Source organism: Caloenas nicobarica, chromosome 1 (assembly GCF_036013445.1).
Source record: "Caloenas nicobarica isolate bCalNic1 chromosome 1, bCalNic1.hap1, whole genome shotgun sequence".
NCBI classification, from domain to species: domain Eukaryota; kingdom Metazoa; phylum Chordata; class Aves; order Columbiformes; family Columbidae; genus Caloenas; species Caloenas nicobarica.
Genome location: NC_088245.1, coordinates 119,930,686 through 120,045,875, shown reverse-complemented (window position 1 = coordinate 120,045,875; position 115,190 = coordinate 119,930,686). Strand labels below are relative to the sequence as shown.

The 115,190-nt window shown below is 43.3% G+C and overlaps 1 protein-coding gene across 1 annotated transcript; it reads left to right on the top strand.

Annotated features, from left to right (window-relative positions):
• The first annotated feature begins 56,965 nt into the window (after nt 1–56,965).
• Nucleotides 56,966–114,879, top strand: ABCG1 (ATP binding cassette subfamily G member 1). Its single transcript, XM_065630458.1, has 15 exons — nt 56,966–57,083; nt 60,187–60,430; nt 91,200–91,317; nt 92,069–92,201; nt 93,631–93,681; nt 97,476–97,621; nt 98,322–98,445; nt 99,514–99,628; nt 100,335–100,483; nt 100,667–100,768; nt 102,529–102,697; nt 103,462–103,562; nt 104,035–104,193; nt 105,557–105,675; nt 107,056–114,879. Exons 1-15 carry the CDS (start codon nt 57,042–57,044, stop codon nt 107,282–107,284), a joined length of 2,001 nt encoding a protein of 666 aa, XP_065486530.1. The 5' UTR covers nt 56,966–57,041; the 3' UTR covers nt 107,285–114,879.
• Nucleotides 114,880–115,190: the final 311 nt, after the last annotated feature.

Here is a 115,190-nt window from a genome sequence, read left to right as displayed (position 1 = left end):
GTAGTTCCTTAAGCTACATCATCCTTCAAGAACTCATGCAGAGCACTAGAAAATTGGTTGTCCTGGCTGGGATGGTAGCAAGCCAAGGCTGTTTAAACTGTCTGTACCCTATTCACAAATGTCACTGACTTCTTGTTCCCACAGCTGTGTTACACGGGGTAATTTTTTTGCGTAGTCCTGGAGTACAAAAAGGGATTGTGCTGCCATGCCAGGTACATTGAGCAGTCATCACAGGCAATCCATTTTTTTTCAAAATCCACAAGGTTTGAGACTGTTATTTCATAGGGAGTAAAAAAGCAGCTGGAAGCATTTAATAATCCACATACTCATGGGATTAACTTTGTCACTAATTATAATAATTGGCATTGACATCCTGTTGTGGTGGTCAGGATAGTCAGAGGGATGGGAGAATCATGTCGTATGTTTATATAGATATTGTGCACACCTTCAGGGTGACACGTGCTACAATGCATATTACATTTATATTTGTATAATTACATGAATTACTTACTATTTCATTTTTGCACATGGTCACTCCTTTGATGATGTTCATTATGTTGTCATTTACCTGATCTATGCCTTCATTTATTTACTATATTTGAGAAGAAAAGAGCATAGACTTTCCCCGGGATGTTTTCTACACAAGGGCTACCTGTCTAGAAGAAAAAGACTGTAGCTGTCTTGTTGCTAGTAAGCAAAAGTAATAATTTGTGAAAGAAAAACTAGTGAAAAAAAAATTGAACTAACAGTCTGTGCGTTCCTCTACAGGCTGGACTAGTGAGAAATGCAGTATCGGTCACTCTACCTGAATGTTTAGCAGGGACCAGCCCCATTCAACTATCTGTGTGGGGGTATTCAACCCACCCTGTAAGAACTTAGATGAATTCCAAGGGAATGTTTCGCTGCTACACATGTTGGTTAAAACTAAGTTAGAGAGTGACTTCTTGGAAAGTAATTGCTTATGTAACATAGCAACTAAATAGTGTTTAGCATTTAGTCCTCAAGCAAAAATATCCCACATACCCTTAGCGTGTTTTATTCATCATTGTCTCATCTTCTGATTCTGGTCCTGAAATCTTCCAGATCTTGCATGTGTCAGTGAGACAACGGAAAAGGCACAATTGGAGCCTTTCCCTGCAAAAATCAGAGACAAGCTTCCACAAATGTCTTCTCTGAACAAAAAGAGATGACACATTCTATGATTCTCACTAGTGACATCTATGCTTCTAAATAAAAGTGGGCGAGGGAGAGAGCTACCTCACTAAACCTCCTGTCTTTCATGGTACTTAACTGTTAGCTCACTCGCTGATTCTGTCCAAGACAAACCTGATTTCGAGGGATGAGCTCTAAGCAGTGTAATTTTGAACCAGTTGTTGTCTCTGGCCTTGGGGTCCAGGAGCAGTGCATAGCTTCTATTTAGCAATATTTGAGTTGATGGTGACCTTTTGGCGTCTCTTTTTCTCTTTCACTTCCCATTTCTAGAAAACCAGGCTCCTTGTCTGTGAAACCTCGACCTTGTGTCTTCTGTGCAGCCACATGAAACTAATCACAGCTCTTTAAGAACAAGATGATGGAAGGCTGGAATCCTGATCCTGGCTGTGGTGATATTCTCCACATTGTTTTGTAGCAGAGCTAATGCTCTCTAATGAAAGGTGAATAGGTATGAAAAAGTGTAAACTAAGATGGCATAAGGTTTTCTTGCATAGTCATTACCTAAGTTCTGTAAAAGAAAATGAGCAGCCTAGAGGAGTCCCTGACAAAATTACTGCTCCATTTAAAGGTCTTTAATTTCCTTTTTTTTTTTTCTGGCTTGAGAACAGAACTGTTGAAAAAAAAATCTGTTTATGTGAAAAGAAGCTCTCATCAAGAAGTGCACTGATTTTGCTGAAATTACCAGGAAGAAGTTATCACAAAACCTCTTTCCAAAATATTGTCAAATGGGTTTTATTTTGCCTCTGTAATTTTGCATATTAGACAAGATTGCAACTTACTACAGTTGGGAAATCAAAGTGTTTAAACTCAGATAAGACTCAAAAAAAGACCATTCAGCCGTACTGCAATCAAAAGTTTCCTTAAGACTGGAATTTTTTCCCAGAACACTTCGTGTCACATGTTCTCTGGAAAGAGGTGACATTTTGAGTCCTGAGTCAATATGAGGTAAAAGTTCAAAGTCTTGAAACAAGACAGGCTCTCATGCCTGCTGGCATTTTTGGAAATGCTGAGCCCAAAGAATTTTAAAAATTGTGTGGCAGACTTCTATGGACTGAGGCTGGTAAGAGGAGAAAATAAGTTATAAAATACACTTCTTAAAAACACAATGAAACACTTTATGTAGCAAAAAGATGCTTATTGAAAGGGTTCTTTGTTCCAATATGCCATAGGTGAAATAAAATAATGGATCATAGGGGTAGATATAGAGTGTCGGAGTTCTGATTTTGGACTATATTGGTGGAACAATTAGAACTAGCTCAAAATGTTTCTGCACAATCACTGGTTTTGCACCAGAATTTGTTTCACAGAAGATGCCGAAGCTGCAACATGACATGACAGTCCTGCCAATCTCATACCTGGTGGCTGCCAAGAAGGGCCATCTCACCCTCTTCTTTAACTATATGCCTTATGTGCCCAGCAGTTGTTCCAAATTCCATGATTCTGTGGCCTCGTGGAGAGTCAGTTCAGCTGGAAGATGCTACTAAAATGGATCCTTCTGAAAAAGATGAAAAATTGTTGAAAAGAGCTTTCTGATAGATCAGCTAACTTGGTCAGCTTCCTCTTGTGGCTGCATTATTCAGCTGATGCAAAACCAGACAGCGGGGGAGCAGACAGCCCCTTTCAACAGCAGTTTCAACTTTTCTGTAGCATTGAACCACATGCTGAATATCAGCAGTCTCCTCTCTGATTGCTAATCTTGCCAGCAAAAAACAACTTCCCCCCAATGCATGGTGAGCCACAAGCTTAGGATGTATACATGTTCATACCTGTAAGCAGTAGTCTCAGCAGCTATCTTTTCTTCAAACAATAGCAATATAAATAGCCCATATAAAGAAAGTAGATCTTCATCTTGCAGATAGAGAATAGGACTCTGTGTTCAGGGCCTCCAAAGGTGGTTGTGGCAGACCTGGGAAATGATCTAATTTTGATGAGACCCAGTTTAATGTTTTATCCAAAAGGTACTTCTGAGGTTCTTTGTGATAGCTATGTCTATGCATCCGTAGGAAGTTTGACATGATACGTAGAGTTACAACTGTTATGCTACAGAATGCAGACCTTGTTCTACACATGGGAAACATCTCAGTGATTCTAGGAAGTCCTATTTTGGAGAAAAAATGAAATATCTCAGAATTAGGAGAATGAAACAAAGAGGGAAACAGAGCCATTGGAGGAGGGGTGTCGGTAGCCATATTGACAGCAGTCCAATCTCTCTGTCTACCATCATATAATATGTTAGTTTGTGAGAAAAACATTAGATCACACGCGGCAAGCCTCCAAGACAGGACAATCTTCCTTGGAAGTCCTTGCTATAGTTTTGGATGCCTGCTCTATGCAATAAAGTGATATTGTTATTGTTGGCAATAATCCCTTGCTGATTGTAGTCTTTTGATTTCTGCCCTGGAACACGCAGCTGATTTCTTAATTCTCACCTGTAGTTTATGATTAACATGGATATTTGTTTGCTGGCAGAGGGCTGTTTGAATGTGTTTCTGAAGCAGACACGGTGTCAATGATGTCGTTTGGTGGAGAACTGGACTTTCCTGTTTGGAGTAATTTTCTCTCCCTCCTTCTGTCCAGACCTATGGGGACAATTTTTCTACACACCTTTATGCAGTGCTGTGTTAGAAATTCCCTGATATAACTATAACCAAACTGATGCATCTGCACAGCACAGAAGAAAGTCAAGAGAGGTTGCTAGTGAAGTCACAGAAGTAGCATAGTCTTGTTAGTATTATAGGGCTATCTTTGTTTCAGAACTAATTATCTATAGTCAAACATTGAGATTAGTGGAGCTTTCCTGATTCTGGTTCTAGAGCCACCTTGGCCGGTCCTATCTCAGGGGTCTCTCTGTGGAGTGCTACTGGGTGAGGTAGACACGTTCTCCAATGATGGTGTGCTTTTGGCTTTATGCCCTGCCCAAACGCAGAACATACCTCCCCTCTCCGAGAATACATACCTCCTCTCCTGCCCAGAAGGCTTCTCTCTATTTTCTGTTATGCTTATTTCCAGAGTAGGGCATTTCAATAAACCCATGAGATGTCTGTTTGGAAGCCACGGAGTTTGCAAGTTAGATTGTGAACTCCGGGTATTGATTTGGTTCAGCTGTATTTCTGATTCTTTATCTGTGCTCTTTGCTGTTTGTCGTGGTTGAGACGGACAAATGACATAGACCAAGTTCTTCCAGGATGAAAGTAGTAGATGCCATTTATTGCCACAAGTGCATTTTTATACAGCTTTACCAATTCATGTGTCTCTTCACTATTGGTTACAAGTTACAGCAGTAACATCTCATTGGCTAATTTTGCTATCATCAATGTTACTCTTCTACTCCCTTCTCTCTCACAGGTACACCTTAATATCTCCGGATACTCCTTTACTCCCATCTTTCTCATGGGTAGGCCTTAATATCTTCAAGGCTGATCTCTGTTCCCATGCTCTCCATCAGAGAATCCACGGACCCACCATAGTCCTCCACAGCTGTTGTCCTGGTATTTCGGACTTCGTTTCTCTTTCATTTGCTCTTTCCAGGATAATGCAATTCAAGTCTGGGAAGGAAAATGTGGCTTTCGTCTCATCAGAGCTAGTTAAAGCACACTGATTACCTCTGTGGCTCTTTACTCAGCACCATGCCTCATTAGCCCTCCAAAGAAGGGACTACAGTTTGCCAACTTTAAACAGGAATAGTTTCTAGGAAATTCATTTTCTTTCATTGCAAGCCTGGAACTTCTTGTTTGATGACACATTTTTAAAACCTCAAGCTCCAGTAGGAACACAGGTCTTCAGCATTACTAGTTCTTTCATCTTAAATTTCTCATCATTATAATGCAGCAAAAAGTATCTCCATGTGAACTTCGAAGTTCTCCAAACCTAGGAGGCAAATAGAGGTACCTCTTGCCCTTGTTTGTTTCCTGTTTGTTTCTCATGCTATTTTTTTTAAAGTCAAGACCATGATTTTTCTTGGCCTGACTGTGCTGAGTTTTGGATATTTAGGTATGGGGAGATGGAAGCCGAAAGAGTTCAAGGCTCCTGTGAATTGTTTCTCTGATCAAGGTAATTTTTTTGGTGTGATTTTATGGTCAGAGATCCACAACAGTGTCTGAGCCACCTGGGAGTGTCCTTCCCCTTCCCTCCATCCATATTGCACTGAGCTCCAACGTGGCCGAGATGCATGCAATATGCTGTTTAGTGGATCTTTGCCTTCACAAAGCATACTTTGGAATTGTCTCAGCATTTATGTAATATGGATACAGGCTGTGCATAATGCCCACTGTGATTAATTGTCAACGAGTAATGACTGATCATTTCAGAAATGGTAGCATGGTTTATGGCCTGAGGGCTCAAAATGACTTTATTTTCTGTAGTTTCTTTATGCATGAGCAGGAGGACAGCAGGTCCAGACATGTCTTTAGTGAAGTATAGGTGAGCCTCAGTGAATAGGAGCCTTCTAAAGGTATCTGGAAATCCTGTGCAGCACACGGGAAAAATTTCCTTCCTTCATATCAACTGGATTGTTCAGAGGTCTGCCAGATAGGAATTTTTTATCTTAATCATGCTGTGAGTAAATAAATGCCCCCAGCCCTCAGTTTGTCCATGTATAACAAAGGTCTCACAAAACACAGCTCACACAGTGTGCTGAAAAGTGAATAGCTTCTCACAGTTATCTCAGTAGCCATGTGCACGATGTCTATAGTGGGGGACCTGCCCAGATGCAAGACTCTACATTTCCCCTTGTTATATTTCATTAAATTTTTCCCCGCCCAACTCTCTAGCCTGTCCAGATCTCGCTGGATGGCAGCACAGCCTTCTGGCGTGTCAGCCACTCCTCCCAGCTTGGTGTCATCAGCAAACTTGCTGATAGTACACTCAATTCCCTCATCCAAGTCGTTGATGAATATATTGAATAGTATTGGTCCCAGAACTGACCCTTGAGGCACTCCACTAGATACAGGCCTCCAACCAGACTCTGCCCCCATTGACCACAACTCTCTGGCTTCTCTCCTTCAGCCAGTTTGCAGTCCACCTCACTACCCGATCATGCAGTCCACACTTCCTCAGTTTTGCCGTGAGGATGCTGTGGGAGACGGTGTCAAATGCTTTGCTGAAGTCAAGGTAGACCACATCCACTGCTCTGCCATCGTCAATCCACCTTATTACATCTTCATAAAAGGCTATGAGGTTGGTCAAACATGACTTCTCCTTGGTGAAGCCATGTTGACTGTCCCTGATGACCCTCTTATCCTTGATATGTCTTCAGATGGCACCAAGGATCAGTTGTTCCATCACTTTCTCAGGGATGGAGGTGAGGCTGACCAGTCTATAGTTGCCCGGGTCCTCCTTCTTGCCCTTTTTGAAGACCGGAGTGACATTTGCTTTCCTCCAGTCCTCAGGCACCTCTCCCGTTTCCCAAGACTTGGCAAAGATGATGGAGAGCGGTCCAGCAATGACTTCAGCCAGCTCCCTCAGCACCCGCGGGTGCATCCCATCTGGACCCATGGATTTATGGATGTCCAGATTGCTTAACTGGTCCCTAACCCAGTCCTCTTCAACTAAGGCAAACTCCTCCATTGCCCTGCCTTCCTCTGGGGCCTCAGGGGTACGGAGCTCCTCAGGACAGCCTCCGGCAGAGTAGACAGAGACAAAGAAGGCATTCAGTAATTCTGCCTTCTCTGTATCTTCTGTCACCAGGGCACCCACCCCATTCATCAGTGGGCCTACATTGCCTCCGGTGTTAGTTTTATCTGCCATGTATTTGAAGAAGCTCTTTCCGTTGTCCTTGACCCCTCTCGCCAGGTTTAACTCTAAGGAGGCCTTAGCTTTCCTAGTTGCCTCCCTACATCCTCTGACAACAACCTTATATTCTTCCCAAGTGGCCAGCCCCTCCTTCCATGATTTTTAAACCCTCCTCTTCCACTTGAGTTTGCCCAGCAGTTCCCTGTTTAACCAAGCAGGTCTCCTGGCTCCCTTCCTTGACTTCCTGCACGTCGGGATGCACTGATCTTGAGCTTGGTAGAAGCAGTCCCTGAATGGTTAACCAACTATCTTGGGCCCCTTTACCTTCAAGCAGCCTTGCCCATGGGATTTCCTCCAGCAATTGTTTGAAAAGGCCAAAGTTGGCCCTGCTGAAGTCCAGGGTTGCAATTCTGCTCGGTATTCTGCTCCCACCACAGGAGATTCTGAACTCCACCATCTCATGGTCGCTGCAACCAAGGCAGCCCCCCACCTTTACTGCTTCGACCAGACCCTCCTTGTTAACGAGGACGAGATCCAGCAGCGCACCTCTCCTAGCCGGCTCCTCCACCATTTGCATCAGAAAGTTATCGTCAATGCACTGGAGGAACCTTCTAGACTGAGGCTGGCTGGCTGAGTAGTCCTTCCAGCAAACATCAGGGTAGTTAAAATCCCCCATAACAACCAGAGCCTGTGACTGTGAGGCTGCTCTCAGCTGCCCGTAGAAGGCCTCATCAACTTCCTCACCCTGATCTGGTGGCCTGTAATAGACACCCACAACAGTGTCACCCCTGCCAGCCTGCCCCTTAATTCTCACCCACAGACTCTCAACTTGCTCCTCAACCGCACCTGGACAGTACTCTATACATTGTAGTTGCTCTCTCACGTAAAGAGCAACTCCACCACCACGCTTGGCTGGCCTGTCTTTCCTGAAAAGGACATAGCCATCCATGACCACATTCCAGTCATGTGAGCTGTCCCACCATGTCTCTGTTAATGCCACCAGATCATAATCTCCTGACCGAACGCAGGTTTCTAACTCCTCCTGCTTGTTCCCCATGCTGCGTGCATTGGTGTACAGGCACTTCAGGGAGCGAGCCGAGCACACTGATTTCACCCTAGGGGCCTGGGGGGCCTCCCGGTCTTTATGGATTCCAGCATACTGCCCCACTGATGCAAGCCCAGCTACAACCCTATCCCCCTTCAAATCTAGTTTAAAGCCCTGCAAATGAGCCCTGCTAATTCCTGTCCCAGCATCCTTTTACCCCTGTGGGATAAACCTTTCCCACATATCACTGGCCGGACTGGTGTCTTATAAAACCAGCCGTTATCAAAGAACCCAAAGCCCTGCCTGTAGCACCAGTCCCGAAGCCAATCATTTACGGACTTGATTTTTCTATTCCATCCCACATCATCACCCAAAAATGGAAAGAGGGAAGAGAAGATAACTTGAGCCCCAGACTCTTTCACCATTCATCTCAAGGCCTTGAAGTCTTTCTTCATTTCCCTCAGACTACGGGATGCCGCTTCCCCCCCATCTGTCTGGAAGATCAGCAGTGGGCAGTAGTCCGTTGGGCGCACCACGTTGGGGAGCGCCCTGGTGATGTCCCTGGTCCGGGCTCCAGGTAGGCTACAAACTTCCCGATGCTGAGGGTCAGCTCTGCATATCGGGCCCTCCGTCCCTCTCAGAAGGGAATTGCCTACCACAATTACCCTTCTTTCTTTTTTATCGGAGGCAGTCTTGAGGCGTGGAGTCGATCGCCTCTTCCTATGTGACCTCGTAGGCGGCCCTTGCACCACATCCCCACCTACATCTTCTTCAATATCCAGGGCCTCAAACCTGTTACAGAGGGGCACCTGGGGAAGCAAAGCAGGTAGGGAGGGGGGTTGCCCGCGACGCCTAACTGGAACTCGCTTCCAACCCTCCTCAGCTGTTTGGCCCCCTACTTCTGCCCGACAGGGCAGGGGGTCCATCACCTTTTGGGGGGTTCCCCCTTGGGGCCTTTCTGCCTGGCACGCCAGGGAGTTACTCCACCAGTCGATCTCCCTTTCACACTCCCTGATGGACCTCAGTGTCTCAATCTCCTCCTTAAGCTTTGCAACCATGACGAGCAGATCTTGTACCTGCTCACACCTCACACAGGCTGAACGCTGGCCTCCCTCCCCCGGCAGCAGCAGGCTCTGGCACTCCCTGCAGCCGGACACCTGGACAGCCACGGTTCGAGGCAGTAGCTCCGTCTGAGTCGACGCAGTCTTCTTTAGGCAAGATCTCTTCCTGGAGGAGACCATGGTCGGCAACAGTCAGGGACACTAGCAGTAGGTGAGAGGGTCTAACAAGCGAGGAGTGATAGTCTCTGCGCCCTACTGCACGAGCTACCCCACCTGCCGCTGCAGCACAGTGTGGGTGATACTCACCCCCGTCACAAGCTGGTTGCCTCTCCCAGCGCCTAGTGGGCAGCGACACGTCGCTGCCCTCCCTGAGGCTTTTTCAAGGCGAGGGGCAGGGGTGTGATCGCCGTCCCCGTGGTAACACCCACACCACATCAGCCGCTCTCGCAAGGGCTGCCGGGGCCTGCCGGGTCCCGAAACCGAAACCCACCCCCACGCTTCTCCTTACCTCGAGATCGCTCTGACGGCTCCAGCCGAGCTGGTCCCAATCAGCTGATCTCGACGATTTCCTATGGGGGCAAGGGACAGGAATACTCTTGCACCTCCCTCAGATCACTTTCTGTACCAAATGTTAAGAGTCAAGGGGGAAATGCAGCTTGTTTCGACCAGGTCTTCAGTGTAGGTGATGTGGGAGCACGGACCCTATTGGAGCATAGTGTGCTGTTTAGGTCTACGGCCAAGACAACTTATATTCTTTGAATGCTTATTGCTAATATAATCTAATTTCCTTATATCTGATTAACTTTTGACACTCATCAGCATCACTTTTTCTCTGGGACACCAAGGCCTCACAGCCAATAAGTTTTCAGTGCACATTTAAATGCATACATTTTGAATGTTTTGGACTTCTGAAAATGAACATGTGTGCTATTTGGAGTCACACTGAGTTAGAAATGCATGAAACAGTCGCAAATAGCAAAGTTGTTGAAAAAACTCATTATTTCTGTAGCTGAAATTACAAAATGAGAAGGTAGTTCTTCTGGAAGCAGTTTTGGACAAGGAAGAACCTCACTTCTATTCATGACTAATGAGAAGGAAAACAAAATACAAACCTAAGAGACAGTCCTGAGTTAACATATAACAGGTTGATATCAGAAAAAAATCAGTGATTTCCTCTGAATAATACAGCTTTACTTTGTTCAGGTGGGCTAAAAACTCTCTGAAATGAGGTTCACACATTAAGCAATTGAAGAGAAAATTCAGTGACAGGGGACCTCTTACACAGGTGTAATTGTAAATGATACAGATTGTCATCTGGAAATGTCACTGATCCACAGCTATTATTATTATTATTATTATTAATAATAATCATCATCATCATCTATCCCTCTAGCAAAAACCTCCTGAGTCACTGTAGAAGGCAGGAGGGTTCGAATGGCTGAAATCCATATTGTGGCCGCACTTTGTAACAGTGCAGGTACATCCTGCTTCTAACTAAGGCTGTTTCAATTGCAGGTATTGCTGTGCAGGAATAGTTTTATTATAGATCTCCTTTTGTGTTATTCTAAGAAGACGGTGGAACAGATTTTGATTTTTAACAATTATGACAGTTATGTGGCCTCACAGACATTCTTATGCATGTGGAAAGTACAGTTCCTACCTAAAAACCCCTTTTGCTTTCACTCCCTATACCCACAGAGCAAAGGCACATTCTCACCAAAAGTACTGATATGTTTTTGGAAGCTCTTGGGTATGTCAGTTTGGTACTACAACATGATAAAAGAAGCTAAAACCAGCATTATCCTCTTCTCATGAATTGTAATTTCCCCAAGAAATTCCATCTTTGACTAATAAATGGAAAAGTGAGAGTCTGGAAGTATTTGGTGATGGCTGGCAGAAGGGAGCATTAGAAAACTGAGTACCTCAAAATGGGTCATTTATCTCTTGGCTTCTTCTTCTTCTCCCCAATATTTGCTGCTTTTGATTGAAGTCGACTGAGGGGCTTAGATGCACACAAGAATTTTGTTTTTCTCCCCATTGTATTCTTTGACTTAATGAAAGATACTGCCTTTGTCAATTCACCTGTCCTCTGTATTTCTTTCGGTTTCATCTTTTTTTTTTTTTTTTTTTTTTAAAGCTAAGTCCTTGGTGAACATGGGTTTTTAACAACATGTTCTTAAGCAGATGGAAATTAGTATCTTAAGGTGTTATTTTTTTTTATTGTAAAGTCCAGAGTCTTTGAGCATACCAAAGGAATACCAAGGTTTTAACAAGTGTACTATATGGCATTTCGTCCTGTTGTTTCCTTGTGTGTATTCATCTCCTACCTCTAGGCGTAACCTGAATTTCCTCACAAGCTTTGAAAGATACATGTAAGAAGTAGGTGGTCAGTCAAATCTCGAGTTTATAGGTTGGTGAGATGATTCAAAAGGTATTTAAAAAATTTGAGAAGGGTCACCAGTTTGACACTGGGAACTCTCGTATCTTTAAGACATGGTAAAACTTGTTCTGCATTTGCCAGAAAGCAACTTTTATGGAAAAATATATGGCAAGCTGATGTTATCTTGTTTTTGAGACATAAATTTTCACAGGTATAAAAAGAGAACCTATGGAACCAAGGCTGCCTAACAGAGAGGCTTATCTGAACATCAGCTCTGGTGACAGGCTGGGATGAAACAACCAGCCACCCCGTTGTATCTGTTCCCCAGAAAGAAGGTTTTGGGTTTTTTGTTTGTTTGTTTCTGGTTGGTCGGTTGGTTGGTTTTGGTTTTTTTGTTGTTGTTTTGAACTTAATATATCATTTGCTATATATTAGTGAAAATGGGCTTATACTACTAAATCTGAACTTGGTTTGTTCTTTTGGTTCATAAAGAACTTTTTTCATACCACTCAAGTGTCATTATACCTGAAAAAACAGTGGTGCTTCTTCTAAGGCAGTTAAAAACCAATTTTCTACGGCTGTCATTTCATAGATGATGATTCTGGTTAAGAAAGGTGGGGAGTGGAGTATCCTGCCCTTTCCTTGGTAGGGACAGAAGGCTCTGGTTTGCAAGAGCATTGATTCTTGTACATTGTTCACAGATGAATAGGACCTACAGAGGTCATGGGTGGGGATTAGGTCCAAACACTACCCTCATGTGTGGAATGGTACCACCATAAGTGCCCAAGCTGAGTACGAATTAAAGACTGGTGTTAGGCTAATGGGATTCCAAGAGAGAGAGGAGCCTGAAGACATTGACCTCCTGAGTAAAAGGAAGATGGAATTTCCAATGATTTATAGAAGAGGAAATAGCTCATATGCATTCTTTAAGCATTTCAGTTAAAGCTGCGAACAAGTGATTGCTAAGAAAACATCTGACTGTGTCAGGAGTTCCTACATCAAACAAGGCACAAAGCTGAAATCTGCTACCTCACACCAGAGAAGAACAATACCCTTTCTTGGCTTCATTTCGATGACTATTTGCCTTCATTTTACTTCCTTGTCAAAGTAAAACCAAAATGAAACTAATTTTAGAAAACATAACTGCCAGAGAAAAATCTAGAATTCATGCAGTTATAGATGTGCCAGGTCTTGGCATATCTATAAAAAACTTTTTAAAAGTTCAGGTAAATAATGGTCTTCCTTCTTCAGGTCCTACTCCGCTCCACTCCATCCCACTCCACTCCAGACAGAGAGTGAAGGAAATTTAAGTACATTCACTGCTCTTGCTGTGCCAGCACTGGCAGCATCCCCCAAAGAGGTGAGTATTAACTCCCGGTGTGCTGCAGAGAAAAAGGGAGCCCCTTTCCTTTGCAAAGGACCACAAGTGCACTGTCAGTTTGGCAGCATTCCTCTGCAAACAGTGTGGTTGGAAAAAAAACCTCTCACTGAAAATGATTTGACGAAGGCTTTTATCAGCATGAACTTCAGGCAGGAAAGGGTATTAAAATATGTCATAATGTAACTGTTTAAGCCCCTGTTGAGCCCACAAGCACACAGAGGCCTGGGGTTTCTGTAAAGATTTGCAACTGAAGAGAAGGAAGGAGGATATGGTGTCTTTGGGGTAAAGTTGTGACTCAAAGCAGGTGACCAGGAGTGACTGTCTGTATCAACTGCCTATAGTTAGGAGGAGCTCACCTGCCAAAGAAAATGTGGATGAACTCGGCTAAGAATGTGAAGCCTGGTTTTACAGTGTTTTCTACTTACTTCACAGACGTGAAGTAGCAGAGATTTACAACCACTCCACCCTCTTTACAGTATTGGAGAACTGAAGGCTGATGTCTGTTTGGTGCATTTTGAGCAACTTGCAATTTCAGTTAGAACTGAACACTTAAACATTGGCTCCTAAATAATTAAAAATTCAGGAAAATGTAGAAGGAAAAAGTTTTGTCATCTGATTAGGGCAAGACTTTTGGACACAAGGCTCCTCAGTTCTCTATCTTAGTCATGCATTGCCCAGGCTCGCAGTTGTTAAAACATTCCACTCATTGAACTGCATGAACCAAAAAGATGTTCAGGTGTGATGCAGTGCTCACTGAATTCTCTCTGTCCTTCCTTTTGACTCACTACCCTTTGGATCACATTCAGACTTTGTTCCATTAAAGAAAAGCAAGCATAATTCAGCAGAAAACTTTGGAATGTATTACAGTACAGGTCAGGTGTGAGAATTTCATTACATTGGCTGTGATCCCACCTGTGTGAGGGATTAGCTGAGGCTGAGACGTAACAATGCAGCCTCACCCCGGTTTAAATTACTGAAGTCTTCAATTTAAAATGTCAGTTTCACAAATGGAAAGAGTACTGCAAGGGGGTGAAAACTCAACATGGGGACTTGGAATTACCTTTGGCATTTCATTTTCTTGTTTTTTCTGTGTAAGTTAAAATCTATTTGATTATTTACCATTGCTATATATTTAGAGGATGTCCTTGAGATACATTTGAAATTATAATCGGGGCGGGGGGGGGGGCTGAAAGGCTAAAAATCATTATAAAATACAATAACATGTAATATTTACAGTTGGAGTTTTTTAATTTTGATTTTCTCTTGAATATGTAGTATTCCAGCAGGTATTTTAGTAGGGACATAAAGCTGTAAGTAGATAAAAGACTGAGAGCAAAGTATTTGGAAAACTCTCATCTAAAAAATGAAATGTGCAGTGTCTGACCAGATTTTATGACATTTTTTAGCCTTAAGCTTAGTTATGAGACTAATGAATGATCTATTTTGCAAATTTTTCTCCCCTATGAGACTCTTTAGAAAAAGACCCATAAGAAAGCATGTACTAGGTTGGACTAGGTTGTATTAATTATGTTGTGTTCTCACTGTAATGCAATAATTTTTTTGAAATACCATCTAGAAATTCAGAGGACTATGTTATTTTATTCCTACTGTTTAGTTTCATTTTATTCAATGCAGATGATTCTAAGTTTTTTGAATGTTCAGTACTCGCTGTTAATAATCAAAGAGATACAAGCATGGGGTCTTACAATTCAAGCTGTACTGGGATGCTGAAAATGTATTAGTCTGGAGGAGAAATTTTGCAAAATATGTGTTGTTACATTACAAGCTTTTATGTATATATCAAATTATATGAAAACACCACTTGGGTTTTACAGGTAAGTAGAGTCAAAAGAAGTGAATTAATGTGGTTCCTATGAATTTGATAGAGCTACCCCACTATAACATCTCTGAGAATACTTCAAGTTTGGTATAGGCAAAACCAAAGACCCAGGATAATACCTCAGTGTCACTAAGCAGTAATATTAACATGAGACAGCGGACTATGTCTGTGTTTTTAGTGGAAACAAAACCACGCCTCATAACCAAGGTTTCATTGCTTGAGCAAGTAAATGAAATGAGCCAAAATAGGCCTGAGTATTGATTCACACCTAAAGAAAGATTTGATTTTCTTTTTAAAGAAATTTCAAGAGTGTAAAAAATAGTCATATTCATACTTGTGAAATAAAGTAGTTATGACATATTAATAGTTAGAAATACAAGTAAACAAAGGAAAGCAATGAGTTTTCTCTCAATATCATTATGACTTAAGATATCAAAATAAATATATGCGCAGAAAAAGCTTTATCAACTGCCTAAATGCCAGTAAAGAGGGCATAATTGCCTTGCAAAATAAAGAAATTGAAATGATAAAACATACGAAAAAACCTGAAAAGAAAATGATGCTGAAAAAAAGCATTCTGTACATTGTAAATTTTCTGTATTAATTCTCTAGATATTTTAGTTTAGAGCAATCATAGAATCATGGAATCAAAAAATCACTTAGGTTGCAATAGACATTTAAAATGATCAAGTCAAAATATGAACCAAACACTGCCAAGTCCACCAATAACACAAGTCCCTAAGTGTATAAGAAGTCAAACAGAGAGGAAAAAAAACAAAACAAAAACCAAACTTTAAGAATGTGTGGATGAGAAAAGGGAAGGAATGTAATAAAAAAATAGAACGCTAAAATACAAGAGAAAAAATTAGAAAAGTAAAAGAGAAAGGTAAAGATACAGTACTGGTAAAAGAAAAATATATGCAAATGAAAAAGAATATGGAATATAAATCTCATAGAAAACAAGAAATATGCATAAAATTATGTAACTGAAAGTAAGAAAGGAAAGGATAAAAAAAAATAACAGAGAAAATGAAATTAACACACAAGAATAAAATCACACTTGCTAGAATATTAAAGTAAATCATGTAAATATAGGGCAGGACACGGCACAGACGACTACATCTTCCACAGAAGGACATTTCAATGCAGAAAACACGACTGCGGACACAACTGTGCCCATGACGTCCACGCAGCAAGGGAGCTCAAGCGGGCCGTCTGCCGCCACCAAGGCGACCAACTCCGCCTACCCATTGATGACGCCCGACGACACGGCCACTGGCGTGGGCACAGCGAGTAGCAGTGCTGCCTCCGTATCTCTCAGCCCCACCTCAGCAGCGACCAGCCACTCATCCTCTTCTACCTTGGGTTTCTCAGTAGGGACGCCCAGCCCGCAGCCGAGCAGCACCAGCCCCACCCCTGAGGCGGGCTTGGCCACCACATCCCACTCATCCACGACACTTGCGTCCACGGCACTTGAGTCCACTGCTCCTCCTGCCGCTTCTGGCGATACGACCTTTGGGTCCGGCACCATGACGCCAGAGCCTACGAGGCACAACACAGCTTCCAGCACGCCCAGCCCCAAGCCATCGGTACCCACCTCCGGCACGTCCCCAGGCTCAGCTACAACCCAGGTTAGCCGCTCGTCCACGCCGGCTGGCAGTGCGCAGACACAGGCAGCGCAGCTCACCTCCAGCCCCCTCCAACAGGGGCAGGCCACGGCAGAGGTCACTTCGTCTTCCACGGAGAGCCCTTTGCCTGCCCTAAGCACGACCGCCGCAGGTAGCGGTGCCACGTCTCCTGCCGGTGAAGCTCAAAGGCCCACCATCAACCGCGTGAGCGGCACGACGGCTCAGCCCAGCACCAAGACGCTCCTTTCCGTCCCTACCACGTCGCTGGCCAACCCCTCTGCCACGGAGACAGACGGTGGAGCAGGGAGCGCTGAGACTGCGCCCACGATGGCCACGCAGCAAGGGAGCTCAAGCGGGCCGTCTGCCGCCACCAAGGCGACCAGCTCCGCCTACCCATTGATGACGCCCGACGACACGGCCACTGGCGTGGGCACAGCGAGTAGCAGTGCTGCCTCCGTATCTCTCAGCCCCACCTCAGCAGCGACCAGCCACTCATCCTCTTCTACCTTGGGTTTCTCAGTAGGGACGCCCAGCCCGCAGCCGAGCAGCACCAGCCCCACCCCTGAGGCGGGCTTGGCCACCACATCCCACTCATCCACGACACTTGCGTCCACGGCACTTGAGTCCACTGCTCCTCCTGCCGCTTCTGGCGATACGACCTTTGGGTCCGGCACCATGACGCCAGAGCCTATGAGGCACAACACAGCTTCCAGCACGCCCAGCCCCAAGCCATCGGTACCCACCTCTGGCACGTCCCCAGGCTCAGCTACAACGCAGGTTAGCCGCTCGTCCACGCCGGCTGGCAGTGCGCAGACACAGGCAGCGCAGCTCACCTCCAGCCCCCTCCAACAGGGGCAGGCCACGGCGGAGGTCACTTCGTCTTCCACGGAGAGCCCTTTGCCTGCCCTAAGCACGACCGCCGCAGGTAGCGGTGCCACGTCTCCTGCCGGTGAAGCTCAAAGGCCCACCATCAACCGCGTGAGCGGCACGACGGCTCAGCCCAGCACCAAGACGCTCCTTTCCGTCCCTACCACGTCGCTGGCCAACCCCTCTGCCACGGAGACAGACGGCGGAGCAGGGAGCGCTGAGACTGCGCTCACGACGGCCACGCAGCAAGGGAGCTCAAGCGGGCCGTCTGCCGCCACCAAGGCGACCAACTCCGCCTACCCATTGATGACGCCCGACGACACGGCCACTGGCGTGGGCACAGCGAGTAGCAGTGCTGCCTCCGTATCTCTCAGCCCCACCTCAGCAGCGACCAGCCACTCATCCTCTTCTACCTTGGGTTTCTCAGTAGGGACGCCCAGCCCGCAGCCGAGCAGCACCAGCCCCACCCCTGAGGCGGGCTTGGCCACCACATCCCACTCATCCACGACACTTGCGTCCACGGCACTTGAGTCCACTGCTCCTCCTGCCGCTTCTGGCGATACGACCTTTGGGTCCGGCACCATGACGCCAGAGCCTACGAGGCACAACACAGCTTCCAGCACGCCCAGCCCCAAGCCATCGGTACCCACCTCTGGCATGTCCCCAGGCTCAGCTACAACCCAGGTTAGCCGCTCGTCCACGCCGGCTGGCAGTGCGCAGACACAGGCAGCGCAGCTCACCTCCAGCCCCCTCCAACAGGGGCAGGCCACTGCGGAGGTCACTTCGTCTTCCACGGAGAGCCCTTTGCCTGCCCTAAGCACGACCGCCGCAGGTAGCGGTGCCACGTCTCCTGCCGGTGAAGCTCAAAGGCCCACCATCAACCGCGTGAGCGGCACGACGGCTCAGCCCAGCACCAAGACGCTCCTTTCCGTCCCTACCACGTCGCTGGCCAACCCCTCTGCCACGGAGACAGACGGCGGAGCAGGGAGTGCTGAGACTGCGCCCACGATGGCCACGCAGCAAGGGAGCTCAAGCGGGCCGTCTGCCGCCACCAAGGCGACCAGCTCCGCCTACCCATTGATGACGCCCGACGACACGGCCACTGGCGTGGGCACAGCGAGTAGCAGTGCTGCCTCCGTATCTCTCAGCCCCACCTCAGCAGCGACCAGCCACTCATCCTCTTCTACCTTGGGTTTCTCAGTAGGGACGCCCAGCCCGCAGCCGAGCAGCACCAGCCCCACCCCTGAGGCGGGCTTGGCCACCACATCCCACTCATCCACGACACTTGCGTCCACGGCACTTGAGTCCACTGCTCCTCCTGCCGCTTCTGGCGATACGACCTTTGGGTCCGGCACCATGACGCCAGAGCCTACGAGGCACAACACAGCTTCCAGCACGCCCAGCCCCAAGCCATCGGTACCCACCTCCGGCACGTCCCCAGGCTCAGCTACAACCCAGGTTAGCCGCTCGTCCATGCCGGCTGGCAGTGCGCAGACACAGGCAGCGCAGCTCACCTCCAGCCCCCTCCAACAGGGGCAGGCCACGGCGGAGGTCACTTCGTCTTCCACGGAGAGCCCTTTGCCTGCCCTAAGCACGACCGCCGCAGGTGGCGGTGCCACGTCTCCTGCCGGTGAAGCTCAAAGGCCCACCATCAACCGCGTGAGCGGCACGACGGCTCAGCCCAGCACCAAGACGCTCCTTTCCGTCCCTACCATGTCGCTGGCCAACCCCTCTGCCACGGAGACAGACGGCGGAGCAGGGAGTGCTGAGACTGCGCCCACGATGGCCACGCAGCAAGGGAGCTCAAGCGGGCCGTCTGCCGCCACCAAGGCGACCAGCTCCGCCTACCCATTGATGACGCCCGACGACACGGCCACTGGCGTGGGCACAGCGAGTAGCAGTGCTGCCTCCGTATCTCTCAGCCCCACCTCAGCAGCGACCAGCCACTCATCCTCTTCTACCTTGGGTTTCTCAGTAGGGACGCCCAGCCCGCAGCCGAGCAGCACCAGCCCCACCCCTGAGGCGGGCTTGGCCACCACATCCCACTCATCCACGACACTTGCGTCCACGGCACTTGAGTCCACTGCTCCTCCTGCCGCTTCTGGCGATACGACCTTTGGGTCCGGCACCATGACGCCAGAGCCTACGAGGCACAACACAGCTTCCAGCACGCCCAGCCCCAAGCCATCGGTACCCACCTCCGGCACGTCCCCAGGCTCAGCTACAACCCAGGTTAGCCGCTCGTCCATGCCGGCTGGCAGTGCGCAGACACAGGCAGCGCAGCTCACCTCCAGCCCCCTCCAACAGGGGCAGGCCACGGCGGAGGTCACTTCGTCTTCCACGGAGAGCCCTTTGCCTGCCCTAAGCACGACCGCCGCAGGTGGCGGTGCCACGTCTCCTGCCGGTGAAGCTCAAAGGCCCACCATCAACCGCGTGAGCGGCACGACGGCTCAGCCCAGCACCAAGACGCTCCTTTCCGTCCCTACCACGTCGCTGGCCAACCCCTCTGTCACGGAGACCGACGGCGGAGCAGGGAGCGCTGAGACTGCGCCCACAACGGCCACGCAGCAAGGGAGCTCAAGCGGGCCGTCTGCCGCCACCAAGGCGACCAGCTCCGCCTACCCATTGATGACGCCCGACGACACGGCCACTGGCGTAGGCACAGCGAGTAGCAGTGCTGCCTCCGTATCTCTCAGCCCCACCTCAGCAGCGACCAGCCACTCATCCTCTTCTACCTTGGGTTTCTCAGTAGAGACGCCCAGCCCGCAGCCGAGCAGCACCAGCCCCACCCCTGAGGCGGGCTTGGCCACCACATCCCACTCATCCACGACACTTGCGTCCACGGCACTTGAGTCCACTGCTCCTCCTGCCGCTTCTGGCGATACGACCTTTGGGTCCGGCACCATGACGCCAGAGCCTACGAGGCACAACACAGCTTCCAGCACGCCCAGCCCCAAGCCATCGGTACCCACCTCCGGCACGTCCCCAGGCTCAGCTACAACCCAGGTTAGCCGCTCGTCCACGCCGGCTGGCAGTGCGCAGACACAGGCAGCGCAGCTCACCTCCAGCCCCCTCCAACAGGGGCAGGCCACGGCGGAGGTCACTTCGTCTTCCACGGAGAGCCCTTTGCCTGCCCTAAGCACGACCGCCGCAGGTAGCGGTGCCACGTCTCCTGCCGGTGAAGCTCAAAGGCCCACCATCAACCGCGTGAGCGGCACGACGGCTCAGCCCAGCACCAAGACGCTCCTTTCCGTCCCTAGCACGTCGCTGGCCAACCCCTCTGCCACGGAGACAGACGGCGGAGCAGGGAGCGCTGAGACTGCGCCCACGATGGCCACGCAGCAAGGGAGCTCAAGCGGGCCGTCTGCCGCCACCAAGGCGACCAACTCCGCCTACCCATTGATGACGCCCGACGACACGGCCACTGGCGTGGGCACAGCGAGTAGCAGTGCTGCCTCCGTATCTCTCAGCCCCACCTCAGCAGCGACCAGCCACTCATCCTCTTCTACCTTGGGTTTCTCAGTAGGGACGCCCAGCCCGCAGCCGAGCAGCACCAGCCCCACCCCTGAGGTGGGCTTGGCCACCACATCCCACTCATCCACGACACTTGCGTCCACGGCACTTGAGTCCACTGCTCCTCCTGCCGCTTCTGGCGATACGACCTTTAGGTCCAGCACCATGACGCCAGAGCCTACGAGGCACAACACAGCTTCCAGCACGCCCAGCCCCAAGCCATCGGTACCCACCTCCGGCACGTCCCCAGGCTCAGCTACAACCCAGGTTAGCCGCTCGTCCACGCCGGCTGGCAGTGCGCAGACACAGGCAGCGCAGCTCACCTCCAGCCCCCTCCAACAGGGGCAGGCCACGGCGGAGGTCACTTCGTCTTCCACGGAGAGCCCTTTGCCTGCCCTAAGCACGACCGCCGCAGGTAGCGGTGCCACGTCTCCTGCCGGTGAAGCTCAAAGGCCCACCATCAACCGCGTGAGCGGCACGACGGCTCAGCCCAGCACCAAGACGCTCCTTTCCGTCCCTACCACGTCGCTGGCCAACCCCTCTGCCACGGAGACAGACGGCGGAGCAGGGAGTGCTGAGACTGCGCCCACGATGGCCACGCAGCAAGGGAGCTCAAGCGGGCCGTCTGCCGCCACCAAGGCGACCAGCTCCGCCTACCCATTGATGACGCCCGACGACACGGCCACTGGCGTGGGCACAGCGAGTAGCAGTGCTGCCTCTGTATCTCTCAGCCCCACCTCAGCAGCGACCAGCCACTCATCCTCTTCTACCTTGGGTTTCTCAGTAGAGACGCCCAGCCCGCAGCCGAGCAGCACCAGCCCCACCCCTGAGGCGGGCTTGGCCACCACATCCCACTCATCCACGACACTTGCGTCCACGGCACTTGAGTCCACTGCTCCTCCTGCCGCTTCTGGCGATACGACCTTTGGGTCCGGCACCATGACGCCAGAGCCTACGAGGCACAACACAGCTTCCAGCACGCCCAGCCCCAAGCCATCGGTACCCACCTCCGGCACGTCCCCAGGCTCAGCTACAACCCAGGTTAGCCGCTCGTCCACGCCGGCTGGCAGTGCGCAGACACAGGCAGCGCAGCTCACCTCCAGCCCCCTCCAACAGGGGCAGGCCACGGCGGAGGTCACTTCGTCTTCCACGGAGAGCCCTTTGCCTGCCCTAAGCACGACCGCCGCAGGTAGCGGTGCCACGTCTCCTGCCGGTGAAGCTCAAAGGCCCACCATCAACCGCGTGAGCGGCACGACGGCTCAGCCCAGCACCAAGACGCTCCTTTCCGTCCCTACCACGTCGCTGGCCAAACCCTCTGTCACGGAGACCGACGGCGGAGCAGGGAGCGCTGAGACTGCGTCCACGATGGCCACGCAGCAAGGGAGCTCAAGCGGGCCGTCTGCCGCCACCAAGGCGACCAGCTCCGCCTACCCATTGATGACGCCCGACGACACGGCCACTGGCGTGGGCACAGCGAGTAGCAGTGCTGCCTCCGTATCTCTCAGCCCCACCTCAGCAGCGACCAGCCACTCATCCTCTTCTACCTTGGGTTTCTCAGTAGGGACGCCCAGCCCGCAGCCGAGCAGCACCAGCCCCACCCCTGAGGCGGGCTTGGCCACCACATCCCACTCATCCACGACACTTGCGTCCACGGCACTTGAGTCCACTGCTCCTCCTGCCGCTTCTGGCGATACGACCTTTGGGTCCGGCACCATGACGCCAGAGCCTACGAGGCACAACACAGCTTCCAGCACGCCCAGCCCCAAGCCATCGGTACCCACCTCCGGCACGTCCCCAGGCTCAGCTACAACCCAGGTTAGCCGCTCGTCCACGCCGGCTGGCAGTGCGCAGACACAGGCAGCGCAGCTCACCTCCAGCCCCCTCCAACAGGGGCAGGCCATGGCGGAGGTCACTTCGTCTTCCACGGAGAGCCCTTTGCCTGCCCTAAGCACGACCGCCGCAGGTAGCGGTGCCACGTCTCCTGCCGGTGAAGCTCAAAGGCCCACCATCAACCGCGTGAGCGGCACGACGGCTCAGCCCAGCACCAAGACGCTCCTTTCCGTCCCTACCACGTCGCTGGCCAACCCCTCTGCCACGAAGACAGACGGTGGAGCAGGGAGCGCTGAGACTGCGCCCACAACGGCCACGCAGCAAGGGAGCTCAAGCGGGCCGTCTGCCGCCACCAAGGCGACCAGCTCCGCCTACCCATTGATGACGCCCGACGACACGGCCACTGGCGTGGGCACAGCGAGTAGCAGTGCTGCCTCCGTATCTCTCAGCCCCACCTCAGCAGCGACCAGCCACTCATCCTCTTCTACCTTGGGTTTCTCAGTAGGGACGCCCAGCCCGCAGCCGAGCAGCACCAGCCCCACCCCTGAGGCGGGCTTGGCCACCACATCCCACTCATCCACGACACTTGCGTCCACGGCACTTGAGTCCACTGCTCCTCCTGCCGCTTCTGGCGATACGACCTTTGGGTCCGGCACCATGACGCCAGAGCCTACGAGGCACAACACAGCTTCCAGCACGCCCAGCCCCAAGCCATCGGTACCCACCTCCGGCACGTCCCCAGGCTCAGCTACAACCCAGGTTAGCCGCTCGTCCACGCCGGCTGGCAGTGCGCAGACACAGGCAGCGCAGCTCACCTCCAGCCCCCTCCAACAGGGGCAGGCCATGGCGGAGGTCACTTCGTCTTCCACGGAGAGCCCTTTGCCTGCCCTAAGCACGACCGCCGCAGGTAGCGGTGCCACGTCTCCTGCCGGTGAAGCTCAAAGGCCCACCATCAACCGCGTGAGCGGCACGACGGCTCAGCCCAGCACCAAGACGCTCCTTTCCGTCCCTACCACGTCGCTGGCCAACCCCTCTGCCACGAAGACAGACGGTGGAGCAGGGAGCGCTGAGACTGCGCCCACGATGGCCACGCAGCAAGGGAGCTCAAGCGGGCCGTCTGCCGCCACCAAGGCGACCAGCTCCGCCTACCCATTGATGACGCCCGACGACACGGCCACTGGCGTGGGCACAGCGAGTAGCAGTGCTGCCTCCGTATCTCTCAGCCCCACCTCAGCAGCGACCAGCCACTCATCCTCTTCTACCTTGGGTTTCTCAGTAGGGACGCCCAGCCCGCAGCCGAGCAGCACCAGCCCCACCCCTGAGGCGGGCTTGGCCACCACATCCCACTCATCCATGATACTTGAGTCCACTGCTCCTCCAGCTGTTTCTGACTCAACAACCTTTGGGTCATTCAGCTTGACACCAGAGGCTATAAAGCACAACTCTTCTTCCAGCACACCCAGCTCCAAGCCATTGGTATCCACCTCCGGCACATCCCCAGGCTCAGCTACCACCCAGGCCAGCTGCTCATCCACGCCGGCTGGCAGTGCGCAGACACAGGCAGTGCAGCTCACCTCCAGCCCCATCAAACAGGGGCAGGCCACGGTGGAAGTGGGGGCCAGTTTGTCTTCGACGGAGATCCCCTTGCCTCTTGTATCCTTGGCAAAAACTTCTATGCGTGCCACTGCTCTTCTTGGTATAGTTGAAAGAGCCACCACAAACCTTCCTGCTACATTGCTGGGAAGCCACTCCACCACAAGTTTTAGCAAATTAACATCTCTTAATCCTTCTTACGCTATAACTTGCTGTGAGTATTTTAGTACATAATGCTAACATTTATTTTCTGAATTTTAGCAATAATTGAGTATAGTTTTGTTCTATACTTGCTAATTTTAGTCAGAATATTAACTTTTTACAATATATTTTTTAAATTGGCTATTTAATTCAGGAATAGGAGTGACATCATCAACATACATTTCTCTTAATTGCAGGTCTAGCCTGCACTTGTATTCATAGTGGCTTATCTTGCGCCTATGCAGTGTGGTGTGTAATAGAGGGAAAATGCTGTGAGTTATGTTGCTTAGGTAAACTAATATCAATTGGATGCTTAATCGTTGTTGTCTATTTGAGTTCTGAAATTGCCTTTTATGGAATTCTAAAAGCAGTTCCTTCCTTAGGAGAATTCTTCCATATGTATTTATATAACTTAATTTTCATTTGTTTCAACAGTAATTCTGTTCTAGTGAGTGTCATGAAAACACCCCAAAAGTCAATTTAGGCAGCCGACAAGTTCCAAAATAGACTTTATTCTAGCTGCAACAGTATAGCAAATAAACTGACTAGAAACAGGACTTATACAAATTATTTAGAACTCTGACAACATAAAACACAGTTTCAGATACCAGTTGAGGAGATTATTGGGATATGACCACATAAGAGGATCCACAGCGTGCACACATTCACTCGCAAGAAACAAAAGTGAGAGGCCTCTTTCTCTCAAGAGTACCCAGAAGAGAACAATCACTTGCCTGGGTTGGGCAAGGGCTCACTCAAGGATATATCCAGCAGAGAAAAACCACCGCTCACCAAATGAGGAGTTGAAGCGCACTCAGTCTCAGGAAGTCTCCAGTTCACTGTCCTCCTGCTCCAAGAAGACCATTCAAAGGGGGTCTTTGGCAAGGACCTTGTTTTATAGCCTGGTCAGATCTGCCTGTGGTCATTATGATATGGCCGAGAAGCTTCTCGGCTTCTCTGGGGTCCTCCTTTGTTGAGGATCCTGTCCATTGACTGAGGGTCCCACTCCTCCTGCCCCCTCCAGCCAGGTGGAGGTGAGGTCACCCTGCCCGGGGTTGGGGGGGGATGTGAACATCAGCACCGTCACACCACCCTAGATGTGTAGATGGGGACAGGCACAGTGGGGCACAAAAGGTGTTAAAGAGCCACCAACTGTCCTGTTGAAGGCTCCAGTTCTCAGGGAATGTGCAAGTGCCACAGTGAGTCTTTGGTTTTTGCAAAATGGCTATTTGCCTACTTCAAAGAAAATGCAGAAATGAATTTTGCTTCATTCTTTAATGGATAAAAAACTAAAACAAAACTAGAATAGAGGAGAATGCATTCTTTTTATATTCTGCTACAAACAAACAAACAAACATAAAGAGGGGGATGTGATTTTCATTTTTAGAGCATAATAGTATTCTTCTAGTTTGAATATAAATCTAAGGGGTTAATCCTTCCCTGATTTGGAGTCTTAGTGCTCTTACAGAATTCAGTAGGAGATATGCACATGCATGATAAGGTATAAATTGGTCTTTCACACCTTTGTAAAAACATTGCAGAGACTTTTTGTTTCCTTAGGGAACCAGCTTTGCATTAATACTTTATTCCTTAAGCACACATAGACTATAACTACAAGTCTTACAGGAATTTCATTTTTGCTTTTTAGCTCCAATCACTTTCTCCATACAGCTGGAGAAGGTGACCAGTACAATGATACAGTTCAGCTGGAAACCTCAAGGTGGCACAAGAGACAGCCCTTACAGAGTGCATCTGTCGGGAGGCTCTCCGCAGGTGAAGATAAGCCTTAATGAAAGTACTGCATTTAATAATCTGCTTTCTGATCACGAATACCAAATATCCGTGGATGTTTCAACTTGCTCTAAGAACGTCAGTACCTCCTTGAGAGTTCGGACAGGTATTTTCTCTGGAACCTTTTATTTTTCTTTTTTCACATTAACAGACTAACACATACATGGCCTGGTGATTAAGCCCTTTTTCATGGAGCAGCTACCCAGACATGAATAAGCTATATACAGAAATGAGTAGGTAAAGGGAGTTCGAACTTTCGGACACCAAAAGCCTCCAAATTTTTCATAGGGCTAAGATAGAAAGCCTCCCTTGCCCTCTCGCCAAATCCAAAACTTCACTGAACTAGAACCACAGCAGTTCAACATGCCAGCCTCTCACAACTTCATACTCTTTACTTCCCAAGCCTGTCCTTCTCCTGCATCTTCACATGCAAGTTGTCCCCACTTTTGGGTTCCCAGTCACATTTCAGCCAGCAGGTTTAAATCCACAGTCCTCCTTAGGAGGACTTAGCCTAGGAAAGCCCAGAGTCCTGTGTGTCCTACTGCTTGCATACTTTGCAAGTCCTAGCTTCTTCTTCGATAGAAGCAGTAGCTGCAGTACAGCAAATGCTTACAGTAGGATATGTCAGTGTAGTGAAGTTCACAAGTTAAACACCTTTTCTGTTACCTGTTACCCAGAGTCTTGTTCTGTTTTCCTATGGGACAGCATTTGTGATTCTGGAAGCCACTGTGCCTCCTACATTAAGCAGCATGTTGGAAGGAGCAGGGCAGGTCAAGGACATGCCTCTTGCAGGCACTGGTGTTCAAAGCTGCCTTGCTGTGAGGCACATAATCCAGGGGTACGGTGGTCCTTTCCCTTGACACCATCTAACAGCTTGTCCCCTTCTTCCAGGGACACATTAAGTAAAAGGTGTGGAATACAGCGGTCATTGTGTGGTAGAGAGTATTTATGGGCTATATTATGGCCATTTGTGGTGCAGGGAGTTAACCTGTCTACATTCACCTCTGGTCTGCTCTTATCCTTAGCCTGGGGTTGTCAAACTCATTTTCACTGGGGGCCACATCAGCCTCGTGGTTGCCTTCAAAGGGCCAAATGTAACTTTAGGACTGGATAAATGTAACTCCTCCTACATTTAGACAGTCCTAAAGTAACTATAATATGTTACTACTAATAAATGTAACTACTCCTACATTTAGACAGTCCTAAAGTTACATTCAGCCCTTTGAAGGCAACCGCGGGGCTGATGTGGCCCCCCGGTGAAAATGAGTTTGACACCCCTGCCTTAGCTGAGGAACCATTTTTAAACAATACCTATACTTTGGCTGGTTATTCGGTCTTTAATATCTCCACAGCTGCTGAAGTCTTCAATGGAACCACTAGGATTACCAATGAAATATTCGTACCTGAATATCAGAACAAATCAAGTACAGCATTTAAGGACTTTGAAACTAAGTTCATTAATGAGGTATTTTGCTTAGGATTTCTAAACCACCATTTATTTTCTGTTGAGCTCTTCCTAATGTAAATAATGATGAGGATCTGGATATGTATAATCTTAAGTGTGGATGGTTAGAAACAAAGCACTCCTTAAGGCCATACTTCTCATTTACATTGTGGTCCTCGGAGGCCCTGATTTTAATGAAACTCTGTCTGGGACTTAAACACACTCTCCTACTATGAGAAATGCTTCTAAATGGATAATTGCCAGCATTTTGCTTTAACAATTCTTTGTGTTAAGGAAGAAAAATAGATAATAACTTAAACTTTTTACCTTGCAGACAGAAAAACATCTGCCACAGAAGATACGAGAATTAATAAGGGGAAAAAACCTGCGTATCATAATTAATAGCATCGAGAATGGCAGTGTGATTGTGAACTTTGAAATTGTGTTGGACATAGGAGAAAATATAACAGAAAAGGAGATTTCAGATGCTTTTATAGAGGCCCTTAACATGAGCACCGTATTGAAAGCTGATCTTAAAAAGACTGTTATACAAGGTATGAATTCATTCATCACTGTGAATTCAAGTGGTAGTATATATTTCACTGAGGGTTACATCCAGTGAAATGGAATTTAGGTGGGGAAAGGCAACTGCAAATAGTATTCTGTTTATCTATTTTTCCATTGCTGACTTAAAATCTTTTTCTGTTCTCTGTTTTGTTTAACTTCACCGTAGCAAGGAATAGCTGTCAGCCAGGATTAAATGGCTGCTCCCAACATGCTACCTGCACTGCTGAAGGAGCAAGTTATTCCTGTCAATGCAACAAAGGATTCACAGATGACAGTCCCCGGGTTCCAGGGAGAGTTTGTCAGCAAAAGCAGAATTCGCGTAACTGTTTTATCTTTTCTTTTCTTTTCTTTTCTTTTTTTTTTTTTTTTTTTTTTTCAGGAAAACACTTTACAAAATTGCATATAAGGTCTTTTCCCTCCCCTGACTCTCCCTTGGATTACTTATACTGGCCTTTGATGGATTGCATTTGATGTGAGAATGGGTACCACAATTAACTATTTAGGCAAACAATGGAAGCATATTTTCTAGGTTTGATTATTGAAAGTTGTTTATGAAAATAAATAGCATAAACTTGGTGAAACTTTAAAAGAAAATGTACTCACTGCCTCCAAATTGCTATTTTACAGAACAGATTACTACGGTCCCTCCAAAAAGTGTTACAGCTAATTCCATTGTCGCTACCACATTTGCATCAGGACCTTGCAGTAAGTAAATATTTATTATTGAATACTAGAACTAAAATTATCCAATATTAGTTATTAAAATCAGATACAATATTCTTGTTCATCAGTCATATCAGCCATGAAGTAAAATCTTGAGTTATAACTTCAGAAAGGGAAGCCTGAGAAAACAACTGAAAAGACATAATTATATAAATATAAATCAAGGCAGTTTCTCCACCTTGGTAAAGCCCTTCCCAATCCAGTAACATTCCACTGGGTGCCCACCTCCAATAATATGTGATTTTTCCTAATGCTATTATGAAGCACATTTATTGAATGCCTATCTACCGCTCTAAATCTGGAGTTGCCTGGTGGCTTTTTAGTAATCCATCCTCCTGATGATATCAGTATTAGTCAAACTGCCGTCCACCTCAGAACACTCATCTGAGCAGCTGCCTTGCCTGCGGTGAGGAAGACTAGAAGCAAGTAAAGTGTCACCCATTTGTGTTTTGGAGCCATTAATGTGTGATTTTTGTCTATAGAGAAAACAGTTTATTTCTGATGTTGTGGGAGAATGGGGTGAAAGGCTGGAATCAGCCCTAAGAAAACTCACGAAGATTTATATTGATTTAATTTGTATATTTTTTCTTCAATGTTAAATGTGTAGAATTGCAGAAGTGAAACGAACTGCCCTCTGCTGCATGAAACTTTTTCTCTTTGCAGTGCCAGTGTCCATCCAAGTTCAGAATGTGACTGCAGAAGCAATACAATTCAGCTGGACTGGTGGCAGGAGTGGTAGCTTCTACGCCATCTCCTTCATGGATGGAAACCGGGAGATAAATGAAATTACTACAAAAGAGACAAAAGCTGTCTTTAAACATTTACTTCCCGGTCATGTATACACAATATCTGTGGCAGTATCATCTTGTGCTGAGGACAGGTGGACTTCAGTCAGTGTCCGAACAGGTATTTCCTTGATCATCTTGTAATTTCTTGTTAATGAATGTACTCTCAGAATATCTTTTAACAATATGGTTGGGTTTGACTTCATAGAGTATTATTCCTATAAGTCATCTTTATTTATCTGACTCATCCCCCTATTGATAGGACTACTTGGATTACACAAGAGTTTGCAAGAGTAAGTGCTTATTCTGTAAAATTTCTGACCATGCTGTATTGATGAACCATAATTCTGTACAAAAGTCAAGATATTTTAGTTGTAAATTTAATAGTACATATTCTCGTGGTGTGAAGTTTATGTTGTACATGCTTTTATGAATGCAGGCAATCCTTAATTGTCATTGTTATATTTTTAATTTCATCCTAGGGTATAGACATTAAGACAGACTGTTTAATTGTATCACTGTACTAAAGCATGAAAAGTAGAATATATGCTATATTTTTTCTCAAAATTTCAGATACACCCAGAAAGTATCTTACATCCTTTCCCTCAGCCAAATACTCTTAACTAAACTTTTCATATAATGTATAGGGCCTCCCAGGTGACATTGCCTTTCTTACAAAACATTTAGGGACTGCACACATAACCTGGATCCAACATTCTAGCATCCAGGGCACTCAACAGGATCATCTTATTTTAAATATCTGTACACTGATTGTCATCAGGCCATGGGTAGCTCTGCAAAAAATGTTGCAGGCAGTCAGGAACTTGCTTTTCTTGAAAGATCTTCCTCTGCCCACATCTCACCACACAAAAGCTGTGTAGTGCCCTTAGAGTAGCTACAAGGTAAAAACTAATGAGGGTTCTCATTGGCTCTTTTACAAGTCATCTTGAAAGGCCTTAGGCATTTTACCTCAGCTATTCCAAATGGAAAGGAGTTCCAGAACTGCAATGCTGTGATGTTCTGAGAACACTATCAAATTACCAGTCTAAAAGAATCCATGGCAAATCCATTTCCATTTGCTTTTGAGCCAACATTGCTCTCTAACTTAAATAGTTCCTCTCTCTTCCCGTCTTCTTATTGTGTTCTCCATTCCTGACACAATCACAAACATTTCCTACAGACAGTGCTCTCAGACTTTGTTTGCTAGATTAGACAAGCCATTGTTTCCTAGTTTCATAAGAAGAATTCTTCATTGCCTATGACTCTGCTCTTTGTTTTTTGAAATAGAAGTCACCTTTCTTGAATGTGGGTGAGTGGGATTACACGCAGCCATCCAGGAAAGCTTGGACCATTGCACTTACCATATCATTAGCATTCCCATCTCTACTGGAAATGTATTGAACAACACATCATAAAACTACTCATGCTTTTTTCATAGCTGCATCACAGCTGTGATCAGCTCAGGCAGTGAAATATTTTTTTTCTTCAACGCTTATGCTGCCAGGTTAGAGAATAAATTTTTATTATTATCCCTAAATGCACAACTTTCAGGGAAAGTCATCCCAGTGTTGCTGCTCCAGCCTTGGCTTTATCTAATTCTTTCTGGAAGATGTTTCAGTTCTGCCTTGTGTTAATGACACCTACTAAGTTTGCACCATCAGCAAATTTTATGAGAAAACTGCTGCATTTTCTGGCAAGATCTAGCATGGAAATGTTGAACAAGTTCTACACTTGAACTCAAGGAACACCACGTGTAATATCCCTCTAAAGCAAGGTTTTCTCTTTTAAAGCTACCCATTGCCATCTCCCCATTAGCCAATTCCTTTAGACAAGTCTTTTTCCACTAAAAAATTACCACTTGGCACTGTATAATATTGCTTTCCTATCATTGGAAGAGATCTGAAATTAAGCTTGTCAAAGGAAGCTATGAGGTTATTCTGGCATGATGTACTTTTTCTAAAACTGTATTTCAGTTTATCATAATTTCTCTGTAGCTGAGAAATTTTTCATTATTTTTTTAACATCCTTTGAAAGATCTAATAGGACTTTTGACAATTGCTACTTTCTTCCAGCATTTCTGGACCTCTAAAACATAACTCTCTTTGTTGCGACCTTTTTTCTGTTCTCTAATGGATTGTCTGATTATTCTCAAAACCCTCTAGGGCACTTCTAGCAAGTCAACATAGGGTTCCTTCTTATGGACTTACCCCCTATCTTAGGCTTTAGGACCACAGAGTCAAGGAATTCTCATCGTAATTTCCATTCAATTATTTCAATACTTCATTCCCGTGGCTTTCATTTATCAGTTTCCCTATTTAAAAAAGAAAAAAAAAAGTGATTCCTTTTGTAATCTGAAGCCATCTGCCCTACCAAAAAGTGTTTGTGAGCTAAATTAAAAAAGCCATAAAGAACAAGTCATCTGGATTTTATGTGGAGTTAAAGATTATGTTCAATTCTGCAAGGAGAACTATAGCTATAACCAATGAGCTAACCATACAAAACCTGCATTACCATCATTTACTACTATTTTGACCCATTATCAGTAATGCAGATTAGCCAGTCCAAACAAGAATATTGAGGTCCTGAGACTCCATAATGCATATTGTTTTCAAATGAATTAGCAGGTGACTTTTACTTCTGAAAACTCTTATCTAGTTTACCTGAGTTGTACAAGCACATAACAGTACAACCTATATCTTTAAGACCCATAAGAAATTAGAGTTCTCAACATTATCTCAGTAAAGTTCTCAAATACCACCTACCCATCCACCACCTGCCTCCCCTCTGATATATTTCGTTTTCATAGTCTGCAGTTCTAAGTTCTCACTGAGCAAAAGGAACTGCTGCTTAGGTTGTTCTTTGGCCATGATTAAATGCTTTCACCTATTCCAGTTTGGAACTATGATGCACTAGATGGAGCACAAAGAGGGTTTTTTCACCCCATCATTTTCTTACTAGCAACCATCACACATACTCAGAGGCAATTATCTTGATTTTTTTTTTTTAAATTATTTTACAGATCCTGTTTCCTGTTTCAACAGAACTGAGTTTTGCTTACCACAAAATACTGGCTGTCCTGACTTAAAAGATATTGTATGCTCACGTAAGTTTTATAGAATTTTAAATTTTATTTATTCATAACTATGGTGTATCATTTCACAATATAGTGTCTTTCATGAGTATTTTGCCATCTGTTTTATTATGTCTCTTCATATAGCAGCTGAAGTTCACACATCTTCGGTAAGGAAGCTGCCTTCTTCAAACTTCAGTGTCAGCTTCCAACTCTATTTTTAGTCTGGACTTTTCTATGTAAAGCACACTTCTTTTGGCTTAGGGCTTATCCACCTACTCAGGAAGATTGAAACGTACACAGTGTCTTGCAGAATCTAATAGACTCATCTTGCTTCTGCTGAAATCAATGGGAGAGTGGCTGTTGAATTAGGGTGTAGGATGCACTTTGAATAATATAGGAATGGGTAACGAGTTGTGAGAATTGTGATGGCTGACAAATTAGAAAAGGAAGACATTCAATTCTTGAAGGTTCAGAAGCCAGTACATTAGGTATACTTACATGATACACTTTCTTATTATGTGATTAGTTTCTGTTTATATCAATTAGTATTACTAATACATGTGATCATAAAGTTCAAAAAGCAAGTGTGGAGTAACATCCTAGGATTCATCTAATTGTTTCACTTTTTTTTTTTTTTCAGAATACCAAGCATTTGCCTGCACTGTTTTGTTTAAAAACCAGACATTTAACCATGTGCTATACAACTCTGATAGTGAAAGCTACAAAACAATGTCTGAAAGTATCAAAACAGAAGTAAGTTGCTGTAATCTCCTTTGTCATTATGAAAGATCTAAGAAAACTTTTGCAATTAGCAACATCTGTTTCCTAGATTAAGTCTTAAATCAAGATTGTGACAGGAGAAAACAGTGTAGGAAGCACAAGAACTGTCTTGACCAAAGGAGAGAAAGCATGTTGTCCAATGAGGAGGGGTATGTTCCCTAACTCATCCTCAAACATAAGATATTTATTGAAAGGCATTTTAAAATGATATTTTTATAAGCACAAGGAACATCTCATTATGTTTATTTTCTCCCACCTTGCTAAGCAGATGCCTGTAAAGATAGAAAAAAAAAATAGTACTCAAAACCAACATTTCAACACATACTTGTGTTGGAAATATGGGACCTTTACAAATGTGTACTGTTAGTCCAGATCATTGTGAATTCGCTTCGTGGTGGTGGTTACTGGGCTAGAGAAGGTATCAAGGGGACAATAACAGGGAAGAACTGAAGAGAGAACAAGGAAGCTTAGAGACAGTAGATGAGCCTAATAAAGCTGACATGCAGAAGCAGCAGTCTGCTGCACAGCATCTTTAGCAGAATCCTAAAGAAGAAGAGTAGTAATTCACACACCTCACAGGAATCCTGATATACATGAGCCTGTTGGAAAGGTAAAAATACTATAAGATTGGGGTAGACCACTTTTAAATAACTAACACAGAAAATTATTTTTAGTGTGATCAACATACCTATTAGTTAAGAGTCTTCACACATTTCATAAGCAGTAATTAATTTGTTCTCACAAGGTGAACCCCTTGTAACCTTGTCTTATGACCGCTAGTATCTCCATTTCATGGATAGAAAATTTACTTTAGTGACTTTAAAAGGCTTCCTCCAGCCTGACTAAATGCAATAGGAGTCTCTTTACTGTGTTTTAATAAGATTTCAGGTCCTGTGCAACATGCCACCATGACAGTTATCACAATTTTCTCTAAAAAAATGGCAAAACCAAGGAGAAGCTGTACTAACACAAATGAAAATGCAGCAAATTTGTCTGTTGTTTTTTTGTTGTTTTTTTTTTTTTTACAATTTGAGTATCGAACTATTTATTTTAAATTCCACCATACTATTCCTCTGTAGTTGTAGTTTTTGAAATTTTACACTTTCACCTGCACAGGCCAGGTTTCCTATCTAGACTGCTCATTGTGGTAAAGAAAAGAAAAGCATTTTGGAGTCTCTGGCCAGAAAACTTGATGTGACCTGTAGTTTGGGGTGAGGGTTTATCCCACAGAGAAAGACAGAGGTAGACAACTGGGCAGTGAATCAGAACAGAGTCTGTTATCATCTATGAAAAATAATAATCCTTCAGACTTTTCAGGCAAAATATCATATTTTTCCATAGCAAGAAGACATCTTTTTCTTAGTGGGTTGAACAAAAAATCTAATTTTCTGTAAATATCAGTCCTCACAGAAACATTTAAATCGTCCTTACTTAAAAAGCAGGACTACCTGTTCTTGCCCTATATCACCATGAAAGCACTGGGCAAGCCTGTACTTCTGGAGACATCAGTGTAAACATGAAATCATTCCAATTGATGAGATGGGATTTAACTTAGTTTATGCCACAATTATTGAGAGACAAATCAGAGCTTTGCCTCTCTTTGTATAGTTATTCTGTGGCATCATGATTTTGATAATCAGGTGATAAAAACATTTTAGCTGTCTAAACCTCTAATGTCAAGTTGTGCGCTGCTAGTGTGTGTGTGACCATGCTTGAAGTTTAGCTATACATGTTTAAAAAGCTAGAGGACACTGAAGATAACTGTAGAAATGTTAGCTGCACTATGCAGATTCCAAATTTTGTACAGTCTGGGTCTCATATGGGTTTGTAGCCTGTGGAGGAGGATAACATTGGCAGCTAGCTAAGCAGATTACTGCTTTGGAAGTCAAACTTTGATTTCATATTTTCTATCACAGACTGCGTGTTGTTTTGGAATCCTCCTTCAGTAAGATTTTTAGTGATATAGACAAAAATTACTGTCAATATTCAGTTATTTGCTATTCCAAAGAGATTACCCTGGAAGAATGATAAATGCAGAAGATTAATATCCTGATGTGTGTATGACGTATGTATTCCTGCTTCGCCTCAGTTGACTGACACATGGAAAAACATCCATTTCAATTTACACAGGTTGTTAGAGAAATGCGCATTAAACTGAAGGATGACCACTTCAATATCATTATGGTTGGATTCAGACCTGGAAGTGTGATTGCCTATTTTATTTCTCTGCTGCAAAAACAAGAGTCCGTTGATGTGAATCTTCTGCAGACATACTTAAGTCAAATATTAAAGAGCAAGTTTGGTGACCAAACTGAAGTAACTGTACAACGTAAGTGATGTTGAAACAGCTTCTCTGTGATGGTGTGGGGATTAAAGGATCAGATCTCCTGCTCTTCACAAAAGCTGATAAATTAACTTATTTCTTTTAAGAGATTCAAGTATTTCAGATAACTTATTTAAACATTCACAGAACACATAGTCCAGATAAAATATAGATTATGGATCTATTTTAAACAGCCACTGCACATACCTGGTTCCAGACTCAAAGGATAGATTCTCTTCACATAGAAGGAGGCCTAGGTGAGCTTCTTGTTGCCGTGTGTATTAACCTTCATATCCTCCATTCTGATCTTAAAAGATTGGCTTTCAGTGGAGAAGAGGGTGAGCAGACTTTTTCTGCAGTGACACCTGTGATACTTCTCTCTGGATAGAGATGTGAAGGAAGGATTCAACTCTTCTGCTGGACAGCCCTCAAAAACCTTTGGGTGAAGGCAGTGTGGATTTAGCAACACAAAGGTCTGCAGAGATGCAGCGAGTCTGAGAGGGAAAGCAGACATTGTGCAGGAGGATATTAATCCAAAATATGCTATCTGTCATGCTCATGATAGTGGTAATGTGCTTGTTGTCTTGCGCTGCTATGAGTTTGGGGCTTTTCATGCAACAGAGATGTTCCCTCTGCCCCAGTTAATACCCTCTCTTTGTAAAAATGCTGGCTAGCACTATAATTTAGCCTTTTCACCATTACTACAAACATCTTTACCACAGAGATGAGCTATGCTTACACACACTACAGGCCTTTCATTGCCTTTATCTGGCAATTAGGAAGCTGTCTGGTTTTGGCCTGTCAGTTTAGAGACTTTGATTTAAGTGTCTCATGGAACAAGACATGGGTAGGTGTGAGTACAGCTGGCAGACCAGGTCCCGATTAATTTCACGAAGTTGCTTCTGCAAGTATAAGGAGGACTGCGTAGGTTAAATTATGTACAGCTCCATTTCATGGCTCCTTTTGACACTTTGGAGTGACTCCTTGTTGAGGTACAAACTGGAGTCCTCTCCTCCCAGAACCTTACAGATACTTTTCACCAAGAAAATTCTCAGAGCTGCTGATTATGGATATCATGAATAGATCACAAGGACCTTCAGAGAGAGAGATGTCCACAAAATTTTCAAGTTAACAAATCTTTACTACATTGAAAAATATTTTTAATATTATTCAAATGTTTCAAAGCTTCCAAACACTAAAATGCAGCTGTCACTTAGGATTCCAAGCTTTCTTATACCTACTTTTTACTGTTTCTAGCTAACATTTCTAAAATGTGTTTTAAATTTACAGCTCTGTCTGCTCAGCCATCAACTGAAAACAGTTCCCCCTGGAAAGTGGCAGTGATTGTCCTTGGAGTTTTACTTGGAGTTGCATTAGTGCTGATCCTTCTGGTAACATTGGCTTACATCTATACGAAGGAAAGAACGGGTAAATATTTGGTTGAACCCGAAGGACTCCTGGGAAATTTTGTCTACAAGCACTTATAATATAAGCCACCAGTTTCATTTACATATTGGGTAAGGGGGAAAACTAATATATTTGTCTTAAAATTTAATGTTAATTGTTTATATTAACTGAAGATAACACTACACTCTCCTTCTCAATGCCCATCACCAAATTCTTGAGCTCCTAGGAACCTCTAAAGAATCATCCTTTTAACGTTGCTCTCAGGTATGGAACAGGGAATTTTCCCTATTGTACATGTGGTAGAGTGAGGCACAGAGAAACTTCTGTTCTGACTGACCACTGTGGGTATTGCAATGATTCCTAACCATTGACTACAGAGAGAGACAGGATGTGAACTGCTCAATACTCTAATATTTAGATGACACAGCAAATAAACTGATTAATGTTAGTACCTATGGCAGGTCACCTGACTACACAGCTGAGCCCAGAGTCCATCCTGTTGGGCTTTATGCACTCGGCCGAGGGTGATTCACCTCACTTGAGATTTTTATCACCATATGAAGACGCCTCTTACTCTCCAGTGACTGTGGAACGAGCCCGGGGCATTTAGTGTTCCAGCATGTGTGGGTTGGTTCCGAGTCTGAAAGGAAGTGGGATGGTTCTGGGTTATATGGACTTGCTATAGGAGTCTCTGGTGGAACAGGAATTTGATCTGGAGGCTTCTGAATTCAAGGATACTTTCTTTAATTGTTGGGCTATGAAGAAACAAATGACTTTATGTGACAAATACATAGCATGCTAAATGCAGGTGTGGTTTAATAGGAAATCAGTAATTGAAAAGCCTCAACATGTTACTAGATGAGGTAAGGGAGACAAAATTTTAATTTGGGCTGAAGTATTTTACTCATCTATTTTTGGCTGCCAAGAATGGTTGGGCAAGGATGTATCATACAGTGCCATTTTGCCTTACTTTTGATAATTGCAAAGTAGGGTCTGCTAAAAGCAACCTGAAGGATGCTGTGGCATTGGACCAGACCTTGTGCTTCAGAGCAATGAAAAGAAATGGCGTTTATCTGCTTTCACCACTCTTAGCTGCAGCCTCAGCGAAGTTACAGTCTGTTTCTCCTGTGGTGTATTTTTTCTGCTTGGAACACATTGTTGAACAAATGCTAAAGGAAAGTATATTGCTGTACATATTATCAGTAGGATTTATGTATTTCATCTCAAACCAGTTCTCCCTGTGTCTATGTATTTTGTCTGTATGCCAATGCTCTGTATTTGTGTTGAAGCACTGAATATCCCGCGACGTTGAGGCCCTGGCTTATGCCCCCTGCACAGTTCAAGCCCTTTGTCTTTCTGGGTTATGTTATGGTTAGTTGGCACGAGTTAGAGTAAGGAGGTGTCCAAAACTGTAGCATGTTGTGGGACATCAGTGGACAAAGGACCTCAGCAGAGTGGTGGTGCACAAGCAACTCTGCTGTCTTTGGGGTGCAGCCAGGGTTAATTTTTTTTATACTTCCTTTCCTGTGGTACAGTATGGCTCCTTGGAGGAACCTTGCCGAGGACCCTGGTTAAGCAGAAGGGTGAAGCCATCTCATGTGTTGGCCTTACTGCAGAAAGGCTGGTTTAGTTCAGGCTGTATCATCACCCTGATGAGGGAAGTCACGTCCAGCTTTGCTCCTCTGTCCTTGGCAGTGTCACTATGTGAGGCCAAGGGGCTGTGCTGGTTGAGAAAGGAAGGCTGTTTGAGTACCCAGGGCATCTTTGTACACAAAGTTGTGTTGGTGGTTTACCTTCGTGTCTGGAATATTTATATATTTTTTTCCAGAGGGACCTATGAAAGAGAGGTCTTGCATTACTTGCGCTGCCTTTCCTTCCATGTAATATCAGCTTGGCTGCCTTTCTGCTCCAGTCTGGGGTATGGAGTCACAGCCTACCTCACTGCTGGGAAGTCAGTATGATTAATATTTGTTAAACTTATTTTATGTGGGTTTTAAACATAACTAGCTCTGGTGCTATCTTCACTGAGCGGTCACTAGCCAATGTATTCTGTCAGTAAATACAAGTTCTCCAGTGAGGTGTGTATTGAAAATACAAATGAGTGCTCTTACTTATGTTAATACTATTTTATTTCTGTTTTGAGGGGTCTACTTTGAATAGCAAACTCTCATTGTTAGTAAAACTTTCTGATGTCCTTGCAAATAGTGTTGAAATAAAGACCATGTACAGCGGGCTTGTACTATGGAATCCTGGGACTTGTTCATGCAAAATATATTTAAACTCTCTGAAGAAAAGCGGTATTTTAAATTATTTTCTCAAAAGTGCTCTACAAATAAAATCTCTGTTTTTACAAATTTGCATTCTGATGGCATCTGCTGTTCTTATTTTCTCATGTAGTTTGGAGCCTCTTCTAGCTGGAGGAGGGAAGGGTGGCCAGTACTATCAACAATAGAGCTAACCTTGATCCAGTATGCAGTTACACAGCAGCATGATCTCTTTGAGCTAGATTAAACGAGAGAAGCTAGGTCTAATTTTTTTTACTCTACTCCAATAAAAATCTCCCTACCACCACACTGTGGTGTCTAGACCATGAGAACCCTCTGAAAATGAGAGCAAGAATAGTCAGAGCTCCCCTTTCCATGGGGAATCGCTTCCTCACATCCAAGCAGCATTCGGACAGGCTCATGCATATTCCCTACTCAGAGGGATTCAGACCCAGCAAGTGGGACAGTGGAATCAATGGCCGATGGTAAGATGCTCAAAGGTGTCTAGGTAGCTGGCTCCTGTTGATATCAGTGGGATTTAAGCAGCCCCTACATCTTTGTGGGTCAGGGTCTATATGACCGAGGAAAGGCACTTTGCATGTTTCAGACTCACTTTTTTTTTCCCCCCTTGGACTGACATTATTACCCAGAAAAACATGAGCTGCTTTGGCTTCAAGAGACAGGGATGAGCCGGTGTCTGAACAGCAAAACCACACAACTCTGGTTTCCTAGGGGATGGCACCCCACATGCTCTATACCCTATCACTGCAGTAACACACCTTCCCACCACCATGACCTCCCCTGCCACCAGTTCCATGGTCATTCTACTGTGCCAGCTCCAGTGTTGCCTCTTCCCTTTCATTCTCTAGGCCTGTTTGTCTGTGCAAGAGACGGCATAGTCTGGGTAATAGTTGAGATTTCCACTAGTGCAAGCACTATTAAAAGCCCCTGATTTTCACCACACGTCAGTGATCTCAGTATACTTGAGACTTCTGAGCCTGTCTTTGGAGGTATCTCCCATGCTGAGGATCTTTGATGTGATTGGCAGCAGGGCTCCTGTGGATCCTGCTGGGCAGCCTGTCTGTGAGAGGAACTGAGCCGACAAGGGTTACTGGGGCCATCACCTTTTGGGAGGTAGCACCATACTTGGCCCTTGGCTGTTATTGTTGTTTCCCATCTGAGAAGCAACCTGGAGCTCTCCTGCCTCATGGGTCACAGAAACCTGATGTAAAAACCTCAGCTCCCTGTATATGTTTTATCACTTCACTTTGATATAGGTAGTCAGAGTCTCTGACCAGTCATACTGTCGATCACACAAGAGGAGAGAAAAGTGTTTTCAGATAGAAGAAATTCTGCAGATACTGGTGCAGAGGGGTGGAAGGTTCTGGGACAACTCACCTGTGGGACTGATGAGATTTCCAGGCCAGGGGGTTTCTCTAAAAAATGCTAAAAATTAGAGGTAAATCGCTTAAGTTCATAAATGTGGAAGATAATAAACTAAGCAATAAGTGGAAATGTAAAAATGTTAGAAGGCATATCTTGTAGGACAGCATGAAATACGTGTTAGTCTGAAAGTAGAACGCTGACCAACACATACCAGCCATAGTTTAGTCTATCACCCATTTTTTTGTAGAGACAGGAGGAATGCAGCCAGATAATGATATTATGTTTTGCTCATGTGAACCTCTGCAAGATATACCCTCTGGTATTTAAGCTGTCATTCAAATGAGAGCATCAGATAAGGTTCTCCACATCTGTTGAACTCTACTCTGTTTTGCAACAATTCTAATATTTGGATATTCTCTTTCTTGGCAGCATTAGCCTTCTAGCCTCAGAAGAGGCTCATGACATGCTGGTTTTCCCATGAACACCAGTAGTATAAGTATCTAGAGAAATATTTCAGCTTGCTATGTAGAGAATTGTTATGTTGGCTCAGAAGACAAGACCCACCTAACCCAGCACTCCAGCTCCAACAGCTTTCAGATGACATGCAAACCCACTATTTTGTGGGTCTCAGCCTATGATGGATGGTATCAGTCTCTGCTGCTCAAGGTTCTGGCCAGCTTTCAAGTGCTAGCCGCTTAGGCTACCATTCCCTTCATGCATGTTGTGATCAAGGCCAAGGTCTTAGGAAATTTTGTGTTCTGTTCTTGTTGAAACCGATAGCAATCTGCCTCTGGCTTCTGTCATGTCATGTGATGGCCCTGGAACTCATGAGATGACACTCAAGTCTTCTGCTGATTTTTTAATTCCGTTTTCCACAATTTATTATTCTGGTTGTTGTCAATAACCAAAAGCTTTGCTCCATCTTCATGAGTAAGTTATTAGACCTTGTGGTGAAAATGACAGTACTGTGAAACCAGGACAATACTCAGCTGTTACTGTGGAAGAGCAGGTTTTGCCATCATCATCTTCTATCCAATTGAGATTACATGAGCTACCCTAGGAATTTCCCTTAGTGCCCTTGTTGTACACTCATGATGGCGAGTGGGAGCTACAGCTTCTTTAAAAGGGAGGAGCAAAACAATAGGACAGGCTCTCAGACTGAACAAGAGAGGCTTAGGAAACACCAGGAATGTCATCTCTCTCCTGCTGTCCTCCAGCCTGTGAGCCACTGCCAGAGGAACAGAAGAAACTGGCTGATGAACACAGGGAAGCCATCAGGCCAGCAGTTCCCTTTGCAGAGAGCTGGCTCTACTGCGTGCTGAAATAGACACCGAAATGAGACACTAAACGATCTAAAAACACTCATGTTAGACAAAATAGCAAGAAGAGGGGTCAAAGCTGCAGATGATCCAAGACAATAGCATTAGCAATGTGCCTTACCCAAGCTTACCTGCTTTCTTATCTCTTTCCAAACAGCAAGAAAATGCCATAGGATTTCAGGACATATATAGAACTATAGACTAAGGAGTGCATGCATGCACTCAGCATGGCCTGGAAAAATGAACTGGGTAGGACCTTGGCAGCTGGTGCTAGGAAGCATGCACAAGCTGCAGAGACATCAGACTGCCAGTCCTTCAGGTCCACAGTACCTGCACACAATATTGCCTGGCTTGACTAGGTACTGCAGCTAGTCCTTACGACTACTTTGTAATAAAAAAACCTGCTGACATCTGCTTTAAAGTGTAATCGTGTGGAAATAAACCAGCAATGGAAACATTACTATTGGTAATGCAAACAGACCTGTGTCATTTTTACTCGTCTTTATGAGAGCTGGGTCATCCCGGGACGTTGCACTCAGGGGACCCAAGTCAATAACACACCTGTTTAGCTACTCTTGACTGGATCAAGCTGGTGCATCTGCCTGCTGGAAACCCCGTTTCCACTTTATGAGCACAGCCTGGCAGCACTGCCGCTGAAAAGGGATTGGGTTTAAACATATTTGCTGTGTAAACCAGCCCATCTGCTGGTTGTTTCCAGTGTTTACGGGTTCTTTTTTTTTACTCGGCTTCCAAACATTCAAAAAATTTAGGGCTGTGTTCAACTTGTGGTTAGAAAGCTTGTAGTGAGAAACTTGGAACTGGGCAGCTTACATCTACTTGGCTGTCTCATGGCCCCAGTTAAAAGTTTGTCCTGAGCAACCGAAGCTCCTTTGTGCTGTAGGGCCTGTTACATCTCTCTTCAGTCACTCATGCTGTCTAGTGAACACCTGATCTTCTCATGGTCAGATAACATGTGGAATTGCGCTAGAAAATGTAGCAATAATAGATGTTTCCATTCAGATAAATGTAAACTTTTGTTACTGGTGTTGTAAACGCCCCATTCTAAGCCCACTGTTATCCTGTGCTGGCATCAACATTAGCACAGGTTAGGTAGGATTATAGGCAACTCAGGATGCTTTTAGGAAGACTAAGTCCTGCCATGGGTTCAAGGTGCTGCCTGTAAGACCAATCAAGTCACTGAAGACAAGTTCAGGTTACTTTTCTGCACTTCTGTGCTCTTCCAGTTTGGCTCAAGCTGTTGCAGTGAGTCAGTGCAGCTGTGTGATCCCACAGCAGATATGCACAGTCAAGCAAAAAAATCTGTGGTGTTAATTAGAAAAGGGTGTGGGAGGGGACAGACTTCAAAGACTACTTTAGTGGTAACACTTCCAACTTCATAAAGAAAGGTTTTTTGTTTGTTTGTTTTTATTATGAGACTGGATGTATATAACACTATATGTAATCTTCTAAAAATCTTGTAAGTAAATGATAAGATATGGATGGAAAACTACCCATTCACGAAGGTGTAAGATCAAGAAAGTGCTGCAGTGTGCAGCAGCAGCCACAAGATGGTACTCCCTGTATCGCTATCAGCGGCTCCAAGACCTGTTTGCACTGAAATCGTCAATAATTCCTGAATTTTTGGCTCAGTCTGCAGGACAGGGCAGGCTGGAAACTTAGTCCCCTTTCTGTGGCCTTTGCAATGCTTAAGTGCACTTGAGTCCTGACTCAAAGCCATCCAAGTGTCTTCTTTTCCAGCATGGAAGGGTTGGGGAATGAATAAATTTCATGGCCCTGCAGAGGTGACACGGAGCAGAGAGATGCTGGACAGGCAATGGGAGCTTCTGCTGCCTGCAGGTCACCTTGGCTGTGCCCTGGCAGCAGACTTGGTGGCCGTGCTGCCGCAGGCACAAAGAGCCGTGCAGCTCTCTAGTTACGCATCCAGTTAAGCTCACGGAGGAGTTACAGTCAAAAAAGGAAAGGGATAAAGGTGTCTGTGGAAATCTCAGCATGATCCTACCTGTCTCTTTGAGCACCTAAATACCAGTTTAAAGCATAGCCCTGAATACACTCAGATAAAAAGGTTTTGGTTGGTTTGTTCCACACTCTCTTCATTTGCTTGCTTCCTCTGTTCTGGGTTGGTGCAAGGTGAGGTGAGAAGGGAGGGCAGCGTGTCATCAACACTAGAAGCCAGCACGGCCGTCAGGGAGCAAGGAGCAGTCACTTGCAGTCTGAGGCAGGGGACAGATGTGTTTGTTTGTTGGACTTTGCCACAGCTGTTGTGGCAATGCAAATCACTAAGCATTCATCACTTGTGGTCCAGTATTGGTAGCAGCTCCTAAAGTTTTATTCAACTCATTGCATAAATAAACATCCTTTTTTTTTTTTCTGATTAGAAGGTTAATTGTACACCAAGCACATTCAAAATCTTAATACGATTTCTCTTCTCACACTCAGAAGGCTTGTGCAACATATGGACTCTTCATCTTTTCAGCTGTTACTCGTGGAGATTTTTACATTGGATTCAATGAATCAGCAACTTAAGTAAATTAATATTAAAAAAGATATCATTTTACAAGCATGGCCAAATTATCTGTGTAAAACACACCCTACAAATCAAAAATGTAATTAAATATTAGCTCTCAGCTAATTAAAAAATGTGATATTCCAACTGTCATTTTCCTTAACTATCACTAAGGTCATTTCATATGTCTAATCATTCCTCTTGTCTAAGGAAACAGCTGCAGGGTGTCAGCTATCAGTGAGCTTGCTTGCTCTTGCGTATCACATGGAAGAATCTGAATATTGCACCATTAGTTTTTAAATCCTAATTAGTGTTTGGGGAAGAGATGACTTCTACTCATCGAAGTCACCCCTGGAACAAGGAAATAAGAATGTGTGATTGATAACACATGGCAACAGCAGGCTATATGCTTGTCACTGCTGTGTCACTCAGCCTATAGGGCAAGTAATACGCTATAACCCTACAGCCATGCACTTGTGGGCTGTCCTACAGGGCCAAAGGGATGGGTGGTATAATCCCAGATCTCCTTTCTGTCTTTCCAGAAGCAGACTAGGGAAGAGCAGCTCACCCTTGGCCAGGAGTGGGGACCAGGGGGTGTCACCCAGCAGGAATGTCCAGGAGGAGGGAGCCTTCTGTGCAGGAACCGTGGCTTTTTCCTGCCCAGAGATGCAATTGTATTCGCTGTGTGACGTTGTGACAGGGATGAGGCCATTTGTCTTGCCTTGGGCTGGCCTCTGTTGTCAAGGGAGAGAAATGAGCACCTTCAGGACATGATTCATCTGCCTTGTTTTAGCTATCTACTTCAGATGAGATGAAATCACCCAGAAATGTTTGTTTCTCTCCATTGACTCTGAAGGGAACCTAGATTAACACTAGCTCATAAACACCTACATAATAAGACAGCTGCAGGTGCTCAGATGAAACACCTTGTTCCCAACTTTCGTTCCCAACTTTCATTCCCTGGGAGAAGGTACCAGTTTTGCCCATCACACCAACACCTGGTGGGGTGGGTCAGCAGGTCTGTGACATTATAGGCCTGGGCAGGGCATTACATCAGGTCACGGAGAAAGTGCAGCAATTTTTGCAGGCATGGAGAATTCAGCAGCAGCAGCACTGAACTGGGAGCCCATGGCTCTACAGGGGCACAGGTGGCCTAAGAATTTTTCTCTCTTCTCCAGGATTTTGCCAATAATCACAGAATCACAGAATGGTTAGGGTTGGAAGGGATCTCTGGAGATCACCTAGTCCAACCCACCTGCTAGGGCAGGTTCACCAAGAGGAGATCACACAGGAAAGCATTCAGGCAGGTTTTGAATGTCCCCAGAGAAGGAGACTCCACAACCTCTCTGGGCAGCCTATTCCAGTGCTCTGGACCGTAGGGTCTACTTACCACAGTACTTTTCATGACTAGTGTCTTTCCTTGTATTTCTGCTTCAAATATAACCAGGATGGAGGTCTTACTAACAGGACTTTGGCCTTGGAGGAAGCCGTGTGGGATAGGACATGCATCTCTCATGTCTTTCCCTCCCACACCCCTCTCACTGTGCCTGTCAGGATGCATCTTGACCCCAACACACGTTAGAGAAGAGGTGCAGCAGCACCAGCGCACTATTGCATATACCCCTGTCTCCATCACAGTGCTGCAGCCTCCCATCCTATGTTGCCTGCACGTAAAGCTGCAACCAAATCATCTGTATCAGCAAAGACTAGGCAAGCTAGGACCCAGAAAAGGTATGTGTGTGTGCAGATTATGTAGGAGAAGTGAGAGAGACAGAAAAAAAAGGCTTAAGGCATGGACAAACTGAAAATTCCTTTAATGCTACCCTGTCAGTGCATAATGCCAGAGCTAAGGAAACGAGTTAAGGAGAGTTGTGACCGCTTTATTCCTTCACAACAGATCTCTGCCCAGCCTTGCAAACTTGTTGTGCCCGCTGCACGGTGCCCTCAGAGCAGCCAGGAAGCAGGGACGTGACATCACTGTGCACGCCTGACAGGAGATGCCTGTTCTGCGTCTCGCTGTCAGCAACCTGCCTGCCTCAGACAAGCAAGCAGATGTCTCATCTGATAGAGTGAGGGAAACCACATAAACCCCTCCTCCCCTTCTTTTATATTTCATACGAGCACGAAGCCTTGTGGTTGGCCTGTTATTAATACGGGGTATAGTCACACTGCTCTGCGAACAATTTCCTCAATTCTAGCAAAAAACGCTGAAATACTTAGGAGAATTTGCAGTTTATGCCATGCTTGAAAACTCCATTCTCCTTGAGTTGTTTAGTCTCCTGCTAGTAACTGGTTCCTGCTTTGCTGTGACAACTTGGTATTTGCTGGGTTGTCCTTAATGCCTTTGGCAACACGACAGTGCAAATGTGTGCAAGGTGTATTTACAGTTCACTTGCAGGAAAATATGGTTGTCGCTGCCAAAACAAAAAACTAGCAAAAGAAGCTCTCAGGTCACTATAAAGGGTAATTTGATTTTATTCTGCTTGTGCAATGTCAGAAGTGATTGGTATCTTAAATATGAGGAAATTAAGTTTCCTGCTTTGTCCTACAGCTTGTATTACAATTGTCTCTGTCTCATTCTCTTTTATTTAATGATCTCTCCATGGGTAGCTAGGAATAGTCTCTCTTTTCATTCTCTACATTGTACAATGCAGTTTGTAATTATTTCATGATGACTTTAATTAGTCATTCTTTCATTAAAGTTACAAGCACCACATTTTGCGATTTACTTGTTTTCTAGTTGACTACTCAGCTCTTAAAAGAGCTGGGGGAGTTGAGGAGCTTAAAAGAGAGTGAAATGGCTATTCAGTTTCAGAATTACCTCTGACAGACTCAGAGTACACAACTGGTTGTGATTTTTTTTCAGCCCAAAAGCATTACACTGGAAAACTGCCAAAGTCAAATGGCTCTGCAGGATCCTTCTTGTTTTCCTGTCAGCTTGCTCAGATCCTGGCTGGGGAGGCTGCAGGTGCTGCCCTTCAATCCATCGTGCCAGCTAGGCTGGCGGGGAGCCGGGTAGTGAGAACTACCATCCATGATTTGTCTGAAGGCTCCATCTTCTCCTCTTCACCTTCCTTTCCCAACAAAAAGCCAGTAGGCTGCTAAAAAACTGGAGGTGTATCTTGAATAAAACGATGCTGAGACGTTTCCATTTGCTGTAGGGTTATGTTGTCATGTCCCTCAGGGCTGTCCTCTTCTACTCAGAAAAGTTAGCTGAGCTGAGTTTGAAGAATAGCTATGTTAGTTCAGGATGTCCAGGTGTGTGGTCTTGCCCTTAACGACACAGCCTGCTGCCACTGAGCACACATTACACCATGAGCATACACATACATGGTTGCAAGGAGTTTCTCATCAAGGGTGCACTACATCTGGAAAATCCAGGTGTCCACAGTGCATGCACAGATGACACAGAGAATAGATCTGAATGGTTCAAAATAGCAAGAGGCAACAGATGGATGCTTGCTGTCTATGCACTACACAGAGTGCACCTTGGTGGAAGTAAAAGGAGAAAGATTTTAACATGGGAGACATGCTGTATTCTGCCACTGTCAGCAGTGAACCAATGCTGGAATTTTTAAAAGTACCGATCTGGTAACAATTAAAAGCATTGTGCCCAACATAGAGGAGCTAGGTACTTTCTGTCTCACTGGACTGGAAGCCAGTGGTTGCTGAGGGACCACTGATGCCAGTCTGCCCATTTACAAGCAAGGCAGCAGAAGACCCCCAGTAGTGCTCTGTACATGGGACAGACCCACTGTGAACCTCATGCGACTCACAGTACTGCAGAAAATAGCAGAGTAATTTAATAAGATCTGGAAAGGAGCTGCATGGTGTGAGTAAATCAAGACAAAGAAGTACTTTTCAGGCCCTTAGGATGGAAGATGATGCTACATAGCACTTGCTGGCAGTAAACTTGTAAATCATTGCCCTGGATAGTTTGCAGTCATGATTCCTAAAAATATCTCTCCAGAGAACCTTTCTCATGTTGGATAAAATTTGGAGTCTTGGGGAAACATCATTATTCCTAAAAATGTTGCACTGGAACTCAGAAAAGGCCAGAGCAATGGCCGGATTAGGTTGGGTTCTGTGACACCAGCTCAAGGCAAAATAATGGAATGGCTTTAATAATGGACTATAATATCAAACAAGATGCAAAATGCTGTGTGCTGAGAAGATTGTCCTTTTCTGAGTATGCCTTAGCCAGATCAGCCCTTTTTGATGAGCAGGTAACGGCCTGATTTATTCAAAATACACGTGTGCTCACACATTATATAGTGACGTTCTTGTGAGGTCTGACTTGGTATCCTACAATGATCTGTCCAATACTGTATAATACAACAAAATCAGATAAATAGTTTAGTAACTGATAAACTAGCATACCTCAAGGCAGTCACCACTGGGGAAGCTTCTAATGGGCATGTTTGTATTAAGATTCCACTGGAGGTAGTGTTAGGCCTGAAGTAATTAAATATTTGCATAGATGATTTGGAAGTAAATGTAAGTCCTCTGCTGATTAAGGTGTGTGACTTATGCAGAATGGTAAACAAAGAGGCTAGAACTGTTGCATGTAACGATCTTGACTTCTTGATAAGCTTGACCCACTTAAGTGAAATGTATTTAACTAGCTGACTGCACAGATAAACTTCTAGGAATAAGAAATGAAGGTCATGCCTACAGAATAGGATGCTGTATCCCAGCAGGAATGGACTCAGAAAATGATTTGGCAGTCAAAGGATAAGCAAATCAGCATGAGCTCCCACAGTTACGCTGTGGCCAAAAAAAGGTTAATGGGGTGCTTGGATCAAAAGTGGATAAGCAGGGCAGAAGAAGGGTAATGTTAACTCTAAACATGGCAATGCTGGAATGCTACATCAAGTTCTGTAATCAACTGTTCTAAAAAGAGACTGAAGAGGTATAAAAAAGAGACCGAAATGATTAGACATCAGGAGAGACTCCCTTATAGAGAACCCTAAAGGGTTCAGTGTGTTTAGCTTATCAAAAAGAAGACTGGATACAACTTGATTATTATTTCCAAGTATCTACTTCCTTGGGACCGGCGGAGGGAAAAGTACCAAACTGTAAAGAGGTTTATAAACTGTTTAATTACACATGTAAACAAATAGTTGAAAACTGGGGTAGACAGGTAAATATTCTACAAAATTATTTGACAGCAAATGACAAACTGGTGGAATAAACTATCAAAGCCCTTCTTTGATTTGGTACCTTCAAATAAAGCCAGAATTCGTGCCCAGAACAGAGCTGAACATTACTAACTCCCATACAAGGTAACTGAGCATGACTGAAGGACCGGTGACATACAAGGGACCAGACTGGCAGATGTGGCCTCTTAGTCTGACATGCATCAGTCTTTCAATGGGCGAATACACATAAATCAGGAACGGCTCATTGGGAAAGGCTTTCACATCAGTCCTGTGAGCCAACCAAGGAAGTCAGGCACTACTGAATACTATGGCTGTGAGGTTTGTGACGGTGCCGAATTATTTGCAGTGTTGCAAGTGCACCACTCTCAAGCTTCTCTTAGCTGTGCCAGGGACTCCAAGGAGCTTATCCCTCCAAACTGACAGACTGTCACTCTGATAATCATGACAAATTTGAGTGTAGTTGAGGGCGTGCAGTTTGGCTCCCTCATGGGTAAGGACAGCTCTGCCTCCTTTGGAGGCTTCCAGGCAGCTTTTGCAGCATGTATCACACTAATTTCTTGTTTCTAGATGTAACTTTGGACAAAAGCATTACCAAGTACATGCAAGAAGCAAACAAGCATGTACTAAGCTTACCAGCTCCTGATATGCTCCTTTTTGTGTGGAGTCCTAGTAGGTGTCTGACATAAGTGTGTTGGTGGTCTGTTCCCCTGTCAGTCTCATGCGGGCTACTGGAAGGAGCAAGTGGGACAACTTTTCCAATGCCTTGTTGGTAACTATACAGTTTTGAGGGGATTCGTAGTTTCCTTCCCCTGAGCTAAAGCAGAACATGCAACTTTATGAGACTGAGACTTCACCAGACTGGTTCTGTTGCCTGGGAATCATGGTCATTATCTGCCAGGGATTTCAGTGCTGCAGGAAATAAGTATATACATCTTCAGAGGGCATAGAAGGAGGTTCACGTCACTTATAAAATTATCTTTGAGATGTGCCAGATGGCATGGATGTGCAGAATAATCAAGGTTTCTCTCTTGAGCCTCACATCTCTCAGAAATAGTCTTAAAATCCTAAATCTTCTGTGGTTCTGCTGCCAGTCATGTACAAAACCACCTGAGTGGACAGAGTTGGGAAAAGGACAATTTTTCCTTACAATGTGGATGGTCAGAGTGCTTTTCTGGCAGGCACAGTAACTGGTCTACCTAACCTGGAGCAGGGGGTTTTATCTGGAGTCTCCTGTTCTTTGTAGAAGAGCTATATATCCTGGGATGAAACTCCGGACTTTATGATGAAGTTGTTCCACTTCACACAGAAACAAGGGGAGGGTGGCATTCACATCCCTTCTCCAGTCGGTGTTTAGCTGCATTTTCAAAGCAGAACTGCAAGGGGAGAGACACCCAATATTTTCCCTACAGAAAACTTAATTTCAGTGGCTCAGACCTTGTCTTGCCCCAACAGCCATGTTCAAAACCTTTCTTGAAACCAAGCAGAGGCTGCATTTGAAATTCACTTTTCAGGACCAGGATGAGTGCTCTGTGGCAGGACTATTGGGTGTGATGGGATAGGTGCTTTTTGTAACTTCCTGCGAGAAACACATGAGTTGGTGTCACGGCTGAGAATCCCCTTTGGAAACAGCTTTCAGGGACCACATCCAATTCCTCCAGGGATGAGTCTTTCCTTGACATGTCCTTCTGCCTAACTTTTCCTGCTGATGTCTGCATATTCCTTTACCAGGTACTCGACTCTCTCCCTTGGCACCGTACAGGGAGCCTAAGGTGGCAAAGGATTTCAGAAGGTTGGTGCCACGTCTAATTTTCAAGTAGCCTCTTGAAAGTCTTTTCATCAGACTCTGAGACTATTTCCTTCACCTAATCTGCTCATGGACAGGGTTGCTGAAGTTTTTCCTCTTGGCTATCGCTGTGTGAGTGCTGTCATTTGCTCCCTTGTGTCCAGACCCTTAGGCTACAGACTGGGAAGGTGTAGTCTAGGGAGACAGGACGCCTAAAATCCAGCTGCTCTTAGTGGTGATTTCCAGCCATTAGTCTGATCACTGTGTCCGCATGTCTGGTTATAATGAGGGCAGTATGATTTGAAGAAGAATGCACTGCAGGAATGCAGAGATATGTCTGAAATAGCCTCTGTGCTGGGGATTTTTTCCCAAGAGCCCTTCTCTGTTTCCAGAATGATGTACAGGTGACAGAAAAATTTGCTATTTCTCCTCTCATGATAACGGAGGGAAAGTAAATTTGCTGTGAGCGTCCTATGTTGACATAAAATGAAAGTAGTGAGTTCATATATATTATGCCCAATCTTTGACAAAATAACTCTATTTGTTCAAGCAGGAAAAATGACGTGTTTTCTTGCTCTCCCCTTGCATGTCTTTGGATTATCTGGCTATGGCAACTGAGGGCTACTTAGATACAGACTAATGGACCACCATCTCCTGCACCATCTCCTAATCTATTGCACCCACTGTTACTTCCTTCCAGTGTTATCCCCCCTCAGTTTGCTTGAGCCAAAACACTCAGACAAATAACCCCCTTGCATCAAAGTGAGCACTGTACACCCTACTGATTCCCATAAGTACAATAGAAATAGCCATAGAAGCGATTTGCAGCTAAAACCGGTCAGAAATAGGTTGATGTTTTGCTCTTGAATTTCTTGCCTGTGGATCTCAGAAGAGAGACATTTGAGTACCAGACATAAAAATACTGACAAAATCTCATGTAAAATAAACATGTGAAACCTCTTGTGTTATTCCTGGAAATGTTAGTTAAAGACAAAAGTGGTGTAAAAACACAACTTAGGTGGTGTCTGTCTCTAGCTAGTTCAGTTTTGGGAGCCTTCTCCAGTTGATAGGGAAGCCAAGATGGATCCAGAATCCAGCTCAAATTGAGGTACATATTTAAGAAAGAAAGACTGAATTTTCTTTTCGGGATGCCCATTTCTCTCCACTGACTGAAAGAGCATCTGCATGACTAGCTTAGATACTAATTTTCTAGGCAGCTAAAATTAGAGATGAATCCCACCCATTATACAGAGTATACCTAACCTGAAAGGAATGACTGATTATGGTCTTCAATATTAAACAGATCTGAAGGCAGATCTGTTTAAACTGACTGATCACATTTTTCTCATATAGCACTATGTGAATATTTCCAGTACAGTTAGGGAAGTATTAATGTCACATACATAAAGACAGGACAAAATTGAGATGGGTTATGACTGTTGTTCCAATAAACATGGAAGGGGAGCAATAGGAAGGGAGAAGAAAAATGTGGTCTAAGCCAGGGCTTTACTGTATTTTAGTAAGATGCTTCTTCAAATTACCAGCTCACTGCCAAAAAGTACTAGAATAATCTTTTTAGTTGGAGACTGGGTGCAAAGCTGCTAGTAATTTCCTTGTACTAAAGGAAAGTTTGATATGTTGTTGTTGGTTTGTTTGATGTATCACCTGAAAGTAATACACATATTGATGTCTTTCAAGTCCTAATACATGGGAACTTAGAGAACAATTTTGCTTTAGTTAAAATAATTTTATTCCAGTTAAGACTTGGATTTTTTTTTCCCCACTATGCTTTTCTTTCCTCTCTCTCTCTATATGAATATATATATATATTTTTTAGAGTGAAGACTCATGGCTACTAGCTGGCAGAAACCCAGTCTCTCAGCCTTTCTCAGGATTGGACCATAAGTTTTTTCTCAACTTCATCTTTAGGCTGTTCAAATCTACCAATATTCTTGTCAGTCTTATTTCACTAAACCTACAGAAATAATTGGGGTAGGGCATAAGATGAGAGAAAACATACTTCAGAAACCATCCAAAAGAGTGTATATTTTCAAATGGCAAAGTGACACTCCATCTAGGGTAAGCTGTTATTGTTGGGTTTTTATTTAGGTCAACAATTCTGTGAGTATTTCACAGCGGAATATATTTCTTTGTGCTCTCAGCTCTTTTGACTTTTTAGGTGGACTTAGAAACATAATTCTGAAACAAAAACCCCCAATTTTTTTTTTTTAGAATTTTTTTCTTTAAAAAATGGCATTTTTCTCAAAAACTCCTTAAAACTTTTGCACAGAATTCCCACCCAGACCAGTTCAAATTAACAGCAAGTCGCAAATAGTTAAATCCAAGTTACTTTAAAAATTAAAACTCCATCTAAAACATTTTGCCTTTTAGAATTAGACTTTCTTTTTCGCATCTGACACTTTCACACATCTCAGTTTAACTTCTCCTACATGTTGTATCTCAGCAGTTAAGTCCATGCTGGCCTTTGTATTTCCCCAGGCTATAGTGCTTCTATACATGAACTAGTTCTTCTACAGAGACACCAGAACTATCAGTACCACACTAAAGCTCCTCCCGTGGCTGTGCTGTAGATCTGCCCTCTCCTGCTGTTGGTATGTTTCCCCTTTGCCCTGCCCTTCCCAGTGCATTTGTGCTTGCAATGTCCTTTTTATTTCCTGTGGGTTGCACCAGTCTGTAATGCTTACCCTGCTGTAAACCCTGGAAGCGACTACTATTTCCTCATCTATTTTAGGAGTCAGAGTTCTGTCCCTGTCTGCTTGTCCTCACCTTCATTTGTAGCTTCCCTTTTTTTTGTCCTGGATTTTTTTTAGCACAGTTTTGTATCTCTCTTTTTTTTCTTTTCTTTCTTTCGTTTCTTTTTTTTCTTTTTTCTTTTTTTTTTTCCTTTCCCCACAGCATTGTGTTCATGATCTTTTGTCTGCAGGGACCAGGGGATCACCTGTAAAGTTAATGGAAGAGTTAATGAGGGAATGTAGGAATGCAGGAGACTGCTATTTTTAGCATGCTTCATCTTATGTAATAATTTTTTTTCCCTGTGTGATATCAAAACAGATACCAAATAGAACTTAGTTTCTGAGAAACCTGTTTTATGTCTCAGTCTCTACAAGAAGCTCCCTTAGATACTGATACTGCAGCCACTGTGAAAAAAAAAAACCAACACAAACCAAAGTTCCTTGGCATCTAATAATGTACTCTTGCTCAGGAAAAACTCCTGGAGAAAGTGACAGGAGCGGTGCTTGGCTTTCCTGCCAAGAACTGGTTCCTGAAAGGTGCAGTCCAGCCCTTAGCACCGTAAGCTGCTTACAGACGGAGCTAAAACTTCTGTTTGTGCAGCAGATTTCAGTACTGTAAATTTAAGTTTTGTTACAGCCTTTATGTTGTTTTTCTTGCTTCTTCCGGAGCCTTTAAGAAGGTAAAACAGAGGAGAATAAGCACTCCGCTGGGTCTGTATCGCACATTCACTAAGGTCAGGGTATCTCCTGCTCTCTCTGTGTTTTGTCCCTCCTCACAGTTAAATACATTATGTCTCTATGCAGCTTCTTTTACCCTGATAGACACATGCTCCAAATCGAGTTAATTAAAACCCTGGACTCTCAGTGGAAGAACGCTTCATAATTTTTCCTTGTTTATAATATTAGGAGATAATTGTATTTCAAATTTCTTCTCAAACACAGTTGAAGCCTTCAATGAGGACTACTAGATGGGCCCATCCATGTTTGGCCTGGTATTCCACAGCAGGTAGGCATTTCCTTCTCAATACATGAGTTACAAGCAAATTTGCTGCAACATCTACAGACTGAATCCAAGGTCAAGCTCAGTGAGTCTCCATGCTCTGTTCCTTGGCAACTGGATGCAGTAGATGGTAAAAGTTCACATTTCCAAGGGGCAGTCTTCTCTCATGGAAGACATATCTACCGAGGGTTAGCAGCACATTCAGGGGCGACAACTACGTCAGGAAGTCCTTGAGCCAAAACCAGCTGTAGGCTGGGAGAGTATCGGGGAGAGATTTGATACAAGCTAGCCTTGTGCTTAAGCTCTTCTTTGAGCATCCATCTCCCAGCTGCCGTCAGGAGGGAGGGTACTGCAGGAGACGAGCCCCCATCTGACCCAGCACAGATGTTTTGTGCAGCAGTTCCCTCCCCGCAGGCCTGTGCTGCCTGCAGTAAACACCCCTTCACAGCTCAGCAAGGGTAAAATACCTACCTTCCAGGGGCTTTGTGAAGATTACCTCTGTGTCTCTACAATGCTACGTGAGCACCAAGTGTTACGGCAAGCTCTCTGGTTAGAAGATTCCTCACAGATTATGAACTCGTACATATAACATTGGTAGATGCTTTGAATTCAATTCTCAGACCCCTGCTGTAATTTAGCCTCCCTTTCGTTCTTCCTGCTGCTTCCGGAGGAATAGAGATGGAGCCTCATCATGCGCATTAAACAGGCCCAGGGAGTACATAACTTCAGGGGCACTTCAGATGGTTAGTGGGTGTTCCACTATCTGGCTTCTTGGTGAATTGGTTGGGTAGAGCCTTCTGCCACCATGTAGCATGGCTAATTAACTGGTGGGTCTTTCAGTATCTGGCTTCTTTGTGAACTGATTGGGAAGAACCTTCTGCCACCAGGTAGCACGGCTAATGAATCTAACTCAGAAGCTAGTCGTGGATCTAGATTCAAGTCAGCAGCACCTACACAACCCTAATGGCACGTGACCACCACCCATTGCACTTCATGGGCAAGTGCATGGTTCAGGCCCCATCTTTGCAGGACCTCGCTGAAGTGCAGGTCTTCAATTAGAGGAAAAAATGAACAGAGATGGAAACTTGGTGACCACCTTCGTTTCTCTCCATTTCTGAACCACAACAGCTTGCCCAGCTTATAAGTCAGTGGCATGCGAGTCCCAGGGCCAGAAGAGTCATCTCTTCCTGTGAGTGGAATGGCACTTTGGTGCTAAACTCGATGGTGCTTCGATTCCCTCTTTCCTCAAGGAACGTCATCTTGCGTCCCCCCCAGGAGCTCATTAGGAGGCAATGCCCCGCAGCCCTCCCCAGTTATGTCCCAGCCAGCGACCCTCGGTCCCCCGTCCCCTGGAGAAGCGTCTGCCGCGGGTTTCAGCAAAGCCACAGCCACCCGCGGGACGACCTGCTGCCCGCAGCGGGGACACGCTGCCCACGCCTCCCCACGGCGCAGGGACGCCCCTGCGAGCCGGCTCCCCGCAGCCCCACGGCGGGGGCAGTGCTTCCCGCAGCGGGCCGGGGCGGAGGCGGCCCCAGCGCGGCGGGAGGCCGCTCCCTCCCCGCCCGCCCGCCCGCCCGCCGCCAGTCCGGGCGGAGAGGCGGCACTCGGGGGCTCGGCGCGGTGCCGGCGGAGCGGGGCGGCAGGCGTTGCCAGCAGCCGGGCGGGCAGCGGGGCACATGGCATGTCTGATGGCGGCTTTCTCCCTGGGCACCGCTTTGGTAAGGGGCGCCCTGCCCTCCCTGCCGCCCTCCGCGGGGCCGCGGCGAGGGGCGGGCGGGGGATGCTGCGCGGCCGGTGCGGGCGAAGTGCGGGGCTGGGGCGGGGGGACACACGGAACGAGGGCTCCACAGGGCTCCTTCCCGCTCTCCCTGGGGGAGAACCGGAGCAGGGCGACCGGCCCGGGGCTGCGTCCCGCCGGGGGGTGCCGGGTACCGGGTGCGGGGCAGCACCGCCACGGCCGGCGGGCTGTGCGAGGGGCCGGCGGCGCACGGCGGAGCTTGACCGCTGGTTACCTCTGGGCTGTAGCTAAGGCCGGGGGATTAGCGGCGGCTCCGAGCATGCTCCCTGCGCCGCTGCGCCCCGTCCTTTTCAAAACAGATTTACGGAGAGACCGTCACCTTTGCATAACAGCCGGGCGGGCGGCAGAGGGGCGGGAGGCGGCTGGGCACGGAGCGGGCAGAGCCGGTGGGACCGTCCTGCTGGTGGGGACGGCCGGGCGTTTGCTGCCGCGCCAGGGGAGCGCCTGGGAGCGGTCCGGCTCCTCACGGGAGGAATAAAACTATGTGAGAAACTGTAGGGAAGCAAGTAAGACGCGAGCACGGTCCTTGAGAACATACCCGCTTCATGTCTGATTGGCACGGGTTGGGAGTGCAGGGCGGTACCTGCGCACTGCTGTGTCAGTGGAGAAACGAGCGGTGGGTTGGTGGATGTGCGAACAGAGTTCAGGTGTGTTCAAGGAGCAGTCACACAGGCTAAAGCTATGCCAGTCGTAACCACAGCACTTGGCCACCACGCAGAGGTGATCCCGCAGCTGGGAGATGTTTCCACCACCCCAAGTGCTCAGGGAAAGGGATCCCTGCCCAAGCAGGTGGTCCCTGGAGGAGGCAGGCGTGTGATGGAGAGCTGGCAGGACTCTGTCACCCTCTGCTGAGAAAAGACATTTCGGTCTGCTAGGTGGTTGAAGTGGCATGCTTAATGACCCAGGAACAAAAGCCTCTGGCTTCATACTCAGAGATGATTAAGTAGGCAGAGACAAGGACCTGGTCCAAAGGATGTTTCTTTTCGAATTGTTCTAAACCAAAGAAGCTCTGACTGTCTCTTGAACACTCAAGGTGACCTGCTCATTGAGTCTTAGTTTTTGGACATTTCCTCTGATGTGCGAAGGTTCTCAATTGTTCCTCCAAACCAAACAGCTTATGAGTGCCAAAGCAATCCTTGAAAACATTCAGGAAAGGGTATTGTTCCCTCACCTTCTCTTATTTTTTAGGGAAGAGGGAGGTTTCCCTACTTTTACTGTTCAGTTCTAAGACGTTTTACGTTACTCTTGTTATGTTCAAATTACATGCCATTACAGTCAACTATTTAAGAAGTTAGGAGTAAGTGTTACTGGATACCTGACCTTTGAGTAAGTTGAGCGCACAATTAAAATCTCTTACTTGAGTAAATGTGGTAAGCAGAGCTGATTTTTACATCAAGAACTTGAGACTTGTGCATAGAGAATGTGAAGACACTAGCTCTAAAGTGGTTATGTAGGACTGTATTTTTAATATTTTTCATCAGTGGTTATGTAAGACTGTTCTTTTTAAATGTTTTTTTCATCAGCATTCATGACAAGTGGCTGTTCTAAGCAGCACTGCTTTTATACCATAAATGGGAAGACCACTGACCATGACAGAGAAGGCGAAAATAGCACAGTGAAAAGGAGGCAATGTGGCTTCTTGGTCTCATTGGAGGACAAGTAGGGGAAGACAGTGGCATGACCTGCAGCTCTTCATTTGGGGGGTGTTCACTACCAATGCCTTGAAAAGTAGTGCAGCACATATGCTGCCCAAGAGATACCTTTGGGAACATGTGGATTGTCGGGCAGATGTCACAGCATGGAAGGCCTAGCTCATAAGCCAGCTATAAAAGTATTTTCCAATACTGATCAGCATTAAAAAATACTAAATTTTCTAATGGACAACTGTGCAGATGATAGGCCCTGCTTATGACATGCTCCAAACAACAAATGATGACAAACAGCCTCTGAACTGTTCAAAATTCTGTTTAGCTGAAGAAAGTTCACAATTGTTTTACTTCTGGCCTTATATACATCCTGTTGATATTGGTGTAAGGTGCCCATGCAGGTAAAAGGAACGGAAAAAGTTCAGATTCTGTGTGCAAAATAAAAAAGAAGAAAAAGCGAAGTGGCAGGCCATTGTCATGGCCAGGAAAAGAGGGGAAAGAGATTCAGTCAAAAAAATGCCAAGTGGAATTGCACTGAGTGCTGCGATAGGCAAAGGGTAGTAAGAGGTATGAGTAAGCATAGAGCAGTGACCTTACAGTGTCAACAGTGCAAGTATTGGACCAGGGTTTAGTATGTTTATGTAGCTGATAAGATTTCCATTAGGGATCACTGTCAAACAAGTAGAGCGTGCAAGGATTTTGGTTGGAAAGTGCTGTGCTTTCCTAAAAGACCTCTAGGAAAGACATTGTACTGTTCCAGGATGCAGAGTCTCAAGAACTATTAGTGCAGGAGCAAATAAGACACACAAAGCAGTACATTTCAAAATATACAGAAGTATAACTTGTGCATTTTCACATTTACAGAAGTATATTCTAATCCAAAGGAGTAAGAGCTCTTAGACATTTTGAGTGGTTGTCTTTTGAAATGTCTGCACAAATGATAGTTCAGCTAGCTCCCTTCCCCCTTCGGCTCTGTCCCAATACAAGCTCTGGAATCAGAGTGACTAGAAACAAATTCTTTGAGTGTGTGAGAAACCAAATACAATGGGAACTGAACTTATAAATGTTGTATTAATCTGGTGCAAGAGCTACTCTGTTCTGAAGATATTGATGTGTATATACCCTTTGAGGGGATACTGGTGCTAAAGGAACTGCCCTTTGTGTGCAGCAAGTGCAAGAGCTTTTTTGCCTCTTCTGTCAAGATGCTGGCAGAACAAACAAAAGATTGTTTTCTTTGTTTCCTCTTTCACCTTTCAGTGCATTACTGTGCAGGATTCTTGTGTTATTTAAATAATGATTCTAATGCAGAAGGTTTTGAAACATATTTGTAAACTGAAGTCTGTGAACTTTTTCTATTCTCCAACTTTTTTCCTCTAGAACGGCAGCAATTCTGCTTGTACCATGGCTGAGCCAAAGTCAGTGTGTGTTTCGGTGGATGAAGTGGTGTCAAACAGCACAGATAACCAAGACATTCGACTGATGAATGGACGTTTAAAGAAGGTGGACAATACTCTGACAGAAGCTCATCGTTTCTCCTACCTACCCCGCAGACCAGCTGTGAATATTGAGTTTAAAGAACTGTCATACTCTGTCCAAGAAGGGCCATGGTGGAGGAAGAAAGGTGAGGAAAACTTAATGTTTTGGCTAACGTAGAAACGCTATTGCCCATGTGGGCAGTCATGATAGGTAAAATGAGTCTGTTGTGGATGGCAAAGCAAAATGAGTAAAGGGAGCGTGTTTTCACAGTGACTTTTTGCTTGGCTTCTTGGTATACCCACTGCCTCCCAGCTGGCACTGTGGAACTCTCATGGAGCCTGATGCACAGGGGTGTACGGCCCCTTTGCAATCCAAGAAGCTGTAGCTGCAGTAGTTCATACAACTGCTTATTTTTGCCTCCCAATTCTGAAGTACCTGAAGTAAATATAGTATTTATGTGCTGCCAAATATCTGTCCTGTGATCTTGCATGTCTACAGTTTATTGTGGAGGGTGGGTAGAGCATGCAGTAGTTTAAAGATGGAGGTGGGGGGGACAGCCAGCATCTCAGAATTTCAGAAGGCATTTGAAACCAGGATAAAAATTGTTCTCTTAAAACACTGTGTTTGGAAATAAATGCTGTGAGCCATAGGAATGTCAGTCTGTCCGTGTCTCCTGGTGTTCCACAATGGGTCTCTGGAAGCTTACCGTTTCTTTTAACTGGTGAAACCACTGGCTATTGCTAGGACAGAATCCTGAGGTTTAGTCAAGGACCAGGATGCTCTTGCTAGCCACTTTGCTAGTAATACACATTAAAGAGTTCAAAGCCTACGACACAGGGCACACCAAAACGATACAGATACTGGATGAATCTCAAGTGAGAAGTTACGGCTTTCCTCTCACAATACAGTTACAGCTGGTTCTGAGACAATTCTTCTGGTGCTGATTTACTGTTGGGAGTAAGGAGGGCACATTTAGCTCTCTTCTTATGTTCTCGATCTATTCCAGTTCTGAAAGGTGGGTGTAAGGTGGCTCTGTCCTTTTTCCTCTGTTTTGCATTTGTTCTTTTTATACCTTCATCTGCTTTGTGTAGCCATGTGTTTCCTAGAGAGTTTTTGTTTTGTGTGTGTGTGTGTAACTAGTTATCTCTGAAAGGGAAACTAGGTCGTGCAGTAAATTCCAGCTAGTGAAAAGAAGCAAGCCCAAGAGAAAATACTGAAATCTTCAGGAGAATTTCGTGTACTAAATGATATAACTGCCCTTCCTCAAGGAATTCTCTCTTAGTAATGTAAATTGGTATGGTTGTGTGCTTTAGTTCTTTTTAAGAGATAAGTCCCTGCCAATGCGCCAGTCACTTGAGCCATACTTGGTACTTGCACTTGCTCTGAGTCTGTAAATCCACTGGCTTAAAGGTTCCACTTGAATTTGTTTCACAAAGTACATTGCCGCTGTCTGGAAATTGTGTCATTATCACAACACTAAGGCTTTAGTAGTCTAAAAACGTGTGGTATGAAAAACACTGGAGCTGTGGCCATGGAAGCGCTACTGTATGTGGGCAGCCTGTGCATACAGTTATTCATTTGTAGAAGAATGTGGAAACTTGAGGCTTTAATGGGTTTTTTAACATCAAAACTGTATGGGCACATACCTGCCTTCTTTTCATTCTTTATTAAAATTGCATGTGTCTGTACTGTCCATAGGAGAACAACTTGGTTTGGCAGCAACTTTCTTACATTCAAAATTATTTTTTTATCTTATCAGAACAAACTCAAACATTGAAGATGTTTTTTTTCACCAAGAAATGGAACTATGCCATAGTGTCTCATGTAAGATTTTAAAACTTGAAGTTCTTAACTGGATTTCTTTCTTACTGGCCAAAAATGATGAAGGGGTTCTAGACCAAAAACCTCTGTCCACATTTGCTGACATGTCTGAGTGACTCGGCTTGAACAAAATGGCACATCCTGACAAGCTGTCCTGCTGCTGAAAAGGACTGGTTGTGGTGTTTAGCTCTAGGGCATGACTGGCTATGGCTGTGTCACTATACTTAGATTTGAAAGAGGAGATGAAACTTTTCTGACTATCTGTGAGCAGATAGATTCTCTCCTGCTCACCTGGTCTTGCACCATCTGTCTTTCCTGGGACCACTGAGGACAGCCTGTGGGTGGCCATGGGGCATGCTGGCTGCCAGCTGGTCTTGGCACTCTTCTGCTAGCCAAGGATCTAAAGAAGACTTGGGAGGGTTTACAGTCGATGCCAAGCTGAGTATGAGCCAAAGTGTGTTCTCGCTGTGAGTACGGTAAACCATATAATGAGCTACCTTTGGAGGACATGGCCAGATGGAGGCAAGTAGTTATCCTTCTTGACATTGGTGAGAGCACAACTGGAATATTGTATCCAGTTTGGGGCTCTCCAGATCAACAGAGATATTGGGAAGCTGGAAAGGGTCTGTCGGAAGTAAAAACTGGTCAGGGAATCTACAAAGAGAGGCTGAGGAAGCCGAGCTTGTTTGGTCCAGTGAAGGGGAAGCTGGGGGATGATCTTATTCTGGTGTACAACTACCTAGAGGGCAGGTATAAAGGCAGCGGAGCCAAGCTTCTGTCAGTAGTGCCAGCTGATAGACAAGAGCCAATAGCTACATATTGCAGGTTAGGTGGCTTACGGTGAACATTGGGAAATGTCCGTTCACCAGGAGGTTGGTGCAGTGCTGGGACCAGGTCACACAGAGACAGTGTGCTTGCTCCATGCCAGCAGGTGTAGATTTGGCTGGGCAGAGCCACAGGTGACCCCATCTTGTGTTGGTGATCGTCTTGCTTTGAGCAGAAGGCTGGACAAGGCAACCTCCAAAGGTCCCTTCCCAGCAACGCCTCTATGATTCAGTGAATCGCTTGCCAGGTATAGAAACCTTCTATAAACAAACTTTCCTCCCAGCCATATTCCCTACTCCAGGGACTGACCCAATGTATTTGCTTTAATAAAAAAGGTTTTCCATTAGAGAAATAGAAAACTGAATTGTCTCAAATAAAGGTAAGGACTGAACTGCCAGATTCCTGGAATTGTTTTAGTGGTTCCGCAACATAGTTGTTTGTTGGCAATTTGGGATATCTGTATTTGAAACTGAAGGGCTTGTAGATGAATACATTACACGTAAAACCATTCTGAATGCCTCTTACTGGTTTCTCCTCTAATGGGAAATGGGGACTTTGCAATGGGTTTCTGCAATCTGTTTCTGCTCAACCAAAGGGCAATATTGTGTCTTGGAACACTGGTGGATATTTTAGCTCTACGCTCCTTGTGGGTTCCCTGTGCTCAAAGGATCTGTCATTGCTGTGATGTGAAATTTTTAAATTTGTCTTTTTATGAGAAGATAGCAGAAAATATATTCCTGAAGGTACAAAGTCCAGTGTAGAAAATGCAACTGATTTAAAACCAATAAACTTGCATTCACAAGCTGAAAAAAAATAATAAAATGGGAGATGTCTCTTGGTTCACCTTGTTCTTTGGTGCTGGTCATGGCAATAAGCAATAAGGGATGCTGGTATGAAAATGTGCCTTTTAAATTAATGGTGTTTCTGTTCTAGAATGGACCTTGGAAAAAAACCTGCTATTTCTATTTCTTTCTCTGTGACTATAATGAATTAGTTAAAACTTTTCATGGGTTCACCAAGTTTTCATGGATCACCAAGGTAGAAGTATAGTTTCCTTGCAAAAACAGTTTGTGCCAGCATGTTGGAGAGAAATTCAAATAAAGAGCAACAAAAAAAATGTACTACCTTCAATAAAGATGATATTGCAAAGTAATGTTAAGGTTAGGCTCTAAATTAACAAAAGGAGGAATAATTAGTAATGCTGCTATTGTGTTCTGTACTTAGCTGTATTGTTCAGATAGTGAAACTCATGGTATGTAACATCATTTACTTGTTATTAAAAGCACAAAGAAATGTGAATTTGCATTGCTTGTCAACAACAAAGAAGCTGAATAAGCCATTCTAGACTTTAAATTAGAATTTTTCATTGATTTGTGTCAGCCTTAAAATGCCCAATTTATCTATTAAATCTCTTTTTCTCTTTAAAAATAAGGAAAGGCATTTTCATTCTCAGATTTATATGATAAATGCTGTTCTACTCATTTAAATGAGGTTTTATCAAATTCATAGCAAAGATTGGCATGAGGCTGGACCTGATTCATTCATGGTATAATTCTTCTTGAAGTCGGTGGTATTACAAGGAAGGAATCTAGCAGGTGAGTCCTTGATCAAGACAGCTCTATCTGACCCACTCTGTTCCGTAGGAGTTCTTACCAACGTGGGAATTTGGTAAAAGATTAGAGAGGTAAAAGTTTCAGAAGGGCTCAGATGACTTTGGATTTTCCTAAGCAAGCTTTTAGGGAATTTGTCAACTGGTAGAATCAACTGTTTCTTCAGTTTTGAAGGAAAGAGATTGATAAGTGACTTAATTCGGAATTTGTGAGGGTAAGGATCTTCCAGAACCAAAAACGTGTCTTGGTCTGTGAGCCCAGCCTTTGTCCAAGCACGTGCCCAGGGTCTGCTGCTGGTCTGCAAGGTTCCGGGTTCGCGTGAGGGAGCTGCAGGACTGCTGGAGGAGAGACCGTGTTGTAAGATTAAGATGGACCGGCAAAGCTATTATAGAGAAAGGAAACTTGAGCACACAAAGAAATAATGGGGCCGTTTAGTCTGAAAATACCTTCTCCTTTTTTATAGGAAGAGAGAGCTGGGTTGCTTCAAGGGGGAGAAAAAGAGGAGAGTCCTCCATTAGGTCCAGTGTGGGCTTCTTAAATGACGAAAAGTGAGATCCACAGAGCTCAGAACAAACTGTGGCCAAAATTTCAGTGTCTTGTCACAAAGCCATTTGTCTAAGCGTTGAGAAGGAGATCTGGAAGTGGATCTTATCTTGGCTTCTGAACTGTTTAAACTGCAGTTTGAAATGCAAACCATGGAAACATATATTGGTATTACCAGTTTATACGAGAGTTATAGGTGTGTAGGTTTTTATGCTGGGACTGCCTGAAAACTGTTTGCAAGAGGATTTTGGACAAAGTCAGTGCCTTAGGTTTCTGCCGTTTTTGTTAAAAGCACATTAAAGTAATCTGAATAGAAGAGTGGTTTGGGAATAAAAATGTGGATAGTCCCAAATATGAAGAGGGCACAAAAAGTACTTTGGAGCCTTCTGTCTTGGTCAAATTCATTGAGCTTTACTTTGAAAAGATATATACATTCTGTATAGCCACCAAAGGACATTCGTCCAATTGTTTCTAGGTGTTTGTGTTACAATGTAGGAGGGAAATGGAAATATTGTTCTCACATAACTTGAGTGCATCCAGGAAGAAGTACTAAAAAATTTGATTTCAAAGCTCCACAATAACTCAGGGATTACTTTTTTTCTCTCTTACTTGTCAGTATTCATGGTTAATTAGGCAACTTTTTAGTTGGAAATTTCTCTGGTGTTATTTTTAGGACTCTAATGACTCATTTGTGCTGTGTTTGAGTGTAAGTTCTGGTAGGATTTGGTCTTTAGTAACCTCTGAGGAACGGTCTCCAGCCAGTCAAAATGTGTCCAGGTATTTTTATGGAGCGGTTTAGTAGCTATACAGAAATTTGTGCTCTGTAGAAAATGTGATTTTTCTGTTATTTTGGGTTTGTTCTAGTGGCTCAGACTCTGTGGAAACAACCAGCCAGAGAGGTGCTGTCTTTTTTCACAAGGTTGTTGCTTCATGGCTTGGAGATTCAGCACATTAAAGGGCAGGAATGGAAGGAGGGGAATGAAGGACTGTGCTTATTCCGGATGGCTCCATCATGTCCGATGGGGAAACACGGAGTCTTTGGCAGGTTGCCTGATATTCATGAAATGAGAAAATTGTCCATCACAATCCGTGACAGTGTCGTCAGAACAGCTAGATACCTGTTAATACACTTCAGCTGGGAGGTCTGTATATTATGTAAATACTGATCTCTGCATAAGACGAAAACTTTACCCTCTGTCAAATCGTCAGCAGAGATTTAAACAGGCTGGGTTCCGCTGATTTGCTTTGGTGCTCTATTACGAATTAGTTCTGGTACGTGCACTTGGACAGACCTGTTTATTTTTATTTAGTTAGCCATTTTTTGCTGCATCCTTTCTGCGACTTCATTTACGAGCTTTCACCCCCCCCGCCCCCCACTGGGAGGTATCCAAAGACCCAAATGAAAAAGAGGAGGGGGAGCCGGGGAGGGGAGGATTTGCCCTAAATTATTTGCTAATCCTTGCTGGAAGAGTCGGAAAAAAAAAAAAGCCTGTCTTGGTCCCCAGCAGGTGCACTGCGGTAGCGGTGCGGCTGCTCAGCTGGGGCTGGCCTGGCGCGGTTACTGGCGGGCGATGCACGGAGGTAACCCGGCGAGGATGCTCTCGCCTCGCCGCCCCGGCGCTGGTTGGCTGCTCCAGGCGCTGTTGCTAAGATGGGAGGAAAAGATACAGAACAGTAAAGAGCGAAAACCTCCTTTGCGAAAGAGTTTGGGGTTTTTTGTGATGCGGGGATTTTTTTTTTTTGTTCTTTTTTTTTTGTTGTTCCTTTTTTTGTGTGTGTGTCTTTCTCTGACAGATGGCTTGTATTGTTTTTGTCCGTTTTTGCCCGCTTTGTCTGAGAGCGTGTTTTCATCTTGGAGAGCAGGATGTATGCAAATTGAGATCCATATGTTAGAAAGAATAAACAAATTAAGCTGGTTGAAATGAACTGTGATGCTAGGAAAAAGCTCTTTAAGCAAATATTTTGTTGATTCTTTTTCAGTGACTTAAAATGTTAGTGAAATGAATGAAAATGAAACATAATTTTTAACAGAGGATTTCTAAATGTGTAGTTCAATCTTGATAAAATCCATGCAGTTTTACCACTTATGCTGTCTCCAGATGGTAGAAATATACCAAGTAGTTGCTGTTACTGGAGTACTTCACAGAATTTTATTAAGTGATACATAACTCTTCTTAGCATCCTGTTGCATGGATTGTATAAAATAGAGGTTATTTGAGACAAGTCTTGATCAGCCCCTTTGTCTGACTTTTCTGTTTGCCACCTGAGTATGACCTTACTTCAGCATTACTTATTTTCCTCCATGTGGAACCCGTTGTTCTTGTTGTGGGTTTGTTTTGATTTATTTTTGTACCTGGAGCTTTTTTTGGAAATATATCTGAGTTTGACTCAATGAGTTTTGGCCACTGAGACTTTGTGTGAGTAGAACCTATTTTTCTGTTATGAAAACTTGTGGCCGAGGAAGGAAGTTTGAGAGCGATAACCAATTAAAACATTCCAGAATGTATATTCCAGGGAAGTGGTGATGGCAGTGGTGATGATGACTTGTCGGGAGCTTGAGCTCTGGTCTCCACTGTTTCCATCTCACAGTAGGCCTGTGTTGGCGGCTGGCTGTAACTCCACTGCAACTTTCTGTACACTGAGTGGGATTTGATGAAATGCTTTGCTGTCCTCTGCCCATACACAGTTATCTCTTGCTTGAGGTGTTGAGGAGGTGGAGACAACATGCATTGTCATATGGGTGTACTTTTTTCACGTTTCAAAGCAGAATTAGTTCCATAGTCTGAAGATACATCTGAAGTCTGAAAGAAGATGAAGCAAGAGTCATTTTGCAATTGGAGGCTTCAGCCATCACATGGTTGATGAGGGTTCTGCATACCCTCAGTAAAACGCAAGAGGAATCACAAAAGCAACTGAGAATAGAAGCTAGCTCAAGAGTGAAACTGCTGTGGGGGCCCATTTTTGCTTGTGTCATGTCATTTTGGAAGGTGCCTTCTGGAGGCTCATAGGGTCTAAACTTACCTGCTTACTAAGTCAGGTCTTTTGTTCTCAGGGGATTTAATATCTGAGAGTTCAGCTCTGTATTCTCTAAGAAAATCATTGCTTCACACTTCCCTGTATCATTGTTCTTGTAGGTAAACTGGCTGGCTTTGGGAAGAGAGAGTTCAGGGAACATGATACTACTCAAAATGTGGCAGATCCTCACAAGGAATACTCAACTGTATTGTAATTCACAACCTGGCTACCTTTATCCTCTATTAGAAAACAGTATTTGGTCTTACTATTAAAATTAAGATCTCAAGACTTACTCCAAACAAAATGCAAGGAGAATCCCAGCAAAATTAACATAATAGTTTAGCACACAGGAGTGAATTGATTTAGATTTAAAATTGAAGCACTGCAAACTGAGGGGTTGGTGCTGGGTCTCAGGATGAATGTGCTTGAGGCAAAACCTGAATACATTATCCAAAAGGGCCAGGCCTTAGCCCCAGGACCTCTGGGACTTGCACACTCTTGAGGTGCGTAAGGATACATGTCTAATGTAAGACTGACTTTTTGACAAAAGTAAGCTGTGAGTTTAGGTCAGCTTGCCATTATATGAAGTCAGGGAAGGTCCACCTGGCCTGGTGTCCCTTCTCTGACAGCAGCTAGAGCTGAATGCTTGGGGAAGAGTTCAAGGGCAGGCAGGTTTGTAGCAGCATTTCCCTGGGATCCTGCAGCTTGCAGCTCAGAGGTTTCCTGAACCAGGAATTATCAGGAGACCTGTTGAAATATCCCATTTGTGATGATTCAGATATTTGAAGATGGCTCCCTTGTGAATTATATCCTTTAGTGCAGACTTTGGAGTTTAATTTGGCCTTTGGATACTTTGATTCTTAGAAAAGAAGATTTTAGAATGAGTATTTGATACAGAATGTAATGTTAGTATAAAATACAGAAGGACTAGTGCTGTGTGTCTCTGGAATGAGGACAAAATAACCCTGTTTAGGAGTTAGTGTGTTTGGAGACGCATGCTGCAATGTGTCTTGAGTCACAGTGCGGGAACCTTCGTAACTGCGTTTCCTGATTGGACTTTTTTGTTGTTGTTAGGCTTGTATTCTCATTTACAGTTCATTTAGACTTTGCTGATTTCAGTGAGAGACATAGACGCACTCTGAAGACTTAATTCTCTTCAGAGAGGATAGGGATGAAACAGTCCACATTCTTATTAGAAAGAACTGTGTGGAATTACATAATAGTTGAACTGAGTTAACCACTTGTTTGTTTGATAATTTTTCATCAACGTTTCTGTTCCAAAGAGAAATAAATGGCAGGGACCTTGGCTTTACAAGATACGTTACCGTCTTCTCATCTAGTATCTACAGCCTACACCTTTTGTATACGAATCATATTTCTTCCTGCTTTGCATGTTTAGAATAATAACAAATATTGTTCATAACTGCAGTACATCTGCAGGAGAGAGGAGAAGACAGAACATGCAGTGGTCAGGTTCCACGGTAAATGAGAAGGAGACCTCTGCTCTGTCTCTTGCTGATCTTCAGACGGTAGGCTTTTATGCCAAACAAAAGAAAGGGATTTCAAATGAAGTGATGCACCTAGTTAATAGGAAGTTTGAAGAAGAAAAGAAAAATCTGAAGGTTTTAATACTCTCGTTAAGCAATGGAGTTGAATTGTGCCCTATTGCATCTATTTTGTGCTTGTAGAAGCAGTCAAGTGGATGAGGCTGCACCCACAGAACATGGCTAGTAAAATTTTTTTAGTCATGATCCAGTTATTACCTGAAGTCCTTTGGAAATTAAGCACTCTAATAGCACCAGCATGACGGGACTAGAATTGGTAAATGGGTACAAAATTAAAAGGAAGGAGATTGAAGGTAAATATTTGCTATTAGAGTTATTTTTTCTGGGTCAAAAAGCCACAAGCTTCAGCCAGCTTACTGAATATGAATATCAAGGCCTGACTATCTAAAATAACTCTCTGAGTCTTATGAAGGTGGAGCCTGTCGGTGGCTGTCTGGGACTGTGTTCCTCCTCCCTCTGCACTCAGAGAAGCGAAGGTCATGTGCTGCCACTATTGAAATATGAGTTAGAAAGACAAGAAAAAATGCAGAGGGGTGCATCTGTGCACAGCTGACCATGAAAAGTTTTGGTTTTGACTCTGAATCTTGGAGAATTATCTGAAGGAGAAATTGCCCCTGAGGAGCCAATTGACAGTAAATAAATATTAAGCATGCAAATGCTGCATCAGAGACCTTTCTGAAAACTGGTTGGATGAGGTCTGGTTTGTAATCAGAACTGCAAGTTCCTCACAAGAAATTAGCAAGAGTTTCTAATTGTGGTGATTGTAAAACAAGACTGTTGGCAGTAGCCAAATCTGGTGGGGCTTCAGGACCCACATGAATTCCTCTTGCCCCAGCCCAGTTGGTGCTTAGCAACCACGGTTCTGAATTTACAGGTCTGTAGTTAGTAATGAGGCAGGGCACATATTCCCAATAGGCACATGCACGTCCATTCGTGCCATACACTCAGCCAGCCATACGGACCAGCACAAGCACAGAAATGCCTTTATGGCACCACCTAAACACAGGTGGCACTTGTGCAAACCTGGCCACCACCGATGGCTCACAGCCCCTCCTTCCCGCAGTTGCTTGGGGGTCGCACAGGCACACAAGGCAGGTCTCTCCACCAGTGGGTTTTGGACAGTCTGTTATTCCCATCACTGGCCCAGACTCAGGTCCAGGTGCCAAAAACTGGAGAGGACCAACAAGCCCTCAGGTCTGCAGCCTCTCACTCCAGCAGTGAGTCATTGTGATACTTGCTGGCGTTCACGCACTGGGCTCGCAGTTGGGGGTGCATTCACACGGTGGGTAGTTGGGAGTAGTGTTTCAAAGGAGTAAAGGTTGGACTGTGGTGATCAGGGGCAGGGACTGGCCAGATAGATGGTACTGACCAGCTGCCTGTTCACATGCTTCTAGTCCCTTTAATCTGTTTTTTCCATCTGTTTTCTCAGGCTTGTTCCTCCTCAGTCCTTGATCCATCCCTTTCCCTGCCTTTGGCAATTCCCCTAAACGTCTGGAGATAAGTCTTTATTTCTCTCTCTCTGTAGTTCCCATACTCACCCACAGCTGGTTTTACACCATCCCAAACCTCTGTTCTCCCTGAATGACATGGTAAGTCCTATTCCCTTTCAGACCACCACCCCCTCTTGCTTGCACGGCATTCCAGGGAGAGAGTTTCCCTGTCGACACATCTTGGTGAGTTTTCCTCCAGGAACAGGGGTCCTGTCCTTTTCCTCTGAGTGTCTTTAGAGCGGCCAAATCAAGGGGCTGCGTTTGCACTGGGTGGGTTTGTAGGGTTGTTCCTCTGAGCCTCGCCTTGGTCTCTGTGATCACATAACTGAGCAAAGACCATTTTTAGACCTTCTTGGCTGATTTGGTTGTTCTAAGCTTTCTGTTTAAAAATAAGTGAAATAATGTGCCTGGCCAGTCTGTTGTTTAAGCCCATGGAAAGTTCCCTGCGATGTAAATCATCATTGAAGTGGAACTCAGACTGGCACATTTTTACCCTCACATGTGAAAGTTTCAGGCAAGTTTTGAGTAACTGCAAACAGGGAATTGAGCTGCTATCAATTATGATTATAATAAATCAGGTACTTCTGTCTTAAAGTCTGAATTATGACTGTGTGTGTGAGCAACTGTATTAAAAACATTCAGAGGAGCTTCACAGACATTCCTGAAGAAGGTTGACTATTTGATTTCTTGTCCGGGAAAATGGTGATGTAAACCTCAAGGAGAAATACATTACCTGAAGTAGCCACAGTTCCATGAAGCCTAGGATTACTGTAAGACTAGGTGTTCACAGAGAATTATTGTGTCTTGTCCAGTAGTAGTATGACACCTAGGGACACTAAAAGAAAGATGAAACTCCAGAATATTCATAACACTTAACATTTTTACTCTTTATCCTCCAAACAGAAGCACTAGCATCATCTTCCTGAATACCATATACTCTAAATATGCCATTTATGCATTATAAAAACAAAACAAGTAGATAAAAATAAAGCAGGCCTTCCCATACAGGGCATGGCTGTGGCATTTTGACACTCAGTGCGTAATTCTTATTGACAGGCAGTAAAAATAAACTCCCCAAGCAAAGGGAGTTGGGGCAAAAAGTGAACACATTGTGCAATAAATAAAACTAACTTCAAAGCCAACCTGAGATCCAGCTCAGATGTTTGTCCTATCAAAGTACAGGGCCAAGTGAACCTTGAAATAACCACAATGGCATAATGGATAGAGCTTCTCCAAGGTTTAGGTATTGACAGTCTGCCAGGAGTGTTGCCTGTGATAGAACATTTTGGGCCAAATTCCTCCCTGAGATACATTAACTGAAATGAGTAAAGCTTGCTGAAGGAAGAGTGTGGCCTACTACCTAAATGACACTTTTTTTCAGTCATTAGTATGGTTTAGTGCTAAAACTGTGTTCTAAAAACCAGAGAAGCTAATGCAGTTCATATGAAATGTCAGAGTGTTGAATGTGAAACAATATGCTTTTCGGGCCAAATTAGGGATTTTGACTACCAGCATAGTAAAGCAAAGCCCTTCTTCTTCCTACTCCCTCCCATCACCCACAGTTTTAACCTAAGAAAACTTGTCCCGACTTGGATTCCAACTTCTGTCCATCTAGATACTCAGCGTTACAAATGAGAGAGTACAAGAAATGTTTATATGGTGGCGGAAATATGCCAGCAGACATCATCCAATATAGGCATGTCCCAGAGCATCAAAGGCCCCCTCTTCAGAGTGCAAGGAGTAATGTATTGCTTTCTACCAAGATTTCTAAACTTTCTTTTTAGTAATCTATGAGTCTATTGTATCTGCATTGCCTTTATTTTCATATTTATAGATAAATGTGTTCAATGTAATGTATATGTAGAGATACAACTAATATATAGATATGTGTAGATATAAGAGTGTGAGTATATGTAGATGTATATATTATGTCTGTTTTCATATATGTGTATATATGGACATACACCCACACACTCAGGTGTATTTATTTATGTACCAAAACTGGCTGTGTATCACTATAACAAATATTTTGAAGATAACATTTTTATAGAGATATATATTCCTCCTCCTTTTTAGTGACAAGATGATATAATTATAGAAAAGCAGCAACAACCTGATTTTTTTTTTTTAAATGAAAAGCAAAAGAATATCGGTTGCTTAGAAGTGGTTCAAGTCTATTGCTACTGGATTAACAGCATAACAAGCTAAAATAGCAGGAAGAATGACTGTAAAATGGAAGCTGTTTTATCCACCTGAATGCCAGTGGTGGAAATAATGGTATAAAGAAAAGATAGCATTTTGCTGATGCTTTTCAAAAGGGGCTTATTACATTACATAAGTTGAGTAATTTTCTGTTCTCAGTCATTTCTCTTGTAATCAGGTTGCTTGTGTTTTGTTCTTGTTTTCCTTAGAAGCTGTAAGAAAGAATGGCTTGGAATTCTCATGTAAATCAATGGTGGGTCCAATTCATACATGTTTGGTAAATTTTGCCTGTTTATAACTGCTGCCATTGTTGCCTGAATTTTCTTTTTATTAATCTGAGCGTTATTGCAACTCACTTTCCTGCTGGGTATAGAGGAGAGTATGCTCATGTGCCAGATAAATGTGTGTGCTGCTTCTGTTCATTTGAATAGTGGTTTGCTGGTGACAGAAAACTGGAAGGAGTGCGTATCTTGGGGAGCAGAAGGAAAATGCCAAGGTTTTATGTAAACTAATGGGAACATGTTCTTTGATTTGCAAGAGCCACTGAGAGAGTGGTGCAAAGAACAGGAATCTGGTGGAGGTGTTCTTCTGGCTGATTTTCTTAGGGGCTAGAAAAGTCACTTGGCTGCACCGGGAAGGTCAAATAACAGCACCCAAGATCTGCAGATCAAGGGCATTTCCCAGAAGCAGCTCTGTGCACACGGTGGGTGTGTATGGTTGTGGCCAGGCTCGAGAGGATCCATATTGCATACCCTTGGCACTGGACAAATCTCAGAGGTGGGAGCGGGAGTGCTCTGTGGTGTTTCTTGACAGGGATGAGGGGAATGGGATAGGAGTGGTAAAAGCTGTGTTGTCATCATCTTGTTTGCTGGCCACACTGGCACTGATACACCTCAGGATTTGAATGAATTGCCCAATGCGTTTTAAAAGATTGTCTCTCCTGTCTCCTTTTTTCTTAGCTCCTCTAATTAACCACATTTGTAGCCATTCTGTGCAAGTACTGATACTACAACATATAGGAAGAAGTGACTCCAAATGCTTCCAGGGTGTTTACAACTGCACACAAGGGAAGCAGATTGAAGATATAGTCAAGATTAACCTCTCCTTTTGTATTGCAGTATCATTATCTAATTAGATCAGAAGCAAAGCCCTGAGGCTTAGTCAGTATTAGAGCGTAGGCACCCATTTCAGGAGGAAGCCTTTGAGAAGAGCAGTCTTCAGCCGTCCACCTACACCATTTTCTTTGCGGCTTTGCAAAATGGAAAAAGTGACAGATGTAAACCTCCCCAAAGGCAGTTGCATCTTCTTCTTCCACTTATTGCCTTTAAAGAGACTTTTGCCCCTCTGAACCGTGGACTCTTGGACGATCCCTGTGGGTGAGCCTTGCATTTGCTGTCCCTGAACTGCCAGCACAGAGACAGAACATCTCCTCTGGAATTCAGTGGGTCACATCCTGAGGAGAGAGTCTGCTGGTTTGGAATCATCCATGCTGTTTTATTATAGGCACAAGTAGCCTTTGTCAGTGAATTGAAGCTGCAATGCTGATAAGATGGATGGAGAGGAAATAAGGAGCAGGGAATTCTTCCCAGTGCCAGAAGAGATCCTTTACCTGAACAAGAACTCTTGTCACCCAGTAGTTGCTCTGCCTTATTGCAGAAAATGGCCAAGATAGTTCAGATATGCGGAGGTCCTGCAGCTGAGGCTGTTGCCACACAATTCGTAGGTCCCATGCTTGGGGTTTATATACAGTGGGACTCATGCCTGATGCTGTGATTTTCATTCTGCGTCAGTTCCAAAGTGACTTTCTGGTTTAGGTTCAGCAAACATCCCTCTAGAAGAGCGTATCTTATGCAGTTTCCCTAAGCGTTCTTCTAACATAACAGATGGTGGGATTTTTGTGGGCAAAGCCAAACTGTGGATTTGATTAAGTTTTGAATTTACCACTCTATGTGAAACTAATCCTTGTGTGACCTTTGCTTTATTGATGTATAAGGATCTTACAGCAGTGCTTTAGATCCTAGTAGGAAAGCATACTGTGGCAAACCCTTTCATTGTATTGAGACAATTTTTCATCAGCAAATAAGTGGAGAGTGTGGGAGAGAAGAATAGAATAGATCAGATTCTGTCCCTGCTCTGAGATCTTAGTATTTGATGTCAGATGACTTAAGAACATGGCACCATGAATCTGACCAGGGCATGTAGAAGCTACTGTGGTAACAGTGACAACAACTCTAAAATACAGAAGAACTCTCACAAATATTACAAATATAGAAGAACTCTTACTAATATTACAAATACAGAAGTGGAAACTCATCTGTTAGGGTCAGACAGTACAGCTTAAAAGCAATTGGTTGGATTTCACTCAGGTCTTCTTCAGAAGTGGAGTGAGTGGTGACTCATGTACATACAGAAATTTTAAAAAGTAGTAATATTTTCAAAATGTTGTGATCCGATGACAGCATGATACTCTGGCTTGTTGCAGCCCCTGTCAGCATAATGTCATCTCACCTGTTGTCACAAAGACACCAGTGGTGCATTCACCACTTGCACGTAATGATCAAAAGCATTTAGCTAGTGCTGAAGTGAAGACTAACAATATTAGAGGTGTGCTTATTTTTCCATTTGCACACAGCCTACAACTGGCATTACCTTCCCTTTTTCTGTCACGTACATCCAGAAAATTTTGCCTGAAAACTTTGACCTTGTGCATCTCCCCTATGGCACTGAACACACTGCCCTCAGAAGGCCTGGCTGCGGCCCAGCGTACTGCAACTGCTGTATTGCTGCGTGTAATGAAGCTGCTCATCTCACAATCAGATTTTAAGTTGTACTTAGCTATATCAGAGATTTTTTAAAAACATGCGTTACATGATCAGTTAGTGTCTAATAGGCAGTAGACCACATTTTCCCTTCAGCTCTCAGGGCGTTGAGACAGGCTTGACAGTCAGATTCCTCTGAGGCCACGTAGGTGTCTACTGTTTAAGAGGCTGTGTCCAAGCTAGACCACAACCTAGGCTCTCTTTGTAGACAGAAGAGATTTCACTGATGGTCAATGGAGTATAGCTTACTCTTCATTTAATCCCAAACTAGCCAAACAGGTGACTCTCCACATTTACTAGGAGGAAGGCTGTGGTAGGGTGGCCCTGGCCAGCATCTGAGCACCCACACAGCCGCTTCCTCATTCCCCGCCACCGGAACAGGGGCGAGGATCAGAAAAGCAAAAGCTCAAAACTCATGGAATGAGCTAAGGGCAGTTTAATAAGTTAAGCAAAGCTGCACACACAAGCGAAGCAAAATGAGTTTATTCGCAGCTTCCCATTGGCCGGCAGGTGTTCAGCTACTGTCTGAAAAGCAGGGCCTCAGCATGCGGAAGGGTCACTTGAGAAGACAGATGCTGTAACCCCGACTGCCCTTCCTTCCTCCCCCTTTCACCCAGATTTTATCACCAAGCACAACATGGTATGGGAGAAGATATCCCTTTGGTCCACTCTCCCGGCTGTGTCCCCTCCCAGCTTCTTGTGCACTCCAGCCTACTCTAAAAAAAGAAAGCCTTGACTTAATGCAAGCACTGCTCAGACAAAACACTGGTGTGTTATCAACACTGTTTTAGTCACAGATCCAAAACACAGCACCATATCAGCTGCTCTGAAGAAAGTTAACTCCATCCCAGCCAGGCCTGGTAGAATAGCTCTCATGCAAATGTTTACATTGTAGATGTTTGCAGCTAGTTAAAATAAATCCCACCTTGAGATTCCGAGTTCCTGATGTATTGATATTCCTACATGGAAGGTTTCCACCTTCCAGTTTTTGAATCCTGCAATATTGCCATGTGTCGAGATTGTCATGAATCCCTGCTTTTCATACTTCAGCCCGTGTCAGCTACTGAACTAGCATAGACCTGTGCTGCTGTATTGATTTTAGTGGTGGTATTTCATTTTATGGGAAGGTGAGTCCAGAGAGTGCATGTGGATTTTAGGATCCAAACAGGTGGTTTGAGGTGGCATGGATATTGTTCTAACTGTGTCTCTTCAGTATTTCATTCAAAGTGACGGTATTTGCAAGGAAAACCATGTAAGCAGCCTGGACTCTTATCTCCTTTTTCTTTCCTGTGTGTACTGGTTTGTTAATAGTTAGCATAGATAAATGACCTAGAAGTATGATAAGCATAGGTAGACCAGTCATATAGAAGTTATACAGTAAAAGAATAAAGAAACTTCAAGAGAGGAGTCCAGCTTAATTTTCTGGTAATGTATCCAACCAGCACTTTTTGAAATGTCATTGTCAGTTTAGTTGATGGTCAGGAAAAAGTGGAAACATGTTTTTACTTTGGGAAACAGATGTGTTTTGGAATATGGTTTACAGGGACATCTAAATGGAAAGGATGTGCAAAGACCAACACTTTTTATGTGGGCCTCTCTTACTAGTGATATACATAAGTGTTCAAGCCATTAACATAGCTAATTTCTGTTGATGGACTTCTGGTTTGTGGAGGAAGCAACTGCTTTGACTACCAAATTTTTCCTGTCTCGATAGACCAGTTGGATCAGCCAAAATCCAACTTAAGTCTTTCCATAGCTTACCCCTTGCCTTTTCATTGAACAGTTGAATGACCTAATTGTAAAGAAGAACAAAGAGTGTCAAAAGAAGTTACAGGTGTTACTGGGAAATGAGCCAATGCAGACATAAAGTATAAGCGAAAGGACTGTTAACACAGAGTTAACAGTCCTGATGAGCTTATAATGAAAATCCCTCTGGAAATTTTCAGTATCCTCTTTTTGTTGGAAAACGGCAGTGCATCAGAATAGAAACATGATGTTTCTTCATTACATTTTTCTGACTACATTTTCATGGAGATTTTTAAGGTTGAAGACTTTCTAGGAAGAGAGAAAACTCAGTCAAACTGATAACCAGGGCACTTGAAAATGTAAGACACCCAAGTTGGAGTTCTTGATCTGACTCAAGGATTTAGTCTTGGTTCACCTTCACCTCAGCGTGTTCCGCTGGCCTCTGGAATGATTTGTTAGTGGTTTGTAAAAAACACAACCAACAAAAATCTGGCAGCAAAGCTGAGTTTTCTCTCTGCCTCAGAATAAGAACAAAATGGAAACTTGAGGTGGAAATCATGCTTTGTGAAATGAGTTATTGCTTCCCAACTTCCTTCACTAATCATTTTGCAGATAATTTAGAAATGACAGGATTTCCAAAATGCTGAATTATTCTGATGCCTTATTTTAGCATGTCCTGAAATGGTGAATTAAAGTTCATTAGCCTTTTTTTAAACTTCAGATAATTTTAATGTGTACATTTGAATTTTCTTAGTATGTGAAATAAAAGTTAATCAATTTGATGTTACTTATACAGCAATCTAAGTGTGTCTGTCAAATGATTATTACTGATTTGTGTGTGATTTGTATCTTTACATGGGACATATTATTGATAAAACATTTAATTGCTCAGAATATATAGTTAGCAGCAAGAGTTTTGTTTGTGCTACTCTATAAACTTCAGCTAATCGATAACATAGAATGTAGGTCAGCTGGAGTTTTTTAAAACAGACGGAAATTTGGTAGTTTAGGGTAGTTCGATGGATGTAGATCCCTACATGGCTGCCAACTTCTCCAGTTCTAGATTATGAAAAAAGCAGAAACCAGACTGCTGAAAGCCACTTATTCTAAATAATTTTTATTCCAGAAGCAGCAATGCCCTGTGCAGTTGGGTTTTATTTGTAACAGATTCAGCACTGACATACTACAGAAGATGATAATTAGTTCAGTGGTGTTTAGAGGATTTTATATTTAGTTTGCAGACAATGAAAAGTATTTTTATTTGGGCAACTTCATTAGTGTAAATATTCAAGAAGAGAGGTAAAAACACAGTTGTTCTAAGTAAAATGTGGGAACTGGTGGTAATCCAGCATTTATTTCCTCACACACTTCAAGTTTTCTTTTATTTTTTCATTTAGGATCATAGGTTATATCTGTTACTAGATTAGTGCTAGAATGAAGTAAACATATTATCCTGTGTTTCTGTTTCATGAAAGTTGAGGGTGTTGAGGAGAAATGGGCAAAATCAGCATGGCTGTTTCTGAAAATAAAAGTCTCCCAGGACAAGTACTCCATCTGTCCATATGGCTGGCCACAGGGATGTCGTGCTGCTGGAGGAGCTTCTTCAGCCTCAGAGGTTCTTCTAAACGTGACTCCTGTTCTCATTCACTGAGCTCTTCCACTTTTGGAGACCAGTCTCTGAAGTTTCTACCCATGTAGCTCCTGACTGTATGTAGTGTGTCACCTCTGAGATTTGCCTCTGAGTGTGCTTCAAAGGGTACTCCTGGCTCCAAGTGTTCCTCAGCCTGCTTCTGGGAGAGGATGGGATGAGAGGAGGTGGAAGCGCTTCTTGCAGTTTGCAGTGCAGAATTGGTATGGGAGGGTGGGAAGAGGAAGAAGGATGTGCAGGAGTTATTCAGAAGGTTGGATGGCCGAGGTGCTCTGCAGTTGCCTGTTCCTGCAGGCAGAACTTCCTGCAGAAGTTCCTGCAGTAAACCGTCATCTATATTGCAGTTGAATAAGACTGCTGTGAAAAACTACTTTTTGTTTGGAGTCAAACGTAATGATTTGAGTTATAAGCTGACTTGTGAACTGTGTTTTTTTTTTTAAAGGTCAAAAGCTGCGGCAGCTTTTAAATTGCAGTGACCAGGACTGAAAGCATTTTTCAAAGTTCAAGAAATGTAGCTCCCTATGTTTGTAAGGGCTAGGGACAAAATGTTGTCTTGCGAGTATGTAAATCATCTCAGAAGTCTGTATTTTAAACGACGACTCTTGTTGCTTGAATTATTGTTAAGGAAGAGATATGGGGTTTTCTCCTATGCAGTTTGCAGGAGACATTTCATCACATTCCAATTTAACCCAGAGTTTGTGATAAGGATGTATGCAGGAGTATTAGGGGAAGCTTTCCTTTACACACCAAGCTCTTTAGACTGGATATTGCCTTCAGACCCAGCTTGGAGGAAGGAGGTGCTATGTAACTTCTGCTGCTTCTGCTGTAACTCTAGAAAGCCCCAGGGCGTTCCTCTCTAGCCCTTGCATGGGTAGGTAGAGGGAGAGAGAGAGCCAAAGTTTTACTTTTGCTTTTTTCCCTTCCTGCTTTCTTGCTCTGTGCTTGCATGTGGGTGGGAGAGGCTGGGAGAAGGAAGGGAGAGAGCAACGGTAAAATATGTGGTGACCCTGAACATCAACACGGAAGACCCAAAGTGTTCTTCTCTGAGGAAGGAAGGGTTTCTGTTTCCCGTGTGGCAGAGTGACCCAGCTGGAGCTGCACTTTGAAATGAAGGCAGATGGGCATTTCAGTTCATAACAGCTGCTGGGCTATTTCGGAATATCTCCTACTTGAAGATTTTTTTTTCAAAAGAGAAGGGATGTTGGGAAGGGTTCTGGTTTTATCCGTTTGTAAGACTGTGAATAACACTATTTGTACTTTGAGGTATAAAGGTACTGCAATTATGATAAATTACTTTCTGCCTGACTGGCATACATAAACAGATTTCATCTCTAAACGTATGTATCGGGCTCGTGACTTCAGTTTGTCATTCGAGAGAATGTGTCAGCCTTTCATTTCAAATTGTGTTGGCTCTTCTTTTGTCAGGAAAGACCTTTCTTGTGCGCTTTAAGTAACAGAAACAAAGGCAATTAAAAATAAGTCAGCAAAAAGCAATTATCAAACAAGAATTAGGCTATGGATATTGCTTTGAAAAGACATTTTCACCACATTCAGAAGAAAGATGAAGCTGTGCATCATTCATACATGTTTGGGGTTTTTTTTCCCCCTTTCATGTTTCCTAAGTGTTGAAGATAAATTAGGGTAGCTATTTTCTGCGCAGGCAAAGTACAAGCTATGCCCCAGATCTCCAAATGCTTCGACATGTAAATACTGCTTCTGAAGGCATCAGGTCTTGCTGCAAGTACAGATTCATTTGCAGTCATGTTTGAAGGTTACTTTCGTTCATTGACCTATTTAATTGTCACTCTCTATCCTCCGTTGCAGGCATATGGCTTCATGTGCATGCGTATGGAAGATGAACAGCTTTAACTCTCTCAGGCAGAAACATTCAACAGAGAAACAGACAAGAACCAAATCTTGCTGTGGACATATCTGATTCAAGTTAATAGACAGGACCCATATATAATCGTAATCATCCTGTGAACCTCAGTAGAAGGCTGTAACCTTGCTGTAAGACTGGCTAAAGGGAGCTATACAGAAAAGGTGAATACAAGGAAAGGCTCAGAGCAGCTGTTCCAGTGGGGCTAGTGTCAACCAATATGAGATGATTTTTTACTAAGAAGGGTGTGTAGTAGTTACCTGGGCCTGTTATTGGCTCTGGTTGCACTGATGGGTTACTTACGTACTTCAGCTCTGCCTGGTCAGAGCCATAAAGAGTGAAGACTTAAAGATGGCCGGCACAAAACCCATTAGTCTCACAGCATGGTGGGGAGACATAATCAATAGTTGCAGGAGTGAGGAGGTGGGCCCACAGTGCGACTGACTCCTCTTCTGCTCCCCCGTACCCTTGGAGGGATGCAAGTCTCAAGAAAGTCTGCAAATCCTGTGTCCACCTGCCAGCACTTCAGTCTCCTGATATTTGGTGGTATGGGTTCTGTGTACGTAAACTTAATCTTGTTTATAGAGAAATGTTACCTGGCCAGGAGATGTGATACAGCCAGACAAAGTGAGTGAGGTTGGATAGTCTATTAAACCTTCAAACTCAAAATTACAGGGTGCAGAGGCTGCAGCCCAACAGACTGCCATATCTAATTAGTTATTCTGAAGAAAAGCAGTATTCAGATACTAAAATAATGCAAAGAGTAGCCAATATAATAGAGAAAGAGCATGGTGTCCAGAATCCTTATTTTGAAGTTTCAAAAGAGTGAAATCTCTACTTAGGGCTTTTTTTGGGGGGCTGCACAATGTGGACTGTCAAATCCAACGTCTTGTGTAAGTTTAATATCTAGTCCAGGGATCTCAGAGAACAATGACATTGAAGGGTCTTTTCAGATTCTCTATAATCTACAGTTTTGTTTAAGATTCTCCCTCTGCTAGAACTATTTTCTAAACTAGATTGCCATCTTCTCATCAACGTACTCTCTTTCGTTATACAACATGTCCTGCAGTAACTAGGAATTTCATGTCATAAATCTTGGTTTGGGGGCTTATAGTCTCTCTTGAGGCTCCAATTTACTGTACATTTTACTGAATTGCCACAGCAGGAATTTAGCTGATACTTTTAGCACAAAGGAAGAGTGCTGATAGAAGTCAAATCATGGGCACCCACACAAACAAAATTCAAAAACTGCCTTGAAGTTTGTTCTCATAGCTTTTAATTAACATCTAATCTTCCAAAGCACATTTGGATTTTTCAGGCTTTGAGATTTTCTGGTTAAGTTTGAACCAAGTGCTACCAGTAGAGTGAAATGTTCTTGAGCTAGTAGATAGCTTGAAGCAAAAATTTGTAAAGTTTTGAACTGTCCCCAGTGTGAAGTAAGTGCTAAATACTAATGATAAAATAAAAACACAATGTCTAATACATTTGTACATCCTGAACATGGGCAGGATGCTTTTCTTGATAAGTTCATAGGAGGCATTTTGAATGTGGAATGCCAATCCAGCTTGAAGATTTTGAGTGTGTAATTTGTGTGTTTAGTTACTGCATTTGTGCAAGCAAATGAGGGACGACGATCAAAATGTCTTTGTCCATTTTATTTGTGACTGATACTGAAATCAGCTGTGATTTTGTTGGCCAAGGATGAGATTTATCACAGCATCTGGAGGTTTGGTGTATAGTCTAAGATAATTGTCCTGAGCTCCCACTATTGTTAAAAAATGCACTTCCGGAGGGTTATTTATCCCTTCCCAGAACAGGAATGAAAAATAGGCAGCATTAATTACCTGTTAGGTGTGCCTATTTCTTTCTATTGGTAATAAATAGGTCCTACACAGTGAATTTAGCTAAATGTTGAACTTTTAGATGTATAAGATTAGGTAGATTGAATGCTACAAGGCTCACGGTGAGCATTGGCTAAGCTCCCCATCTAAGTTATGAATAATCTGTCCCATGATCACTAAGTGGGAAATCGGCTGTGGATCAAGAGCAATATGTTTAAGAAGGCCTGGTTGTGGGCTATATTAAGAAATGCAGTTTCGTCCACAAAGAAAGAGCTTTTCTGCTCAGGGGGATTTCTTTTTTTCTTTCTTTTTCTTTTACCCCCCCCACCTTTTTTTTTTGTAAAGCATGAAAGACTTATATTTTTAGGTTGAGAGGAATTGATTCTTCATTTCTGATTTAAAAAGGACTTTGAGGCAAAGGAATTTCATTTAGTTCCTTCAAATACTGGCTTAGCTTTTCCGCCCTTTTTGTCTTGATGTTTTGGTGCCTGGCATGCTGTTTTATAGACATTTATATAACCAAGGTCGTTTCTCTGAGGCAAGGTACAAGAATGCATTACAATTGTAAATTCCCTTAATTGTCCTAAAGCAGGGCTCAGAGCTTAGACAATGGAAAATCCTATTGTTCTACATCCCTGAGAGACGTGTGAATAGAATAGAAATATATGGATGTGTGGATTCTAAAGCTTAAGTGTAAAAATGATTCATAAATAGGTTTATTCACTTGTGATACACAAATCATCTGTGAATTTACATATAGGTTTTATTTGGTAGACAGTTACCTTAGACATACTTGTTATTTCTAGTGTGACTTTGCCCCTCGGACTTTACAGAAGTACAGTTCAGGCCATATACAATTAAGAAAGTTCCTATTATTAAAGCAATGTATTTTGTCACTCTGTTTGTCAGGAAAGCTCTTTCTATCCCACACTCTTTCTGGAAGCTAGAAGATGCCTCTGTTTCTTCCCAAGTGTGAGTACCTGTAATTCACTTTAACTTAAGCCTGTGTAAACTCAATGGGGAACTTGGGAAAGAAATGTCCATTTAAATAACCCCCATCACTAGTTGTTGTTTTTTTTTTTTTAATTCAAATTATTTGAATAACTATCCACTGATACAGATAATCACTCTCACTTGAGAATCTACATACTCTTACTTAAACATTAACAAACCCTGTCTATACCACCGAGAGGAAAATGTTCTGTACTCATGTAGCGAGGGGGCAACACGGTACCCTGGGTGGTTAATAGCAGAAGTAGACATACATGGTTCAGAAATACCATGGCTTTGAACTAACTTCAATTTAGATGAAAAGCCCAAAATATCTTCATCTTATTGGGAAGTGATTTAATTTTTATTTTATACTAAAATAAAGCAAACAAGCAGTCCATTTTGGCATGGAATTATTTGAATGGGCCAGCATGAATTGCGCATAAAGGGTACTTTTATTTAAGTCCTCTTTTTGTTTCAGAATGGAAAAGGAAAGGAATCTCAAGAGATGGATTCCTGGGTGGCACAAACGGCTGGAAGGTCCCCACCTGCCGAAGGGTCTGTCCCACCTCCCCACCTTGCTTGTGACCCGTGAGGTCTTGTCCTGGCAGTGACAGCCCCGCAGCCAATGCAGCTGGAAACAAACCCTCTTTGTTCTTAATTTCCAAGGAGCGGTTTCCAGTTGGACGGGCTTGATGTCCTCACTGGTTGTGCAGGTGCACTTGAAAACCAGTTCATGGAAAGTGATGGGAAGGTGTCCAGGGAAGAAGGGGCAGAATGACAATACCCTCTTCAGTAACAACTTCATCTTCTCTTGCTGTAAGCTGCTTCTGAAACTGTGTGCTCCAAATAGCCCCAAACCCACAAACTGAGCCACCACCTTGCAGTACCTACTAGTCACTCCACACATCTCTTAGCGTGTGTACAGCTGTCATGTTTACAGGCACAAATTGATGGCTGTGTGACTGCTAAGTTGTAAAATGGAACTGTTAATCATCAGGAGCTAATTTACTTCCACAATTATGTTATTTATGTGCAAAGAAGAGGAACCTACACCTCTTTTCATGTGCAAATGGACTATGTGCTTGTGACTTTGAGCTCCAAAAAGTAGCACAATAAATGCAAGATATTTCCTGTCACTGCCCTCAGTGCTTTGCAGCACCAACCTGCTGCTCTCCTGTAGGTGCATGCTTGCTTCTGGGGTTTAAGAAGGTGCTCACTCCGTGCAGCAGGGGGACAGAGCAAGTAAAGCATGAGGAGACTGAGAGAGGGACTCCATGGGACGGCGATACGGGGTAACTTTCTCCAGGAACTTCACGTAAATCTCTGTGCTGCCACTCCCTGCCCCACAGGGATAAAACTCTGTTAGATGAAGCAGGCCAGCATAGTCTCTACCCAGTAACCATGGGGGTGGTTTGCTTTGGCAGTGGCTTCTTCTCAGGCCTGAGGACAAGGATTGAGATGGACAAAGTGAGTAATAGAGAAGGATTGGGCAAGAGGACTTCTTGTTGGTATATTTACATCAAAGTATAAGGAAAAAGCTTTTTGCTGGTGTAAAAATGATTAAAAAATATGTTTCCTAACTAATGTTTATTACATCTACAAATGTTTCTAGTGTAAATCTGGCCTTGGGCTGTTATCTGTCTGTGTGTGTTTCCTCATCTTGTGCTTCTCTGTGGAGTTCTGCCAGCATTCCCCAGCTGTTCAGTTTTCTGATATAAATCTAAAGAGCCTACAAATGAAATGCCTGCCAGATATCATAAAGCTGTTTTCCACATCTGGATGGACTTCTGCAAGCTCTTTTTCTCATCCATAAGTCACTAACTTTCCGTTTGATGTGATAAGTGACCTGTTCAGTCTGTTTTTCCATTACTTGTGTTGTTGCACAGCAGGCAAAACAGGGAGTGCTCTTTACGCATGGAGGTGTGGATGTGGTAGAGCTCAGGAGCAGCAGCAAAGTCCTGTGTTTCCTAGAAGCATTTTTCCATAATAGGAGGACTTCCTGCTCTTGCCTCAGGGGTAAAGGTGTGGATGTGGCATCTTGCTTCCACTTCCCTTATTTGGGTTGTGTGTTGGAGAATTCCCTGGACTTTGGCATATTTTTTTAACTGAAATGAGGAAGTGAGATGAGGATTAAGCCTATAAATTTTAGAATAGGAAAATGCAATGAAGTTTCATTAATGGAATAAGGTCAGCAGACAGTGCCAAGAAATCGCTGCCGTTTCTTCTCATGATTTAATGAACAGTTTGATTGATGGTACTGTAAATGAACAAATTTATGTGTTTATAACTTAAATTGCTGTTTAAAAAGTGTGTTTCTCATATAAGGTATTAAAGTAAGGCAGGTTAGTAATATAGCACTTGTCAGAGGTGTCTTCTGTATTTCCAGCTGGATGTTTGTCGGCAGGAATATATCACATCCCATCTAAAAAAGCACCACAAAAAGACACAGAAACATAGTACTTTTTAATAAACAAATGGCACACTTCTACCTGCCTGCAGGGAGGGTTGTTTCATAGGTTTCCTATGTTCCCTATTTGGTATAGTGAATTTTCTGAGGAACCTTTGAGCAATTTCAGGCCAGTGCTACTTGCAGAGTACCAACAGCTATTTCCTACCTTCAGAAGAGCTTGTCATGAAAGAGAAATGGTTCAGATATATTGGGAAGGACAAATCCTGCTCTTATTGCAGCAAGCAGGGAAAGCCTGCTGCTGTGCTCACCTGGGACCTGAGATGGGCTCTTGGTGCCTATTGATGGATGCAGAATTAGGCTACAACACTTAGAAACTTCTAGGAGTCTGTGTGACATTTCTCTGAGTAACAAATGAGTATACTACTGGCAATGAAATGCAAATGGATGAAGCATTTTAGTCAGAAACCTAGAGACGGTATTTACCTGAGGAAATTCACTGTAAGGGTAGCAGTTTTAGTTATGATTTTTTTGCTGCTGATTCAGACACTTTCTAAAGCATGCGCTCCTACCTTCAGTATGGGGAAGGGGTGGCCTGCTTCTTTCCAGATTGATTGCCAATTTTTGTAAGAATGATAAAACTGAATCTCCTCAGAAATCCTTGTAGAATCCATGAGGAAGCAGATACAACCATCAACACATTTCTCTTTGCTAAATCCATTAGCAAAGATTTTGGTGACTTGAGCAACGAGAGCTCCCTTGGTATCTTCATCAATACCAGAGGTCACCCTCGATCGGTTCACGAAACAAGGGGCTGCTGTGGGCTTTGTGAGGGAAATCCGCCTCTGGAATGGGGGGTCTGTTCAGGCCAGTCGTGTTTCTGGCTGCAAATTTGGTCTAATATCGCAGTGTCTGCAGTTCGGTTTCAGTGGGAACTCCTAACATAGGAAAATGAAATACAACTGGCTTCTCAGGAGAAGTAATTGGACTCTAGAATGTAAGGTGAGGTAAAACCAAGACCAAAAATTCTTACATCACCTGAATTGTCCGTTTCAGTTTTCATTTCTTAATTTTTGTATTCTATTTTTAGTGGGTTGGACTGAGGAGGTTGCTGAATGCTTGCTCTGGTTGGTGGTGGTACATTAATGTCCTGTTGACAAATTTGTATTTTATTATTAAGTAGTTCTTGGAAACTGGTATTTGCATTCTCATAGGCATCAACCCCTAGATATATATGTTAAGGGTGAGGTCACAGTAGCTCCAGGAGGGGACACTGGAAAATCGAAAGGATCCAAGCTATTTTCCATTGAAAATCAAAATGGTTTTAAGAGAAATAACTGAAAGTCATGATGCCAAACTTGGTCTTGAGGTAAGTCCAGTCCTAAAGGAGACAGCCACTGTGGTGTTCAAACTGAATTGCCTGTAATATGCACCTGTCTTGGGGTGAGTTCACTTTGAGGTTCAGCCTTTCATTAAAATCTGGGGTGTCAAAACTCCCTATTGCGTGGATCATGAGCTGGTCAACTGAGGAAAATGAGGGAGGCCAGGTAAATCGGGATTGAAGGTGGTCAAAAATTCCTGATATGCAGCAGATGGATATGAAACAATCCCTGTACTGTAAGAATACAATCCCCTCCAAATGCATAATCTGTTTCTCGTGAAAGACATGTGGCCCAATATAGAAGTTTTAGGTCAACTGATTCAGTTAAAGATTAGCCTCGATATTCTGAAAAAGAAGACTGTAGTTACTTATGGACTCTTAATTCCTTATAAAGGATTATACTGGGCACCGCACTGCTGCTACAGTGTCAAATCTTTTTGTGGGTATGCTAAATTAACCTTTGTAATAGAAAGCCTTCTTTTGTGCTTCCAGTCAAAAGAAGAGACGGTTTTGAGTCTGTAGCAACTTAAAATGCCAATGATTGGGATCCTGATCTAAAATTCATATTTTCTTCTATTTCTTCTTAAGTCATGTTCCTCTACTGTTTCACAAATGAGTGTCCCGCTGTGATTTAACATTGTGTGCAGGATACTTAAAATGGAAATCTCCATCAGAGGGGCAGGAACAAGTGCAGATAATGAGGGGGAAGGTACTGCAATTAAAGGTAAAGTGATTATCATTTGTGAAATTATGTTTGGAAAAGTGACTTTAATGGATGTAATGTTAAATCTCACAGCCATGTGTAATGAGAGGAAAGGCTTCAGTTTTAGGTAGTGGTACATGTGTTGATACCTGTTCTCAGATGATGAGTGTGTATTTTGGGTTGTACCTCCCTCAGTATTCATGGCAGTGCACACTCTTTATGCTCCTCTATAAGTTTGTGTAATATTCAGTGTCCCAATCTTGTAACTCATGATGACCTGACTATTACGAAACTCTGACAAGAACCTTTTGCCCTAGAAATCAGGTCAGAACAAGCCCACACAGTAGAAATGGTTGGGATGGAGTCGCTGTGTGATGTTCTGTCATGTTGAACTGCTTTGCAGGGCAGACAGGGAATAGAGACAGACGCCAATGAGTACTTTACTCTGTATACTATGTGTGGGACCCGGTGAAGGAAATCCTGCCCCAGTGGAAGTTAATGACAGGCCAACTTGGCCAGCGTGAGAGTTTCCTGGCTCCATATGCCTTCTGTGTGTGGTGGGTGTGTGCATGATGCAAATAATTGGTGGTAAAGCCCAATGTTTGAGTCCCTATTTGATTATAGGCTTGGGAGGCAGCTGGTTCTCATGACACTTAAGGGATAGTATGAAGGACTTTCGCTCTACAGATGCCATTTAGTGAATATTGTCATGTTTGAAAGCTCTAATCTCTTCCTTACGCTTTTCCTTCAAATGCTGATTTCCAAAATGCGGCGACGTTGGTGTGAGGGACAAACTTGTTAGACCTTGTTGGGGTGCCATGGATTTCTCTCTTCAAAATAGCTCTTACTTTTGATAGGTTGTCTTTGCTTTTGTTCTTAGGACTTGCTCCACAAACAGACAATGTAAGTACACTAGTGGTTTAATACCCAGGATATTTTGTAGCTTCCAAACAAGTTGTTTGGTCGAGGACAAGAGTTTAGAGTGAGAAATTACTGGCCTATTTAAAAAAAGGCACTTGAGCAAACTGTTATGTTGATACATTTGGGCTGTTATCATTTTCTAGGACGTTTGCCATGAAAACAGTAGGATCAAATATTTCAAGAGAGACTTTTCACAGCTACTGCTTTTCTCCTGGGCTGGTATTGACTGCAGATCTGGGAGATCCCATGGCAGCATTATGTTAGTGTTTTTGTGCAAAAGTTGTTCTCTGTGGCATTGAAAGGGTGTTAACGGAGACTAGAGAAAGAAGAAAACTAGAATGCTAAGCAGGGATAAAAGGAAACCAAGAAATGGTGGTGTTAGGAAGAAAGAGAAGATAATCTGCCATTCTTTTTCTAGGAGCTTGCAGATAAGTTGATTTTTTTACAGCATTTCAATGTTCCAACTACAACTTATGGTAATGATAATCACAGCACTGGGATAGTTTACATGTGGCATATAAATACTGCCTGCACATACACCAGTGTGGCAAAATGGATGGCCCAATCCCAGCACTGCATGTAAACAGATCTTCTACCCTTCTGTTTTGGTTTTAATTTAATTACAGAAATATTTTCAACATATGAGATTGTTTTTTGACACCTTACTTAACGTTTTCTTACTATTAAAAGTTTTAATGAAAAGCACTGGTAATTGCATTAAAGTGAGGAAGCAAAAAAATGAAAGAGATCCTGAAAAGTTTAAATGCCAGTCAGGGCACAGTCATTATGCCTTCAAATGGGAGTCATGCAGATGGTACAACTAAGCCCAAATCTGGAATTCTCATTGGAGTCCAGTTTGCTTACACCTAGAGTGATGCGGGGTTTGGGGCTTTAAATTAAGGTTCGTTGGCAAAGGTAACTTCTTCAGGAATAAGGTGAGATATTTGAAGTTGGTGGTGTGGTTATTCTAGAACAGCTTTGCCTGAGGACATATTTACTGCGGCATGATCTTGTGATTAATCTAAATGAGGGAAAAAAAAAAAGTATGTTCTTAGTCTGGCATAAGCATTTCCCTAGGAATTATTTTTACGGAGTTACTGTTGTTGGTCTCCCTGGCTAGACAAGCCCTTATAGCTCTTGTGTTATGTTAGCTGTGGAGTGTTAGATACGGTAACGGAGACACAGACATCCTAGTACCATACTCTGAGAAGACACTTAGCAAATGACAGCAAGGCTTCTTTGCCCCCGTTTGAAAATTTTCCTAGAGTGAATCAAGAGCGTGTGATCCTGTAATCCCACCGTACTACTTCTGTAGTGGGAGGAGGCTGCTGCTCCCATTCAGAATTTGGCTTTTGATAGTTATTGCAGCGTGCTGATCTTAGCGTCAGCCTCTCAGTAGGTTCCTGCTAATGCCTGTTTGTCAAAATAGTTTAGAGGAAATAAACATTCATGGCCCACCAGATGTGATCATGAAGGCTTCAGCAAACTTTTCGTTCTTCTTTCAGGTTATAAGACCCTTTTGAAAGGAATTTCAGGGAAGTTCAGCAGTGGAGAACTTGTTGCAATTATGGGTCCTTCGGGAGCTGGGAAGTCAACGCTCATGAACATTCTGGCAGGATACAGGTCAGTAACAATGAAAATCCCAAGTAAGGTAAGGTCACCTAGCCTGATGGCTTCTTGGAGACAACAGCAGCAGCAGTCTTACCCCAGTGTTTCTAGAAAAAAGGTATTTCACAGATTTTGAATTAGATTCTTGTTGCTCATATTTTTTCCCTTTGTCCTGGTCTGGTTTCTTAGGATTTATCTGTTAGCAAGTCAGATCCAAAAACAGGAAGCAATGTAAAGTCCAAGACACCACAATTTTTTTCCTTTCTAACTGTGTAACAAATCCGACTCAGTGTCTTCTGTTTGTAATGCTTTTTAAATCACATTTTATAAGCACTTGAAAAAAATTACCCTTTTTAGTTGCCACTTTAATAATGTTGGTGCTGTCTTGGCGAAACTGCAATATGTGAAGTGACGGTGGTTCGTCTTCCTGAATCCCCTGTTATATAGCCAAATACAAAGTGTTTCTGTGTTGTTATTAGGGCATAAGAAACAGAATAGAGAAGCCACTTAAATGGCTTGATTTTTTTTTCAGACATTCATGTAAGACAGTACACATTTTATACTAACTTCGAGTAAAATTTTCAGTAACACTGCATGATGCCTCTTATGAAAGAAAGTATAATCGTGAAGTAAATTAGTTTCTATCCACTATATCTGTTTTATTCCATCATGGGCAATAATTACCTAAGACTTCCACATACTGAGGCCTGTGGCAGCACAGCTGAAGGCAAGATTCACCCCTGGTTATTTTCTTGGATCATTTCAGAGAGACGGGAATGAAAGGAGAAATTCTCATCAATGGACAGCCTCGTGACCTGCGCTCTTTTCGCAAAGTCTCCTGCTACATCATGCAAGATGACATGCTCCTTCCTCATCTGACTGTTCAGGAAGCTATGATGGTGAGCTTTAGTTCTTGCTCTAATTTATTCGAATAGGAGAAACTGGAAAAATCTCTGTATACTGTGCACATGTTCTTACTCCTGGTAGTGCCACGAGCCATTTTCTCTATTTGATCCCAGCCAATTAAAGTGCTCTGACTTCAGTGATGCCTTGAATTCCATTTCAGGCTCACCCCTCTAGTTGTCTGAGCTTCTTTAGCTTTATCATTTTCAATTTGTGACCAGCATTATGATTTGGAAGAAGATCTAAGGCTGTACTCCTTACACCTCCCAGAGAATGGGACCTTTAGTTCTGCACAGAGTGGGTCTTTGTAGGCACCATTTTTTTTCTTGGTTGAGTAACCTTATCTCCCTTTCTCTCCATCTTCCATGTTCTGACTGCAAAGTGCTATTTGGACTTGAGCATGGTCTCTCTGCTACTTCTGCTCTCTGCTCCCTCTACTCTTTTTTTTGCCTTTTCTTTAATAAAGGCATTGTATAAAATCTCTTCCAGTTCTTCACAGGAAAACAACAGGAACAGAATAATCACAAGACTACAGGCAGCATAAATTGTTCTTACTGTCTTTAATAACATCAAGAAGTTTTCTACTCGCCAGCTTGACCAAGTCTAGAAGTGCCTGTTGCTCAGTTTCAGAAATGAGCCACTTTTTCTCAGAGGATGTTGTGAAAATAAGGCTAAGGTTGCTCATACTATATGCTAGCATCAATTCACAAATTTTAAGGCCAGAAGAAATCACTATAGTTTTTATGTGGCTAGTCTTCTGGAAATGTTCTTCTCTGTGAGGAAGTTTTTCTTCTCTTTTGGTTATTTGAACATTGTAGTCAGAATCCCATAGGACCACTTTTGTAGAACTGAGCCCAGATGATACTTGTTGTCTAAAGTAATCAATCAAGGCTCTGACAAAAATAATTACTTAACAGTTTAATTGCTTCTAATAAAGGTTAATCATAATGTTTTGTGGAGCTGCCTCTTAGAATAGCACATGACATCTGTAACAAAATTATTTATTTCTGTACTCATTTGTTCACATCCTGGAGAAAAGCAGAGTGTTTTGGTTATCCTCATGATATGGATGAAGCACAAATAAACTGTGATTCTAGCATTGCCTGTGAAGTTAGTGGCTACACAAAAAATGTTACTCCTATCTTCCCCTAAAGCTCCTCGACTTGCAGAATGGCCTTTCTTTTTAATATGCTTTTTGTCAGATGCTGGAGTGATTGCTTAGGTCAGATTATACTCAGTTACCTACTGCACAGGCATCTGTGATGCTTGTGATTTGAACCTTATAGTTCAACTTAAACTTTCCTGACTGGGTTGAAAGAAGTGGTTTAAATGGTACATTGGGATGTTGTGCCTGAGGCATCCACTCTAACTGGTTGTTGTGTTTCAGACCAGTTCAAAATCAAATTCCTTTGTGTCGCATTCCAGGTATCTGCTCATCTGAAACTTCAAGAGAAAGATGAAGGCAGGAGAGAAATGGTATGTATACTGTCCATCAAACTGAGAATTTCAGGAATGCCAAAGAGGTCCATGAAGTGAGCTCTGTATAGCAGACATTTTTATCTAACATTGAATTGTGTTGGTCTTGTAATGATAGAAAAAATCCTAAGCTCAAAGTTGATAGGTATCATTATGAGGGAACGTTTACTACAGTCTATATAAAAATTGCTTTCAGTATGAGACTGAATAGATAATTGTGAAAGACCTACTGAAATGAATCCACAAGTTTTGTAGGATTCCTTTCAGTGTACCTTAGCACCTTAGATTCTCTTACATGCATGTGTGAGGTCTCGGGCATCTCGTGTGTGGTGAGGTAAATCAGTCATGTCTGGCAATGGCGAGCGTAGCCCTTAATTTTTCCAAGGACTAATGAAAAACTCAACAGTTCTTGTAACTGGTGCAGAAATTTCTTTGCTTGTGTTTGGAAGTGTTGATCTTTATGGCTATGCTGGTGGGGATATTGTTGCGCTGGACAAGTTAATGTAGTCACAGTGAAGATACAGACTAATGTATTTTGAAGCTGTGTTGAGTGAGTGAGGTTTGGACAAGTGGGAGATCAGGCTGAAATACTCACATATATTTTCTAAAACACTGGGAATGAGTTTCACAACTTACTCTTGCACATGTCCTGCTTCTGCCTGTGGCTGACATGGCTTTCCTGAGTGGGAGAGAAGTCTTGGTGTGTTTTTGCCCATGGAGCCCTATATAACCCAGCTGGACCTGCACTAGGAAGTGTTCTCCTCTCACCCATCTGGTTACCATGATTCCTCCCCATTGTTTGATCTGACACAGGGCTGTGCTTTTGAAGAAAATACCTTGAAGGTGTGTGACCAGATAAAATGGCTTCTGACATGTTAGCTTGTGCATGAAGCAGCATTCTCAGCTGAATTTTGGTTACCTCAGTTATACTTTGAAGGGCTGGAAATGTGCGCTTTCTACACATTTATTCTGCACTTGAATTGTGTATGCCTGCGTATTCCTAAGGACACTCAGAGCTCGCCTGTCTCTGCTGGAGTGGAGTTACCAGGGCATGCTGAAGCCTGGGAGAGGAGCAGTTTGGTGCTGCACAGCATGTTTCAAAACCACATACTCCCTCGGAGGATAATGCCTGGAGCTAAACGTAAACAAAAAGTCACGGCACTGCTGAAAGCAGATATGGTTCAGGTTGTTTAGAGAGTTGTGAAAAGTAAAACATAGCTCAGAAAGTACTCGGAGGTGTTTTTACTGGCCTCAGGCTGTGTTTCAGTCTACCTTAAGACAGCACCGACAAGGAGTCACTGTGGTCTCTCACACGCCGCCTCCTGAAGAGGAAGCCTCTAGCATGTAGGGATTATGCTGAGGGCCAGTGGGGCTCACGTGAGAACATAGTTCCATGGCTAATGTTGAGATTTACCTTCCAAGAAAGCTGTCTGGTCCTTTGGCCTTTGTTAGGGACATGCATGTTACTCTAGACAGGTCTTCTAATGGCTTAGTACCTCGGTTGTCCTACTGGTGAAAAGGGAGTTACTATTGGTATGGGAAGGTTCCAGTGGTTTTGCTGTGCTTCTGTAAAATTCCAGTTTTAGGCTTTCCATAATTTTTCAGTGTTCTTTTTTATAAATGGAAGGGTGAGATTTTCATTTTGGTGCATTTTGTGCTCCCAAAACCGTGCACTGAGGAGAGTCTTTGCAAGCACGTTAGGAGATCTTGCAGGTGACTGGAAGAAGCCACCTCGCAGGACTCAACTGAAACCAAGTTGTGCAGGAGGAAGAGATGAGGAGACACAGGAGTGGGAGTGGAACGTGGACGTGAGAAAGTTGTGGCCTGCTGTCTCAGGAATGTGAGAAGCTTCCTGCTTTTCCCCAGGTGCCAGTTCATTTTTTTTTAATCCGATGGAGGCCTGAACTTGACTTGTTGGACTTAACTATTTCAGAGGAGTGTCTTTTCTAGTGAAAGGCACCTCTGGCAGTAGGTGGCATGTGATTCTGAAGTGGAGGTTTATAAAGGAAAAGGCGAAACTGCTTCTGATCCGCCTGATGAAAAGTATGCCTGAAATGTGAAAGCTATGGCAACTTCAAAGGTAGAGCAGCCACTGTTTTGGCTGTCTTCTGTCTCTATTTCCAAATCGGAAAATTTGGCACTTCTTCAGTCTCTGAGAATCCTTGAAAATCAGAAAGAGCTCCAGAGAGGGAAACTTAACGGGAATCAACATATGTTTGGTAGCTTAAAATTGCTTTGATTCTCTCAAATACTTTTTTTTTTTAATGAGCTAAACACAGATTTTTTTTAATCAGAAAATGCATTTGTTTAGAAACAGCTGTTAATTTTATTTATACTTTGAAAGTCTTAATTCATTTATGCTTTAGTAAGTTAGGCTAAGCAAGTTAATTTACTTGTTCACACTGTCAGTGTAATTACAAACAGCTCTTTGAGGAAAAAGCTGTGCTATATGCATTTATTCAACACATACTAGAAAGGCAATAATTTTCTGGTGAGTGTTACTGGCCTGTGCTGGACTAGATCATGCATTTTATTGTTGTAAATTGTAAGATAAATGTTTATCATAGATAAATTTTATGAATTTATGCACTTGTGTTGGGAAGATTACAGATGCTTGTTTAAAATAGTGACAAGTGAAAAATCATCCAGTGAACCATAGTTTATATTTCTAGTTGACCTACATTGTGCTGCCCATGTCCTGTAGCATCCTTCCTAGAGATAAAGGCAAGGAGGTAGTTGGGCTCTTCTCTCTGAGAACAAAGGTTAGTGGATTTTGTTCTTTTTTCTTCCCCTCTCACTGAGAGAGGTAGCTCCTGGAAATCAAAGTCGGGACAAGTGAAGGGTCAGGACCTGGTTGGTCTAACCAATTTTTATCATGTTAGCTACCCTTTCTTACCCTCCACCCAGGTAACTATTACTTTAAAAAATGACAGGCTCCTTTTCATATGCTTCAGTGAAGTATTAAATGTGGTGGCTTTCTTTCTACCTTTTAAGTGGTAGATTTTTTAATTGCTTGAGCAATGTAGCTTGTATTCACTCATTTTTATGTCCAGGTTTTTACTGATGCCAAAGAACTATTTTCCACATATAGGGCTACCAGGCCAGATCTACAGTCACTGAAACAGAAAAATTCATAGCAGCTGGGATTGTCTGCTTTGTGCTGCAAAGACTCTGAGACAAGCTGTGCTCTTCCTGAGGCTGTGCCTTGAGGAAATCCCAAATATCTGCAAGTACATGTGACAACTGAATTGGGTCTGAGAAGAACGAAAACATTTAGAATCAATGGCTGCATTTTATAAAGAGTAAGCTGTGAGGAACAGATGAGAGAAGAACAGGTCATGGCTCTATAGAAACCACTGATTTTTTCTTACACAGTTCTCCAGTCTCTTGTAAATAAAGTCTAGAAGTTCAACTGAAATCAGTTTCTTGGTTTCACTGCATAATAACTGTTCACGTGCTGCAAAGCTCTTTTGGTATCAATGCTGTTTCCAAGGGGTTCTATAGAAGAACTGATTGCCGCTCCATTTTGAACAGGCAAGGCTTCCATACGGAGACAGGTCATGTCAGACAAACAAGTAAAATTTGGGTCAAAATAGGAAATGGTAGGCTGTTAAGCCCCACTGAATCTAATAAATGTTTAAGATCCACTTTGGGTACATTAGGTGGAAAAAGCCTTCGGTGTAGGAATGGTGAATCGAAGTCATGAGCTAGTTTATGTTCTCCAGAAAAATCAGTAAAGAGGCTTTTCTTTTGTGCTAACAAATTTACATGATGCATCACTGTGTTTTCTCTAGGTAAAGGAAATATTGACAGCCCTCGGTTTGCTGACATGTGCCAATACAAGGACTGGGAGTCTTTCTGGAGGCCAGAGAAAGCGTCTTGCCATTGCTTTGGAGCTGGTGAACAATCCTCCTGTCATGTTTTTTGATGAACCAACCAGGTACGTCAAGGCCAAAAATTAAAGATAGGCAAATATTGCTTTATATAGTAGAAGAGTGCTGCTGAAAGGTTTGTCACCTCTAAGTCCTTGGAAAAGGCTCGTTTTGTGTTGCCTGTAAGTACTGAATAAGACCAGAAGAAATAATTTGGTTTGGGTACTTAGTGCCTTGGGTCACTGCTGTAACTGACGGACCATGGGACTATAAATAGTTTTTAAGGGAGATACAAACTGGAACAGGAAGGCAGAGAGAGAGAGGAAATTATTTTCAGATTGTGGCATGAGTTTTCTTTTTCAAGAAAAGATAACTTGAATATAAGCATTTTAAAGTGTGACTTTTGATAATGAATGTAGCATATTTAGAGTCAAATTCTGTGACCAGTCTAGGAGGCTGGGAGAGCTATGAATATGTATCTATTCATTAAAGTTGGGAGCATTTAAAGCTACAGTCCTAAAATGTAGAAGTCCCCTAAGGCAGCTTTGAGAATACTCTTTAGTTTTCATTCTGAGGCACTCTTCCAACTTAATTAAAAGACTGATGGAGAAATACAAGCATAAGGTTGGCAGATGATAAAATTAAACTGCTACAGAGAAAATTCATAACAGGATAATAGTGAGACACCAAAGTAGCAAATACATGTGCTAGTTTTGAGTGATTCCTGTGGACCCGTGGATAACAAACCATTTCTTTCCTTTTATTCAGTGGCTTGGATAGTGCATCATGTTTTCAGGTTGTGTCTCTGATGAAGGCTTTGGCGCAGGGTGGCAGGTCCGTCATCTGCACGATTCACCAGCCCAGTGCTAAACTGTTCGAGTTGTTTGACCAGGTAATACTCTCGAACTCTTTATGTGTGTTTTAGGTAGGTAATGCTTTCAAGGCTATGCTATTTTAAGTAAAACCAGGAATAATTATAGTTAATTATAGAAGTTTAATAAATACGAGCAAAATATCCTTTTTGATTATGTTTTTTTCTTTGTCTCTGCCTGTTTCCATTGTTTACACGTAACATTTTTAAAGAATCTGGCTGGTATGTTTGTGTGAAATGAGGATTATTGCACTTGTGATTTTCATGCCTTTACCTACCCCTGTTCCAGGGCACAGGGCTGTCAGTAAAGTAAATTAATTAAAGTAATTTAAGAGCAAGAGAGCTTTAGTGCCAATGTCTGCAATGTTACTAGTACACATTCTCATCCTAGCTACACAGGTGTACATTCAGAAGAGTTTATTCATGTGAAATAATTATAATTGAAATAAAGTCAGTTGGAGATCTTTTCTCTGACCTAACAACACATGTGGACCATGTGTGTTTAGGTTAGATTTAAATTTACTTTAATCTTATTAGGAGATTTAAATTAGCTAAGAGAAAACCTACTACACCCTACGTGAACAAGCTCTTGCAGATTGCCAGTCTGGCAAGGAGGTTTATTTAAAGTCAACAGTGTGGCTAAAAGTAAGAATAATCAAGCTGTTACCTGTGGCTGGGCTGTTCCACCTCTCATTCCGTTCCTACATTCATCAGCCTCATCTCCCAGCCCAAAATATCTGTAATATTTGGAAATTAGATGGCTTGACTGTACAGTTTATTTCCTATTTTCAGCATATGTCTGAGGCTGGAATGAGTCTCTTTCTGTGTTAATGTGCTTCAAGTCCTGGTGAGAATGTTTGCAGAATTCAAATCCTTAGGTATTTCATTTCCCATTGGTCGTAATTCTTTGCAAAGCTAGTTCCAAGTGGTGACAAATCTTCCCAAGTTGTTCTTCCTGCAAGGACAACAAGAGGTCATTAGGTTCATGGATTGTTGTCATACAGATAGCAGGTTCAAATACTTTGCTACTATTTCATGGTTTTCTTTTTCCTTTTTTTTTTCTTTCTTTTTCTTTGCCTTGTTTTTCAGCTCTACGTTTTAAGTCAAGGTCAATGCATTTACCGTGGGAAGGTATTAAACCTGGTCCCTTACTTGAGAGATTTGGGTTTGAATTGCCCAACCTACCACAATCCAGCAGATTTTGGTAAGGACCGTTTGAGTAGTTGATTTAATTTATATTGTATTTGATTAGCAGCTTCAGGGTAGTGGGTGCCATGGTGTGTTTTATACTTTTGTACATATATACGTGTATGCTTGTGTACATATGTGTACCAAAATTCAAAAGAAAAGTATTCAGTTTTTTTCTAAGTAATTTGAATGCCATCTAGTGGTAAAATTTAGTGAATATTTCTCTGGGGTGGAAGTCCACGTCCAGGAAATGAAAGATGAAACATATTGTTTAGTGTTTTATAGTAATTAATCTTAGTGGCTTTGCAAGGTGGCTCCAGTATTCTATTGTGGTTTTTTTTTTTCTTGAGCAATACCAGTGTGTTATTGTACTGCTAATAGCATTGAGAGGTTTTTCGTTGTTGTTTCTTAGTTCCAAAGAAGCAGTAAGGACCACAAAAGAAGACTTTTGTAGCTTTTGGTTTCTAAGACAATCCCATATTCACTCCCTTTCCTCTAAAATGGTTCATTTAACTTCCAGGATGAAGAGAACTCTCTGAAGATTTATAGAAAAATACATTTAAATTATTTGTGTATACATATGAATTCGCATGTGGCATTTTAGAGCCTGTTTTAGGCAGAACTCCTGTTTCTGTCGGTGCAAAAGAATCAAGGGGATCTAGTAATAAGGCCTGTAACGAATCAGTAGAGTAAACCAGTAACTTACCTTCTGGTTTGTGTAGTTATGGAAGTAGCATCTGGTGAATACGGAGACCAAAACAGCCGGCTGGTGAGGGCGGTACGGGAGAGGATCTGTGACACAGACTACAAGAGAGATGTTGGTGGGGAGAACGAGTTGAACCCCTTCCTCTGGCACCGGCCCTCTGAAGAGGTATTTTGTACATCACAGCTACTGGGCATGGCTTGGGCTGGGAGGGTGAGGGAGAGAATTTAAATCCTCTGTCAATGGAGGAGGTTTCTGGGCACGTTCGGCTGATGAGAGTGGGGTTTTGTGAATGAAAACTAAGCAAGATACTGCAAAGAAAGAAGTTTATTCTTTTATGTGTTTCCGCAGGATTCCTCCTCCACAGAGGGCTGCCACAGCTTCTCCGCCAGCTGCCTAACCCAGTTCTGTATCCTCTTCAAAAGAACTTTTCTCACCATCATGAGGGATTCGGTAAGGCTGCCTTTATAATAACTTTTGTAGCCAAAAGGTCGATTCAGCTGGTTGTGAGGAAGTGTAAGACGCCTTAAAGGTCCTGTCCAACTGCCTCTGCATGAAGATAGTCACAGAATTTCAAAGGAAAGAGACTGATCTATCAGTCTTGCTATTAAATATACCATCTTCATTGTGAACAACAGTTTTCTTCAAAGGAACTCAGAAGCATCCAGCCTAAAAACCTAAGGCCTAAATCCCCTCTGTGCTGGCAGTTATTTATATACAGTTATTTATCCTACTTAAAAATGAGCGGGAGGTTGTACTGGTATGTCAAAAAATTAGTTTTTCCAGAAAATTCAGGGTGGCAGAGATAATCATTTCAGTGTGATCTAAGGTTAATACTTTCTTTTTCCTTGTGAAATAGAAAATGGGTAAATAAAAATTTTGCTCCTCTCATGAAAACAGAACACTTCTAGTTTTATAAATTTAATATCAAGATGAAGTAAGTGTCATAATGAAACTTTTCATTCCTATGCTACAAAACGTATCTTTCACCTTTTTTCTTAAAAATAAACAACCCCCCTAAAAATCCAAAACCCTGCAGTTTTCATGTAAGTCGATTAAATGTTTTGGGTCACCATTGTGTCCAGGCATCTCCTGTCAGGTAACCACAGTATTCCTTCCCTTTCAAAAAGGGAAATGCTGTATTGAGTACCATAGTAAAAGCAATCAGCTGTTGTCCCCACCGCTCTGGTTGGGAAGATATGGGAGAACTATGTTATTCTAATGGTTAGGACGCATCTTCTTATTTCCAGACCACCTATATTATGCCCATTTGTTGTTTTGCCAGCACATTTCTTTGTTGTAACTTGTTCTTCTCCCTTGCTGTTTTAGATTATAGTGCATTTGTCATTCAAGGATTAATTAATTGCTGAATTTTGTCTTCCTGCAATCTGGAATGGTTTGCAGATCTGGTCTAGTACCAAATACTTGGTCAAAAATGAACTGACATGCTCATGTGGGAGGGCTGTTGTAATCCAAAGTGTACATACAGCTTCACATTCTCCGTGTTGCTCAACTAGCCCATCACAATGTCTCTGGTACATGTGGAGGGCCCATCTCAGATGTGTTCAAGCACTAACCATGGATCATATGGTCCTGAACTTGTCTCCACCAATGGGAAACTTTAACTTTTTTCCTGATGTGTGGATGGAAAAACAGTGTTGTTTTTAAGATTTTTTTTTCCAGCTCAACTCTAAAGGCTTGCAGTTGCTCCACATTTTATTATTTCTTTATTCTTCCATACCTCTTGTAGGAATATCATGTTGTAGAGAAGGCACAAAAGGCTAATTTATGCCTGATAGAGTTAATTTGGTCTATACAAGCCTGAAATACCTTCTCTGCCTCACTTCTGCTCTAGGAAATTTATCTTTTAGTGAGAGAGACTGCTTATCCTGGTGGATGATGGCCAATGGCTCCAGGACAATGTCAGACAGTAAGATTTTAGGTTGCAGCATTTGCAGTTCCTGCCCTAGTTTACAGGAAGAAATTTTCTGTACTGTAATAGGCGTGTGTCTGATTCACACTGGGAAGCTCTCCACTGTAAGTTTTCCTTAGCTGAAGCCCAGTTTGTCAATAGGAAATGAACTTTTCTATATATGTTCTTCTCAACATAAATACTCCTTTTCTACAATCTGTATATCTGATTTCAATTGTATTGCTATCGTTTTTGAGCTCAGATTTCCTGATCAGAAATACTGCTCGTTCCTTGCTTCTAGGTCCTGACACACTTGCGTATCACCTCGCACATTGGTATCGGGCTGCTCATCGGCTTGCTCTATTTAGGCATTGGCAATGAAGCTAAGAAAGTCCTCAGCAACTCCGGCTTCCTTTTCTTTTCTATGTTGTTTCTTATGTTTGCTGCGCTCATGCCAACTGTCCTTACATGTAAGTACCAGTCATACTGCTAAATCAGTGGAGATTGCAGTAAGCTGGGAGGGTGTTGTAATGTATCTGTTTTGTGTAAGATAACATTTAACTGGTGCTTCTACTTCTAAGACAGGTGTGGGGGTTAATCTTGCACTCACTGAACTGCTGTGTACAGGCAGAGACAGGCTTGTCCAGTGGCACCTCTCTCCCCTCAATTTTGGAAGTGTTTTTCAAGCCTGACAGTTCACTGTTGCAGTCCTGGACTGGAATTTCCCCTTTTCCTAAGGTGCGAGTGCACCTCAAGTCTGTCATGAGCTTGTATTTAGTCTTAGGGAAGCTGTAATAATTTCTCTAGGACTTCTAAATCATGAATTCTGTGTAAGATCAGTGTATTCATGTGATGACAGAAGCAAACTCTTGAAGCGTGGACAGTTCCATACTTCCTCTGGGAGTGCTGTTACTTTGGCTTCGCTGTTGGACCAAAAGAAATAACCAGAGTCTTTAAGTTCTAACACCACTTTTATTTCAAAAAGCCACTTTGAAGGAGGTTCATATCATCTGAGTAGACTGGTACATATCCTAGAGAGTAACCATCTCTCAGGCTTGACCTCTTACATGTCATTGCAAATCATCCAAACTGTTGTTGGTCTATCAAAGGCCTCAGAGTTCCAGTCCCACTATGGGACTGCAGCAATTCAGGATCAGATATGGATAAACTATGTTTTTATGTGCAAGAATATTTCACACTGACAACCTAACTTACTGCTTTGTGTTCTCTGCAGTTCCTCTTGAGATGGGAGTATTTCTTAGAGAACATCTGAACTACTGGTACAGCCTGAAAGCCTACTATCTCGCCAAAACCATGGCTGATGTTCCTTTTCAGGTATATACTCTACTCTTCAATAAAACAAGGAAGATTTAAGTTAACGGCAAGTCCACTTGCCAAGAAGATCGGTACTGGTGTTTTATCCATCTGAATAGTGGAGAAACTGCCCATATGCTTGTGCCGAAGCTTCAGGTCCAAAGCAGACCACCCTAAGAGTAAACACCTGGACTTTACAAAAGCTGAGACCTGACACAATATTTTTTGAATAAATGGTTCACCACCTTTGGGTTTGTGCAGAAGGGGAATTGAAAATGGCTGTAAGTGAGCAGGATCTGTTTTCTGAAGTTCAAATAGTAAGACGGATATCACAGTCTGCGGCAGATGTATTTATTCTCCTCAGCCTTGCCCGTCATGTCACGGAAAGGCTGGGAGCTGTGGATTAACTAGAACTCCCTGTGTTTTTGTCTTATTCAGAGTAACAGTGAATGTTTGGCTTTACTGGCCTAACTCCAAGTGTATCTTCTTGCAGATCATGTTTCCTGTGGCTTACTGCAGCATCGTGTACTGGATGACTTCACAGCCCTCTGATGCACTCCGATTTGTCCTCTTTGCAGCCTTGGGAACCATGACATCTCTGGTGGCTCAGTCACTGGGCCTTCTCATAGGTGCAGCCTCTACATCCCTTCAGGTACTGATGGTGTTTTGTGGTCTCACAGGAGCCGTGCTGTCCCATAACATGGACTGCTTACTGTGACTGCTGTTGCGTCCCCAAGACACTTGTTGAGAGGTGATGGGAAAAAAGTTGTCTTGGTCAGATATAGCTACTTTATGCTTCCCGCTAGCATCAACTTAAACAGCATGTACATGCAGCAGATCTGAGGCTTTGAAGTTCCTTCCCCATCTGAATGGGGCTGTGCCTGCCCCTGCTTGAGCGGGTTGTCACTGTTCATCCCAGGCTGTGCAGGTCTTAGAAACAGCAGGACTGAGCAATTTCTATGCATGTGCGAAGTGGAGGTAGGCCATGAGGATCAGTAGCTCAGGAGAGGGCTCTTCCTTACACATACAGAATGTTACAGCAGGCAAGGTAGGAAAAGGCTTACCCAGAGACTAAACCTCTGCAAAGGAAAGGATTGAAGCAGCTGTTGGCATGGCTGTCAGACTGGGAGCTGGCTGTATAACTCCGTTCTGCTTCCAGGCAGGTCTGCTGAGGTGACCAGTCCACAGCAGAACTGTTTTGTGGTGCACAATAAAGGATGTTGTTGACATTAATATGCATTGATGCTACCAAGATTTCTAGAGTAGAAGACTTCATTCCCTCTCTGTGCCACCTTGTGGAGACCAGCATAGCCCTGTTCTCTGGTCCCTGTGCTCTCCCCAGAGATACCTGTATGGCCCTTTGTCCTGGAAGGGATGTAGAAAGGACAGGCTGGAGCTGGGCCAAGATCTGTCTTCTCCACCAAAGCCACTAAGCTGGAGATATTCTTTATCATCTTTACCACGTTTTAAGAACAGTTCAAGCTACTGTTCATGCAGGGTTAATGAGGAGTGAGGTTTGTGTGTCCTCAGTGGGGAGTGAGTGAGAAAAGTTAATATTTAGGAAGAGGGGTCTCATACCCACAGAAGCAAGGGAATAACAGTGCCCATCTTACTCTGTGAACTTCTTGGTGGGTTCAAGTCCTTTAAAGGACAAATCCCAGCACAGCAGCATTGTCAACTAGTAGAAGAGTTTAAGAAGAGGAGAGGAACTCCTTTTCCTTCACTAACAGTGTGTAACCCCTCACTCCCCAAGAAACCTTGTCCAATAAATTCAGTAATTTCCTGGTATTTGGGACTGTGATAATTTTGGGGAGTAGCATTATAAGAAGGCCTCGGATGACATTGCTCCTCACTGCCAAAAGACTAAGTTTTCACTGCCTATTCGGGTTTGGCACAGATGATTTGCCATAAGTCTGTTCTTTTATAGGCTGATTTCCTCACTGGACGTCAGGACATCAGATGAAAGAGCATGCCTGGCTGTCTGACAAGAGACTGTCTATTCCTTCTCTTCACAGGTGGCCACTTTTGTGGGTCCAGTTACTGCCATCCCAGTGCTTCTGTTCTCTGGGTTTTTTGTCAGCTTTGACACCATCCCAACATACCTCCAGTGGATGTCATACATTTCCTATGTCAGGTACTGCTAGGGAGGCCATTAACCTCCCATCTTGGAAATGCTGTTTGCCTTCACTTGTTTGGTTATTTTGGGTGCCAAAGAGACTCACAGCACACTCTTTTATAGATGTGGGTATGATGTATACCACATTACCTCACTGCATTTTATGTTGTATGTGCTGAAATAAATAGGAACATTCAGTACAGATTATCAGCTGCAAGTCTATGTCAGTCCCCTTGAATTCAGTGGGATTGCACAGCATGCAAATATCCCTGCATTTTGCAATAGAGAATTTCTGAAATAATAGCGGCAGTATGCCCAACTGAGAAATTGATGCCAGCACCTCATTTTGGAAGAAAATGATGTATAAATCACTGCTCTATCCTAGGTAGACTTGTTGGATAAAGACCTGTTTTTAAGTTTTGCCATAGCAATGCCACAAGAGGCATGGGATTTGTGTCATTTCTAATCTAAACTAGTATTTTAAGAACCATAAGGCACCTTATGTCCTATATCTGTTGCTCTCACTGTCTGAGACAGCTATCTTAAGATGGGATGATTGCCATCAGGAAACCTCTGGAGCCTAGCATGGCGGGATAGTTTAGACTAGACACTTCAATGTTTATAGCTGAAATTATGGAAGGTGAATTTTTCCATCTCCCTTTTCCCTGCACAAGCTGCGCTATTACTGAGAAAACCCAAGCTAAAATATCCTCTCATTTAGCAAATGAGGTCTTACCCTGAGACCTATCAAAGATTAAGAGACTGCACTCCCTGAATTAGTTGCTAGAATTCAAGATGAGGCCTTAAACCATTGTCTAGCCCATGTGGGGTCTCCTGAAGCCAGCGGGATCTATCAAATGCATGGGATCTGTGATGGTCTATCTTCTTGCAAAGTCAAATCCGAAGTGCACCCAGTGCCAGGGGACACATGGGAGAACTGTGTGTCGTTAGTGAAACTAAAGCACATGGAAGGAAAGAGATGTTCTAGACTGATGCCAGTCTTAATATATTTCTGACTTCAAACTGTAATTGTTTCCCCATTGCTTGATTTCAAAAAGTAGAATTAATGATGTCACTTTTAAAAGGGCAATTTCCGAATGTGAGCTGAAAGTAGTATGCTTTGTATTTTAAAATTTTTCTTTGGAGAAATTGCACCATGCACTAACTGGGAGCAGTTAAAGGGAAAACTTCTCTTCGTGTTCAAACTTATGTAAAATGCCAGTGACACGTCATTTTCTTGATTGCAACGAGGATAGAATTTGCCCTGAGACATGTGTCAGAATGATATTGAACCCCTCAGTGTTTCCAGCTGAGGTCTTATAGGGATCGTATTGCTGGTGGAGTACTTCCAAACAGATCATCAGGACTTTTCCTTGTAACCATCCTTCTTCTTTCCAGATATGGGTTCGAAGGAGTTATTCTTTCCATCTATGGACTGGATCGAGAAGATCTGCATTGTGACAAAGATGAGACTTGCCACTTTCAAAAATCAGAGGCCATTCTGAGAGAACTGGATGTAGAAAACGCCAAACTTTACCTGGACTTCATTGTTCTTGGAATTTTCTTTATCTCTCTGCGCCTAATCGCCTATTTTGTTCTCAGATACAAAATCCGAGCAGAGAGGTAAAGGAAAACCATCTAAAACGATGCCGTAGGAAGATCTTTAGTCATGCAGTAGAGGGCACTTGACATTGTCTCACTGTGGCAGGCCAGTCTCCAGTGCCCAGCTAGATGCTGGTATGACCTAGCCCATAGAGAACCACAATGGAATAGTGGACATATAGTGTTAAGCCAATCAGTCCAGTTGGGTTGGGTCATGTTTTCATTACACTTTCTAGCTTTAACTAGGAAGAAGAAATAGAAGGGAATTTTACACTGCAGAATATCAATACTGAGGCAGTGTAACTGTAATAAAAAACCTGGCTGCAGGAACTTTCCTTATGAAAATCAATTTCATGATAAGGTAATATTAGTTCTGGTAGCCAGAATAGTATAATGTCATCTATAGTTGACAAGGTAGTGAGATGCAAAATGGGAAATGCAAAGAAAATAGTATTCTCTCATATTTTTAAATTCAGAGTTTCATCTTTGCAATTTTCTATGTATTCGCAATTCTTTTCAACAGAATTACCCCTTCTGGCCAAAAGTCTGTAAATGTATTAATTAATAAGGTAAAGATAACTTTTTAATATGGATACTTTTTTAAAACATACCTAAAGTGATTCAAGTCGTTATTTTTGTTTCTGTCTAAATTTAGAATTCTGGTGCTTTACTTGTCGAGCTGGTCTCATATCTGGAAACAGTAATTAATGATAAGAGGACAAGGCAGATTCTGAGTCTGCACTAAACCTGTGGTCCGTATTTGGAAGCAATGATAGATAGCACGGGCAGTCAGACATGTTCAAGCTGTCGCTGAATGATTAAAAACCATTCATTTGCAGTGTCTTTTAAATCCTCAATATTTGTGATATTTAAAATACTAACTCTGCTCATTATCTGTTTGATCTACCTCCTGTGAATGAAAAAATGAAAGCACTCCAAGGCTCATTTTTTTTCTTAAATTGTGAAAGCAGAATCTATCCATAAAGCCTGAGCGAATGTTAAAGCCCGATGGAGTGCAAGAGCTCAAAGCTTGGGGTATTGTGTTAAAACACTTGTGACTGCCCCATGTGGCAGCGTTCATTATATCCGCAAGATGCTACATGTAGGACTCTGCTCAAAAAATACAAATGACCTTGTAATACTGCAGGTCTAATTATGCCAAGCAGTTTTGTTCTCATCCCGAATTCTACATGCACAACATGGGAATTAATTGCTAATTGATCTAAACACCAATGAAACAGTTAAAAGAAGCATACATTTGTTTTGCATATCTCACCTTTGTAAACTTGGCAGGGGAAATTCTGGTTCCAAGCTGATGTGAATTTTGTCCCTGATTTTCATGTGTTTGGATTTTCAACCCAAAATGAAATTGTGGGGCACATAGTCATGATGGACACCGTGGTGAACTTCTGTGCAAATTCCACTACCTTCTGCCATTACTGTACATTTACCTCTGAGTCAGACGGACAAATTCTATAAATGCATTATTCCTGTCAGGATGTGAAGTCTTGTAGACTGTAAGCAGCTCAATGTCAGCAAAAACCCTTCAGGAGCTCAGCAGCTCATGACAGTAGATGAAGCGAGACCTTGCACATCTGCTGGTCACCAGCAGTCGCAATTCACAGACTGCTCTCAAGGACCCCATGGCTACGTCTATATTAGTAAATTAAATAGTGCCAGGCCTGGCTCTGTTAGTCCTCAGAAAACTGAGGCTGATAGGAGTGGTCCCTGTGCTGTCCTAAACGGAGCCCAGATGTTGTCTGGAAGAGCTCTGGCTGTGCTGCACTGCAGCTCTGCGATTTAGCACTGAAGACATTTCTTTCCCAGTTTTCTTGGCCCATGCCGAGGCTCCGTTTAATTTACCGATACAGACATAGAGCGAGTGTGTCTGTTAAGCTCAGGGTGCTTTAATTAAGCCCAAGTTCTGGAAGAATTTAAGTCAAGTCACATGTTTTAGGAAGTTTAGCTGAACTTTCCCTGAAAATAAGATTGACCTGTAAAAGCAAGGCCAGTCTTTATAAGAAACAAACAACCAAACAAACAAACAACAAAACTCCTCACACAACCTCATTGCATAGTTTGGTTGCTGGTTTTTCGCAAAAAGCTTTCATACAGCTCTGCAGCTCTTCCAGGCATAAACACAAGCAGGTATGCACCTATGTGGCTGTCAGATATGAGAAATCAAGAATGCTGGTTATTCTAAATAATAGTCATAACTGTGAACAGTTTTTGAATAAGTCACAAGCTGAAATCTCTTGGCACAACATGCCTTGATTATTTCAAGACTCTCAAAATATTTGTGAAGATTACAGGCGGTTCAAATGCTGTTTGCAAGCAGACAAAAGGCAACCTTTGCCAAATTGCTCCTTTTTTGCACACTGCTGGTCCAGCTGTAGGCTACCCGACTATGGAAGACTCTGACATCCACAGCATTAAATACCTTCAGGTTGTTGTGTTTACCAACGAAATTTACCAAATACCACATTGAAAATCCATTGCAGGGCACCAAATGAAGTGACTTTGCTGACATTTCAACGCTGTTAGCTTACTCGATGGGCATGCCGTCTTCTCCCATCTAGACCAATTTAGCAGTATGAGTTCCTTGGATTCTGTCTTGTTATCTGTGCCTATTCCTCTGCTGTAGACTTTTATTATTTTACCGTTTTAGTCTGCAACATGTCCTCCTGTACTGTAACTTTATGTTGTTATGGTAGCCAAAAGCCTGGTTCTCCACCGATGCTCCTAAGAAAATGCATGCTCTGAAATATTTTTTGTCACTCCTTTTTTTGTTAGATACGCTTTTTCCCAGCCATCTGCTGGTAGTATTTAGCTGAAAGTTACTATTCTAAGGAACACTTTCAGACTGTAGTATCCCAGTAAAGAAATAAATTAATTGTCTTGAAACTCAGTACTACACATAAAGGAATTAGTTCTAAAATCAACTAATGATAGCTCTTTCGTCGCTACTGTGGGACAGAAGTATTTAAAGTCCATCCCAATTATGTTACCGTGTACTGCAAAGATTTTTAACGTAGTCTCAGCTTGGCTTTTTTCTGTTTATGTGGAAATAAATTCTAACAGGCTGGTATAAAACACATTCCCAGATTAATGGGCTGAGCATGCATGTGCTGTGGTGTTAAGCAAGCACATTGTGAAGCTCTGAAGGCTTCACGCAGAAGAATAATGAGGCCAGCAAGGTTCTAAAGACTTAAGATCCTCAATTCATATAGCCATATATAAATAGCCATGAACTGGTTGAAATCCATGCCATTATTACCATTCAAACCAGTCACAATCTGTCTAAAAGTTGTGTAAGGGGCTAAATGTATTTAAAGGTTTCTTGAAGACTGAATGTATGATTTCTCTTGGGATTTCAGGAAGACTTTAGTGTTGTTGGCCTCTTTGTTTTATTTTGACTTCTTTTGATATATTGCTTTGGTTACTGTATGCATCAGTTAAGACTTTGAGGTGCTTCAATTTTTTGTTGTTGTTTTTCTTTGTGGAAACCTGCATATAATCTGAAAAATCCTGAAAGTTTTAAAAAATAACTTAAAACATTATTATTATTACAATTAAATAAAAGATTTGGAAAGCAGATTCTACTCACATAAGAAATTGAGCTAGTTTCATCTTTATAGATCAAAGGGAGTAACAGAAGAATATCTGGTGCTGAAATCCTGTTCACTTCTTAATATTTGGAACCCAAGGTATCTTTTTTCATTAAAGGAGAGAAATATATATACACATAGTAGGGAGAGCTGGTTTTGTGAGTGGGAGATAATGAACACTCGAGTCCAAGTGCTGGTTATATCAGGTGACTGGCATTTCAATCTACTCTGGTGTCAAGATCTATGTTGTCAACAGAAGTGAATGTTTCACTAAACATTTCTTTCTGGAAAGAAGTGTGGTACATACTGACGCGTACCACTCCGGTGATCCGCACAGAGGAGGTCCTCTCTGTCCTGTTTACTCAACACTTAGATGGATGGGTTTGACTCTAATGGGATCCTTTGAAGACCCATTCCAACAAAGTGCTTAAGTATCTTAATAACTTTTTACATCTGCATTGTCTCGTGAATAAAAGGAAAGGCTAATGTCTTTAAGATGAAGTCCAGGCTTAAGTGCTTTGCACAGGAAGACTGAGATGTTGGCTGTCTAAATGGATTTGGAGACTATACTGAAAAATCTGTGTGCTTTGGGTTAGTCTCTAGGAGATTACAGCTTTACAGTGATCCTGAATTAATCTTTTCGAATCACAAAATACTTCTTTTGAAGGGAAGAGGAGAATGAAAATCAAGCATGGAGATGAGTGTATATTTTTATGTATATTTGGTGTTGCTTTGCGTAATTGCTTTTGTTACCTGCATAGTTTAGTAGGGAAAAATGAACTTTCTGTTTTTTTTCTTTCTGTACCAGAAATGCCAATCCAGGACTGCTTTACATTTGAACAATGTCAGCATTTATTTTTACATTCCAAACTAAGCAGGAAGGGCTCTTAATTAATTATTTTTCATTGTTAACTTTTATTGTCATATGAATTTACGCTTTCGTCTCCTGCTCTGTGGTGATCATATTCAGGAACAATAACAAAGGGCAGAGGGAGAGACTTAAGGTGCAATTACGATATTTCCAAGCAGAGCTCCTCAGAAAACGTGTGTGAGGAGGGTGCAGATGGCACTTCTTTTTGCACCCTGATGCACCTTCTTCCGTGTTGCCTTTGCTCCCTGAGCTTCAGGTCCTGTCTCGTTTGGTGCCCGTGGGAGAGGGGGTCACGCGTGCTTGTCCTGTGTCACGCAGGAGAGCCCCAGCACCGCAGGGTTGGTCACCAGCGCCTTCACTGGGGTCAGGTCAGTTCTATGGGGAATTTTTGATATCTGTGGGATCTGCTGTGGTGCTCCATGATCTTAGTGCAGCAGAAGCTGCCTTGGAGTCTTCTTCACGGCGGCTGAGCACAATATTTTCTTTCCTGGTCTGGCGCTGGCTCTACTCTGGTGTATCCTCGTTCAGGGAGGATTTTGAACTGCATCAGCTGTCTTGGGTTGAGTGGGATGTAAGCACGAGCTCGAATGCTTTTCCAAACAGGACAGTTCTTTTGACCTATGTTTGTTTTGGGCCAAGGTTTGTGAGTTATAAGAGTGTGGACATGGCTGAAAAGGACATCAGCTGCAGGGGCAGCAGCCTGGCAAAGCTTCCTTCTGAGTGCATGGGAAGAGCTCGGGGTGCGGGTGGGCAGCCACAACACTGGCCGGCTGGTTAGGATGCAGGCGTGGAAATTACCTGCATGCTGCTCTTAACTGTGGATACCATGGTCTGGCTGATGAAATTCAGTTCATTTTCATCAGCTGGAGATGGTTTATCTCACAGAACTGTAGCCGTGTAAAAATGAGAGACCCAGTCTAAGTTAATAATCTACTTTTCCCTGTAATAAAAGGATTGTTGTTCCCTTTAACATTCACACAGAGCAGCAAAGATCCCTGCTGAAAGCAGGAATATTAGAAAACGTCGAGGTTGGTTTTGGCAGTAGCTGGCCTTAGGCTCTTCCAGAGCAGGGTCACTGTGATAGATAACCAGTCTGTATTTCTGCAGAGGGGATCTCAGTGGTAGCTGCAGACATACTGTCCCACGTGTTGTTCTTTTTTCTTTTAGAAAATGATGATCTTGTGTGTATCCATTTTCCTACCAGAACAGCCCGAAAGGGTGCGGTTGCTCAGGAATTTCTTTCCTGTAGTTCTGTATGAAAAGCCATTTATAAGGTATGATAATTTGAAAAGCTGTTGGGAACTAGAAGCAGGCAGAAAATGACACCATGTCATGTCCTCTGTAACAGCTGGTGACAGGCTGATGGTTGCTGTGCCCATGACACTGCCGCACAGCACTAATGAGTGCATAAATTAGGTGCTGAGTGTCACCGAAGTTAATCACAAGCTCTGCTATCCATGGACAGGGGCAGTGGCATTTTCAGGGATCAGCTCCTACTGCCTTGCTCTCAAATACCTGTTTTCATAATGTATAAAGAGATTGTTGTAATGTATCCCACTGAATGGTTTTTATAAACCCGGGTATCATTCTGCATATTACATGTCCAAAAGTCGCAGGTTGAGCCTGCAAGCATAACAAGTTTCCTTTTAATTCTGTGTGTATGTTACTGTATTTCTGCTTCTTTACACATTTCACGTAGAGTTTGTGAAGGAGTAGTGGTACTGCAGAGCACGAAATCTAGTTTCAGTGATTTTATTATGTTGAAATCTTCTAATGAACCATGACTTTATGCAGTTGTCAGCTGTAGAACCTTCCTTTGAGAGATTTAGATTTCTGTTGAGACCCATTGCCAGCACAGTAAATCAGCAGGTGACCAGTCAAAATATGTGTCCTTTGGCACAAGAAATCCCCAGGGCTCAGCCTGCATTCTCGGTATTGCTTATGCCTTCAAGATCCATCTTTTGTCAAGCCATTTTCTTTCTGGGGGCCTCCATGCAGCTCAGCCCATGCTTACCAATTGCTTGTGTCTTTATTGCTAGATATTTGTGGTTGCTGTCCATCTGGGGTGTAAAAATGAGCTGCTTGGGAACAGTGCGAGGTAGGTAGAGTTGGAGGGATGACTTTTAGACTTCTTTGAGCTATGGAATACCTAATGTGCTGGATCTATGGATGTGCTTTACTCTTTCAAGAAGAAAAAAATAGAAAATGTCTTTTTAAGCAGATTACAAGGCAACATGGAAGTCTTTATTTTTCAGGTTGACGGGGATTTTTTACTTCAGTGGCGTCTGTGATGTCTTTCTTTCGAACCCCATTGTAGCTTATTTTAGTGGCCTGTTTTAGGGTAATCATTATTGCAAACTCCTTTCTATTACTTCCAAAAAACAGCTTTTCTGGCCTCGGTAGTAATTGTACCAACCTTTACAAATGTGAATTAGTTGTTGAGCAATTAAAAAAATATGGGAAAAAAGTTCTTAAATTACAGTAAAAGTAAATTAGATTTTAGGAAAAGATTACATAAATATATCTAAAATGAAGACAAGTCCTGCAGGGTAGCCAAGCCTTTACATGGCTCAGTAAAGATTTGTGAAATACCTTATCTGATTCAGTTGACCTTATTGTGAGGTACTGCCCTTGAATCTGTTATTGAATTATTTAACATTTGTTCTTTTGTTTTTAAAGCAAGAGTCAATGCAAGTATCATTTTAAATCAGCGTGCTAAAGTGTGCATATTCTGTATATCTAATATGTCATTGCTGTCTCTTGTTTCTGTAATGCATTTGCATTACTATGAATCAATTTTATTATGCTTCTCTAGAGACTATTGCTGCCTGCACGCTGTGATATATTTGCACTGTTGTAGATATATATATACATATATATAATTAAATAAACCATGTCTTTTTCAGGATGCTTGTTACCTTTGTAGTGTACGCTTACCAGTACAGTGGACCTGAGTAAAAAATGTGGGACGTGGGGCATTCTGATGATATATTACAATAATAGAGAAATCTTTGTATATTTCTGTATACTCAATACCTGTAAGAAGAGATTTGTATGTGCATTATTTTCCAAACTAGGGCTTTGTTTTCTGAGACTTGAGAACATTTATGATAATGTAACAAAAAAAAAAAATCAAATAAAGCGTTATTATTTTCAGACAGATGCCTTTGTCCCTGTTCTCTCTCAAAGGGAAGTGGCAGGTGCGTTGGTAGTCATATGTTTTCACTGCCTGCTCCTGCTTTCTGGAAGGACATCGAATTGCCTGTTTCATTTGTACATTGTGGTGGTTTCAGGTAACTCCCAATACAAGTAGGTTACAGACATATGCAGTAAAAATTCTTAAAAACATTAAGTACAGTCACATTGGCTCAGAGCAAAGGTCTGTATTGCTCAGTACCTGATAGCAAACAACAGCACCACAGAGGGAAAAGGGCAAAGAATAGGGGATGCTT

Excerpts from the sequence above, each read along its gene's own strand:
- ABCG1 (XM_065630458.1), top strand. The coding sequence starts at position 57,042 with ATGGCATGTCTGATGGCGGCTTTCTCCCTGGGCACCGCTTTG. Across the intron at positions 57,084-60,186 it reads TCTCCCTGGGCACCGCTTTG|AACGGCAGCAATTCTGCTTG; the intron begins GTAAGGGGCGCC and ends TTTTTCCTCTAG. Across the intron at positions 91,318-92,068 it reads AACATTCTGGCAGGATACAG|AGAGACGGGAATGAAAGGAG; the intron begins GTCAGTAACAAT and ends GGATCATTTCAG.